The 144,179-nt window shown below is 47.1% G+C and overlaps 1 protein-coding gene across 1 annotated transcript; it reads left to right on the top strand.

Moving 5' to 3' along the window:
- The first annotated feature begins 27,481 nt into the window (after window positions 1–27,481).
- DHX8 (DEAH-box helicase 8) lies at window positions 27,482–81,431 on the top strand. Its single transcript, XM_077252081.1, has 24 exons — window positions 27,482–27,615; window positions 29,601–29,760; window positions 31,127–31,212; window positions 35,431–35,503; window positions 42,473–42,558; window positions 43,743–43,852; window positions 49,088–49,408; window positions 49,527–49,671; window positions 50,097–50,300; window positions 61,234–61,321; window positions 61,444–61,541; window positions 61,646–61,793; window positions 69,771–69,952; window positions 72,739–72,933; window positions 73,142–73,327; window positions 74,042–74,252; window positions 74,573–74,754; window positions 76,206–76,346; window positions 76,666–76,821; window positions 79,022–79,159; window positions 79,243–79,371; window positions 79,543–79,739; window positions 79,864–80,043; window positions 81,063–81,431. Exons 2-24 carry the CDS (start codon window positions 29,658–29,660, stop codon window positions 81,280–81,282), a joined length of 3,579 nt encoding a protein of 1,192 aa, XP_077108196.1. The 5' UTR covers window positions 27,482–27,615; window positions 29,601–29,657; the 3' UTR covers window positions 81,283–81,431.
- The last annotated feature ends 62,748 nt before the right edge of the window (window positions 81,432–144,179 follow it).

Genomic DNA, 144,179 nt, shown 5'->3' with positions numbered 1-144,179 from the left:
ACCCCTTTCTGCCAGCTGATGGAATAGTGCGTCAGCTGGCAGACCCTCCGCTTTGAGGTGGGCTGCGGCGGCGAACCCACCTCAAAGCCACAACATGTCAGCTGTTTTGTACAGCTGACATGTGCGCGCAATGAGCGCGAGCGGAATCGCGATCCGCCCGCGCCCATTAACTAGTTAAATGCCGCCGCTGACAGCGGCATTTAACTAGCGCTCCCGGCCGCGCGGCCGGAGGTGCTCGCACCGCTGACCCCCGTCACATGATCGGGGGTCAGCGGTGCATTGCCATAACAACCAGTGGTCTCCTTGAGACCTCTATGGTTGTTGATGGCCGATTGCTTTGAGCGCCACCCTGTGGTCGGCGCTCAAAGTACACCACCATTTCTACTACATAGAGGTGATCTGTACTTCACCTCTATGTAGCAGAGGCGATCGTTTAGTGCATGCTTCTAGCCTCCTATGGAGGCTATTGAAGCATGCCAAAAAAATTTTAAAAAAGTGTTTAAAAATATAAAAAAAATAAAAAAAAATATAAAAGTTCAAATCACCCCCTTTCGCCCCAATCAAAATAAAACAATAAAAAAAATCAAACCTACACATATTTGGTATTGCCGCGTTCAGAATCGCCCGATCTATCAATAAAAACAAAGGATTAACCTGATCGCTAAATGGCGTAGCGAGAAAAAAAATCAAAACGCCAAAATTACGTTTTTTTGGTCGCCGCGACATTGCATTAAAATGTAATAACGGGCGATAAAAAAACGTATCTGCACCAAAATGGTATCAATAAAAACGCCAGCTTGGCATGCAAAAAATAAGCCCTCACCCGACCCCAGATCACGAAAAATGGAGACGCTACGGGTATCGGAAAATCGCACAATTTTTTTTTTTTTTTTTTTAGCAAAGTTTGGAATTTTTTTTCACCACTTAGATAAAAAATAACCTAGACATGTTAGGTGTCTATGAACTCGTAATGACCTGGAGAATCATAATGGCAGGTTAGTTTTAGCATTTGGTGAATCTAGCAAAAAAGCCAAACAAAAAACAAGTGTGAGATTGCACTTTTTTTGCAATTTCATCACACTTGGAATTTTTTTCCTGTTTTCTGTTACACGGCATGGTAAAACCAATAGTATCGTTCAAAAGTACAACTTGTTTCGCAAAAAATAAGCCCTCACATGGCCATATTGACGGAAAAATAAAAAAGTTATGGCTCTGGGAAGGAGGGGAGCAAAAACCGAAAACGAAAAAACGGAAAAAGCTCCGGGGGGTGAAGGGGTTAATACAAAAAGTGAATCTCATATATTATAAAGAGTCATTACAGTCAGCTTCTCTCTAACTTCCTATCCGACTCCCAGTTTTACCAGAGTGTGAGGAGTGGCCTAATACATAGAACCTTTTGCTCCCCCTGGTGGCCGGAGTGTGAAGTGTAGTGTGTGACTGTGATACCTGGTCAGGTGAACTCCTTTAGTGCCATCAGACGTACCATCACTCCCCCTTGTGGAAGAGCGACAATACTGCAACGACCAGGACTCTGGGGCGCTGCAAAAGCAATACAGGTAGCGCTGTTCCCAGCTCTGGTTGTTGGCTACAACTCACATAAGCCTCGTTTGGTCTCCCTGCAACCAGCGAGACCAGGTGGTGCTGATGATAGTTGTAGTCAGCATATTAAATAAAAAAAATAACATGGCGTCCCCCTTATTTTTATTATCCAGCTGAGGGAAAGCAGACAGCTGGGGGTTGGTGTTAATATTCTGTGAAGGGGCCAATATCTACAAAGGTTCCCAACCTATTAATAACAGTTCACAGCTGTCTTTATAGCCTATACTAGGTATTAAAATGGGGGAGTCTCATGACTCTGTTGTCATCAACATTGACAGACATAAACACTTGAAATAGATCAATCTGACTGGGTTTTGCCCAGGTAACATCTAGTGAGAGAGTGTGTTGCTTGGGAAGACTCAGGGAGGTCCCTGTCAGGGGTGGGATCCTGACAGTGGCCTAGCACGAGACAGATCGTTACGGAGCCGCGCCTGCACTTCATTGCGGCGGCATCCTAAGAAAGGACACGAAGCGAAGTATATTGTGGAGAAGTGAGAAACGAGATCACAGCACAAAGGAGATAGAACCAGGAGGAGTCGCGCCCCAAGATCAGCAACATCCTTCTGAGGCGCGTAGCCGGTGGCCAGAACGCCGAGGAAGTAATAGGCTCTACGCATAATAATAATCTTTATTTTTATATAGCACTAACATATTACGCAGCGCTTTACAGTTTGTACACATTATCATCGCTGTCCCCGATGGGGCTCACAATCTAAATTCCCTATCAGTATGTCTTTGGAATGTGGGAGGAAACCTACACAAACACGGAGAGAACATACAAACTCTTTGCAGATGCTGTCCAAGGTGGGATTAGAACCCAGGACTCCAGCGCTGCAAGGCTGCTGTGCTAACCACTGCACCACCGTGCTGCCCGTACGCATTACTTTGAACTACGGCAGGGCAGTTAACTCTAGGTTGGCTGTCTCACCTTTACACCTAATGAAGACAACGGAGGCAATTGTGGGAGAGGGGCGTCTCTAGGGTCCCTATAAAATAACTCCAGGCCTACCCCGTCATACTGGTGCGTCCTATCCATACCATCTGGGGGACGAAGAGAGAGAACAGAAACATACACGACAGTTGTGAGGACTATCCCGTGGTGCTCAGCAGGGAAGTACTACAACACCCAGGCGCTAGTAGGAAGGCTACTGATTTCCACCTGCAAAGGGAACTCTGGATGTGCCTTCGGACCTGCCAGTCTCAGCCAGCCCTGTTAGCAGTGCTCTGGATTGTGGATGCCGAAGCCTTCAGTAAAAAGGTAAAGAGACTGCAACCCTGTGTCCTCGTCATTTACTGCGACCTACACCATTACCATCTACTCTTCAAGGGAAGCCCTGGGGACATACTTCACCTGTGGGAAGTTACACCATCTAGCTGCTATTCCATCACCCCAGCGGACCCCTAGCAGCATCGGTCACCCTGACCGAATACCACAGGTGGCGTCACGAACACTTGACAAACTCTCACCTACACCTTTATTTGGGCGCCCCTTAGCAGGGCCACGGACCGGGTCGGGCCACCGTGACACCCCTAGAACCGAGACCGAGGGACCCGGTACCGAGTACCCCGCTGTCCTGCGTTTGGGGGCCGCTCCACTTTTCCCAGCTACTGGTATGTGTTACACAGATGACACATAGATGTCATTCGGTTGTCATCAGTGTGCACAAGGGGGACGAATTGTGGACCATGCTGCCAGACATGTCTACATGTTTTGCACATGGACACATGGTCCATATGAACACAATGACATGTGCGCAGACCCATAGATTTGAATGGGGCTATTTGTGCAAGTGTCTCCAGTACGTTTGAAAGATGTCACAACACGTACTGGAGACATTGACATGTGAAGAAGGCCTAAACTGATCTGCGGTGCGTGTTTTAAATCCATGACATGTCAATTTCTTTGGCAAGTACGCTGAGTTTTATATGCAGATTTTTCTCATAGACTTGCATTAGATGCAGAAAATCCACAGGTAAAAAATGCACAAAAACGCATAGCGCATGACTATATCAATAAAGTGTTGTCAAAGCAAAATACCAGAAAACATAAAAAACAAAGCATATTTGTTTAAATAAAACATGACATCGACAAGAGAAAAAACTTAGCGCCAAAAATGTGATAATAATGCATGCAAAAAAAAGTCATAGTTACTCACCGATAACGGTGTTTCTCGGAGCCCATGACAGCACTACGGAGAGAGGGGATCCGCCCTTCAGGGACAGGAAACCTACAGATAAAAGGGCGGTACCTCTCCCTCGCATCAGTTGGTTTACAGAGCATCGGAGGACCTCCCGGTTAGTTACAACAGAAAAAACATATTATAACATTGCTTGTTAGAGGAACACCGTGCCTATATTATATTAGATAAGGTATATGTAAGAAAAAGTGCTCACCGCACTCGTGATGGGAGGGAATAAGCGAGTGCTGTCATGGGCTCCGAGAAACACCGTTATCGGTGAGTAACTATGACTTTCTCGGTCTCCCATGACAGCACTACGGAGAGAATTACAGAGACTAAGCTTAGGGAGGGACCACAGCCTCGAGAACCCTTCGCCCGAAGGTCAAGTCAGACACAGAGGCTAGGTTTAATCTATAGTGTCTAAAAAAGGTTGATGGTGATGACCAGGTGGCCGCTTTGCAGATTTGCTCAATTGATACCTCTGACCTCTCAGCCCATGAGGTAGCTACTGCCCTTGTGGAATGCGCTTTTATACCATCCGGGATCGTATTCCCCGTGGATGAATATGCCAAGGCTATTGACTCCTTTATCCACCTTGCCAAGATACCTTTGGATGCCCGGAATTCTTTTCTGGGACCCTGAAAACAGACAAACAGAGAGCCTTCCTTCCTATACTCCCTGGCGGAATCTAAATATTGGACTAGACATCTTCTGACACTAAATTATGGAAGTTTCGCTCTTTCTCATTTTTAGGGTTTGGGCAAAAGGACGGCAGGGATACTTCTTGTGACCTATGGAATTTTGATGCCACTTTTGGCAAATATGCCGGGTCAGGTTTAAGAGTGACTCTGTCATCTAATATTTTTGGAAAAGGTGGGTTAGATGACAGGGCTTGAATGTCACTTATTCTGCGCGCAGATGTTAAAGCTATCAGAAGAATAGTCTTAAGTGATAGTGTTTTAATGGAAATTGTGTTTATCGGTTCGAATGGAGGACCCGTTAGTGCAGAGAGAACTAAGTTTAGGTCCCGTGAGGGCATTTTTTGAGTAACTAGAGGTTTTGACCTTGTTACCGCTTTAATAAATCTTACTACCCATGGATTGGCCGCAATATTTTGATTATAGAGTGCTCCCAGAGCTGCTATTTGTACCTTTAGAGTACTAACCGCCAATCCCTGTTCCAGACCTTTTTGTAGGAATTCAAGTATTTTATTAATAGAAGGGCCATCCTGGACTTTTACTTTGGAGACGGTAAGAATTTTCTCCATGTTTTCCCATATGCTTTAGTAGTAATAGGTTTTCTACTTTTTAACAACGTAGCTACTAAGTTGTCCGAAAAACCCTTTTCTTTCAATAGTCTCCGTTCAAAATCCAGGCTGTTAAATGTATGTTCGACTCCTGTGGGTGGAAGATCGGCCCCTGCTGTAGTAGGTCTGGTATATTCGGTAGGATCCATGGATCTGAGACCGATAGCATCCTTAGCGAAGAAAACCATGCCAGAATGGGGCTATAAGGTTCATTTTTGTTTTGTCCTCTCTGACCTTCCGAATGACTGCCAGCATCAGAACAATTGGAGGAAAAGCATATGTTAGTTTGTGGGTCGATGGAATCAGAAAGGCATCCAGAGCCTGGGGGTTCCCTTCCGGGTTTAGTGAGCAAAACATGTTTACTTTTTTGTTTTTGGAATTGGCTAATAAATCTATTGTTGGGGTTCCCCACATTTTCGTAATCTGGTTGTAGATGGATTGGTTTAGGGACCACTCACCTTGTTTTCACTGAGTCCGACTCAAATAATCTGCCTTTTCGTTGTTTGACCCCTGAATATGTAGTGCAGAAAGGGATAGTAGATTTTCCTCTGCAAGACTGATAATTTTGGCGGAGGAACTCATCAGTGATCGAGATCTTGTTCCCCCCTGGTGGTTTATATACGCTACTGTCACCTTGTTGTCCGAAAAAATTCGGACATGATGCCCTCGAATGTAGGTTAGAAAAAATAGAAGAGCTCGATACACCGCCCAAAGTTCTTTTTGGTTCGAGGATGCTGATAGTTCCTGAACTGTCCAGTTTCCCTGAGCCACTCTGTTTTCCATGTGAGCCCCCAACCCCCTGGGACTCGCATCGGTTGTTATTACCCGAGATATTTTTGGTACCCAAGGGATTCCCTTCGAAAGGTTTTGGTTTTTTCCCCACCAGAGAAGGGAATGAATAACTGAGGAATTTAGAATGATGCGACCTTCTAAATTGTCTTTTAGTATTGACTGCCATTTCAGTATAAGCCATCGAAGCTTTCTCGTGTGGAATTGTGCGAAAGGTACTGCTGGCAGACATGAAGAGAGAGAGCCCAGTAGCGACATCGCCCTCCTTAGAGTCATGGAGGGGTTGTGTAGAGTTTGTGCTATCATAGTCATTATATTGTCTTTTTTGGACACTGGGAGTCGGCATTCTTGGACCTGGGAGTCTAATGTTAGTCCCAGAAACGCATGAATTTGACAGGGTTCCAACTTTGATTTTTTTATATTTATGAGCCAACCCAAGTCCGTCAGAATATTTATCACTCGGTCCCGCTGTTCCCTGCAACTTTGAGCCGAGTTGCTTGCAATAAGAAAATCGTCCAAGTAAGGGACAATTAATATATTTTGTTCCCTTATGTGGGCAATCATTTCCGCTACTATTTTTGTGAACACTCGCGGAGCAATTGAGATCTCAAACGGGAGGGCTCTGTATTGGAAATTTCTCACTTGACCCTCTATGGAGACCGACATCCTGAGAATTTTTTGAGATTGTTTGTGGATGGGCACATGGTAATATGCGTCGGTTAGGTCTATCACGACCATGTAGCAGTTCGGAAAAAGGATTTTTATGGTAGATTTTATTGTTTCCATTTAGAATTTTTGATTTTTTACGTATTTGTTCAGGTTTTTTAGATTTGTTATTGTTCGAAAAGAGCCGTCAGGTTTTGGCACTAGAAATAGCGGGGAGTAAAAGATTTTTGTAATAAGGAAATAATTTCCTTTTCTAGTGCGCCTTGCTCTGTTGCCGAAGACCTTGTTTTTGTTACTACATAATTTTGGGGGGGTAAAGAGAGAAAATCTATTTTTAGACCGTGGTGAATTAGATTTAGGATCCAGGTATTGTTGGATATTTTCTTCCAGGCGGGAAGGAATGAAGTGAGTCTTCCCCCCACCATAGGGAAAATGTCATTTGGAGGGTTTTTGTCACGGGAGGTGTTGCCAAAAAGGTAACCCCCTATGTCTTCTTGTTCCTTCTTCCCATTTATTCTGCTCTCTGGGGGGTCTTCAGCGAAAAAATCTCCGGCTCCGAAAGGACTGTCTGAAAGGAGCTGGTCCCAAGTTTGGAAAACCTTTCTTTTTATCCCCAGCTTTCTGAAGGATGTCATCCAAGGTCTCCCCAAACAAGAAATTTCCCTCACATGGAATAGAACATAATTTTAATTTCGTCTGGAGATCCCCCGGCCAACTTTTAAGCCATAAAGTTCTTCTGGCTGCGTTGGAAAGGGCAGCGGCTTTGGACGTTAAGCGCACAGAGTCCGCTGAGGAATCCGCTAGGAACACTGCTGCCCCTCTAATTACAGGGATTGAATCCAGCATCTTATTCCTGGGTGACCCGTCTTTAATCTGTTTTTCTAATTGGTCAATCCACACCATTAAAGATCTGGAGGTGCATGTCGCAGCAACCACAGGTCTCAAGCTACCCCCAGCCTATTCCCACGCCCCCTTAAGAAAAGTATCCGCTTTTTTGTCTAAAGGGTCCTTAAGGGTACCCATATCCTCAAAAAACAGGAGCGCAAATTTTTTCGAAGCCTTGGCTACCGCGACATCCAATTTAGGTGCCTTGTCCCTGGAAGTGGACGCTTCGTCTTCGAAAGGATACTTCCTTTTAAGCGAGGGTACTGAGGAATTTCTCCTATCAGGTTTCTCCCACTCTTTTTTAATCAGTGTTCGGACATTGGAATTTAGGGGAAATGTTCTCCGCTTTTTTTGCCCTAGACCACCGAACATTATGTCTTGAGCCGTTCTATCGGGACGGGGATCCTCTACCCCCATAGTAGCTCTAACTGCATTTACTAGAGTATCCACCTCCTCTAGTGGGAAACAGTGACAGCCCGAATCTTTGTCGGAGGAAGATAAGGAGGAATCAGATTTGTTAGAATCTGTGTCCTCAGATGAAGACTGTTCAGAGTGGGAATATTCTGTCTCTTTTTTCTTATCTTTCACTTTTTTGAAAGATATAAGTGCATTCTGAACCTCAGATCTGATTATCATTTTTAGGTCAGATGCGAAATCGGGGGTCTCTTCATATAATAACCGTTGAATACATGATTTACAAAGCTTTTTGTTCCAGGCTACCGGCAAAGCTGTCACAGGTGGGGCAGGATTTATTTTTCTTTTTACCCAACCTCTTCTTTCCCTATTAAGGGAGAAGGAGCCCCATTACAAAATATGAACTTTCTCGGAGATCACTCACCATTCGGACGTGAACGTAGGTACCGGTTGCGGAGGAGGGCCCGGGTCTGGTAGAGGAAACTCTTGAGGAGGAGAGCTGATCACTGCAGCAGATCTGCTGCGCTGCGTGGAATGACTGCTGGACCCACTTCTCCTGGTAACCTTAGGGTCTGCCTGCTTCCTTTGGTGCTGGTGCTGCTGCCTCGGCTGCTGCTCCGGTTCCTGATGAAAGTCGCTGTCCTCCATGTTTCCAGGGAGTTAGTGCAACAACCATGTGTGCACTATCTCCCTATTTGAATCTGACGCCACCTCCCAGCGTTCGGCGTTCTTCCGGCTCCTACATCACATCCCCCGCGGCGATGACCCGGAAGTCCTGCCGCATTTCCGGAGCGGCAGCCATCTTTGTACACCCGGAGCGTGCGCTTGTCAGCACAGGAGCTCCGGGTATCTCAGCGCCGCTTCCTCTTTCAGAGTGGCGGCGATTCTCCCCCCGCGCACCCTGAAGAACCCCTCGGCTCCAGCGATGGCGGCTTCGGGCACCGGACGAGCCACGGCAGGAGCCTCCTGGCTGCCGGAACCCGACTGTCCGGTCCCGGTCTATTGGATACGGCGTCTTCAGGTACCACTGAAAAGAGGTTCCCCGTCAGGGACAGGAAACCAACTGATGCGAGGGAGAGGTACCGCCCTTTTATCTGTAGGTTTCCTGTCCGTGAAGGGCGGATCCCCTCTCTCCGTAGATCGCAGGATTTAAGCTGTCTAATGGGCATTAGGTTGTGGTTCCGTATTGTGTTTTTTGGCAGTGGAATCAGCCGTGTGTCCAGGTGATCTCATCAATGCGCAGTGGCATTTTTTTTAAACATTGTCTTTAGTGAGCAGTCTGGACTGTCACTTTGAATCTCTTGAATGCTTTCTGCTAATATGAGGCATATGAGAGGTGGATCGCTGTGTACAGCCCGGCGGTTTTTTAATCAGCAATAGATTGTGGCCCCATGTGTTGCGGTTTGATGGTACAATGAATCTTTGATCGGGTGAACCTATTTATATATTTATATTTATAATTATTATGTGGTTCTATATACAGGGCCGTATTTGCCACTAGGCACTCGAGGGCACGTGCCTAGGGCGGGGACGATGTGGGGGGCGGCACCTGAGCAAGGTTTTTTTTTTTTTTTTTCACCTCCGAGTCCCGACCGCCCCAACCCCTGGGCCCAGCCTCCCACCCACCCTCTGTGCGCCGGGAGTCAGGACAGAGCCGGAGGGATGTCGGCGCGCCCGCTCGGTGTGAGACAGCTGACAGGTGAGTATGAGGGACAGAGGACAGGGGGATGAAGGAGGACGGTAAGCCACCCGCGCCATGCAAGATGGGAGAAGGAGCAGGAGCGGGAGCGGAGGGGGGGTGGAGAGATGAGCCATGCATGCATGCGGGGGGGGGGGGGGGGGTGGAGAGATGAACCATACATACAGGAGGGTGGAGAGATGAGCCATGCATACGGGGGGGTGGAGAGATGAGCCATGCATACGGGGGGTTGGAGAGATGAGCCAAGCATAGGGGGGAATATGAGTCATGCATACAAGAGGTGGAGGGGATATGAGCCATGTATACAGGAGGAGGGGGAATATGAGCCATGCATACAGGGGGGGATATGAGCCATGCATACAGGGGGGGAATTATGAGCCATGCATACAGGAGGTGGGGGGAATTATGAGCCATGCATAGGGGGATATGAGCCATGCATACAGGGGGGGAAATTATGAGCCATGCATACGCGGGGGGATATGAGCCATGCATACAGGAGGGGGGGAATATGAGCCATGCAAACAGGAGGGAGGGGGGAATATGAGCCATGCATACAGGAGGAGGGGAGAATATGAGCCATGCATATGGGATGGGAGGAAGATGAGCCATGCATACAAGATGGGAGGGGGTCATTATACACTATTGAGCATCATGTGGGGTCATTATACAGTATTGAACATCATGTGGGGTCATTATACAGTATGGAGCACTATGTGTGGCCATTATACAGTATGGAGCATCATGTGCGGTCATTATACAGTATGGAGCATCATGTGCGGTCATTATACAGTATGGAGCAGCATGTGTGGCCATTATACAGTATGGAGCATCATGTGTGGCCATTATACAGTATGGAGCATCATGTGTGGCCCTTATAAAGTATGGAGCATCATGTGTGGCCAATATACAGTATTGAGCATCATGTGTGGCCATTGTACAGTATTGAGCATCATGTGGGGCCATTATACAGTATTGAACATCATGTGGGGTCATTATACAGTATGGAGCATCATGTGTGGCCATTATACAGTATGGAGCATCATGTGTGGCCATTATACAGTATGGAGCATCATGTGTGGCCATTATACAGTATGGAGCATCATGTGCGGTCATTATACAGTATGGAGCATCATGTGTGGCCATTATACAGTATGGAGCATCATGTGTGGCCATTATACAGTATTGAGCGTCATATGTGGCCATTATACAGTATTGAGCATCATGTGGGGCCATTATACAGTATTGAACATCATGTGGGGTCATTATACAGTATGGAGCATCATGTGTGGCCATTATACATTATGGAGCATTGTGTGGCCATATTTTTTTTTGGTTATAATTTGGTTATAATTATTGTATATGAAACAGTGTGATCAGCAGTGCTAAATGGGTGTGGTTGGGACTTGGATATGGGTTGTGACTAGTTGTGAAATGGGTGTGGTCAGAGGCGTGGCCTAAAATTTGCCGCGGCGCACATACCTTTATACCTCTTTCCCTTCAAGAGTTGGGAGGTATGGTACCGCATTTGCCAGATCACAGCAAGTGCCGCAAATCCCATAGGGAATGAATGAAGCCAAACGCAGTGTTGCCGTAAGTGATCCGTTATGCGGCAGATGTGAAAAAACTGCCCGATCTGCTGCAAAAGGCGACTTTCATATCAGCGATTCTTGCCAAAGTCACTGCCGATAGTGTCATACTCACCAATGGGGGAGGCAGCGCTAAAAGTGCCTAGGGCAGCAGAAACTCTAAATACGGCCCTGTCTATATAGCTTACCAACGAGTAATGTGCACTGTCACTTTAAAATATTAGGATGCTCTTATTGCAGAAGTTGTTCTTATGATCATGGATTTTTTGCTGCATAATAGGGAACAGAGCTAATGTCAATTACGACACCTATCCATTATTAATCCAATAGTACAAAATGGTTAATAAAGCACACGCACTGTTAGGTGTCCACTGTTAGTTCCCACCTCTGCACAGGGGGAATCTCGAGCCATCTCCACTGCGGTCTCCCATCCTTCTCCAACCGCAGTGGAGCCTGCTCAGCGGAGACGTCGGTCCCAGCGTCTGACTCAGGCAGATACTCTGCACCTGGTTACTGCTGTACTTCCAGGTTCTGCCATTAAGACCAGTGCTGGGCAGCGGCGAGCAGACGCTTTTGGGACGAAGTCCTGCTTTTCACCTTCTGAGCATGCCCAGGGTGAGATCTCTTATTGGAGGTCGAGGGTCACATGCTTTGATACTGCAGCAAAACCCATTGGTCCTCCAGGAAGGTCCTGAAGGTGCTCAGGCTCTGTGGTAGCCTCTCATTGGTCCTTCTTGGAAGGTCATGTACCTGCTGCAGCTATAAAGGGTTCCCCTGGCTGAAATAAGCCCCTAGAATACCGGCTCCTCCGGTGAGGAGATTGTATGGTTGCGTGACCACAGACTGCCTTCAGCTCGGCAGTTAGCTGTGAACTCCTGTGGGGTTAACAGGGCACAGAGTCTTGTTTCCGTGCGACTATGTGAAGTAACAGAGTTCACTTAAACCGCCATATAGTGCCGTCATTTGCTAGCAGCAGCTTCCTCCTGCACGGTGGACCCCGGGCTGCGAACGCACCAATAATAACATCTATATTTACTCGGTGCGTTCCGCTAGCCCTAACACACACATTATTACAAAGTACTTTAATGAAATAAAGACACAGGGTGTTTTAATATTTTATTAGACTCTTAATCCACCTGAAGACCCTCGTTCTGTAAAAAAGGAAAAATAAAAAAAAAACAATATCCCATACCTTCCGTCTTTCAGGTCACGTCCCACGATGTAAATCCATCTGAAGGGTTAAATCATTTTACACCCAGGAGCTCTGCTGTGCTCGTGGCTGTAAAACCCCGGGGAATGAATGGAAAGCAGGGGAATGTTCTGTAGTTACCTTGAGTCATGGTGATGCGCCCTCTGCTGGATGTCCTCATATGAACTCGAGCCTGGGAATTTTTCCCACGCTCGAGTTCATATGAGGACATCCAGCAGAGGGCGCATTACCCCATTATCCCACTGCTACACGGGAGTGGGAAGAGAGAGGCCAAGTGCCAGAATAGGCGCATCTTCCAGATGTGCCTTTTCTGGGGTGGCTGGGGGCAGATGTTTTTAGCCAGGGGGGGCCAATAACCATGGACCCTCTCTAGGCTATTAATATCTGCCCTCAGTCACTGGCTTTCCCACTCTGGCGGAGAAAATTGCGCGGGAGCCCACGCCAATTTTTTCCACGATTTAACCCTTTAATTTAATAGCTAGAGGGCCCAAATTTTGCACATACACACTACTAACATTAGTAGTGTGGAATATGCAAAAAAAAAAAGGGATATGAGATGGTTTACTGTATGTAAACCATGTCTCATATCATGTCGGGTTTGGGAAGGAGATAGCAAAAGCTGACAATTGAATTACCGGCTTTTATGCTATCTAGCGCTGAATTAAATATAAATATATATGTGTCTCAATATATATACTGTATATATGTTTTAACGAACATTTGAGCACATAAATCCATTAGATGTCGGTTTTGCAAGCCTGCGAGAAAATATCGCAGTACGGATGCCATATGGATTACATACGGAGGATGACATGCGCAAAATACGCTGCCACACCCTGCCTACGGATGACATATGGATCACTATTTTGGGAACATTTCTGCGTATCACGGGCGTAAAAAACGGACCGTAATTTCATACACTGAGTCTGACGCCGGCCTGAGGGTGAGTGCACACTTGTAGGAGCTGCGGCCGGCAGATGTCCAGACTCAGTGATGGACCCCGACTCCCAAACATGAATCGGACAGAAGCAAAAAATAAATACACAAAGCATTGTAATTAGGTGTCAAACGTTCTCAACTTTATTTACATTCACATGACACCAAAAATGGCACAACCCCCAACTCACAAATGGTCACCCCCCCCAGCACTCAGGAGAGGAAATCCCCCTGTGGTGGAAATGAGTCGCCCGCCAGGGCCGTGGGGTACCCGGTACCGGGGTTCACAGGGGGATGTCACGGCGGCGACCCGGTCCGTGGCCCTGGGCGCCCATGTAAAAGGGAAATTGAATAAAGTTTATGTTCGTGACACCACCTGTGGTATTCGGTCAGTGGGGACCAACGCTGCTTTAAAGGGAACCTGTCACCCCCCTCAGGCGTTTGTAACTAAAAGAGCCACCTTGTGCAGCACAAATGCTGCATTCTGACAAGGTGACTCTTTTAGTTATGATGCCTGCAAACGCTGAAATAATCACTTATAAAATGGGCCCCCTCTTACCCTGAATCCGCCAGGGAGGTGGGTCTTGCCTTCCTAATCAGACGCAGCACAGCCGTCACTCCGGGCCTGTGCGCGTCGGGCGCCGCCTCCTCTTGCTTCATTATCGTCCCCGGCGCCTGCGCATTAAGTTTTATTTTCGGGCGTGCACAGTTGTGCTGCCCTTTGTACTTACAGTGCAGGCGCCGGGGACGATAATGAAGCAAGAGTAGGCGGCACCCGGCACGCACAGGCCCGGAGTGACGGCTGTGCTGCATCTGATTAGGAAGGCAAGACCCGCCTCCCTGGCGGATTCAGGGTATGAGGGGGCCCATTTTATAAATGATTATTTCAGTGTGTGCAGGCATCATAACTAAAAGAGTCACCTTGTCAGAATGCAGCATTTGTGCTGCACAAGTTGGCTCTTTTAGTTACAAACGCCTGAGGGGGGTGACAGGTTCCCTTTAAGGGGTCCTCTGGGGTGATGTTATGGCAGCTAGATGGTATAACTTCCCACAGGTGAAGTGTATCCCCAGGGCTCCCGGTGTGTAGATGGAAGATGGTGGTGAATGGTGCAGTAAGGAACGAGGACACAGGGTTGCAGTCTCTTTACCTTGTTTACTGAAGACACAGTCCAGGGCACCAGATCACAGGGCAGGCAAAGTCTGGCCGGCTTGGAGGCAAGTTGGGAGTCCCCTTTTTCCAGGTGGAGATTAAAGCCTTCCCTCTAGCGCGGTCGTATTGTAGTCCCTTACTGCCTGTGGCTTCAGATAAGGTCCTCACAGTTCTTCTCTCTGTCCCCCATATAGGATAGGACAATACCTGTATGACAGGTAACTCGAGCCTTTTTACAGGGACTCACGCCCCGGGCTCTATATGTTACTGTGTCTTCAGGTGTGTGTGGCGGACAGGTAACTTGCAATTCAGCTGTTCTGCCGATCTCTGATCATACGCATTAGCTGTTATGCTTTAGGGAGCTGGGCTGACCTTGTAACATATGTTTAGTATATAGACCTTCACAGATATTACATGAAGAGTTATTACCTGTGTATGATACCCTTAGAATGAAGAAATTGGATGCCACACGAGATCAGCGGCATAGACTCTGGCACGAGAGACAATGACTGAATGTAGCATGTGGTGGAGATGACAGGAGGCTCTTATACTAGTAGTAGAACTATCAGTCTATAGCCTTATAGGTGAAATGCTTTATATCACACATAACCATAGATTTACAGGACATAATTGTCAGATTGTGGGCTTCCTTATCCATCAGCATCTGCATTACCATTTTTCCTCACCTCCTGAAATTAATCATGTCCACTTCCACTTATGATAATTTTCGTGGGACAAATGAGAACATCCATGCGCTGCTTCATTATCTCCTATAGAGTTGTATGGAGACACAGCATGCATGTTTGATAACCGTTCAATACATCTCCTCCTCACCGTGGACATGATAATGAGGAACTGCTCAATGGATGGACCAGATTTGGACATAGGAATAATTGACAGTCTTATAGATAGGTGATAAATGATATTAGTGGAAGAGTCCTTCCGAGCTAACGAACACCATGTATAATTTACAATAATGATAATGGTTATTTCCAATGAAAATATAAGTACATTATTGTGTATCAGAACCTGCCCAATGTGAGATCTTTTGGAACACATGGAGTGGACCCGCAGATCCACGACAACGAACCACTCAAGGGTAAGCTGACCAGGTAGACCACCCCCTATACAGGGAGCGTTAGGGGCAGACCCAAGGGAGACTATTGCCGCAGAAACTGGAAATTCGGAGACAGGAAGTAGAAGGTACAAAATAGAGAAGCTGGGCGTAGGACGGACAGAGCGGGGTAAGATGAAGTACAGTTTGGTAAGAGCTGAATACAGGCGACACCAAAGGAGCACTGGGAAGGGGAAGACACAAAGGAAGCAGGACAGGACAGAGACACCAGACTAAGAGTACGGAGCGGACACTGGGAAGGCTGGACTGGACGAGGAGACAAGGAAGCCTGGGAAAGGCAGAGAAGCTGAACTGGCTGGACAGAGCGGAGACTCAGAACAGGCAGAGCAAAGACAAAGGTGGACCCGAGTCACAGAAGCACAAATGACAGACAGGCAAGGAGCAGAGGAAGGAATCGCCTTAAATGCATGGAGTGCTGAAGGACTTCCGGGTCACGGTCCTCCAGGATCACAGAGAGGAGATACGGAGCGTCTGTAAATCAAAAAGAGGAAGTGCTGGAGTGGGCAGTGCGCACACGCACCCGTCGAGAACCAGGGAGCGGAGAAGAATGAAGGAGAGGATGCGCGCCTGCAGGAGGAGTGTGCCGCAGTGGGTAAGTATGAGCGGGGGGAGTAGCGGTGGTCCCGGCAGCAGACACGGCCGCAGGAGTGGCCGTGACACCCAATGTAATTTACTAAGAATGCAGCTCAGGTTGAGAGATAACATTTTACCTTGCACTGGGGATGTCAAACCGCCTCTTTATGCCTAAGTGTCACAATTGGACTGGCAGTAAACTGGGACCAGGGGCACCTTTCCTGGCCCTAGCTCTAGGGGGCGCCCTAACTCACCCTGTTCCCCAGGATACCTCAGATGGCGAGGATGCCGGGGCCTCCACCCTTGCCCTGTCTCCTAACTGCAGCCCTGCGTCTGTCCCCCTCCCCACCCGGGGAAGAGAGGCGCTACCGTGTACCGCAGTATACCAACCCGACAAACAGGGGAACAAAGACAAGGGTAAAAGAAAACTCCACTCACACAAAATATGCTCTCACAAGTAACAGAGGTATTCACCAGGGTGTGAAGGACGGGGGAAGTAAATAAGGCAGGTAAGGATGAGGAATTTTCCAAGAGTACAAACCATACAACTGTCGCACAATAAATTCCTCCAGCTCTCCAAACACCAGCTCCTCACTACTCCAGGTCTATGAAGCAAGTGCTATCTCAGACAAAGATCTGACCAGAAGGCCTAGCTTTTATAGGAGAGGAGTGGCTAACCGAGCACAGCTGAAAGCAGAGATTTCCACATCGCCTATTAACCCCCGTCCTGCTGAAAGAAAACCATCCCCTTTAATACACTGGAGAAGTGCTTCTTCTCAGCGACGAAGCAGGAGCCATAAGACGCCGTGGTCTTCTGGTACTGCTCTGTCGCGGTAACTCCGTGACACTAAGAAGTCAAAAAAGTCCCTGCAGGTCATGTATTCTAGCCCAAGTAGAACTTCATCCAAAGTATATAGACCAATAATTACATATGGCGTACTACCAAAAAAATCACAGATACCCAAAGAGAAGAGGAGTACCAACCAAATATAAAATATAAAATATTTTATTGATAATATTTAAAAACAAAATAGTAAAGGGTTTACATAGTACAAGAAAAAATGGGGACAAGGCAGAGTAGCCCCAAAGCAATCCATATAAAAATTAATCAAATGCAGACATAAAAAGAGTCATACCCAGTAGGTGAAAAAGATATATAATATATAAATACGCCAGCAGGGGTCAGTATTGCTCCAAAAGAAACGTATAGGTCAATAATCCCAAAATGGTTTTAAGGAGCAGTAATGGTGTGCTGAAAAAAGGCTACACCAAAGGGAAGGTTGAAAAGGGTATCAATGTTGATACAATTATATTAGCAGTGGTAACCATAGATATACATAAAGTGCCCGTGCATGTGCGAATATGGAGCCTATATAGACTAATATAGTGCAAAAAAGGGGCTATGGGTTAACTATAGAATACCACATAAATACCTGCTGTTAGAAGGATTGCAGTGGGAAAGGAAACCCCGACGCGCGTTTCGCAGCGTAGCTTCTTCCTGGGGGTTGTAGTGATATAGGGGACATAGTGCGGTCCTTATATGTGCGGCGGTTGTCTTGGCGCTGGCGTCCATCAGACACAGGACAGGAAGCGGTGGGTTCGGCGTCCCACGTCACCTAGTCCCGCCCAACTCCGAGAGGTCAGAGAGGTAAGAAACATGGCGACGCTGCTGGACACGTTGCCACGGCAACCTGAAACGGCCGATGGGCGCAAGCGCACCACGCTACAGCAAGGAAGCACCGTATGAGGGGGCTGAATAAAGGTAAAAAGAAGAATGATACTGAATACACGCTGAACATGGTAATGACCTGACATGTTGCTAGGGAGTGCCGAACTAATTAGGGTGTGAAAGGGACGTGTGCAAAGGAATAAAGAAGAAGGCTTACATCTAGCCACTTCAGACATAAACTAAATGTGAGGGGAAAAGGCAGTGGATATGCATAAATAAATGGCAACGTAACATCTTACTGGGGACACAAAAGTGGATTGATGTCTGACCTAATCAAGGTAGGACAAAGTGATATACAAACCACTAAGGTCTATATACAGTAATGAAAATCAAAGTGCATAGTGCAATCACATGATGATTATACATAATTAAAATAAACATGATATATTGAACTGGATGTGTAAAGAAAAAATACAGCCAGAAGAAGAAAACATAATAATAGCACATCAAACATAATTACACAAGTGAGAATAATAAATATATTTAATCAATCAATTGTAGATGATGAAGTCCTTTCGAAGCATACAGTGAAGCCTGAATAGAAAACATGGCGTGAGGAAGGTGAATAAGGTAAGTAGCAACAACCGGTCACATTCACGTATATGGACTGTAAAATACTGTAAAAAAGAAAAAGACAACACACAGTATTAATAGCACATACATATAATGTACATATGAGGGAAAATGTTAAAAAGGTAATATATGTGTGTGTGTAGAAAATTATACACACACACATACGTACACAGATAAAAATAATTTAAAAAATATATATTCTTAAAATACAAGCACTATGAATTTTCCTTACAAAGATATATTTAAAGAAAGGGAGCAAAACTCATAACTTCATTTAGGCCTCCAGGTTGGAGTGAGCCTATCCTGGAGATCCACTTGGTCTCAAGCTGAGCCAGTCTGTGCACTTTAGGAAGCAGGTATAAGCAGGGTGTGCGTGGTGTCTCCGGAACCAATCCAACTGGCCTTCCCCAATGTATCAAAAAGAAGCGTATAGGCAGTTGAATGATTCAAACTGCTATAAACGCTTGACTTTTAATCCCACCACTGTCTATCAAAATCAACTAAGGGATCTGGTGGAGCAAGCATTCTACAATGGCACCATATCCAAAGAAATTATGGATGGATTGGTTCCGGAGACACCACGCACACCCTGCTTATACCTGCTTCCTAAAGTGCACAAGTCCACCATTAACCCCCCTGGACGTCCTATTGTTTCAGGGGGGGGGGTGGGCTGTGTGAACAGGTTAATAAGTTTCTTGATTTTCATTTAAAACCGATGGTGGAAAATCTCCCATCATACATTCAAGATACGGGTGATGTGCTTCGTAAATTGATGGACATTTCACTTGAGGCTGACATGTGGTTGGTGACCTTCGACGTAGAGTCGTTGTATACGTCCATTCGTCACAACGATGGGATTGAAGCGGTGAGAAACTTTCTTCATATGTCCAGCAATGATCATGATTTGATTGAATTTCTTCTTACACTACTGGAATATGCCCTTACTCATAATTTTTTTATGTTTAAGGAAGTCCTCTACCTCCAATTACAGGGGACTGCTATGGGGGCTGCATTTGCGCCCTCATACGCAAATTTATTTATGGGGTCATGGGAGCGTACAATTTTTTTAACCGATGCCATCCCCTTAATTGAGAAAGTGTGTACTTGGGTACGGTTTATTGACGATATTTTCGTCATCTGGCAAGGCTCCGAGGAGGATCTAGTTTCCTTCATTCAGCTTTTAAATGATAATACACTAAATATAAAGCTGACCTGTAAATATAGCCAATCATGTATTGATTTTCTGGATACCAAAATCTTTAAAGGTGAAGATGGCTTTTTACACACAGAAATATTCAGGAAGGAGACCTCCGTAAACTCAGTGTTACACGCCACTTCATCACACCCCAGGCCTCTTAAAGACAGTATACCATATGGGCAATTCTTGAGGTGTAGGAGAATTTGTTCCACTGAAACCTCATTTCAAGCTCAATCCTTGGAATTGGCACAACGTTTTTCACAAAGGGGATACTCAAATCGAACCATCCGCCGGGGTTGGTCTAAAGCGAGCAATAGACCAAGATGTGATCTACTAAAACAGAAGATAAGAAATCCCTCAAATACACCGTCCATGGTGAGATTTATCTCTAATTACAACGAGAAATGGAAACCCATGAGACAAGCCCTCTCCAAGTTCTGGCCTATTATTATGAGCGATCCCGTTTTGGCGAAAAGTATCCCTGCAATACCTACAATCACGTACAGGAGATCACAGAACCTGAAGGATATGCTGGTTCATAGCCAGTATAAAGGCACCCCTGTGCGTAATCTCTTCAACTCTAGAGGACCAAGTTGGGGTTTCTTCCCCTGCAAGAAATGCCTGGCCTGTGAAAACATGGACAGGGCCCATGACTTTAAGGATACGCATGGTAAAGTATTTCATATCACCCATAACATCACATGTGGCACGGACTGTGTGATATACTATGCCACATGTCCGTGCCACCTTATATATGTAGGCATGACTTCCAGACAATTGAGAATAAGGACTCGTGAACATGTCCGTGATATAGCTAAAGCTTGTGGAGTGACTGATTTGACACTTTTAAAGCCAATACCACGACATTTTAAATTATTCCATAAGTGTGATCCAAGTGGATTGAGGGTAATTGGCATTGATAGGATACTGAAGGACTCTAGGGGTGGAAATTTTAAAACCAGACTGGCTCAGCTTGAGACCAAGTGGATCTCCAGGATAGGCTCACTCCAACCTGGAGGCCTAAATGAAGTTATGAGTTTTGCTCCCTTTCTTTAAATATATCTTTGTAAGGAAAATTCATAGTGCTTGTATTTTAAGAATATATATTTTTTTAATTATTTTTATCTGTGTACGTATGTGTGTGTGTATAATTTTCTACACACACACATATATTACCTTTTTAACATTTTCCCTCATATGTACATTATATGTATGTGCTATTAATACTGTGTGTTGTCTTTTTCTTTTTTACAGTATTTTACAGTCCATATACGTGAATGTGACCGGTTGTTGCTACTTACCTTATTCACCTTCCTCACGCCATGTTTTCTATTCAGGCTTCACTGTATGCTTCGAAAGGACTTCATCATCTACAATTGATTGATTAAATATATTTATTATTCTCACTTGTGTAATTATGTTTGATGTGCTATTATTATGTTTTCTTCTTCTGGCTGTATTTTTTCTTTACACATCCAGTTCAATATATCATGTTTATTTTAATTATGTATAATCATCATGTGATTGCACTATGCACTTTGATTTTCATTACTGTATATAGACCTTAGTGGTTTGTATATCACTTTGTCCTACCTTGATTAGGTCAGACATCAATCCACTTTTGTGTCCCCAGTAAGATGTTACGTTGCCATTTATTTATGCATATCCACTGCCTTTTCCCCTCACATTTAGTTTATGTCTGAAGTGGCTAGATGTAAGCCTTCTTCTTTATTCCTTTGCACACGTCCCTTTCACACCCTAATTAGTTCGGCACTCCCTAGCAACATGTCAGGTCATTACCATGTTCAGCGTGTATTCAGTATCATTCTTCTTTTTACCTTTATTCAGCCCCCTCATACGGTGCTTCCTTGCTGTAGCGTGGTGCGCTTGCGCCCATCGGCCGTTTCAGGTTGCCGTGGCAACGTGTCCAGCAGCGTCGCCATGTTTCTTACCTCTCTGACCTCTCGGAGTTGGGCGGGACTAGGTGACGTGGGACGCCGAACCCACCGCTTCCTGTCCTGTGTCTGATGGACGCCAGCGCCAAGACAACCGCCGCACATATAAGGACCGCACTATGTCCCCTATATCACTACAACCCCCAGGAAGAAGCTACGCTGCGAAACGCGCGTCGGGGTTTCCTTTCCCACTGCAATCCTTCTAACAGCAGGTATTTATGTGGTATTCTATAGTTAACCCATAGCCCCTTTTTTGCACTATATTAGTCTATATAGGCTCCATATTCGCACATGCACGGGCACTTTATGTATATCTATGGTTACCACTGCTAATATAATTGTATCAACATTGATACCCTTTTCAACCTTCCCTTTGGTGTAGCCTTTTTTCAGCACACCATTACTGCTCCTTAAAACCATTTTGGGATTATTGACCTATACGTTTCTTTTGGAGCAATACTGACCCCTGCTGGCGTATTTATATATTATATATCTTTTTCACCTACTGGGTATGACTCTTTTTATGTCTGCATTTGATTAATTTTTATATGGATTGCTTTGGGGCTACTCTGCCTTGTCCCCATTTTTTCTTGTACTATGTAAACCCTTTACTATTTTGTTTTTAAATATTATCAATAAAATATTTTATATTTTATATTTGGTTGGTACTCCTCTTCTCTTTGGGTATCAGCCCAAGTAGAACAAGCATCTGTTACATAGAAGAAACAAGGGGAGAGAAAACAGAGTTACCAAATCTTGATAACATCTACATATGGACCTGCCATTAAATGCTATGACAGGGGCCATATATAAATGTAACTATTCTCCCCAAGAAGTGATCCATGGCTGCATAAAAATTATTATGAATATGAAATGACCCATGAACTTATAAGGATTCCTTACTATGGACACATACAAAATGGAGCCGTACTACCACTATACATGAGATCTTACAGTATATAAGGCAGTTACTGAATACTCAGGAGATGAGTTTGCATCATGTAGGGTCATAGCTAGGCTTTCCTACACATGGGGTTTATTTCACTGCCCTAGTTCTGTGTAAAAATAATATAAAAATGTATAAAATGACGGGTGACGTTTACAAGGATAGGGCATATACAGTATGTACCCTCATCCTTATAAATGTCTCCCCATCATTGTATATGCGCCCCCATCCTGGTATATAATCCCCCCTCATTGTGTTTGCGCCCCCATCCTGGTATACAGTACAGACCAAAAGTTTGGACACACCTCATTTAAAGATTTTTCTGTATTTTCATGACTATGAAAATTGTAAATTCACACTGAAGGCATCAAAACTATGAATTAACACATGTGGAATTATATACTTAACAGAAAAGTGTGAAACAACTGAAATTATGTCTTATATTCTAGGTTCTTCAAAGTAGCCACCTTTTGCTTTGATGACTGCTTTGCACACTCTTGGCATTCTCGTGATGAGCTGCAAGAGGCAGTCACCGGAAATGGTTTTCACTTCACAAGTGTGCCCTGTCAGGTTTAATAAGTGGGATTTCTTGCCTTATAAATGGGGTTGGGACCATCAGTTGTGTTCAGTGGCGTATCCAGGGAGGGGGCAGCCGGGGCATGTGCCCCTGGCGCAGCCGACAGGGGGGCGCCAGCGGACCGCCTGATCCTGTGGTCCAAGGAGGAGGCTCCCCATCGGCGAAATTCTGCCGCCCCCACACTGAGATTCTTCCGTTCTCTGAGCCGGCTGTCAAATTGACAGCTGGCTCAGAGAAAGCGCCGCGCGTTGGTTCCCAAGGATGTACTAGCGTCTTTAGACGCTAGTACCCTTGATCTATGCCCTGACCGCCGCAGGCACTTCCGCATTAGTGAATCGCCAGCAGCGTGATCAGGTCACATGATCACGCTGCTGACGTCACTCGCCGACTCTTCACAGGCAGCCTTGCGGTTTGTGGTAAGTGCTCCAGCTCCAGATGGCTGGGTAAAGGAGGCTGGAGCTGAAGACACCGAAGGCTTAATGTTGGAAATTTAAGGGGGCTACTACGTACCTGGCTAGGAAGGGATGCTTGTGGTCGGCAGGGACGCTATTTGGCAGCAGACATCACACAAGGTCGCAAGGATAGGGAGGGAGCAGGGCAGGGGGAGAAAATTGACTGTGTGAGGACTGAAGCAAGGCCAGAGGGCTGGATGGATGCAATGTCCTGATTTCTGCCCCCATAATGTGCTCAGATTTCTTCTGCCCCCCTAATGTCCTGATTTCTGCCCCCATCCCCCCATATGTTCCTCAGATTTCTCCTCCACATGCAACTGCACCCGGGAAGGGGGGGATGGGGGCAGAAATCAGGACATTATGGGGGCAGAAGAAATCTGAGCACATTATGGGGGCAGAAATCTGAGGATATTATGGGGGGGGGGGGGGCGCTACACTGATCCTTTGCCCCGGGTGCAGGAAGAGCTAGATACACCTCTGGTTGTGTTGAGCAGAAGTCTGGTGGATACACAGCTGATAGTCCTACTGAATAGACTGTTAGAATTTGTATTATGGCAAGAAAAAAGCAGCTAAGTAAAAAAAAAAACGAGTGGCCATCATTATTTTAAGAAATGAAGGTCAGTCAGTCCATAAAATTGGGAAAACTTTGAGTGTCCCCAAGTGCAGTTGAAAAAACCATCAAGCGCTACAAAGAAACTGGCTCACATGAGGACCGCCCCAGGAAAGGAAGACCAAGAGTCACCTCTGCTTCTGAGGATAAGTTTATCCGAGTCACCAGCCTCAGATATCGCAGGTTAACAGCAGCTCAGATTAGAGACCAGGTCAATGTCACACAGAGTTCTAGCAGCAGACACATCTCTACAACAACTGTTAAGAGGAGACTTTGTGCAGCATAGCTTCATGGTAAAATAGCTGCTAGGAAACCACTGCTAAGGACAGGCATCGAGCAGAAGAGACTTGTTTGGGCTAAAGAACACAAGGAATGGACATTAGACCAGTGGAAATCTGTGCTTTGGTCTGATGAGTCCAATTTGAGATCTTTGGTTCCAACCACCGTGTCTTTGTGCGACGCAGAAAAGGTGAACGGATGGACTCTACATGCCTGGTTCCCACCGTGAAGCATGGAGGAGGAGGTGTGATGGTGCTTTGCTGGTGACACTGTTGGGGATTTATTAACAAATTGAAGGCATACTGAACCAGCATGACTACCACAGCATCCTGCAGCGGCATGCTATTCCATCCGGTTTGCGTTTAGTTGGACCATCATTTATTGTTCAACAGGACAATGTGTAAGGGCTAGTTGACCAAGAAGGAGAGTGATGGGGAGCTGCGCCAGATGACCAGGCCTCCACAGTCACCAGACCTGAACCCAATCGAGATGGTTTGGGGTGAGCTGGACCGCAGAGTGAAGGCAAAAGGGCCAACAAGTGCTAAGCATGTCTGGGAACTCCTTCAAGATTGTTGGAAGACCATTTCCGGTGACTACCTCTTAAAGCTCATCAAGAGAATGCCAAGAGTATACAAAACAGTCATCAAAGCAAAAGGTGGCTACTTTGAAGAACCTAGAATATAAGATATAATTTCAGTTGTTTCACACTTTTTTGTTAGGTATATAATTCCACGTGTGTTAATTCATAGTTTTGATGCCTTCAGTACGAATGAACAAGTTTCATAGTCATGAAAATACAGAAAAATCTTTAAATGCGGTGTGTCCAAACTTTTGGTCTGCACTTATATTTTCTATCAGTGACACACATATATATGTATTTATATTACATAGATAGAAGAAAAGCGGCAAATCAGCAGCCGATAAGAGTAATATCGCAGCAGGAGCCGACAGGATAGAAGACATGGATTACATACAGTAAATACATATAGAATAGGTAGCTATATAGATGTCAGTGACAAATACAATTAGTGCAGTGTATGCAGCTTACTGTACATGTATTTAATAAAAGATCATATTTCTGAAATGTCATGGGCTCCCACGTAATTTTCTTATCCAGCAGAGGGAAAGCCGACAGCTGGGGGCCGATGTTTATAGCCTGGGAAGGGGGTAATACCCATGGAGCTTCCCAGGCTAGGGGGACCCTAAAAAACAAAACTGACTCTAGGGTCCCCCTATAATTAATAACCCACAAAGGCTATGGAGACAGCTGTGGGCTGATATTAATAGCCAAGGAAGGGGCCATGGATACTGCACCCTCCAGGCTAAAAACATCAGTTCTCATTCCCCCAGAAAAGGCACATCTCTAAGATGCACCAATTCTGGCACTTAGCCTTGCTTTTCCCACTTGACCTGTAGCAGTGACAAGTGGGGTGATAGCTGGGAGGGTTGATGTCACCTTTGTATTGTCAGGTGACATTAAGCCCCAAGGTTAGTAATGGAGAGGTGTCTTTAAGTCGCCCCCATTACTAACCTCATAGTCACATTGTATGAAAACACAGACAGCCAGAATAAAGTTTTTCAATTCAAAGCATGAGACTCCTTTAATAATCTTAATTAAACCATACTTACGACCTCGTCCAGTCCACCGATGCCCTTGTCATCTACAAAAGAGTTAAAAAGTAAAAAAACAACAATATTCCTCACCTTTCCGCAGAGATGATAATCTATTTGTCCTAAGACAGGTCTAGCTCTGCTACATCTAGTTGGCAGGCTGCATAATGCAACCATACAGCCCATCATCCAGCAGAGACACTGAGCAGAATGTGCAGCCCAGTGTCTCCCTTTGAACTGCTATTACCTGTCTGATGGGACCACGAGTGTGAGAAAGTTTTCCTGCTCGCAGAGCCATCTGGTCCTGTGAGTTCACAGCCAATTAACTCACTTCACCTTTCTGACATCAGCACCAGTGCGGTGGGAAAGTCCCTCCTCATCAAACCCCCTTCTCCACACAACCCCACATCATCACCCACCCGTTCTCCGCGCAGCCCCACATCACCCACCCCTTCTCTGCGCAGCCCCTCATCATCACCCACCTTCTCTGCAGTCCCTCATAATCACCCACCTTCTCCACACAACCCCACATCACCCACCCGTTCTCTGCGCAGCCCCACATCATCCACCCCTTCTCTGCGCAGCCCCTCATCATCACCCACCTTCTCTGCGCAGCCCCTCATCATCACCCACCTTCTCCACACAGCCCCACATCATCACCCACCCCTTCTCCGCGCAGCCCCTCATCATCACCCACCCCTTATCTGCACAGCCCCTCATTATCACCCACCCCTTCTCCGCACAGCCCCTCATCACCCACCCCTTTTCAGCGCAGCCCCTCATTATCATCCACCTTCTCCACACAACCCCTCATCATCACCCACCTTCTCTGCGCAGCCCCTCATCATCACCCACCTTCTCCACACAACCCCACATCACCCACCCGTTCTCTGCGCAGCCCCACATCACCCACCCCTTCTCCGCGCAGCCCCTCATCACCCACCTTCTCAGCGCAGCCCCTCATTATCACCCACCCCTTCTCTGCACAGCCCCACATCATCACCCACCCCTTCTCTGCACAGCCCCTCAGCATAATCCCCCCTTCTGCACACAGCTCCTCATTTCCCCTTTGCCAATAAAGTAACATCAACCCTGCCACCACCCCCCCAAATAAGCAGCCCCACACAGTAGCAGCGGTCAATCCCTGTGCAACCCTCCCAACATGCAGCCCCCATATATTAACATCATCCATGTGTTTTGCCCCAAAGTGCATCATCGGAGCACTCAGACGGAGTCTTGTGTCCTCATTCCCATCTGCACACAGCCCCATTGTGCGGCCCCTCCGTCCTCTCCACTCCAGCAGCCTCTGCACACGATGATTCCTGGTATCAGGTCGTCACTCGTCACTGGTCTGAAGGAGGTCCCGCCTCTTCCGGTGACATCATGCTCTCCAAAAATCAACTCCATGTTAGCTATCGGACATATTGGAGGTGGCGGAAGTTAGTGCTTCAGAAACATGATAATGAACCGACACTGTATGTGACGGAACCGGATAAGCTCGCCACAGCAAATATGGATGGACACTGACCTGACGTGACGAACCAAATAGACCACAAGGTAGCTATACAATGCAGTGTTATGGTGTAGGGGGAATGTGTCACCTGAACACACAGCGGCCTGGATTGTGTTATGTGATCAGGACAGGGGAATCAGGAAGCGTGTGTGTGTATGTACGGTGTATATGTGTGTGTATGTACGTACGGTGTGTATGTACGGTGTGTATGTGTGTGTATGTACGTACGGTGTGTATGTACGGTGTGTATGTGTGCGCGTGTGTGCATATGTATGTGTATATGTGTGTTTTGTGCTCAGGACTGGCGGACTAGAGTGTGTGTGTTTATGTGATCAGGACAGGGGAATCAGGGAGTGTGTATGTACAGTGTGTGTGTGTGTGTATATATATATATATATATATATATATATATATATATATATATATATATATATATATATATGTGTTAGTTATGTGATCAGGACTGGTGGATTAGGAGCTGCGATATAAGGTGAGCTATAGGGGGCTCAAGCCAGTACGTGATGTGTGCCTGAGGATGGTAGGGTGATCTGTGATTAGGACTGGGGGCTAGGAGCTGTGATATAAGATGAGTAATGGGGGTATCAGTATGGCATATGACATGCACTCAGGGCCAGAGGATCGGGGGACGTGTGTGATGTGCGCCTGGGGATGGAGGGTTGAGGACGGCACAAGTCTTGTTTCCGGGTATGTCACGTGACATTCACTTGGGGACAGTACATAATATGCACCTGAGGACGATACATGACGGACGGTGGTGTGTGACGTGGACCCAGGGACCATACTTGAGAGTCTGGAGCTAGGGGCTTGGGAGCAGTGCATGATGTGCACTCGGAAACGTACATGACTAGTGATGGGAGAATCCCTGGATGTTCGGGTTCGGCTGAACAGTAAAAAAAAAAAACTAGTTTGGTTCAGGTACCAGAACAGTACCCGAACCTGGAGCCTATTCAGATGAATGGGGGTCCCGAACATCCCTTGTTTGCCACGCTTTCTTCTGCATAATGATCTTACCGCTGGTCAGAGTGCTGCGGCGGTCGGATGACAGCGTGAGTCAGCAGCTGTGACCAAAGGTATAACGTTTACCTCCTGTCACAGGCATCGGCTGCTAGGACTACTACTTCTATCAGACTATGCCTGCTGTCGCTTATAACAGTGAAAGCAGGTTCAGCTGATGGCAGTATTCATCAGCTTGCGCTATAAATAAATGATCATTTAAAAAACGGCGTGGGTTCCCCTGTATTTTTGATAACCAGCCAGGCAAAACTTACAGTTGTGGTCTGCAATCCTCAGCTGTCAGCTTTATCAATGTTGGTTATCAAGAATAGAGGGGTCCCCACAGTATATATATTTTTTTATTTATTGAAATAAATAATAAAAAAAAAAGGCATGGTGTCCCCCCTATTTTTGACAACCAGCCAAGCTAAAGCAGACAGCTGGGGGCTGGTAATCTCAGGCTGTTAAGGGGCCTTGTATATTGGCCTCACCCAGCCTAAAAATTGCAGCCTGCAGGTGCCCCCCGAAAAGGTGCAGTTAGACTATTAGATGCGCCAATTCTGGCACTTTGCTCTTCCCGCTTTTCCCATTTGTGTGACATGCGCCTGACACTGGACGGTGTGTGATGTTAGTTGATGGTATGTTACACGCTCCTGGGGACGGCTCTTGATGAGCGCCTGGAGCTGGAGGGTTAGGAGCAGTGTGTGATGTGCACTTGGGGATGGGGGGGTCTGGGATGGTACATGACGTGTTCCTGGGGGTTGTTACGTGACATGCACCTGAGGCGTCGGGCCGGTGTGATGGTTGCCAGGTGATGGTATGTGAAGTGCACTTTGAGAACAGAGGAACGAGGCTGGTACCTGATATGCACCTGGGGGCGTTCTTTATTGTGCGCCTGAGGCTGGAGGGTCGGGGATGATAATGTTTGCCAGGAGACTGTATGTGATGTGCTCCCGGGGATGGTAAATGTGTATAATGCTCTTGTAATGTAACAATATCTGTTATTTGTCTCTAGATCTCGCTGTACGTGGCACACGTTTTCCTCTACAGTGTTCTCCTGTGAGTATCCACCATGGCAGATTTGGAGGAGCTGAGGAAACTTGAATACCTCTCCTTGGTTTCCAAGGTTTGCACAGAGCTGGATAACCATTTGGGCATCAATGACAAAGATTTAGGTGAGATTATTGGTTCTACCACATCAGAACGGGTCTTCTGCAGCCTTGTATGTGCTTTCCTGGGGGTCAATAAGACCTGATCATGGAGATTGGACTACCTTGGACTCTTTCTATAACAGAGCTGCATACAGATCAATTCCTCAGCACTGTAATATGTACCGAGTGTCCACAAAATGTATATGTATTTTATCCATAGGCAGCTGCATCATTAATGGTTCGCCATCCCTTATGGAAATGCTTGGTGTTGGTATATAGCTTGATCACTATAGAATAGTACAAAGTAAAAAAAAAAAAAAGCTGAGGCAGCACTCCATAATGCAGAAACAAGGTGCTCTTTATTGGCCCATGTGGTGACGTTTCGGTCCAAAGCACTTGAGAAAGGTCTGCACCTAGGACCAAAATGTCGCTGCATGGGCCAATATAGAGCACCTTGTTTCTGCATTATGGAGTGCGGCTTCAGCTTTTTTTGACCTTATTCATAAGGTTTGGTATGTGAAGCTCTGCACCCTTTTTATTTACTGTGCTGTGCTACTTTCTTTTTTTCTATAGAATAGTACAGTGAAATGTTTGCTTCCCCCGTCCAGCCGCCATGACACATGACCTCTACGGTGATCATTGGCACAGACAGGAGCTACAGTCACTGGGCTGAGAGTCATTATTGATTTCTTAAATTACTAAAGGGCTACTCCATTGGGAAACCCTTCTCGTCTGTCTGATCACCAGGCCCTTGAGTTTGAATGGAGTAGTGTTTGATGCTGCTTCTTCATTCCCCCTCTTTAGATGTTACACAAGCAGCATGGAGGTTGGTTCTGATGCCAGCAGAAAGATCCCCTTGATCTAACCTAACATGTCCAGTAGGTAGATATTTATTTTTGTGGCTGGAATAAGTAATATGTGAGTACTGGACCAGAGTTCTACAACCTACTGACGGTATTTTTGGTGAGTTAGATCATTTGGCTCCCCTCACCAAAAAGAGCTGACTCTTTTGGATCCCAAACGGAAATACTGTAAGGTAGGTTCACATGACTCTGGTCCGGTGCTCACAGACTACCAAAGTGGCCGCGGTATCAGGGTCTCACAAATCTTTTTGCTCAACTCTTCTGAGCAGTGTGTTACTCACTTTGTAGGGGAACGCAGGTCCGTGTACAGGCCACAGGTCAGGAGATTTCAGCAACTACTTCCAAGTGACTTTACGGTGGTCTGTTGCTGATTTATCCACCTTTCTGGTCTGCAGAGCCGTGCTCTAGGACATGGAGGACACCATGGGTGGTTTTATTTTTTACATATCTAAGATTGTTCTGTTTGTTGTCTTAATGCATCCACAAGTCATGTTCTGATCTTACCTCATGACTCTTCTGTCTCACAGCGGAATTTGTCATCGATCTCGCAGAGAAAACCACAACTTTTGACTCGTTCAAGTCGTCTCTTGAGAAGAATGGAGCAGAATTCACTGTAAGTTTCCTTATTTCTCTCACCTGAGCCAAGTATATCCATCTGCCTGGTTTAAGTACTGAGGACTCTTGTCTTATTACTTTGCTCTTGGTTCAGGCATGTATTATTTATATCAACCAGATTGACAGCTGGACTGGAAACACACAATTCCCATTTACTGTGTAATGTTCTCCATGGTTGACCTATGCAGCCTCTATAAACTGTGTACATGAGATCCAAATGTGTAACGGAGCACTTAAAGGGAACCTGTCACCCCCCAGGCATTTTAAACTGAAAGAGCCACCTTGTGCAGCAGTAATGCTGCATTCTGACAAGGTGGCTCTTTTAGTTCTGGGTGCTGTAACTGGCGAAGTAATCAGTTTTGTAATTTGTCAGAAATACCTTTTCTTCAGTCAAGGAGGCAGGCTTTAACCCCCTTCTGCAGATGCCACACAGCCATCACTCAAATCTTCTTGGCGCCGGGCGCCGCCTCCTCACTACTGTTTTCTAATGTGCCGGCGCCTGCGCTCTTTTCCCCTGCCTTGGGCAGGCGCAGTGAGATATGCAGTCCAGCTGACTGCGCCTGTGCTGACGCCCTACCTGTGAATCCCAGCCCCGCAATGTGAATAAATCAGAAGACACTGCAGGGCTGGGATTCACAGGCAGGGCGGCCGCGCAGGCGCAGTCAGCTGGACTGCATATGAAGGCAGACGGGCAGCGCTCACTGTGCCTGCCCAAGGCAGGGGAAAAGAGCGCCGGCACATTTGAAAACAGCAGTGAGGAGGCGGCGCCCGGCGCCAAGAAGATTTGAGTGACGGCTGTGTGGCATCTGCAGCAGGGGGGGAAAGCCTGCCTCCTTGACTGAAGACCAGGTATTTCTGGACAAATTACAAAACTGATTATTTCGCCAGTTACAGCACCCAGAACTAAAAGAGCCACCTTGTCAGAATGCAGCATTACTGCTGCACAAGGTGGCTCTTTCAGTTTAAAACACCTGGGGGGGGGCTTGTGACAGGTTCCCTTTAAACAAATCCCAGTGATTCTGAGATTTGTTTTTTTTCGTGACACGTTGGACTTTATGATAGTGGTTAATTTAGGGCCATATACTGGACTCCAATGCAGAATCTGTAGCAGTGCCCTCCACCTACACTGTGACATTTATGATACTGGTATAGTAGAGGGGCCTATCGCCATTTGCGCTCCCCGTCTGCATATGTTTAATACCACTACACCGCTGATGATTATCTGCCCTTTATAAAACTGCCAACTCTGCAATAAAGATAAATGATAGTTTGTCACAGACTGATCTTTAGTAGGATTGCATTCCAAGCAATCTCCTGATGGGTAAAGGTACCGTCACACTAGGCGATATCGCCAGCGATCCGTGACGTTGCAGCGACCTGGATAGCGATATCGCTGTATTTGACACGCAGCAGCGATCTGGATCCCGCTGTGAAATTGCTGGTCGCTGCTAGAAGGTCTGCACTTTATTTGGTCGCTAGGTCGCCGTGTATCGCCGTGTTTGACAGCAAAAGCAAGGATACCAGCGATATTTTACACTGGTAACCAGGGTAAACATCATGTTGCTAAGCGCAGGGCCGCGCTTAGTAACCCGATGTTTACCCTGGTTACCAGCGTAAAAGTTAAAAAAACAAACACTACATACTCACCAGCGCGTCCCCCAGCCTCTGCTTCCTGACACTGACTGAGCGCCGGCCCTAAACTGAAAGTGAAAGCACAGCGGTGACGTCACCGCTGTGCTGTTAGGGCCGGAGCTCAGTCAGTGTCAGGAAGCAGAGGCTGGGGGACGCGCTGGTGAGTATGTAGTGTTTGTTTTTTTAACTTTTACGCTGGTAACCAGGGTAAACATCGGGTTACTAAGCGCGGCCCTGCGCTTAGTAACCCGATGTTTACCCTGGTTACCCGGGGACCTCGGCATCGTTGGTCGCTGGAGAGCGGTCTGTGTGACAGCTCTCCAGCGACCAAACAGCGACGCTGTAGCGATCGGCATCGCTGTCGCTATCGCTGCAGCGTCGCTTAATGTGACGGTACCTTTATACAAGGAATGATTTTGTAGAATTGTCTGAAAAGGGCATAAGTGCTTCTTCTTTGAGATTGCACTGAATGCAAAACCTGGGGATAATTCTAGTCCCTCAGCCGTTGCTCTGCTCTTAGGATCTTGTCAATACATTTTATGTACAGAGGATGTACCGTATTTTTCGGACTATAAGATTCACTTTTTTCTTCCAAAAATGTGGAGGAAAATGGGGGGGTGCGTCTTATAGTCTGGATGTACCGGCTGTGGTGGGGAGGTGAGGGAGCAGCAGCGGTGAGGCACCGGGTCACAGTAGGAAACGGCTGCTTCAGCTAACTCCTGTGCCCGCTGCTAAAGAGAAATGAATATTCACTGCATTCCACGCCCATGGGCGTGGGGAGCAATGAATATTCACTTCTCTTTAATAGCATCCTGGTATGATTGGCCCTCATTCCTGCACTGGTATGCATGCCCCCATCAGAAAACATTAAAAAAAAACCAAGCCATTACACTTACCTTGTTCCGATGCCAGCAGCTGCTTTATGTTTGTAAGCAGCACATGGCAGGGGCATCATGCGCTTCTTGCAAGCTGAAGGGCAGCTGCTGGAAAACTCACTGCTCTGCACAACCAGACTGTGTGCACGAAGAGCAGTGAGTATTCATTGCTCTTTAATAGCAAGCACAGTGTCAGCCGGAGCCTTCCTGCAGTCTGACGGCGGTCATGTGTGCCGCTACTAAAGGGAATGAATATTCACTGCATTTCACGCCCATGGAATATTCGTTTCTCTTAAATAGCGGCACACATGACCGTCGTCAGACTGCAGGAAGGCTCCGGTTGACACTCTACTTGCTATTAAAGAGCAATGAATACTCACTGCTCTCCATGCACACAGTCCCGGTGTGCAGAGCAGTGAGTTTCCGGCAGTTGCCCTTCAGCTTGCAAGCAGCGCATGATGTCCCTGCCATGTGCTGCTTACAAGCATAAAGCAGCTGCTGGCATCGGAACAAGATACTGCGAGGGAGTGCTGGGAAGGTAAGTGTAATGGCTTTTTTTAAAATGTTTTCTGATGGGGCCTTGCATACCAGGATGGGGGCCAATCATACCAGGTTAAGGATGCATCCCTGCATACCAGGATAGTGATGGGGCCCTGCATACCAGGATGGGGATGAGGGGGGGCTCTGCATACCAGGATGGGGATGATGGGGGGGCTCTGCATACCAGGATGGGGATGAGGGGGGGCTCTGCATACCAGGATGGGGATGATGGGGGGGCTCTGCATACCAGGATGGGGATGAGGGGGGCTCTGCATACCAGGATGGGGATGATGGGGGGCCCTGCATACCAGTATGGGGATGAGGGGGGGCTCTGCATACCAGGATGGGGATGAGGGGGGCTCTGCGTACCAGGATGGGGATGATGGGGGGCTCTGCGTACCAGGATGGGGATGATGGGGGGGCTCTGCGTACCAGGATGGGGATGAGGGGGGCCCTGCGTACCAGGATGGGGATGAGGGGGGGCCCTGCGTACCAGGATGGGGATGAGGGGGGGGCCCTGCGTACCAGGATGGGGATGAGGGGGGGCCCTGCGTACCAGGATGGGGATGAGGGGGGGCCCTGCGTACCAGGATGGGGATGAGGGGGGACCCTGCGTACCAGGATGGGGATGAGGGGGGGGCCCTGCGTACCAGGATGGGGATGAGGGGGGGGGCCCTGCGTACCAGGATGGGGATGAGGGGGGGGCCCTGCGTACCAGGATGGGGATGAGGGGGGGGCCCTGCGTACCAGGATGGGGATGAGGGGGGGGCCCTGCGTACCAGGATGGGGATGAGGGGGGACCCTGCGTACCAGGATGGGGATGAGGGGGGACCCTGCGTACCAGGATGGGGATGAGGGGGGCCATGCGTATCAGGATGGGGATGAGGGGGGCCATGCGTACCAAGATAGAGGATATTAAGTACAAAATTTACCACATTTTTTGCTTCGTTTTTTTTTTTCCCCCTAATTTCCTCCTCTGAAACTTAGGTGCATCTTATGGTCTGGTATGTCTTATAGTCCGAAAAATGCTGTAATTCTAGTCCCTCAGCCGTTGCTCTGTCCGCAGGATCCTAACACGATCTTATGTATGCCTAGAACAAGGTGTAGAAACCCCTTTAATAAAATGGAACTTGCATTAATGATTCACATTTCTGATCATTTCACTCTAGGATTCCCTAATAAGTAATCTGTTGCGATTGATTCAGACCATGAGACCGCCAATGAAACAATCAACAAGTCAAGGTACGTCTGGACTTCCCTCTGTATACACCAATTCCTGATTTATCATTAGAGTTTGTACAAATTTCTTCACATTTCTCTTTCAATCGGCCATGATGGTGTTCTGTGGCCGGTGCATGTGAGATAGAGTACCGCCTCTTACCTGACTGCATCCACGGCTCTTCATTTGATTAGCTGACCTGCCACTATACCACACTTGCCTCAGGATGCAGCGATGGCATTGTGTCTGGCCATCTAATCTAAAGAAGATCCACGGATGCCAGAAGGTAAGAGACGGTACGGCTGCTCACGTACTGTGGCCACAGATACTGTTGTGGCTGATGGGATGAGATCGGAAATTCAATTCACACCAACTCTCGTTGTCTTAAAGGGAATCTGTCATCTACTTTTTCGTATATAAGCTGAGGCCACCGCCATTAGGGGCTTATCTACCGCATTCTGTAATGCTGTAGATAAGCCCCCGATGTAACCTGAAAGATAAGAAAAACAAGTTATTATACTCCCCTGGATGGGAGGGGGGGCGGTCCGATGGGCGTCGCAGGTCTGGGTCTGACTCCTCCCATCTTCATACGATGACGTCCTCTTCCTTGCTTCCTGTCGCGGCTTCGGCGCAGGCGTACTTTATCTGCCCTGTTGAGGGCAGCGCAAAGTACTGCAGTGTGCAGGTGCTGGGCTTCTCGGACATTTCCCAGCGCCCCCCCAGGTGAGTATAGTATAACCTGTTTCTCTGTCGCCCATGACGGCACCACGGAGAGAGGGGATCCGCCCACCAAGGACAGGAAACCTACAGATAAAAAGGGCGGTACCACTCTCCCGCATCAGTTGGTTTCCTGTCCTTGATGGGAGACCTACAGACTTACCAGAAGGAAGATCGTCGTGGGATTCCGGGGCCAATCAGTCCGACTCAGGCAGCTGGGGTCCCTCTGCCTCGGCTGGTGTGGTCACCCGAAGCGCCACCGCTGGGGCTAGTGGGCCTCTAGGGTGTGCGGGGGAGGTGACATGGAGTTCGCGGTCACCTCCCTAGGTAAGATGCAGCAGCGGCAACATCCAGGGGGGTCCCTCTGTGGTTGCGGGAGGAGCGGCGCGGCTCTCCCTTTGGAAGCGTCAGCCTGCACACTGCATAGCCGACCGGCGCGCAGGGACCGCACGTTAGGGCAGGCTGCAGGCTGCAAAAAGACCGGGAGCTTCGGTGGGCAGCGGGTCATGTGCGGCACCATCTTGAAACTGCACGTTGGAAAGAGCGATAATGGCACACTCCGCAGGCGCCAGAAGAGGCGCTTCTGCGCAGGCGCATAATTGAATCAAGCGGTGGGAATCGCCGCTGCATTAAAAAAAAAAAAAAAAAAAAAAAGGCTGCTTCAGTAATCCGTCGGTAAAGGAACCGCAGCACGAGCCGCAGCACAGGCCGCAGCGCAAACCGCAGCACTAGCCACAAAAAAAAAAAATGCCACAGCAGCGATAAACATACAGGGGGGTCCCTCTGTGGTTACGGGGAGAGTGGCGCTCTCCCCCCTGAAGCATAAGCCTGCAATCTGCAAAAGCTGGGGCCCCCGGTGTGCAAGGGGAAAAAAAAAAAAAAAGCCGCATGCTGCCTCTCCCAGAATCTTCTCCAGGGAAACACCTGAGCTCGGCCTACTTCAGTTGCCAGGCCTGGACCTCATGGGGGAGAGAAAATCATTGACAGCAATGCAGCATTCCTGATGGGACGCCGCTTCCCCTTATGATGGGCTCTCGGCGTCACCAGCTCCCCCTGTTTTTTAGCAGGTATGGAGCCAGCACAGGTAAGTGCATGGTGGAATGTTCTGTTGATAGCTCATGCCTTTGTGCAAAGCTGTGCTAGAGCTTCATATGTGAGGTATGTTTTCACATATACACAGCCAGACCTTGGACCTCTAGGCTATAATAAGGCCATATGTCCAGGCTACATCTCATGATTTGCCTTAAGTTAGTTGCATGTCTTGTCTGCGCAGAGCCTTATGATTAGACTTCAAAAGTGACCTTTGGAAGCATGGTTTTCACTTTTTTTTTTTTTTGTGAGGGGGGTCTGATAAACAGGTGTCTCACTTTTCTTTGCAACTTAACTACTCTATGCCTTGGGAGGACAATTTGGGAGCACTTTGCCTCCATGAAGACTGCCCTCCAGCTGCGACTCATTAGTTAGCTCCTTCGGGTGGGGTCAGTCTGACAAATGAGATGTACTATTCAGAGTAGAGGCTTATCCGTATCTCTGAGAGATTGCTCTTTTGCTTGTAACTATGTGCCAATTTTGAAGCATGACTGTAGCTCTATGCTTTATATTGCGTGTGGCTGAACATCATATAATAATAATAATAATGGTCTTTGTTTTTGTATAGCGCTAACATATTACGCAGCGCTTTGCGGACCTTGCCATCGCTGTCCCCGGTGGGGCTCACAGTCTGAATTTCCTATCGGTGTGTCTTTGGGGTGTGGGAGGAGGCCGGAGTGCCCGGAGGAGACCCACGCAAACACGGAGAGAGCATGCGGGCTCTTTGCGGATGTTGTCCTGGGTGGGATTTGGGCCCGGGACTCCAGCGCTGCAGGGCTGGCCACTAAGCCACCGTGCTGCCCCATATCATACGGCATCATGATACTTTTATGCATTATATTGAGTGCAACACATTGCATCATGTTTCCTCTATGCATCGTATTGAGTGCCTCTGTGTGTCATATTGCATCTTAGAGCCTCTATGCATCTTACCGAGTGCCCTTGCATGTCATGGTGCCTCTTTGCATTATATTGCGTGTCTGTGTATCATATTGCTTCTATGCATTATGTCGTGTGTCCCTGTATCATGTCGCATCATAGTGCTTCTATGCATTATATTACATGCCTCTACGTATCATATTACATCATGGTACCTCTATGCCTTATATTGCGTGCCTCTGTGCATCATATTGCGGCATGGTGCCTCTATGCATCTTACTGAGTGCCTCTGTGCGTCATATGGCATCATGGTGCCTCTATACATCATACTAAGTGCCCCTGTGCATCATATTGCATCATGGTGCCTCTATGCATTATATGGCATGTCTCTGTGTATCATATTGCATCATAGTGCTTTTATGCATTATATTGCATGCATCTATGTATCATTTTGCATCATAGTACCTCTAGGCATCGTATTGAGTGCCTCTGCGTGTTGTATTGCATCATAGTGCCTCTATGCATCGTACTGAGTGCCTCTGGGTGTCATATTGTATCATAGTGCATCAATGCATCATACTGAGTGCCTCTGTGCTTCATATTGCATTATTGTGCCTCTACGTATCATATTGAGAGCCTCTGTGCATCATGTTGCATCATAGTGCCTTTATGCATCATATTGAGTGCATCTGTGCTTCATATTGCATCAGTGCCTCTATGCATCATATTGAGTGCCGCTGTGCAGCATGTTGCATTGTAGTGCCTTTATGCATCATATTGAGTACCTCTGCTTCATATTGCATCATTGTGCTTTTATGCATCATATTGAGTGCCTCTGCATCATGTTGCATCTTAGTGCCTCCATGCATCATATCGAGTGCCTCTGTGTATCATATTGCATCATAGTGCCTCTGTGCTTCATGTTGTATTATAGTGTTTCATATTGCCTGTGTGCATCATAGTTCACAGTGCCTCTGTGCATCATGTCGCATCTTAGTGCTTCATATTGCCTTTATACATTGTATTGCATTATATTGCATCGTGGTGCTTCATTGTGCTTTTTTGCTTCACATTGATGCATAGCCCCTCCATGCATCAAGATGTGTGCTTACGGGCATCTTATTGCTTCAGTGCCCCTGTGCCTTAGGGGGTATCATTAGTATCATAGTACCTCTGTGCTTCCTAGTACTTCGGGCTTGGTATTTTCTTTTTTGGCTCTGGGTTAGACCTTCTGATTTAGGTTATGCAGCCACGCACAAGGTATATCGTGGATCTACCATTTCACATTTTTGTCTTGGGCCCCAACTTTGGCTTATAGAGTCCTAGTGGTTTTGTACCCAGTTCCAACTTCTGTTGATTCATTCTTTACAACAGGGCTTAGCTGAGCTTTGCTTGAATTGGCTGAGTAAATTAGCAGTTCTTCCGTATGGAACAGTTTTTCTCAACCTATAAAGGGACATACTACTGTCCTGGGAGCAGAGAATACCAAGAGGTGGAAGGAAAAAATCCTTAACAATTCCACATGTGACAATCAGGCTGGTTTCCTTGATTAACATCCAGTAGACAGATTCCCGTCCCATAAGTCTATTGTACTATGGTTACCAGGGATGGCATGTCTGCCTTTGGCACCTTGTGGCGAATCAGCACCTCTCTGGTGGGAAGAATCCTGTTTTTCTCTAGCCATGGAGTATGGTTACTCCCTCCATGGCTGATAACACTGACAAGCTTGCCTTTTAGGATATGTATATGTGTGTAATGTCAGTAAAATAGGAGCGATGATCCACGTTTCCCTTTCAGCGTTTCTAATGAGAGGCCAACTCTGGTAATGTTGGGAAATATTACCTGCCGGATTGTGTATTCCTTAGTTGCAATAATATCCAACCCTTGTTTGGGGTTTAGACACCTAAGGATTCGGAATAGACGTGATCTCCTGGATGAGTAATGTGTGTACATCCTAATGCTCTGCCATTATCCATGTACTAACTGTTATTGGTTTGATCTTCCCACAGTCCAGGACCGGAGGCTAGTGGCACGCGCGGGGTGAGAGCGCGCCCTTATGACGCAAGCAGACGCCGCGGTGCATGACTGGGTAATCCAGTCTGAACAGGCACATGTTGCTTCTCCAAGTCCCCTCCTCGTGGAAATATAGAGCAGGTGGTCGGGGGCCGGTACTCTGAGGCCTAATATGTGGAAATGGTCAAAAGGCTGGTCACCCAGACTTCTCTGGTGCATCTCCTCAGAATATTAGCCATAATATTGATTGTGAATGTTTCCAGGAGTGGAGTAGACCATATAGGAACCACCTTTCAGGTTCCAAGTTAGAAGAGGGAGTTTCCAATAACAGCTGTCTAAGAGTTTCTGCAAGGAATTGGAATAGGGGCTAGCCACAAATACTTTAAAAGTTCAAGTCTTGGCTTTAAGGGCCCTGTACAATTCCGACCCGGCTGGGTATCGGGGATATCCAGGTTCATCAAAGCGTTGGCCAGGTCTAGACCCATCCCCTCTCGGTTTACTCCTCCTTGGAATTTAAACTTGGATCTTATATCCCTATCCAAACCTCCTTTTGAACCCCGGTCAGAGGTTTCTCTGGGAATCTGTCCCTTAAAACATCACTTTATGAATCGGTGGGTTCCCAGGTTTATCAGGGCAGCAGGTAGTTCGAGGCCACTTCCAGTAAAAGTTCCCTTCAATGGGATTTATTTTTGGTCCTTAAAACCCTGTCTAAACCGCCCTTCAAACCCTTAGAGGATATCCCATTAAAACTCCTATCCCTCAAAACATCCCTGTTCGTCGCCCTTTCATCTGCTCGTAGAATAAGCGACATACAGGCACTACCTTCTAACCCTCCTCATACACTGTTTTTAGAGAATAGGGTTACTCTCAAAATAGATCCTGCATACCTCCCGAAGGTGGCATCCCGGTTCCACAGAACTCAAGAGATATCTCTTCCCTCCTTTTGTCTTAACCCTAAAAATAGGGAGGAGGAATCATTGCATACACTAGATGTCAGGAGATGCTTCACGTAGTACTTAGAAGCCACCAGAGAGAATAGGGAGGATGCCTCTCTTTTTGTGTGCTTTCAGGATCCCTGGAAGGGGAAAAAAGCCTCCAAAGCTACTCTGGCGAGATGGATCACAGATGCTATCAGCCTATCATACTCATCAAGTGGAATGTCTATTTCCGGGGAGGTCAAGGCTCACTCAACGAGAGCAGTGGCAGCTTCTTGGGCGAGAAGGCCGGAGCTTCGATTGACCAGATATGTAGAGCTGCTACTTGGTCATCACCTTCCACATTCTATAGGCACTATAGATTGGACCTTATCTCCTCTTCGGACCTTACTTTCGGTAAAGGGTTCTGGAAGCGGTGGTCCCTCCCTGAATGTACAAATCTATGAAATCTCTCCGTGGTGCCGTCATGGGCGACAGAGAAAAATATAGTTCTTACCGATAACGGTATTTCTCTGAGCCCATGACGGCACCTGTACACTCCCTCCCTTCACTCATGGTTGTGCACATTAATATAGTGCCATAGTTTATTTTATGATAGGTCACGCGGTATCTCAATTAAGTTAAGTAATATTGAAACTAATAAGCTGTTCCATAGTCTCCCATTGTTCTCTAGTAAACAACTGATGCGGGAGAGTGGTACCGCCCTTTTTATCTGTAGGTTTCCTGTCCTTGGTGGGCGGATCCCCTCTCTCCGTGGTGCCGTCATGGGCTCAGAGAAATACCGTTATCGGTAAGAGCTATATTTTTTTCTTATCTTTCCAGTTACATCGGGGGCTTATCTACAGCTTTACAGAATGCTGTAGATAAGCCCCTGATGGCGGTGGCCGCAACTTATATGCAAGAAAGTAGGTGACAGATTCCCTTTAAATGTTGCAGCTTTCTGCTTGTCCTATTCCTGACATGTTTGTGTTCTCTCCATTTATACCTTTTGGCTAAAGTGGCTTTCAGGACCTTTAGAATAGGTCATCCACATGAGATTGGCCCAACACCCTGTACCCCCGGAATCAGCTGTTAACTGCTCCTTCTGTGGGTAATGTACAGGGTGGAGCACCACCGCTTTCTTGCTGTCTAGTTGGTGCTGCCGAGTACTACCTCCCATTCAGGGTAATGCTCCCAAATTGGCTGTTAAAAGCAGTACTTGGAATAGATGTCAGCTGATGAGTGGGAGTGTAGGGTGACGGACCCCCCACAATCTTGTATTCATCAGTGTATGGGTCAAGAACAAACACTTTTATTATATAAAATAATGTGGATATTTATAATATCTAATAGTCATATTTTTGTTTCTCTTTGTTAAAGAAGCTAATTTAAAGCCCAAATCTGAAAAAGAGAAGATGAAAGATTTGTTTCCAGCACTTTGCAGACCAGACAATCCCAGTGTTCGGGTAATTACATATGTATTATTGTGTTCACTCATATAATGAGCTCCTGTTAAAGGGATTGTTTGTGTGGAGTGAATATCAAGGTGGGCGCAGGGCATGGAGTGATTTATGGCATGCACCCCAGTGCTCTCTATTCTCCGTGCAGTCCTTTGTTTCACCTGGATCTGTGCCAATGGAAGGTGGCTTAAAGGGGTTTGCTTCTATTTAAAAAAAAAAAAAATGGTTTCCTCTTATATTAGCCACATTTTTTGCCCTGGCCAAATCTGGTTTTACAACAGAAAAGCTGAATTACCAGATATCATTTCAGAAATAGTATGCGGTATTGTATCTTTTTTTTTCTGATGTACCAGACAAGGCCCAAACAAAAGGGTGGCACCATTCTTGGGAACATGAGCAGATCGTTTTTGAATATCCTAAATATCTAATTTCACCTCCAAGCTATTGATATGCGCATGTAGCCCAAGTGCAGCAATATCTTTACATGGCCAGTCTGTTACTGAGAAATCAGCGTTTGAATTGATCTGCAAATGAGACAAAAGAACCATATGTAGATCTGAAGCCTCTGTCACTCCAGCTCTTCTTCCCCCACCCTACACCCAGCTTCAACTCCTCCCCCCTCCATCCGTGATTGCCTTCAGGCTGTTTGACTTCCTAAAAAGGAGTCACCAGTCATCTAGGAGGCTCTACAGATAGTTTTTCAGCCTCATTAGCATATCAATTAAAACACTGATTTCTCAGTAACTGAGGGATGGACTGGCCATATCAAGGTATTACTGGACCTGTCATTGAAAGAGCTACATGTGCATGTAAGTTTGAAGGGTGAAATCCTGATGACTGGATCCCTTTTCGGTGGACAACCCCTTCTTAACAGCTAAAGTGTCCACCATAAAATAAAAAACCCTTTATTCTTACCTAGAGACTGGCACCGATCATCCTATGTCAACCTTGTCTCTCAGCAGTCATGTTACTTTGTCACCTTTACAGCCATATTCAGCTCCAAACAGCTGGACCGAACACCTGATTACCCAGGATTGCCATCATCCTGGGAGGATCAGCAGAGCCCCTACTATCCTACAGAAGCCCCCTGCATCTGTCACATATCTCTCATATAAAACACCAGGGATTGGCTGTTTGGAAAAGTTTCTTTACAACATATTTTCAAGAGAACATTTGTTTCATCTGTACAGACCATGCTGGACCCAGAGGATGTGAAGGTGGCTGCAGATGTCTTGGAACAACTTGATGCATTAAAGCCAAGTATGGAGAGCAAGGTGAAAGAGAGGAGCAGTAAGCACAAGTAAGTATCAGCTGAAAAATGACTAGCTAGAGAAGATTAAAAGGGTAGCCCACAAACCTTTATTAAAAAATAAATGAATAAGATGGGTGATAAGTGTATGATCGCGTGGTCCCAAAGTGCTTTCTGTAGATGTACTGGTAGTGCCCATACATGATCACTGCATAATAGGGAGAGATTTTCTTCAAGTTCCATAGACATGAATGGAATAGTGGCCATACATGTGCAATACTGTTCCATTCACACAGGGACACCGAATTCCCATTCTTGTGATTAGTGGAGGTCCCAGTGGTTGGAAACCCCACAATCATGTAGTATCTGTCAAAAATATGTCCTTGTTCTTATAGTAATGTGCACATTGTAGATTCAGACTGAAGCTGGTAAAAATCGCAAGAGCACACATATGGAAACAAAGAGCAAATAAGCCAAAAAATATGTTAATCCTCAGATTTCTCAAAGTCCCCCCTTTTACTGATGATGGCTGTACACCACTTTTGCATTCTCTCAAGCAGCTTTATCCAGTAGATAGAAGCAAAGCTTTTCATACTTCCAGGAAGAAGGCGATTTTATCATGGCCTTCTACACTACACCAAACCATATAGAAGGGGTGGTTTAGAGAGCGTAAACCTGTTTGGTTGTTCAGCTGAGTTCTTTGACATGGTATTGGTGGATTTCAGGGATTTACAGTATCATGTAAAAGTTTGAGCACCCCCTGATCAAAACGACTGTTATTTTGAACAGTTAAGCAAGTTGAAGATGAAATGATCTTTAAAAGGCCTAAAATTAAAGATGATACATTATGGATACATTATGGCTTGTTCACTATCATCGTTGGGAAAGGGCAGGTGATGCAAATTTCCCTGCTTTATAAAAAAAACAACCCAGCCTCTTCTAACCTTGTGCCAAAAAACAGCAGCCATGGGTTCTTCTAAGCAGTTGCCTAGCACACTGAAAATGGTGGAGGCCCACAAAGCAGGAGAGGCCTATAAGAAGATAGCAAAGTGGTTTCAAGTTGCCCTATCGAAATGTAATTGAAGAAATGGCAGTTAACAGGAACTTGAGGTCAAGATAAGGTCTGAAAGACCAAGCAAAATTTCATTGAGAGCTGCTTGTAGGATTGCAAGAGAGGAAAACCAGAACCCCCTGCTTCAGTGCAAAAGACTTTTAGAAAGGCTTAGCAGACACTGGAGTTGTGGTACATCATTCTACTGCCCAGAGACACCTGCACAAATATGGTCTTCATGGAAGAGTCGTCAGAAAAAAACCTCTCCTGCGTCCTCACCATAAAATTCAGCATCAGAAGTATGTAATAGAACATCTAAACAATCCTGATGCATTTTGGAAACAAGTCCTGTAGACCAATCAGGTTAAAATAGAACTCTTTGGCCACAATTATCAAAAGTATGTGTGGAGAAAAAAGGGCACAGAATTTCGGGAAAAGGGCATCTCGCCAACCATTAAGCATGGCGGTGGATCAATCATGCTTTGGGGTTGTGTTGCAGCCAATGGCATGGGAAACATTTGACGGATAAAGAGAAGAATGGATTCAAAGAAATTTCAACAAATTCTTGATGCAAACATAACACCATCTGTAAAAAAGCTGATGTTGAAAAGAGGATGGCTTCTACAAATGAGTAATGATCCTAATTGACTACCTCAAATGGCTCAAGCTGACGGTTTTACAATGGCCCTCACAGTCCCCTGATCTGAACATCATTGAAAATTTGTGGCTAGACCACAAAATAGCAGTGCATGCAAGACGAACCATGAATCTCACAGAACTGAAAGAACTCAAATAAGAATTGAAATACTCTTGGCTGGCTACAAAAAGCTTTTGCATCTGCCCATTTTCACTTTTGTAATTTTTAAAATGTAAAAGATAAAATAAAAAAATTGTTTACCTTTTTGTTTTTTAGGCAAAAGAAAGTGTCTTCATTAATGCCTTCACGACCTATGATGTATAAGTATTTCATAGGTCGTGTATCCCCCATTGATGTTGGTTCCTGCGCTGACCCACATCTTTTCAGGTACTGACAGCTGATTTGATCAGATGTCATGTGCCCTTAATAGCCACGGCTGTTAACATGTTAAATGCCGCTGTCAATCTCTGTTACAAACCACTGTCGCAAACCCCGCCCATCGGCACCCCTGTCACATGATCGCGTGGCGCCAATGGCTTGGCTTGACAACCAGGGGTCTGCAGGAGACCCCGTGCTTGTCATTGCAGATCTGCTATGAGTGCTTCAAGTCTCCTTGAAGCAAATAAAAAGTAAAAAATTCTATATATTTTTTTTAAAAAATATGGAAGTTACCAAGTGTGTGAATTTTTTATTTATTTCATTTTGAATCGCTGCGTTCAGAAACGCCCGATCTATCAAAATATAAACAAAATTAATCCGATCGGTAAACTGCGTAACCAGAAAAAAACGTCAAAACGCTAGAATTACTATAAATATTTTTTTATTACTATAAAATGCAATAACAGGCAATCAAAACTTCGTATCCACCCCAAAATGGTATAAATAAAATATCGGCTTGGCACTGAAAAAATAAAATGCCATCTCAGAAAATATTTTGTTTTGTTTGTTTTTATAAACTTTGGATATATATAAAAAAATTTTGACACACTTAAATAAAAGAACCTAGACATGTTTGGCATCTGCAGACACGAAAATACTTGCAGAATCATAATGGCAAGTCAGTTTTAGCATTTCGTGAACATAGTAAAAAAAAAAAACCACAAACCAATAGTGGAATTGCACTTTATTTTCAATTTCACCGCACTTGGAATTTCTTTCCCGTTTTCCGGTACACTATATGGTAAAACCAATGGTGTCGTACAACTCGTCATGTAAAAAAACACAAGCCCTCACACGGCCATATTGATGGAAAAATTAAGTTTTGGCTCTGGGAAGGAGGGGAGTGAAAAACTAAAACGCACAAAAAAAGGGGTGAACTTTAGACCTTTTTAGAGATCGTTTCATCTTCAACTTGCTGAACTGTTCACAAAAACAGTAATTTTGACCAGGATTGCTACTTCCTATAGGTGGCACTAGAGTTCTCGTCCTCTTCCTCTCTGAAGAGACAATTTGCATATTTCCCAGGGGTGCATTGGAGCGTAAAGTCTGCTCATCTCGGCATGCTGAATATACTACTCTCAAGGAGAAACGTTACCCTTTGGACCATGGAAGAACCGAACTTTTACATGCCATTGTATTCCCACAACTGTGTAGCTACAGCCTCAATTTCCAGCCCAACAAGCTAAACTGCCATCTTATCATATTACACTATCCACAAAAAGCTACAGTGACCTTTTATCTTGAAAGTAGGGCATTTAAGTAGACGCATGCAATGGTGACTTCCTCATCTCAAACAATTTATGAAAAGAGGAAGAAAAAGCCAACAACAATGGTGGGCATACACCCCCCCAGAAAATGTCAATGTCTCCATAACTTGTGGCTTTGAGCGTCAATTACAGCTTGATAACGACCTCTCATCCTGTTCACAAGTCGATTTATTGTCTGCTGAGGCATGGCACCCTACTCTTCTTGAAGGACGGCCCTCATGTCATTTGAGGTTCTGGGGTACAGGGCTACGATCCTCCTACACGTTGACGCACTCCATTTGAGTTACCCGTATCTCCAGCAGTCATTCCCTATAGATGCGACCTCAATGAGCTGGAGCATTGTCGTCCATGGAGATTAAATTAGGCCTGTTTATGCAGAGCCACAATGATTCGATTAATGAGGCTATTCATGTAGTAGGGGCTTGTCCCTGTGCCATTCACAAAGTGTAGGGCAGTTGTGTTTTGACTAGGCACACCTGCCCACTACCACCACCAAAGGCTCTTCTGGTGACAACAGTAGCACTTTCCTTGACGTCTCCAACATCAAGAGCCATCAGTTCTGCTCAGTATGGATCAACTTTCATCATTGAACAAACTGAGGTCCATTGGTCCCTTATCCAGCGTAGATACTCACTGGCCCGTGCAAGACAATGATGCCTGTCAGTCCATACAAGAGAAAAGTGAACTGCACTAGAGATGGAATGAGTCCATAATAGAAGTGAAATGGCCTTTTATTTAACTGAATATTATCAGCTATGCAAACGGTTTGTGGTGCTCAGCACAGAATAAACATGTCTAATGCTTGACAAAAGAAAAAATACAGCACTCACCACGTTTGCAGTATTTCTTAAAAATCCTTTATTTCACCAATGGTGCAGGCATTTGAGTGCGGGATTCGGGCTTATGGAGGAATGCGGGGAGTACTGGAAAGGATGACGGCCGTTTCGCGTGTTACCGCTTCATCGGGTCCAATGATGCCTGTGCCTGGTGATGTGGCCAGGTACCTTTTGCAGGTCATCTAACACGTAGACCACACTGATGTAAACGGTTTCAAATGGTCTGACGTGACACTTGGGTGCCTCTCGCCTCCGTTAAATGGTCTGACGTGACACTTGGGTGCCTCTCGCCTCCCTCATTCATCATCCGGTTCCGAAGGGCATTATTAACAATGAAGCGGTCATCAGTGTGGGATATGGCCAAAGGACGTCCATTTCTCTGCCTTTCTGTGACTCTTCCAGTCTCTCTCTTTCTCTGTTGCTACCTGCTGATGGCACTCTGACACTCTATGCTCAGTGGCCACTTCTGGAACATCCTACAGCCTTGCAATGGCGAGGTACGGGTGATCAATTGTTAGATGTCGTCTTGGTCTCATGATATCAAAATGTGAGCAGCATGATGAGGAGGACTGTTTACTACCAATTCTAATGGAACCCCGAAATTTATTGGCCGATTCATGGATCAAACACCTGTTGTGAATTTTGCCAGTAAGCTCCTTGTTAGAGAACAGCAGGTTGTACAAAAAGTACTGAAACATTGAACACTTGGACATGTGCGTTGAAAAGTTTAGTGAACGTTGCGTTCACCTGAAAAGGTTAGAGTGCATTTTAGGATCACCCTGAAGTTTCACCCAAAAGCCAAATATCCCTAACTTTTTATGAGTAGTGTATATGATTATGACATTATTAGTATGAGTCTGGATACTCCCAGAGGTGAAGCTATAACAGTGACCAGTAAGTATACCCACTATACGATCATGTTGAGTGACATTTTAAAGGGATGTGGCAGATGACCATTAGGAGTGATCACTAGTGATGGTTACCCAGCTTTCTCAGAAACTAATTGGACATTAAGTAGCTCATTATTGTCCTTAATCTCAACATTTATTGTACTAGGGATAAGAAGAAAAGAAGCCGCAGTAGAAGCCGAGAGAGGAGTCGAAAGCACAGGCACAGATCCCGCTCAAGATCCAGAGATAGGAAGAAATCGGGGAGACCCAGGTCAAGGAGTCGCAGCCCACTCAAGAATCGATACCGGAGCCCTGTTAAGGAGGAACACACAAGCCGAAACCAGCGGTCTGAAAAGAACGATGAGCGCTGGAGGGAAAAGCACGTTGACAGGCCCCCTCCAGAAGAGCCATCTATTGGGGATATCTATAACGGAAAGGTCACCAGTATCATGCAGTTTGGCTGTTTTGTTCAGTTGGAGGGCCTGAGGTGAGATTCTGGGATTCTCTGTTGAACTCAGATGACTGGACTGCAATTGTCCTTGCATTTTATTTATTGATTGTTCGTTAATTTAGCGCTAGAAATAATAGACCATCTGTTTGTCCAGGAAACGCTGGGAGGGCTTGGTCCATATATCAGAGCTAAGAAGAGAAGGACGTGTAGCAAATGTGGCTGATGTCGTCAGCAAAGGTCAAAGAGTAAAAATCAAGGTGCTTTCCTTCACTGGGTGCAAAACCAGCCTAAGTATGAAGGTGAGTATAAATGAACACCTGTTGTTTTGGGGTATAGTTTTAGGCCTCCAACTTATATGATCATTTTCATATTGGGAATATCCATTTATTTGTAGAAAAGACTCATCTTAATAGAGCAATGGCCACGCAGGTACTCCACCACTCATTCATCTTCTAATGGGCTGCTGGAAAAAGCAGAGTCCTGTTTGTCCATTCACCGCTTGGTACATACATGACCAATTCTCCTTTACTAGGGAACCTTTCAAAACCCCTTTTGATGAGAAAGAACTTTCACTGTTGGCAATAATACTTTAGTGTTACCTTTTAGATATCGGCTAAATCAAAAACTAATTTGAGTAAAAAGGATAAGAATTAATTCCTAATCATGTCTCCTTTCTAATATCTGCTTTATTGCATGGCAGTAATATTTTACTACTTGACTGCAGGACGTAGATCAAGACACTGGAGAAGATCAGAACCCTAACAGAAGGAGGAACCTGGTTGGGGAGAACAATGAGGAGGCTTCCATGAGGAACCCAGACAGACCTAGCCACCTTTCACTAGTAAACGCCCCAGAGGTTGAAGATGACACCCTAGAACGAAAACGTCTCACCAAGATTTCAGACCCGGAAAAGTGGGAGATTAAGCAGGTGCACTACAATACAGTTGTTTTGGTAGTGTTGAGTTGTTCTAGAAGTATATAGCATGTTGAAGAAATTATCCAGATGAGATAAAGAATTGTGTGATAATGATGTCTCCGCCATGATAGTGCTTGGTTTCCTCTGGGCAGTCGGGCCACATCCATATTTTCTTCAGTACTGTACAGCTTTATCTAATACTAGATGGCAGCCTGATTCTAAAGAATCGGGAGTCTAGAATCCATATATACTTTATTTATTCAAATGTAAGAATAATTTGGTGGGTGGGGACCCTCGGCCTCCGATTTGGTTGGCGGGGCCCCACGGCCTCCGATTTGGTGGGCGGGGTCCCTCTGCCTCCGCTTTGGTGGGCGGGGCCGCTCGGCCTTCGATTTGGTGGGCGGGGCTCCTCGGCCTCCGATTTGGTGGGCGGGGCCCCTTATCCTCCGATTTGGTGGGCGGGGACCCTCGGCCTCCGATTTGGTAGGCGGGGCCCCTTATCCTCCGATTTGGTGGGCGGGGACCCTCGGCCTCCGATTTGGTGGGCAGGGCCCTTCGGCCTCCGATTTGGTGGGCGGGGCCCCTCGGCCTCCGATTTGGTGGGCGGGGCCCCTCGGCCTCCGATTTGGTGGGCGGGGCCCCTCGGCCTCCGATTTGGTGGGCGGGGCCCCTTGGCCTCCGATTTGGTGGGCGGGGCCCCTCGGCCTCCGATTTGGTTGGTGGGGCCCCTCGGCCTCCGATTTGGTGGGCGGGGCCCCTCGGCCTCCGATTTGGTGGGCGGGGCCCCTCGGCCTCCGATTTGGTGGGCGGGGCCCCTCGGCCTCCGATTTGGTGGGCGGGGCCCCTCGGCCTCCGATTTGGTGGGCGGGGCCCCTCGGCCTCCGATTTGGTGGGCGGGGCCCCTCGGCCTCCGATTTGGTGGGCGGGGACCCTCGGCCTCCGATTTGGTGGGTGGGGACCCTCGGCCTCCGATGTGGTGGGCGGGGCCCCTCGGCCTCCGCTGTGGTGGGTGGGGCCGGGCCCCTCGGCCTCCGCTTTGGTGGGCGGGGCCGCTCGGCTTTCGATTTGGTGGGCGGGGCTCCTCGGCCTCCGATTTGGTTGGCGGGGCCCCTCGGCCTCCGATTTGGTTGGCGGGGCCCCTCGGCCTCCGATTTGGTGGGCGGGGACTCTCGGCCTCCGATTTGGTGGGCGGGGACCCTCGGCCTCCGATTTGGTGGGCGGGGACCCTCGGCCTCCGATTTGGTGGGCGGGGACCCTCGGCCTCCGATTTGGTGGTCGGGGACCCTCGGCCTCCGCTTTGGTGGGCGGGGACCCTCGGCCTCCGCTTTGGTGGGCGGGGCCCCTCGGCCTTCGATTTGGTGGGCGGGGCCCCTCGGCCTCCGATTTGGTTGGTGTGGACCCTCGGCCTCCGATGTGGTGGGCGGGGCCCCTAGGCCTCCGATGTGGTGGGCGGGGCCCCTCGGCCTCCGATGTGGTGGGCGGGGCCCCTCGGCCTCCGATTTGGAGGGCGGGGACCCCCGGCCTCCGATTTGGTAGGCGGGGACCCTCGGCCTCCGATTTGGTGGGCGGGGACCCTCGGCCTCCGATTTGGTTGGCGGGGCCCCTCGGCCTCCGATTTGGTGTGTGCTCTGCCTGGGGCCACTGTGCTCTGCCTGGGGCCCCATATGCTGCCTGGGGCCCCTGTGCTCTGCCTGGGGCCCCATATGCTGCCTGGGGCCCCTGTGCTCTGCCTGGGGCCCCATATGCTGCCTGGGGCCCCTGTGCTCTGCCTGGGGCCCCATATGCTGCCTGGGGCCCCTGTGCTCTGCCTGGGGCCCCTGTGCTCTGCCTGGGGCCCCTGTGCTCTGCCTGGGGCCCCATAAGCTGCCTGGGACCACTGTGCTCTGCCTGGGGCCCCATATGCTGCCTGGGGCCCCTGTGCTCTGCCTGGGGCCCCATATGCTGCCTGGGGCCACTGTGCTCTGCCTGGGGCCCCATATGCTGCCTGGGGCCCCTGTGCTCTGCCTGGGGCCCCATATGCTGCCTGGGGCCCCATATGCTGCCTGGGGCCCCTGTGCTCTGCCTGGGGCCCCTGTGCTCTGCCTGGGGCCACTGTGCTGCCTGGGGCCCCTGTGCTCTGCCTGGGGCCCCATATGCTGCCTGGGGCCCCTGTGCGCTGCCTGGGGCCCCTGTGCTCTGCCTGGGGCCCCTGTGCTCTGCCTGGGGCCCCATATGCTGCCTGAGGCCCCTGTGCTCTGCCTGGGGCCCCTGTGCTCTGCCTGGGGCCCCTGTGCTCTGCCTGGGGCCCCTGTGCTCTGCCTGGGGCCCCATATGCTGCCTGGGGCCCCTGTGCTCTGCCTGGGGCCACTGTGCTCTGCCTGGGGCCCCATAGGCTGCCTGGGGCCCCTGTGCTCTGCCTGGGACCACTGTGCTCTGCCTGGGGCCCCATATGCTGCCTGGGGCCCCTGTGCTCTGCCTGGGGCCACTGTGCTCTGCCTGGGGCCCCATATGCTGCCTGGGGCCCCTGTGCTCTGCCTGGGTGTAGGACACTGGTGACGTCACTTAGCTCCGGACATTAGCTCCGGACATTAGCTCCGGACAAAGCCACGGAAGTTGGCACAAATTGCAGGAAGTAGTATTCTAGGCAATTATATATTAGACTAGATGGCAGCCCGATTCTAAAGAATCGGGAGTCTAGAATCCATATATACTTTATTTATTCAAATGTAAGAATAATTTGGTGGGCGGGGACCCTCGGCCTCCGATTTGGTTGGCGGGGCCCTTACGGCCTCCGATTTGGTGGGCGGGGTCCCTCTGCCTCCGCTTTGGTGGGCGGGGCCGCTCGGCCTTCGATTTGGTGGGCGGGGCTCCTCGGCCTCCGATTTGGTTGGTGGGGCCCCTCGGCCTCCGATTTGGTAGGCGGGGCCCCTTATCCTCCGATTTGGTGGGCGGGGACCCTCGGCCTCCGATTTGGTGGGCGGGGCCCCTCGGCCTCCGATTTGGTTGGCGGGGCCCCTCGGCCTCCGATTTGGTGGGCAGGGACCCTCGGCCTCCGATTTGGTGGGTGGGGACCCTCGGCCTCCGATTTGGTGGGCGGGGACCCTCGGCCTCCAATTTGGTGGGCGGGGACCCTCGGCCTCCGATTTGGTGGGCGAGGACCCTCGGCCTCCGATTTGGTGGGCGGGGACCCTCGGCCTCCGATTTGGTGGGTGGGGACCCTCGGCCTCTGATTTGGTAGGTGGGGCTCCTCGGCCTCCAATGTGGTGGTCGGGGCCCCTCGGCCTCCGCTTTGGTGGGCGGGGCCGGGCCCCTCGGCCTCCGCTTTGGTGGGCGTGGCCGCTCGGCCTTCGATTTGGTGGGCGGGGCTCCTCGGCCTCCGATTTGGTTGGCGGGGCCCCTCGGCCTCCGATTTGGTTGGCGGGGCCCCTCGGCCTCCGATTTGGTGGGCGGGGACTCTCGGCCTCCGATTTGGTGGGCGGGGACCCTCGGCCTCCGATTTGGTGGGCGGGGACCCTCGGCCTCCGATTTGGTGGGCGGGGACCCTCGGCCTCCGATTTGGTGGTCGGGGACCCTCGGCCTCCGCTTTGGTGGGCGGGGCCCCTCGGCCTCCGATTTGGTGGGCGGGGTCCCTCTGCCTCCGATTTGGTGTGCGGGGACCCTCGGCCTCCGCTTTGGTGGGCGGGGCCCCTCGGCCTTCGATTTGGTGGGCGGGGCCCCTCGGACTCCGATTTGGTTGGTGTGGACCCTCGGCCTCCGATTTGGTGGGCGGGGACCCTCGGCCACCGATTTGGTGGGCGGGGACCCTCGGCTTCCGATTTGGTGGTCGGGGACCCTCGGCCTCCGATTTGGTGGGCGGGGCCCATCGGCCTCCGATGTGGTGGGCGGGGCCCCTCGGCCTCCGATGTGGTGGGTGGGGACCCCCGGCCTCCGATTTGGTGGGCGGGGCCCCTCGGCCTCCAATTTGGTGGGCGGGGACCCTCGGCCTCCGATTTGGTGGGTGGGGACCCTCGGCCTCCGATTTGGTAGGCGGGGTCCCTCTGCCTCCGCTTTGGTGGGCGGGGACCCTCGGCCTCCGCTTTGGTGGGCGGGGCCCCTCGGCCTTCGATTTGGTGGGCGGGGCCCCTCGGCCTCCGATTTGGTTGGTGTGGACCCTCGGCCTCCGATTTGGTGGGCGGGGACCCTCGGCCTCCGATTTGGTGGGTGGGGACCCTCGGCCTCCGATTTGGTGGGCGGGGACCCTCGGCCTCCGATTTGGTGGGCGGGGCCCCTCGGCCTCCGATGTGGTGGGCGGGGCCCCTCGGCCTCCGATTTGGTGGGCGGGGACCCTCGGCCTCCGATTTGGTGGGCGGGGACCCGCGGCCTCCGCTTTGGTGGGCGGGGCCCCTCGGCCTCTGATTTGGTGGGCGGGGACCCTCGGCCTCCGCTTTGGTGGGCGGGGCCCCTCGGCCTCCGATTTGGTGGGCGGGGTCCCTCTGCCTCAGATTTGGTGTGCGGGGACCCTCGGCCTCCGCTTTGGTGGGCGGGGCCCATCGGCCTTCGATTTGGTGGGCGGGGCCCCTCGGCCTCCGATTTGGTGGGCGGGGACCCTCGGCCTCCGATTTGGTGGGCGGGGACCCTCGGCCTCCGATTTGGTGGGTGGGGACCCTCGGCCTCTGATTTGGTAGGCGGGGCTCCTCGGCCTCCGATGTGGTGGTCGGGGCCCCTCGGCCTCCGCTTTGGTGGGCGGGGCCGGGCCCCTCGGCCTCCGCTTTGGTGGGCGTGGCCGCTCGGCCTTCGATTTGGTTGGCGGGGCCCCTCGGCCTCCGATTTGGTTGGCGGGGCCCCTCGGCCTCCGATTTGGTGGGCGGGGACTCTCGGCCTCTGATTTGGTGGGCGGGGACCCTCGGCCTCCGATTTGGTGGGCGGGGACCCTCGGCCTCCGATTTGGTGGTCGGGGACCCTCGGCCTCCGCTTTGGTGGGCGGGGCCCCTCGGCCTCCGATTTGGTGGGCGGGGTCCCTCTGCCTCCGATTTGGTGTGCGGGGACCCTCGGCCTCCGCTTTGGTGGGCGGGGCCCCTCGGCCTTCGATTTGGTGGGCGGGGCCCCTCGGACTCCGATTTGGTTGGTGTGGACCCTCGGCCTCCGATTTGGTGGGCGGGGACCCTCGGCCACCGATTTGGTGGTCGGGGACCCTCGGCTTCCGATTTGGTGGTCGGGGACCCTCGGCCTCCGATTTGGTGGGCGGGGCCCATCGGCCTCCGATGTGGTGGGCGGGGCCCCTCGGCCTCCGATGTGGTGGGTGGGGACCCCCGGCCTCCGATTTGGTGGGCGGGGCCCCTCGGCCTCCGATTTGGTGGGCGGGGCCCCTCGGCCTCCGATTTGGTGGGCGGGGACCCTCGGCCTCCGATTTGGTGGGTGGGGACCCTCGGCCTCCGATTTGGTAGGCGGGGTCCCTCTGCCTCCGATTTGGTGTGCGGGGACCCTCGGCCTCCGCTTTGGTGGGCGGGGCCCCTCGGCCTTCGATTTGGTGGGCGGGGCCCCTCGGCCTCCGATTTGGTTGGTGTGGACCCTCGGCCTCCGATTTGGTGGGCGGGGACCCTCGGCCTCCGATTTGGTGGGTGGGGACCCTCGGCCTCCGATTTGGTGGGCGGGGACCCTCGGCCTCCGATTTGGTGGGCGGGGCCCATCGGCCTCCGATGTGGTGGGCGGGGACCCTCGGCCTCCGATTTGGTGGGCGGGGACCCTCGGCCTCCGATTTGGTGGGCGGGGACCCTCGGCCTCCGATTTGGTGGGCGGGGCCCCTCGGCCTCCGATTTGGTGGGCGGGGCCCCTCGGCCTCCGATTTGGTGGGCGGGGACCCTCGGCCTCCGATTTGGTGGGTGGGGACCCTCGTGGGCGGGGACCCTCGGCCTCCGATTTGGTGGGCGGGGCCCCTCGGCCTCCGATGTGGTGGTCGGGGCCCCTCGGCCTCCGCTTTGGTGGGCGGGGCCGGGCCCCTCGGCCTCCGCTTTGGTGGGCGGGGCCTCTCGGCCTTCGATTTGTTGGGCGGGGCTCCTCGGCCTCCGATTTGGTTGGCGGGGCCCCTCGGCCTCCGATTTGGTTGGCGGGGCCCCTTATCCTCGATTTGGTGGGCGGGGACTCTCGGCCTCCGATTTGGTGGGCGGGGACCCTCGGCCTCCGATTTGGTGGGCGGGGCCCCTCGGCCTCCGATTTGGTTGGCGGGGCCCCTCGGCCTCCGATTTGGTGGGCGGGGACCCTCGGCCTCCGATTTGGTGAGCGGGGCCCCTCGGCCTCCGATTTGGTTGGTGGGGCCCCTCGGCCTCCGATTTGGTGGGCGGGGCCCCTCGGCCTCCGATTTGGTTGGTGGGGCCCCTCGGCCTCCGATTTGGTGGGCGGGGACCCTCGGCCTCCGATTTGGTGGGCGGGGACCCTCGGCCTCCGATTTGGTGGGCGGGGACCCTCGGCCTCCGATGTGGTGGGCGGGGCCCCTCGGCCTCCGCTTTGGTGGGCGGGGCCAGGCCCCTCGGCCTCCGCTTTGGTGGGCGGGGACACTCGGCCTTCGATTTGGTGGGCGGGGCTCCTCGGCCTCCGATTTGGTTGGCGAAGCCCCTCGGCCTCCGATTTGGTGGGCGGGGACCCTCGGCCTCCAATTTGGTGGGCGGGGACCCTCGGCCTCCAATTTGGTGGGCGGGGACCCTCGGCCTCCAATTTGGTGGGCGGGGCCCCTCGGCCTCCGATTTGGTGGGCGGGGCCCCTCAGCCTCCGATGTGGTGGGCGGGGCCCCTCAGCCTCCGCTTTGGTGGGCTGGGCCGGGCCCCTCGGCCTCCGCTTTGGTGGGCGGGGCCGCTCGGCCTTCGATTTGGTGGGCAGGGCTCCTCGGCCTCCGATTTGGTTGGCGGGGCCCCTCGGCCTCCGATTTGGTTGGCGGGGCCCCTCGGCCTCCGATTTGGTGTGTGCTCTGCCTGGGGCCCCATATGCTGCCTGGGGCCCCTGTGCTCTGCCTGGGGCCCCTGTGCTCTGCCTGGGGCCACTGTGCTCTGCCTGGGGCCACTGTGCTCTGCCTGGGGCCCCATGTTCTGCCTGGGGCCACTGTGCTCTGCCTGGGGCCCCATAAGCTGCCTGGGGCCCCTGTGCTCTGCCTGGGACCACTGTGCTCTGCCTGGGGCCCCATATGCTGCCTGGGGCCCCTGTGCTCTGCCTGGGGCCACTGTGCTCTGCCTGGGGCCCCATATGCTGCCCGGGGCCACTGTGCTCTGCCTGGGGCCCCATATGCTGCCTGGGGCCCCTGTGCTCTGCCTGGGCCCCCATATGCTGCCTGGGGCCCCTGTGCTCTGCCTGGGGCCCCTGTGCTCTGCCTGGGGCCCCATGTTCTGCCTGGGGCCCCTGTGCTCTGCCTGGGGCCACTGTGCTCTGCCTGGGGCCCCATATGCTGCCTGGGGCCCCTGTGCTCTGCCTGGGGCCCCATATGCTGCCTGGGGCCCCTGTGCTCTGCCTGGGGCCCCTGTGCTCTGCCTGGGGCCCCTGTGCTCTGCCTGGGGCCCCATGTTCTGCCTGGGGCCCCTGTGGTCTGCCTGGGGCCACTGTGCTCTGCCTGGGGCCCCATATGCTGCCTGGGGCCCCTGTGCTCTGCCTGGGGCCCCATATGCTGCCTGGGGCCCCTGTGCTCTGCCTGGGGCCACTGTGCTCTGCCTAGGGCCCCATAGCCTGCCTGGGGCCCCTGTGCTCTGCCTGGGACCACTGTGCTCTGCCTGGGGCCCCATATGCTGCCTGGGGCCCCTGTGCTCTGCCTGGGGCCACTGTGCTCTGCCTGGGGCCCCATATGCTGCCTGGGGCCCCTGTGCTCTGCCTGGGTGTAGGACACTGGTGACATCACTTAGCTCCGGACATTAGCTCCGGACATTAGCTCCGGACATTAGCTCCGGACATTAGCTCCGGACATTAGCTCCGGACATTAGCTCCGGACAAAGCCACGGAAGTTGGCACAAATTGCAGGAAGTAGTATTCTAGGCAATTATATATTAGATATAAAGCTGAATGTGTGTATGTATGTGTGTATGTATGTCCGGGATTGGCATCTGAACCGTTGCAGCTACAGCCACAAAATTTTGCACAGTCACACGTCTGGACCCCGAGAGCGTCATAGGCTATATTGTGAGGTGAAATTTTAACCCCGCGCTTTCCAATTCACCAAACAATTTTGCCCCTATCTACATAATGGGGAAAAAGTGAAAGGAAAAGTGTTGGAGGCGTCGCAGCTACAGGCACAAAATTTTGCACAGTCACACGTCTGGACCCTGAGAGCGTCAAAGCTATGTTGTGAGGTGAAATTTTAACCCCGCGCTTTCCAATTCACCAAACAATTTTGCCCCTATCTACATAATGGGGAAAAAATGAAAGGAAAAGTGTTGGAGGCAAATTAACAGCTGCCAGATGTGAACAAGGGGGACTTAAAGAATGAGAGCGATGGCGCCAAAGAGTATATACTGTACAGTTGCTAAGGTGGGGCCCCGACATGGGATAATCACCACACCACCACGGGGATATGAACACACACAAAATGCGCCACACACTACCACGTGCTCGAACACATATACCACCCTCAGCGCACATTTCACCACACATACACCAACCTCGCCACATAAAAGTTGAAACACAAAAGTCGCCGCTCAAAACTCGCCACGCGCAAAACTCTCCACATGCAAAACTCTCCACACGTGCAAAACTCACCTCATGGAAAACTCGCCACACGCAAAACTTGCACACGCAGAAAAATTGCCACATGCACAAAAGTTGCAACACATGCAAAAGTTGCCTCACACAAAACTTGCACATACTCAAAAGGCACCACACATAAAACTCGCCACGCGCAAAACTCGCCATGCGCAAAACTTGCTGCACACAACTTGCTACACTAACCTGTCACATGCAACTCGACACACAAAAAGTCGCTACATGCATGTCGCCACACGCAACTCAACACACACAACTTGACACACGAAACTCGCCCTAAAACACACACAAGTCTGGTATTATCCTTCAAAAATAAAAATCTGATTAATAAGCTGACAAACTACAAGAGCAACAAATGTACCATATAGGAATCCGGCAGCTGTCAGTCACATGACCAGTCTATTATGTGTATGTGTGAGCTAATATATACTGCCAGGGGGTGGGCTTACTGTTGGCTGGGGATTTATCAGGCTGCCAATTTAGCTTACTAATACTGAGGTAAAAATACTGACCAAATAACGTGTGAACGAGGTCTAATACAGGAGGAGATGACATACAGATATATACTATATACAGGAGGAGATGACACACAGGTATATACTATTTACAGGGGAGATGACACACAGGTATATACTATATGCAGGAGGAGATGACACACAGATATATACTATATACAGGAGAGATGACACACAGGTATATACTATATAGAGGAGGAGATGACATACAGGTACATACTACATACAGCAGGAGATGACATACAGGTATATACTATATACAGAAGGAGATGACACACAGGTATATACTATATACAGGAGCAGATTACCTACAGGTATATAGTATATACATGAGGAGATGACATACAGGTATATGCTATGTATAGGAGGAGATGACATACAGGTATATGCTATATACAGGAGGAGATGACACACAGATATATACTATATATAGGTGAGATGACACACAGGTATATACTATATACAGGAGGAGATTACATACAGGTATATACTATATATAGGAGGAGATGACACAGGTATATACCATATACAGGGGAGATGACACACAGCAGGTATATACTATATACAGGGGAGATGACATACAGGTATATACTATATACAGGAGATGACATACAGGTGTATACTATATATAAGGGAGATGACAAACATGTATATACTGAGGTGAAAATGAGGTGTGAGGTGAAAATGAAAAGGTGTGAGTGCAAAATGAGAGGAGTGAGGGAAAATAGTGGAGTGATCGGAAAATGACAGATGTGAGGTCGAAATGACAAGTGTTAGGGGGGAATGAGAGGAGTGAGGGGGAAAATAAGAGGAGTGAGGGGGGAAAATGAGAGGTGTGAGGGAGAAAATGAGAGATGTGAGGGGCAAAATGAAAGATGTGATGGGGAAAATGAGAGGCGTGATGGGAAAATAAGAGAAGTGAGGTGCTATAACTAACCACAGACATTTACTATGCCCAGGCAACGCTGGGCTCTTCAGCTAGCTTAGATTTACAATCTCCATGCTTTTCTCATGGTCAACTTTATGTGGCCTGTTCAAGAGTTGGAACAGCCAAAAATCTGTTTGTCTTTGCACCTGAAGGAAAAACTAAGAATGTCGTTTATCAAAAGGCTCTCGAATAAGTAGTAGAAGATTACTTCACATTACTTGGCCAATTTAGTTAAATCTGTGTGGAATATCTCTGGTGTTGAAATATATGTTGTAAAATGCTTCTATTAGCTTAGTTTTTGCCTTTTAATAATTACATTTCTATCTATTTGTTTTGTGGTTTTTTTGTGCAGAATAAATTTTTGTTAACACATTCTATTTTGCTAACAGCAGTTATTACCCCGGGCGAAGCCGAGTAGTACAGCTAGTTCCTTATAAAACAGTGTTCCAGGAAAGCTTTTTGCTATCAAGGGATAAAGCAGAGAAAGATTCCGAAAATACTTAGATATCGGTGATGGTCACTGTTCTTTGAAGGAGTTGTCCCATCAGGAAAACCCACTTCGTATAGCCTGTGGAAAGCTGCTGTAAGGGGGACTCTAGCCCTGCAGTACTCATTGCACATTTTATTGGGTTGTCAGGATCTATCATGGTTGTCACTGGGTGACCACTCCATATTAACATAAATTATATATTTTTATGAGATCATTGTGCACTAAATCACTGCTGGAAAGTATTGCACAGGGGAGCAAATGACTGATACCATTTTTTCTTTATCTAAAGCGAACATTCACCCCATTTCCATTACTTTTTCACAGATGATTGCTGCCAATGTCCTTTCTAAAGAAGAATTTCCTGACTTTGATGAAGAGACTGGCATTCTGCCCAAGGTTGATGATGAGGAAGGTTTGTTACCACTGTACCTTGCTCTTTCTTTACAGATATTGAATTCCTTGCTGTCTTCCTGCAATGTATTGCTTCTTCCGTTATCTTCTGTGTTTAGTAAAACTTATTATCTTTTGGGACAGATGAGGATTTGGAAATTGAGCTTGTAGAAGAGGAACCACCTTTCCTGAGAGGGCACACAAAGCAGAGTATGGACATGAGCCCTATTAAAATAGTAAAGGTATGAAATCTTGTCACTTTAACCACTGGCGAGACAAACATCAATGCCCCCATCATGTGCCAGACATCCTATTCCATTAACTTTTATTTATTTATTCATTCCAGAATCCTGATGGCTCCTTGTCTCAAGCTGCCATGATGCAGAGCGCTTTGGCAAAGGAGAGAAGGGAATTGAAGCAAGCACAGCGGGAGGCCGAAATGGACTCCATCCCCATGGGCTTGAACAAGCACTGGGTGGATCCTTTGCCTGATGGTTTGTAGTCACTTCTGTGTATTTTTGCTTGCTGCGAGCTCAGTTATAGAAAAGAGGACTTTATTATTAAATGAAATCTGTCGCCAGGTTTTTGCTGCCTAGTCTGAGAGCAGCATAATGTAGGAAAAGAGACCCTGATTTCACTAATGTGTCACTTACTGGGCTGCTTAGTGTAGTTTTTTTTTTTTTTTTATAAGCAGGAGATTATCATTAGAAGACTAAAGGCTGAGTCACACATAACGATATCGTTAACGATATTGTTGCAACGTCACGCTTTTGGTGACGTAGCAACGATCCCGCTAACTATCTCGTTATGTGTGACAGCGACCAACGATCAGGCCCCTGCTGGGAGATCGTTGGTCATTGGGGAATGATCAGGACCATTTTTTGGTCGCTGATCACCCGCTGTCATCGCTGGATCGGCGATGTGTTCACTTGTAACCAGGGTAAATATCGGGTTACTAAGCGCAGGGCCGTGCTTAGTAACCCGATATTTACCCTGGTTACCATTGTAAAAGTTAAAAAAAAACTGTACATACTCACATTCTGATGTCTGTCATGTCCCCCGGCGTCCACAGGGTTAAAACTGCTTTCGGCAGGAGCGCTACTAATGCACGCGCTGCTGCCGAGAGCTTCCCTGCACTGACTGTGTCAGCGCCGGCCGTAAAGCAGAGCACAGCGGTGACGTCACCGCTGTTACTGCCGGCGCTGACACATTCAGTGCAGGGAAGCTCTTACTAAGCGCGGCCCTGCACTTAGTAACCCGATGTTTACCCTGGTTACCCGGGTGCTGCAGGGGACTTCGGCATCGTTGAAGACAGTTTCAACGATGCCGAAGTCGTTCCCCTGATCGTTGGTCGCTGGAGAGAGCTGTCTGCCCAGCGACCACACAATGACTTACCAACGATCACGGCCAGGTCGTATCGCTGGTCGTGATCGTTGGTAAGTCGTTTAGTGTAACGGTACCTTAAGGCTATGTGCACACGCTGCGGAAAGGTGTACGGATTTCTTTATCGCTTCATTGGGGGACACAGGACAACCATGGGTGTATGCTGCTGCTGCTAGGAGGCTGACATTATGCAAAAAAGGCGTGGCTCCTCCCTGGCAGTATACACCCACCGACAGGCACCAAGTACCTCAGTTTGTGCTTAGTGTCTGTAGGAGGCAGACCTGGATCTTCAGATCCGCTGCTAGCCTTGATTCCTTTACAGGTTTTTGTTGTTTTTATTAATGTTTTGGTTTTTCTTTTTTCAGATCACAGCATTCAGGGATTCAGGGTGCAATCTTTCACTCTGCCTCCCCAGGAGGGCAGCTGAGCGAGCAGTGTGGTGTCTTCCGCATCGCAGCTCTCAGACCGCCGGCAGGACATTATCCCCTGTCACCCTCCCAGGTGCTCCAGGGTTTTTATGGTGGCGGTCCTTGCCAAACAGTCCCCCTCACCCCTCTCCTCGGAGAGGGTTGAGAGGAAGACGGTGGTCACCAGCGGTGACCCTCCCCCTTGTCTTTGGGGTCGAGGCCGTCTTCTGGACGAAGGATTCCGTTTCCAGCGACCCCTCTCTCATCGGGCCCCTGGACGATCCTCTCTCCCTCTACCTGTGGAACCGGAACATGCAGGTACCAGCGCTTCAGCAGCCGTTCCCCCCCGCAGCAATGTACAGCGCTCTCACACAGAGTCCCGGCCGTTTTTACTTTCACTTTCACCGCTGCAGCGTCCACGTCCCCTCCTCGGGCGCGCTTTTTCGGCGCTCTTTTCCTCCTCCACTCAGGAGAGCTCTTACATCTCAGGCATGCCCTTGCCTTTTGGTGCGGCTCTATCAGGAGCCTTGTCTTATTCCTCACAGCACAGCTCCGACCCTTCTTCACCGCTGGCACTTCCTGCCTCAGCAGCTCCGTGCACAAGAGATATCGTGCGTTGGGGGACACAGATCTCTGCTCTGCGGTGCGGTAGGATTGCAACGCTTTTTTGGCCCCTCCCTCGGTATTATCCATACCACTGTAGGCCCCTTAGTCTTTTCTGTAGTATAGTGCTGCAGAATATCCTTATGTCCAACTCTTCTGGAGCTTTCCTTACCAAACCTACCATAACTCACTACGCCTGTGCTCGTTGTAAGATAAAGTGGTCAGTAGGCCAGTCGTCGCCTCTCTGCCAGTTCAGCAGTCCTCCTGCCATGTCTGCCCCGCAGGAAGCTTCTGACTCTCGGGATGGGGGCGCTCTCCCTCCCCCTGAGTGGGCCGTTGCTATCTCGCAGTCGGTCTCTGATTTGACTAAGGTGTCTCATTCCCTGGTCCAGGCGCTTGAACGTCTTCCACAGCTTCCTTCAGCCACCAGTGCTCCGACCGTCTCCCATGGCGAGTCGGCCGCACCTGACCCTGAACCACAGGGAGACAAATCAGCCAGCCGCTCTAGAAAGAGGACTCTGTCTGGCTCTTCGTCTGGTTCTCCGGGTCCCTCCGCAGTGCTCAAATTGCTCTCCTCCTCCCAATTCTCCTCCTCGGAGGAGGACATTGGGTCTGATGTGGATTCCCAGTCCGGTTCTGACTCCGATTCAGACCAGACTTCTAGCATGCAGGCTGTCGTAGATAGTCTTATTTCGGCTATCTCGCAAACCCTCAAACTAAAACAAGATGAGGTTTCCTCCCAGGATTCCTCTGTCTCCTTTAAGAGGGTGAAACGTCCCTCTCGCTCCTTTCCTACCCATGATGAGTTTGAGTCTACCCTGTCTAAACACTGGGAACATCCTGAAAAACGTTTTTCGGGTAGAAAACATCTGGACGTGCTCTATCCCTTTAGCGCCGATCTTCTCTCCAAGTGGGCTGAGGCTCCCAACGTCGATCCGCCGATCTCCCGTCTTTCCTCCAAGACGGTTCTCTCCTTACCGGACGGCGCGTCGCTTAAGGACGCATCGGACAGACAAATTGAGGCTATGGCCAAGTCAGCTTTCGAAGCAACGGGTGCTTCCCTCTGCCCCAGTTTTGCTTCCACCTGGGTGGCTAAGGCCATCTCTGCCTGGGCCAAGATCCTCCATCGGGGCATTTTGGCTTCAGCCTCCCCTACCGAGCTGGCTGACCTCGCAGACCAGATTAACCACGCAGGGAAATACCTTCTCACTGCCTCTCTAGATGCAGCAGCCTGTTCAGCCAGAGCAAGCAGCAACATTGTCGCTATTCGCCGCTTTCTTTGGCTCAAAGCATGGAATGCAGATGCTATTTCCAAAAAGTCTCTCACTAACTTGGCGTTTCAAGGTTCCAGGCTTTTTGGTGCTCGTCTGGATCAAATTATCTCAGGCGCGACTGGGGGCAAGAGTACCTCTCTCCCCCAGTCCAAGCCAAAGCGCTTCTTTAACCCAAAAAGGTCCTCGAACATTTCGCCCCTTTCGTCCGTTTGCAGCCTTCCCAGGTCTTCCGGACCTCGTTCCAACAGATACCGTTCCAAGTGACGGGTCGCCCCCACCTGGGAGACTTTCCAGGGTGGGAGGCAGGCTTCTTCTCTTCAAAGACACCTGGCTGTCAATGATCAGCGATGCCTGGGTCAGAGAGATTATTACCTCCGGGTACAAGATCGAATTTTCTACCCTCCCAGAAAATCGCTTCTTTCTCTCTCGTCCCCCAAAGCAACCGTCCCATTTACCCGGCTTGCTTCAAGCCGTAACGTCTCTGGTCGCCGCCAGAGTCGTAGTTCCCGTTCCTTCCGAATAACGTTTTTCCGGGTTTTACTCTAACCTTTTTTGTAGTCCCAAAGAAGGACGGGTCTCTTCGCCCTGTCCTAGATTTGAAACTTCTCAACCGCCACGTCCGACCTCGCCACTTCAGAATGGTATCCCTGTGGTCAGTGATCACCGCCATGGAACCCGGGGATTTCCTCTGCTCGGTCGACATCCAAGATGCGTACCTTCATGTCCCCATCTGCGTACGGCATCAGAGATTCCTTCGGTTTGCTATCGGGGACAATCACTACCAATTCACGGCTCTCCCCTTCGGTTTAGCGTCTGCCCCCAGGGTCTTCACCAAAATCATGGCTGCGGTCATGGCCCTCCTTCGTTCCAGGGGGATCCTCGTTATCCCCTACATGGACGATCTGTTGATCAAAGGGTCCTCTTGTCTAGACTGTGCCCACAGTCTCCAGGTCTCCCTGGACACACTGACCCGTCTCGGCTGGATTATCAACAGGACCAAGTCCTCTCTGATTCCGTCCCAACGACTGTCCTTCCTGGGCATGTTGTTCGACACGAACTTAGCTCGGGTCTTCCTCCCAGAGGACAAGTTCTCAGTACTCCTCAAGGCGGTCCGCCTTCTCAAACGCCCAGATCCTCAGTCACTTCGTTTCTGCATGGGCGTCCTGGGAAAGATGGTGGCCTCCATGGAGGCTGTTCCTTTCGCCCAGTTCCACACCCGCCCCCTCCAACTATTCCTCCTATCCACCTGGAACAGGTCCTTGGACTCCCTGGACCGTCCCGTCCACCTTCCTCTCCAGGTCCGTAAGCCCCTAACCTGGTGGACGCTGTCCTCCTCTCTCCTGAGAGGAAGATCATTTCTTCCCCTTCAGTGGCAGGTCATCACCACTGATGCCAGCCTTCTCGGGTGGGGAGCAGTCTTCCGACAACACACGGCTCAGAGCCGTTGGACCACCCAGGAAGCTCTCCTTCCCATCAACCTTCTGGAGATCAGGGCAATCTTCCTTGCGTTAATCCGCTGGCAGTCTCTTCTGTCGAATCTTCCCGTCCGCATCCAGTCAGACAACGCCACGGCCATGGCGTACTTAAATCACCAGGGCGGGACTCGCAGCGGCCAAGTAATGGCAGAAGTGGCAAAGATTCTTCGGTGGGCGGAACGCCACGTTCCGGCCATATCAGCCGTTCATATCCCCGGGGTCGAAAACTGGGCAGCCGACTTTCTCAGTCGCCAGGACCTGGCAGCGGGCGAGTGGTCTCTCCACCCCGCAGTCTTCAATCAAATTTGCCTCCACTGGGGTACGCCAGACGTCGATCTTATGGCGTCCCGGATGAACCACAAGGTCCCTCAGTTTGTCGCCAGGTCCCCGGATCCTCTTGCCGTCGGCCACGAAGCTCTGGTAATTCCATGGTCCCAGTTTGTTTCCCTACCTGTTCCCGCCCCTCCCCTTGATTCCAAGGGTGGTAAAGAAGATCAAGTTGGAAGGGATTCCAGTCATACTGATAGCGCCGGACTGGCCAAGGCGGCCGTGGTATGCCGAGCTCGTAAACATGCTCGCGGACACTCCTTGGAGACTTCCGGATCGGCCAGACCTCTTCTCGCAGGGACCTCTCTTCCACCAGAGTTCTCAGTCGCTGAGTTTAATGGCATGGCCGTTGAGGCCGCAGTCTTAAAAAACTCTGGTCTCTCTCCCCAGGTCATACAGACCATGATCAGAGCCAGAAAACCGGCTTCTTCCCGTATCTACCACAGATACTGGAAAGCGTTCTTCCGGTGGTGTGAAACTAATTAAGTTTTTCCAATGTCCTTTTCTCTTCCGGATCTTCTCGGTTTCCTCCAGTCTGGTCTCGATTCGGGTTTATCCCTCAGCACACTCAAGGGACAAGTGTCTGCTCTGTCGATCCTCTTCCAGAGTGATCTTTCCTCCATTCACCAGGTTCGGACTTTTCTACAAGGAGTTGCGCATATCGCCCCTCCTTTCCGTCCTCCCTTGGAACCTTGGGACCTTAACCTGGTCCTTGGTGCTCTTCAGGCTGCTCCCTTTGAGCCTCTTCATGACGTGCCCTTTTCCCTTCTCTCTTGGAAGGTCGCCTTCCTCATTGCCATTACATGTATCAGGGGGGTCTCCGAGTTGGCAGCCCTGTCATGCCGTTCCCCCTTCCTGATTCTTCATCAGGATAAGGTCGTTCTTCGACCGGTTCCCGAATTCCTTCCCAAGGTGGTCTCGGCTTTCCACATCAACGAAGACATTGTCCTTCCATCACTTTTCCCTTCTCCGGCTCATCCTTTGGAGAAGTCCCTTCACAAGCTTGACGTGGTCAGGGCCATTCGGGTCTATCTTTCTAGAACCGCTCCTTTCCGTCAATCCGATTCTCTCCTTGTCGTTTCCGAGGGTTGTCGGAAGGGCTTTCAAGCGTCTAAATCCACCATTTCGCGCTGGATTCGCTCGGCAATTTCAGAATTGTACCGTGTTCATGAGGCACATCCTCCTCCGGGGGTGCGAGCTCACTCCACCAGAGCTGTCGGAGCTTCTTGGGCTGTTCGCCACCAGGCCTCCGCCTTACAAGTTTGCAAGGCCGCAACCTGGTCGTCTTTGCACACGTTTACGAGGTTCTATCGGGTTCATACCCAAGCCTCGTCCGATGCATGTCTTGGTAGGAAGGTACTGCAGGCGGCGTCGCACACCGGCCGACCTGAGACCTTTTCTCATTTCCTTTCTACCCACCCTTTTTCGGGACTGCTTTTGGACGTCCCATGGTTGTCCTGTGTCCCCCAATGAAGCGATAAAGAAAGAGGGATTTTTGGTACTTACCGTAAAATCTATTTCTTGGAGCCTTCATTGGGGGACACAGCACCCTCCCTACTTGTTTGTTCTGGTACCGTGTTTGGGGCCTGGAGGCCCTAGTTGAGTTGGTACTTTTACTGTTATGAGTTCTGTCGCTTCTCCTACTGCTTTTTGCACTAACTGAGGTACTTGGTGCCTGTCGGTGGGTGTATACTGCCGGGGAGGAGCTACGCCTTTTTTCCTTTTTTGCATAGTGTCAGCCTCCTAGCAGCAGCAGCATACACCCATGGTTGTCCTGTGTCCCCCAATGAAGGCTCCAAGAAAGAGATTTTACGGTAAGTACCAAAAATCCCTCCCTAGTAGATCTGCAGCAGATAAAAAAAAAAAAAAACAACTGTTTTTAATGAACACTGCAGCAAGCAGCCCAATAAGTGATACATTGCTGGAATCGAGATCTCTGCCCCTACATTATGCTGCTCTCAGGTGGGGTAGCAAAAACCTGGTGACAGATCCCCTTAACATCCAGACAATTCTGATTTTGGTGAACTGCACAAATCGCTTTAGTTCAGTATCTACAGGGATTGCTGCAGGACATTGCAGTTTCTTTGCTTAGTGCACAAAGAAAGCTGGTTTTCTACAATATAAATGGGAGTAGTTATGTCATCCTTTACATATCTCGAATGTTGCATTTTTTTTTTAATCATTCACTTGATTTATTCAGGATGGTAACCTTACTGTAGAAGTGAGAAATCCCTTTTAACATGTTTTGGTCACACATTTTGTATACTTGTATAGTTTCATAGTGTTAAAGAGGTTGTCCACTACTTTTATATTGATGGCCTGTCCTGAGGATAGGTCATCAATGTCTGATTGGCCGGGCTACGACACCTGGCATCCCCACTAATCAGCTGTGGCTGCCGGCAGGAATACTCATTTGCCGGGCTGCTCCATCTACTTGTAGTGGCCATTGAAATCAATAGGAGGCAGATGTGCAGTACCCTGTGTCGGACACTACAGGTAGACGGAGCAGCCCGGCAAGCAAGTACTTCCTGCCGGTGGCCATAAATGACACATCTAACAGCTGATCAGCGGGGGTGCCCGGTTGTCGGACCCCAGCCGATAAGACATTGATGACCTATTATGAGGATCGGTCATCAATGTAAAAGTAGTGGACAACCTCACTTAAGGTTGAAAGAAGACACAAGCCTTCAAGTCCCACCTCTTAGCTGCTGCTGCCACTGTGCAGATACACGGAGCATGGACGGTGCATCTCATGCTGTTCACAAACTGCCCAGTTTTGGCAAATGTCTGGGTAAGTGGAGACACTGGATATGTTTCGCATTTCTACGTTATGTGAGGAGCAGTTCCTGGCATTCTGCAGTGTGGACATGGTGGAATGCCTGACAATGCTGTACAATGCATTGTATCCTCAGTCATTGCACTGGTTCTTTGCAGGTTCTTGTCCGTCGGATGCTCTCTTGATATTGTACACTGCTTAGTACCTTGTCTATTGTGTTCTATAGCTGATGGCCGACAAATTGCTGCTAACATGAGGGGGATCGGGATGATGCCTAATGATATTCCTGAGTGGAAGAAGCATGCTTTTGGAGGTAATAAGGCATCTTACGGCAAGAAGACACAGATGTCAATCCTTGAACAGAGGGAGAGTTTACCGATTTACAAGCTAAAGGAGCAGCTGGTGCAGGTAATGGTTAAAATCTGACCTTTAAGTTAAATTAAAATAGTTGTCAACTACCGGACAACCCCAGCTTAATTAATCCAGGACTCTAATTAAAATTAGAAACTGATTATACACCCCTCCTGCATTTCTGCCTCTCCAATAATGTTAGTGTTCTTTGAAAGTGGCTAAAGATTCTTTAAGAGCAGATGATAAAATGGAAAAGGCTTCATCTGACAAGTGGCTAGCACATTCCATACTCTGCGAACATTGACACCGCTGCAGGAGGTGAGTATACACTGTTCTTCATTTTGGTTCCTGAATTGATTAAGCTAGGGTTGTCCAGTAGTGAACAACCCCTTTAAAAAAAAAAGTGACTATTCAGGAGCTCAAAGATGATTTGTAAGCCAGTAATGTGAGGTGATGCTTGCTTTTTATTTTCTTCAGATCTTGGTGTTTGGCAGCATTTTAGCTGAGCCCCATTAAGGCAAACTGATCTGTGACTACAGTTTAGCCGCAGTGTCTCCAGGGGCCTAAGGTAACAGACACGCCCCTGTCTCGTCTCATCATTGGTTCATGATTCTATTATGTCCCTCCCCCTGCAGCTCTGCCTCTTCAGATTGGCTGCTGTGGCTAAACCCCAGCTCAGCAGGAAGTGAGAGCAGGAGAACTGATTATGTAGCACAGCTAAAGAAGGAATCCATATAAAATAATGAGGGAACTGCTCACATACTGTGAAGGAGTTGTCGACTGCTAGGACAACCACTTCTCAAACTAAAGGTACCATCACACTAAACGATATCGCTAGCGATCCGTGACGTTGCAGCGTCCTGGCTAGCGATATCGTTGAGTGTGACACGCAGCAGCAATCTGGATCCTGCTGTGATGTCGCTGGTCGTTGAAGAAAGTTCAGAACTTTATTTGGTCGTCAGACCGGCGTGTATCGTCGTGTTTGACACCAAAAGCAACGATACCAGCGATGTTTTACACTGGTAACCAGGGTAAACATCGGGTTGCTAAGCGCAGGGCCGCGCTTAGTAACCCGATGTTTACCCTGGTTACCAGTGTAAAATGTAAAAAAAACAAACAGTACATACTCACCTTCGCGTCCCCCGGCGTCTGCTTCCCACACTGACTGAGCGCCGTAAAGTGAAAGTGAAAGTACAGCACAGCGGTGACGTGACCGCTCTGCTGTTAGGGCCGGGCTCAGTCAGTGCAGGGAAGCGGACGCTGGGGGACGCGAATGTAAGTATGTACTGTTTGTTTTTTTTACATTTTACGCTGGTAACCAGGGTAAACATCGGGTTACTAAGCGCGGCCCTGCGCAAAGCAACCCGATGTTTACCCTGGTTACCCGGGGACCTCGGCATCGTTGGTCGGTGGAGAGCGGTCTGTGTGACAGCTCCGCAGCGACCAAACAGCGACGCTGCAGCGATCGGCATCGTTGTCTGTATCGCTGCAGCGTCGCTAAGTGTGACGGTACCTTAAAAGTTCGGCCCTGATTAAATTAATAAAGCCTATACCCGCCTCTCGTGCCGGCGCCGTGTCAGCACTCGCTCTCACCGGGGCTGTGATGTGGTGGTGTGATGCCGGCGCCCAATCACAGCTGGCGTCACTGGCCTGTCTTTGTAGGAACTGAACATGAAGAGGGAGCCGGGAATCGGCTGATCTGATTTCCTCTTCATGTTCAGTTTGTCCGAAGGCAGAGAGACACCAGCTCTGATTGGGCGGGGGCATCACGTGTTGTGCCACCACATCACAGCCCTGGCACCACGAGTGGACAACCCCTTTTAATCACTTGGCTGAGCTTTGATGATTTGTGTAGTCATACAAATTTGCATTCACTGACAGAGAAATACTTGTGACAAAGGTATTCCTATCTGGTTAGCGAAGGCTGTATGTCCAAGATAATAAATGGCGCATCAGGAACGGTTCTGATCTCATATGATCAAAGCTGATATTTCAGTTGGGATTTCATGCAGCTGCAGCAGATGTTTTTTATTTATTTATTTTATTACTAAAGGGCTTCATTGTAAGGATGAGCATCAGATGGGGATATAAAATGTTTCCCTGCTCCTTCTAAAGCTGTGTGCTGCTGTCATCTCCGCATCTATGATTCCTTTAGTACTGGTCGTAGCAACATGCCCTTATGGCATTCATTATGACATGATATATTTGATTGGAAACCTGGGGATTACAATGTTGCTGGCTCTTGACAATAGAAGGCTGTCTATAGGAACACTAATCTTAGAATGTCTAAAGGGAAATCCCATCTGACAATGTGGGGCTTATTCTCGTTACAAGGCTCTTTCCAAATATGTGTAACTAACAAAACGGAGGATTTGTCTCTCGATCAGAAAGGCAATACAGGCTGATTCACTAACACTGACTGTTTTTGTGTGCGTTAGTGTATGATACAGTTGTAATGAAATGAAAGGGGTTCCACTTACGCTTCATTGGGGGACACAGAAACTATGGGTGTACACTGCTGCCAACAAGAGGCTAACACTGAGAATTACAACCTAAGAAAAAAATAAGTTAATGGCATATTGGTAACCTATCCCTAGGATTGGTCATCAATATCTGATCATTTGGGATCAGACACCCCTTCTCTCTCACCAGTAAACTGTTATTTTCTTCAGGTGCCGTCAGAAGTGAACGCTTTGAGTGGAACTGAACAGCACAGCTCCATTCACTATCATAGCTGCTGCTCCTATTAAGAAATACATAAAAGTCCTCACTATGTCCTGATCAGGCAGCCCCTTCAGCAGTGTTATACAAACATAAATGTTTTATACTTTTTTTCCCACAAGGCTGTTCACGACAACCAGATTTTGATTGTCATTGGAGAAACCGGTTCAGGAAAGACCACCCAAATTACACAGTATTTGGCTGAAGCTGGTTACACGACGAGGGGTAAAATTGGATGCACTCAACCCAGAAGAGTGGCTGCAATGTCTGTGGCAAAGCGTGTGTCTGAAGAATATGGATGCTGCTTGGGTCAAGAGGTGGGTTGTTACTATATTTCTCCCAAAATGTCAATTTATTTACTTTTTGCTTCTAAAAATCAACCCCTACATTGGATGGTTAACAAAGGGCAAAGGCCAGCTCCTCCTTTGTTTTCTTTCCTTTCACACTGTATTCAGCTTGATGCCACACATCTCTATACTCTATATGACAAGCCTATCCTGTTAATACCGGTATTTGTCCCTGTAGGTTGGCTATACCATTCGGTTTGAAGACTGCACTAGCCCAGAGACGGTCATTAAATACATGACAGACGGTATGTTACTTAGAGAGTGTCTGATAGATCCGGATCTGACTCAGTATGCCATCATCATGCTTGACGAAGCTCATGAAAGGACTATCCACACTGATGTGCTCTTCGGGCTTCTGAAGAAGGTACGATATAACAGTAAATATTCTGGGGTTCTTTTTGGCTCTGTATTTACGCTCCATTGCTGTATTAGTTTTTCATATTTTATAGTATTATTTAGGATAAGTTAAAAAGAAGTTGTTTCTCTAAAATTAAATTTCAGATCTGTCCCAAGTACAATGAGTCCCACATTATTGTAAAGTTCATGCTCCAGGACCAAGACCATGCTCCAGACATTAAAGGGATTGTTTCTAGATGACAGCTTGCTGATTTCTGGTACCCCCACCACTCCATTCATTTATACCACCAAGTACAGTGCACCGGAAACTCTGCCAATCCAATAAACAATACATTTAGTGGTGCGTGCACGTGTGAACCACCTCTCCATTATAAGTGGAACTCTATTTTCTGGATCAGTGGGGAGCCCAGCAGTCAGACCCCAGCAATAAGCATCTTGTCTCCTACCCTCGTATAGGTGATCACTTTCTTGGGACAGCTCCTTTAACAGCACATGGATGTTCCAACAAGTGTTGTGCGTCCTTTTTGCAATCGCATCTCCCAGAAATCCCTGAAAAAGCCAATCCATAAATCCACAAGGCCCCATGGTGGATGATTTATTTTGACAGAGAGATTGAGTAACTTTGTTATTGTGGCGCATTACATACTTTCTGTTACATGACCTGAAGTTGTTGACAGTGTTACTGATTATTCCTAAAATGTTCTTGATATTTTCAATGTAGACAGTACAAAAGCGCGCTGATATGAAACTGATTGTGACGTCTGCCACTCTGGATGCCGTGAAGTTCTCTCAGTATTTTTATGAAGCTCCGATTTTTACCATTCCTGGTCGAACATACCCAGTGGAGATCCTGTACACTAAGGAGCCTGAGACGGATTACCTGGACGCTAGTTTGATCACCGTCATGCAGATCCATCTGACAGAACCTCCCGGTTTGTACTCCATTCAGTTTTATTGATTAGTTTTCTGCGGTTTTACGTTTTCTTAGAAATCCGTTATTCTGTTTTGTGCGGATTTGGCAACTGTGGTTAATGCAATGATTATCTTCTTTACTTACCTGTGGTGTCTGATCACTCGTGCATAGTAATCCTTGTGAACACCTAGCCATAGATGGTGGTGTGGCTATGATGAGTCTTACGTGCCATTAGTTTTCGTATGTTTGCTGTGTTTGTGATGCTGAAAGCCGCCACGTAGCCCGGCGGTTCCTCACTGTAAATGTGCCTTCAATATTAAACCTGTTTGCTTATTCCAGGTGACATTCTGGTTTTCCTTACTGGTCAAGAAGAAATTGACACAGCTTGTGAAATCCTGTATGAGAGAATGAAGTCCCTTGGGCCTGATGTCCCGGAGCTGATCATACTGCCTGTGTATTCTGCCTTACCCAGTGAGATGCAGACTAGGATTTTTGACCCGGCTCCTCCTGGCAGCAGAAAGGTATTATAGATGCACATACAGAGTGCCACTTTCTTTGTTGAACTAATGAAATATTTGTCAGACTAATTTTGGCACAATCGCCCTAATTCACCCGGTAACTGGGCAGCCAAACATAAATTCTCATTTCTGTGGATGGAAAGGGTCACTATAAATCCGACCATACACATTAGATGGCTGCTGGCTGAACAGTGCTTCGGCGATCATTCAGCCAACTCAGCCGACTCTCCCGTACAGAGGTGGTCTCGTTCGGCTGAGCGCTCTTGTGTTCTCTGTGAGAAAGTTACCAGCTAACACTTTGGCCGGCGACTTATCTCCTTGGAGTATGATAAGATGTGTAGTCCAAAATCAGACATGCGTGACCTCGTTCTCGATCTGTCGGCCTGTGCCCACCACACACATTAGACTGTCGGCCAAGCTCGTCAAAATCCATGTGTGCGGCACACATTCGTCTAATATATATGGAAGCATTCAATCTCAGGGATAAGTATGTCATCTTATCATTTTAAAGGAATGTTTAACATGGAAAAAGCATAAAAAGATATCCCGATCATGTGCCTTGGTGTAAGGCAACTTGCTGCAGCAGGAGCCTCTCCCTACCTGTCTGCAGTAGGACAAGATATGCCACACCGCTCGGCTCCAAGTTTGCAGCCAGTCACCCTATGAAAGTGGAACCGAATCAGCAGGAGAATAAATGGGTTGTCCAATCTTAAAAGCTTAATAGGTGGAATGCATAGTGTTACAAGAAGCAAAATCGGGAATAGCCTCCTGCAGGCACCACCATGGGTCTAGCACGCTCTGCTGCAGTGGTCTTTGCCAGGCCCTGGAACTGATGATGTCTCTTTCTCTGAATTGGTATGGTGTTCTGTGGGATCACTTATTCAAGTGCACTTGTAGGTCTCAGTAGTCAGCGTCCAAACAACTGGATATCATGGCTTATGGTCCTGGCACGGATCACAGGAGCGATCTTCGCAGGACCCATCGGGGTGCGAGTAGGTGGTATGCCTGGTATTTTTGGTTTTTTTTGGGGACTACCTCTTCAGCCCCAGTGTTACCTGCAAGATTTCTACATATAGAAAATAATGCAGACTGACAAACAATGGGGACAAGAGTGTCGCCTGCTTCCCGTTATCATTCATTTCTGGGTGCAATGTCCCTTTCAGCCTTTGGCATATAATCTCTATTCTCAGGACAGTTGTTATAAATGTAGGCCATGAGCTTTAGTGGGTATGAACTGCACTGGCTGCTGTGGCCATTGTCATGAATACATTTCATACCTTCGTGTACTGGCTCTATAGCTGCTGAACTATAACCCCCAGCATGCTGTGACAGCCGCACACTCTTATTACATGCATTGTAATGCTGCACTAATTCATATCCTAATGCAAAATTCTAATTTGGGTCCAGGATGACCATTTGTCCCTCACTCGTGTGCCATGTCTTCTTGTCTCCAGGTTGTTATTGCCACCAACATTGCTGAGACCTCGCTCACTATTGATGGCATCTACTATGTGGTTGACCCTGGATTTGTAAAGCAAAAGGTCTACAACTCTAAAACTGGGATTGATCAACTTGTAGTAACTCCCATCTCACAGGTGAGTGATTGGGGGGTGTCTTGAGTAATGGGAGTCATCACGTGACTTGAGCTCACCCATCTACATAAAGCTGATTGCAGCTGATTCATAGGTCATTCCTGATTGTAGTCAACTTCGCTGCATAATTTCTTCTAATTTTCCTACAATGCCACCGCTTTGTGTATTTGTACACTTGGTCGTATGTCTATATGGAGACGTTAACTTGCATGAGTAAGAATAATCCCACCAAAGCTGACCTCAAGTTTTAGATGTCATGTAGTGTAAGGTCTTTGATGATGAGATTTTATCTGCTCCAATTCTTACTTTTCCTCTTCTACAGGCCCAAGCCAAACAGCGAGCAGGCAGAGCTGGGAGGACAGGACCTGGCAAGTGCTACCGCCTTTACACCGAGCGTGCTTATCGTGATGAGATGTTGACTACCAATGTGCCCGAGATCCAGAGAACCAACTTGTCCAGCACGGTCTTATCACTCAAGGTACAGCAGACTTCTATGTGCTTTATTAGTACATGGAGTTAATGCCTTATTAAGGCTCATTACGTGTGTGTATTTTGTTTTTTAAAGTTGTTAGTTTCCCGTCTTATTGGTGATTGTAGAATGAGTTAACTAAGAACGCCTCAGTGAACTCCTTTTGATATGGACTTTGTAACTCTTTTATTTGTCTATTACTGAACTATAATGATTTGTTTTGGCCAAAATTAACTGTGTGCAGAATTATTAGGCAAGTTGTATTTTAGAGGATTATTTTTATTATTGATCAACAACTATGTTCTCAATCTACCCAAAAGACTCATAAATATCAAAGCTTAATATTTTTGGAAGTTGGAGTGGGTTTTTTTTAGATTTGGCTATCTTAGGAGGATATCTGTTTGTGCAGGTAACTATTACTGTGCAGAATTATTAGGCAGCTTAATAAAACCCAAATATATTCCCATCTCACTTGTTTATTTTCACCAGGTAAACCAATATAACTGCACAAAATATAGAAATCAACATTTCTCACATGCAAAAACAAAAAAATATTTTTTGCCCAATATAGCCACCTTTCTTTATGATGACACCCAACAGCCTTCCATCCATAGATTGTCAGTTGCTTGATCTGTTTACGACCAATATTGCGTGCAGCAGCCACCACAGCCTCCCAGACACTGTTCCGAGAGGTGGACTGTTTTCCCTCCCTGTAGATCTCACATTTTATGAGGGACCACAGGTTCTCTATGGGGTTCAGATCAGGTGAACAAGGGGGCCATGTCATTATTTTTTCTTCTTCGAGACCTTTACTGGCCAGCCACGCTGTGGAGTAGTTGGAGGCATGTGATGGAGCATTGTCCTGCATGAAAATCACATTTTTCTTGAACGACACCGACTTTTTACTGTACCACTGCTTGAAGAAGTTGTCTTCCAGAAACTGGCAGTAGGTCTGGGAGTTGAGCTTCACTCCATCCTCAACCCGAAAAGGTCCCACAAGTTCATCTTTGATGATACCAGCCCATACCAGTCCCCAACCTCCACCTTGCTGCTGTCTGAGTCGGAGTGGAGCTCTCTGCCCTTTACTGATCCAGCCTCTGGCCCATCCATCTGGTCCATCAAGAGTCACTCTCATTTCATCAGTCCATAAAACCTTTGAAAAGTCAGTCTTAACGATATTTCTTGGCCCAGTCTTCACGTTTTTATCTTATGTTTCTTGTTCAAAGGTGGTCGTTTTTCAGCCTTCCTTACCTTGGCCATGTCCCTGAGTATCGCACACCTTGTTCTTTTTGTTTCTCCAGTAACGTTGCAGTTCTGAAATATGGCAAAACCAGCGGCAAATGGCATCTTGGCAGCTTCACGCTTGATTTTCCTCAATTCATGGGCAGTTATTTTGCGCCTTTTTTGCCCAACCACTTCTTGCGACCCTGTTGGCTATTTGCCATGAAAAGCTTGATTGTTCGGTGATCACGCTTCAAAAGTTTGGTAATTTCAAGACTGCTGCATCCCTCTGCAAGACATCTCACAATTTTGGACTTTTCAGAGCCCGTCAAATCTCTCTTCTGACCCATTTTGCCAAAGGAAAGGAAGTTGCCTAATAATTACGCACACCTTATATAGGGTTTTGATGTCATTAGACAACACCCCTCCTCATTACAGAGATGCACATCATCTGATTTACTTACTGGTAGATGGCTCTCAAGCCTGAACAGCTTGGAGTAGGACAACATGTATAAAAAGTATCATGTGATCAAAATACAACTTGCCTAATAATTCTGCACGCAGTGTATATTTAAGTGGAAAAACACGCGCTCTGAGAGCAATATTCATATCCTTTTTAAAGGTCTGGGTTTTTTTTGTTCTGTTTTTTGTTTTAAATGAAGTTTTGCTTCTTAGAAGTCAGAGACAGTTGCCTGGGCCCGGGGCCGTGTTGCCTGGGCCCGGGGCCGTGTTGCCTTTGATCTCTTTTTTTTAAAGTTATGTTTTCTCTGAAGGTTCCCACTGTGTCAGAGTAAAACATGTGTAGCAATGATGGTTCAGGATAAAGTATAGAAAAAAAAATCTGTTGTAATACATTTTTATTTTTTTGCAACAAATATGCATCACTATCTGGCTTTAGTTAGTAAAAAATAATCTAAATGATCCAGACCAGGCGTACAATGCTACATTGCAGCTCTTCACTTAATAATGCATTTTGTTTTCCATTAAGGCAATGGGTATCAATGATTTGCTGTCTTTCGATTTTATGGATGCGCCCCCTATGGAGACCCTGATCACAGCCATGGAGCAGCTGTACACCCTTGGAGCTCTGGATGATGAAGGCTTGCTGACACGCCTGGGGAGAAGGGTATATATTAGTGATTAGAATTCTCACCATGTATTCTGTTTTCAGCTGTAAATGTACTTACGTGATGATCTTGCTCTCTTTAGATGGCGGAGTTCCCCCTGGAACCTATGCTGTGTAAGATGCTGATCATGTCTGTACATCTCGGCTGCAGTGAGGAGATGCTGACCATTGTGTCTATGCTGTCTGTGCAGAATGTGTTTTACAGACCAAAGGTAGGTAGTCCAGGCATGGGTGGAGGGGAGGTGACGATGGACTGATTAGTTGTGAAAGCTGTTAATGAGCTATACTTCATCCCTGTACTCAATGACTGTCATCACTAGGAGCATCGTGCTTTGTTCAGACAGTTTATGGGATTTTTATATGTCTAACCTTTTTGCTTGCAGGATAAACAAGCACTTGCTGACCAGAAAAAGGCCAAATTCCATCAGACAGAAGGAGACCATCTTACTCTGCTGGCGGTGTACAACTCCTGGAAAAACAACAAGTTTTCTAATCCCTGGTGCTACGAGAACTTTATCCAGGCTCGCTCATTACGCCGGGCACAAGACATCCGCAAACAGATGTTGGGCATTATGGACAGGTGAGTGGGGGGATTCTGTACCCTGCACGTTCTATAATTTGGTTTCTAGTGAGCAGGCAGGATCTTCGTTATCCAGATAGCTTCTACTACAGTGTGATCAATGGTGTCAAATCTCTTCTTCCAGGCATAAACTGGACGTCGTGTCCTGTGGAAAAGCCACAGTGAGAGTGCAGAAGGCTATATGCAGTGGCTTCTTCCGAAACGCTGCAAAGAAGGACCCCCAGGAAGGTTACCGAACCCTCATAGACCAACAAGTGGTCTATATTCACCCATCTAGTGCCCTGTTCAACAGGCAGCCTGAATGGTAAGTTACCTCTTCACCTTGCACTGAATGTCTACATGAAAGGAAGGCGAACTTCTTGATTTCATGGTCTGTTCATTCCCTGTCTTCCCCAGTCGTGTCCGTCACTACTAAATCTTCTATAATCTACTATGAGAATTATTGATGAAAAAAGGATTCCCTAAGATTGTCTCACTAGTGAAATCCGCGTACAGAGGATTACAATGTCAGCTAATAAAGCTTAGCTGTTCTCTAATTTTCCTAATCTACCTTCTTCAGTAGTTCTTAGCATTTTAAAGGGTGCGATCACGGGGTGCTGATGGTTTGCCATGGCAGCTGGGTTCCTGCCATGTTGGTATGTGTGAAGCCCACATGTTTTTAAAAGTATTTAAAATATAATAAAAGCTAAAATTTGAGTCATACCCTTCTTTTTCCTTCATTAAAAAAAAAATAAACATTTCCGCATCCATAAACTTCCTTTCTATCAAAGTATAAAATATTTCACTCTTAGAGTAAGCGCCATAAAGCGTAGTTTTTTTTTCTGTTGCCACGCTCTCAAAAAATACAATAGTAAGTGATAAGTTGACATTTTTAAGTATATGCGATCACACAAAAGACACAAGCCCAATCTGTAGCAAAGTAAAAAAAAAAAAGCCTCTTAAACAGAAAAATTCAGATTTTTTTTCTTTGTAATATATTTTAATATATAGTATATTGCGTGTGTGTGTGTGTGTGTGTGTGTATATATATATATATATATATATATATATATATATATATATATATATATATATATATACATGCACACATCTATATCTGTCTACATATATACACACACACACAGAGAGAGCGAGAGACACACATATATGTATATATCTATCTATATCTCTCCTAATACAGCTGTGTGGACGGTAAAGTTATGATATAGGGGCTTTACAGAAATAACAAAGCACACAGACAATCTCTGAAATTCATTAAAAATAAAAAATGTTGAAATCTCAAATGCCCATGTACCCAATAAATCTTTATTTTGCTCTCTCCAGGGTTGTGTACCATGAATTAGTCTTAACCACCAAGGAATATATGCGAGAAGTGACTACCATTGACCCTCGGTGGCTTGTAGAATTTGCTCCTGCCTTTTTCAAAGTCTCTGATCCAACCAAGCTGAGCAAGCAGAAGAAGCAGCAGCGCCTGGAGCCCCTCTATAACCGCTATGAGGAGCCCAACGCCTGGAGAATCTCCCGAGCCTTCAGACGACGGTGATTTGGCTGCAAGCTGTAGAAACTGTCCAGGACCTTAAAGCAACTTTGCAGCCTACAAGCATATGACGGACTCTGTAGAACAGTGGTGGCTTCTAATTTTTATAGCAGACTTTGTGTTTGACTCTGTATAAAATATATTTTTTAAATGTTCATTTCACATCGTTCAACTTTAGTGATCTGCTTTAAAGAGAAGCTGTCGCCGGGGTTATACATAGTAATCTAAAGTCATTGCTATAATGGTGCTGGTATTCTGATTTAATACATACTTTCAGTGAAGAAATCCATAGCCTGGTTTTTATGAAATCAGAAGTTTTGGTCTCTGTGCATCGGGGCGTGACTGGAGAAGGTCTTTGGCTCTGCCCTGGCCCCTCTGCTGTCTATCTTCTTCCTTATTTAAATTCAGTGCCGGAATTTTGATTGAAGTCCGTCAAGAGTTTAATATATGCCAGCGCCACCTGTGGCTAGGACGGCGCAGGTGCAGGATTTAAATAAGGAAGAAGATGGCAGCGGGGCCAAGACAGAGCCGAAGACCCTACTGACGGTCCTGCCCCCGATGCACCAGGACCACAACTTGTAATGATGACTTTATAAAAAAAAAAAAAAAAAGGGGGGCTATGGATTTCTTCACTGAAAATATGTAGTAAATCATTATACCAGCCCCGTTAAGGCGCTATTCGTGTAATATGTATAACCCTGATGACAGCTTCTAAGTGTATTACGTAGGAAGATAGTTACGCTGTGATTGGGCTAGTGACAAATAACAATCTCCATTTCCCCCACATCTGTTAGTACACTGTGGTTCAGTCATTGCTTGGTTTTATTCATTTAGTGAAAGCTGCTTCATTCGTCTCCATGTGCTGTCGGTTATTGCAGCACATTGTAATTTCCATGAATGAAAGCTGCAATACCAAACACAACCCATGGCCAAGAGTGGCGCTGTTTCTGCACTAAAGGAGTCATTTTTATCTGGTATACATATTGGCCACAGTGAAGATGATGGAAAACTGTTGCCATGACCCAATTCATCCAAAACTACAATATCTTAACCTGGCCATACACCTCAGATGTCTGTAGTCCGATACCTACAGTCTCCCAGCGGATGAGGTTACGGGAGAGAAGAATCTAACAAGTAGTTGGATTTCCACATTCCCATAGGTATCTGGCAGTAATTTTCTTCAATCTTCCTGCAGAGAACACATGCACGCTCAGCCAAACTGAATGTGCATTTATGTTTCTAGTATAAAATGGTACTATAAATGTCTAATAAGGCCACGGTAGCCATGTCTGGATAATCTGTGATCACATGTGCCGGGGTCCTGTATAAGGACATAGCTGCCTGCCTTATACTTAATGTACCACATTTAGTTTGTACTTTTTTAGTTGTCTGATGCTCAGATACAGCTGAGATCAGCATTCGGTTATCATATGAGCGAGCTGCCAACAATGATTTTTACTGGTCACCTAAAAAAGAAAATGGATTAACAACAAGCAGTTTGGCATTCAATGATGGGACATAATTACACAAGGCAGATGTCTAGTTGTGGAGAGGCCCTTATTAATGGGTCCAGGGAGGTGAAAATAATAAAAAATAATATTGATGGGCCCGCAACGGTGTCCTCCTTTTTACTCAGGGCTCCATTCCTTGCCTGTCTGCTGGCTCCAACATCCGGCTTAGGCGTAGCGTTAACGCTGCAGCATTAGCATTTTCTCTAAATGGAATATATAATCTATATCTAAATTTTTTTTTTTTTAATTCTTCACCTTACTGGGGCCATTAGTAGCAGACATTCCCTTTTAAGTATAAATTACCATGATTTCTACCTGATGCTACTGCACTAAGATCAGGTATTTGCAGTACTTCTCCCTATGGGAAATTTATTTTTTTTTGTTCTATGCTTTTACATCTTATAACATAATGTATCTGCGCAAGCTGTGTTTATTTTATATTTGTCAGTTTCAGTAAAACATTTGGTGACTTTGTACTTGCTGCATTAGATAATTTTCGGCTCAGCTGTTTACGTACTGACTAGAGATGGGCAAACCCGAACGGTACAGTTCGGGGTCCATACCTGACACCTAGTGTCTGTGCATGGACCTGGAACACTGACTTCTCCCAGAAGTCCGTGTAAGTTTTCTGGAGTAAACCCAAATAAAGCTTGCTGAAAGCAAATCAGCACGCTTTTCCTGTGTGGGCACTTCTGGCCTCATCACAACCATGTCAAATAATGGCATCCATTAGATTCGCCAGTTTTGGTGCTTTGCCCAGCTTTTCCTGCTTGCCCTTGTGTGTTTGCAACCTGGGAAATATTTTGAGGTTGATGTCAGCTTTGTAATGTCAGCTGACCTCAAACCCACGGGTTAGTAATGGAGAGGCGTTTATATGACACCCCAATTACTAACCCAGTAAGTAAACAGTAAGAGACACAAATTCATTTTAAATGGAATAAAACACAATTACCTTCTCTTTCCCATTTATTAACATAAAAATCAAAGTAATCCTCGCCTATCTTCCGTTAATTCATAATGTTGATGTCCCACGGCGAGCCCTAACTCTGCTACATGTGATTGCATTGCTGAGTGGTGACATCAGCAATGTGACCACTCAGCCCGGCAACCAGATCACATTGAGCTTAGTGTGAGAACGCGGCTACATGTGACCGGCAGTAACCTTAATAAGGTCACCACCGGTCACACTCAGCCACGTTCTCACTCAACTCAGTGTAATCTAGCTGCTGGGCTGAGCGGTCATATTACTAAGGTCACCACTCATGAATGCAACCAGATGTAGCAGAGTTGGGACTCGTCGTGGGACATCATCATTATAGATTATTGGCGGACAGGTAAGGATTACTTTGATTTTTATGTTAATAAAAGAAAAAGGGGATTTGTTTGGTTCAAATAAAGGTCTTTTTTCTGTGTGTGTCTTTCTTACTCTTGATTACTATGTTAGTAATGGGGGTGTCTGATAGATGCCTCTCCATTAAGAACATCTGGGCTTGATGTCAGCGACCATAAAACAACTGACATCAACCCCAAAACCATGACTCCACTTTCCAATGTACCAGGACAAGTTGGAAGAACAGAGGCTAAGCACCAGAATTTCTGGGTCGGCTGAGGGTTGATTATATTAGTCTGGGAGGGGTAAAATATCCATGGCCCCTTCCCAGGCTTAACCAATGAAAGTAAATACTCAACGTCCTTTCACATTGAAAAGAACAAATCAATTGATGGTGTGCTGCCAGCTATACCTAGTGAGTAAAGGTACCTTCACACGAAACAACATCGCTAGCGATCCGTGACGTTGCAGCGTCCTGGCTAGCGATATCGTTTCGTTTGACACGCAGCAGCGATCAGGATCCTGCTGTGATGTCGCTGGTCGCTGAATAAAGTCCAGAACTTTATTTGGTCGTCCGATCGCTGTGTATCGTTGTGTTTGAAAGCAAAAGCAACGATACCAGCGATGTTTTACACTGGTAACCAGGGTAAACATCGGGTTACCAAGCGCAGGGCCGCGCTTAGTAACCCGATGTTTACCCTGGTTACCAGCGTAAAAGTAAAAAAAAAACAAACAGTACATGCTCACCTGCTCGTCCTCCAGCGTCTGCTTCCTGACACTTACTGAGCGCCGGCCCTAAAGTGAAAGTGAAAGCACAGCGGTGACGTCACCGCTGTGCTGTTAGGGCCGGAGCTCAGTCAGTGTCAGGAAGCAGACGCTGGGGGACGTGCAGGTGAGCATGTACTGTTTGTTTTTTTTACTTTTACGCTGGTAACCAGGGTAAACATCGGGTTACTAAGCGCGGCCCTGCGCTTAGCAACCCGATGTTTACCCTGGTTACCCGGGGACCTCGGCATCGTTGGTCGCTGGAGAGCGGTCTGTGTGACAGCTCTCCAGCGATCAAACAGCGACGCTGCAGCGATCGGCATCGTTGTCGCTATCGCTGCAGCGTCGCTTCGTGTGAAGGTACCTTAAGAAGCGATCGGAGATAAATGATAGTTAGTGCACAATGCAGATAACATGGGCGATAGCCAAAAGAAATGCTATGTTTAAAATATCAGCAATTACCCAATGTGGCTCCAGCTCATGTGAGCTCCGAAGGCGCTCGGCAGCCATGTTAGCCTCCATAAATAAAGTGCTATGTGCAGCCAGGGGAGCAGGTACCCCACGCGTATCGATACTAAACGGTGTCTTCCTCAGCAACTATGTTCTCAATCAACCCAAAAGACTCATAAATATCAAAGCTTAATATTTTTGGAAGTTGGAGTGGGGTTTTTTAGATTTGGCTATCTTAGGAGGATATCTGTTTGTGCAGGTAACTATTACTGTGCAGAATTATTAGGCAGCTTAATAAAAACCAAATATATTCCCTTCTCACTTGTTTATCTTCACCAGGTAACACGCTTCTTGCTACCCTGCTGGGTATTTGCCATGAAACGGTTGATTGTTCGGTGATCACGTTTCAAAAGTTTAGCAAATGCAAGACTGCTGCATCCCTCTGCAAGACATCTCACAATTTTGGACTTTTCAGAGCCCGTCAAATCTCTCTTCTGACCCATTTTGCCAAAGGAAAGGAAGGTGCCTAATAATTAAGCACACCTTATATTGGGTTTTGATGTCATTAGACAACACCCCTCCTCTTTACAGAGATGCACATCACCTGATTTACTTAATTGGTAGTTGGCTCTCAAGCCTGAACAGCTTGGAGTAGGACATGTGTAGAAAGTATCATGTGATCAAAATACAACTTGCCTAATAATTCTGCACACCGTGTATGTATATATATTTTGAGCAGTAATAATAATGGGAATGGTTTGTGATATCAACTTCCTGTTTGTGGCACATTAGTATATGGGAGGGGGAAAACTTTTCAAGATGGGTGATGACCATGAAAATACGAGATGTGCAGCATCTGTAACATCGGATACTGGAAGCCTGTGCTAGAATTTCTTCTGCGGTGTTGCTATCAGTGTGTCAAGAGTGAACACATTTTGTAAGTGGATAAACTTGTAAATAACTCATAAAATAATAAAGTTACGTTAAAACCAAACACATCATTGTTGTTGCAAAATTCTCAATAAGTTTGATGTGTCATATGACCCTTTTCCCATTGTAAAAAATAAAGTTGGATCCAAAATGGCTGACTTCAAAATGGCCGCCATGGTCACCACCCATCTTGAAACATTTTCCCGCTCCCATATACTAATGTTCCACAAACAGGAAGTTGATATCACCAACCATTCCCATTATATTTAGGTAAATCCATATAAATGGCCCACCCTGTTCATCCAACATGGTAAGATCTTTGAGCTGTTGAATAGGATGTGCCGAATCCCTGACAAATGAACCCGGGTGGTTCTCTAGGGATTTGTGCACTTTCGGCAACATGTAAAACGTTGGCATCCTCGGACAGTCTGTAGAGAGGAAATCCTGTTCTTTCTGTTGGCACTTTGCGTTAAATAAGTGGATTTTGTATTGCAGTTTGGGCACTCTGTCTCTGAAAGGTTCGCCATCACTGTTCTAGAGTAATGCGTTTGTTCAGTTTCTGGAGCGTCTTTTTAACAGTTATACGTTTCTAAAAATGGCAATAATTGAAAGAAATGACATGTCCAGTCTTAAGTTGTTTTCCGCTCAGAAGAGGCTTTGTACTTTATAATGCAAATCAATGGGAGAGCTCAAAAGATGCCCAGAAAACAACTGGACTTCTTTTGGAGCCTTTTGCATTTCTTGCGGTTTTAATGAATTTTCATGCATTTGAGTTTTGTTTTTTGCAGCCTCTTGATTGGACAATAAAAAGAAAAAGCAAAGAATAAAATGCAGAGATTTGGTCACAAAAATAATTGAATAAAGGGGAGACTGTCTCCCGTACTTTCATAATTTTGACTTTAAATTAAAGATGGACTGATCTCCAATATTTTACCAGAAGCTGGAACATTTCCCCTTTTTTTTCTGAATGCCATAACCTTCCCCAGTGCATTTAGACAGGTCTGGATGCTTAGTTAATAATTTTGGAGATTGTAACTAATTAAAGAGGTTGTCCAACCTTGGGCAAAATGAAAGTATAAAACCTAATTACAAAAATTATTTTTAACCATAAATATACATTTTAGTTAAAAAGATACCCCATCTAAATCCAATGTATTTTACTTTTTGTAGTACTTGGGCTTTTAATAAATCCTGTTTATAGACCTAGACTGTGAAGCACCTGAACCATATGTAATTGGTAAATGACTGGGCAGTAGGCATCGCGTTAATTTAACCTTCGGTAGCTGAAAATTACTTTTTATATATAGGATTATATTCACGTCATGGTTTTCCCACAACTCTAGGTTTTAGAGGTCCTATAATAATTACTGATAAGGAACAGAGATGACCTTCCCTCTATGGCTAGATGATGGATGACTTGACCTTGATAGCCTTTCTCTGGGAAACCTCAGAGGTCAGCAATGGTAGGAGTCCAGGGTGAGATATGGTATTGAGTGACTGTTTATAATCGGGTTCCCAAGTGATCTTCATCCCTAGAGAGGAGTAGTGTGCAGCCAGTGATCAGCACAAAACTCTGTTTTCCTGAACTGCAGGTCACACTTGTCTTTCCATATTTCCACCATATAATTTTAGTTAATGAATATTGATTTTCTATAACCAGCCTCGAGATTTTGAATGAGATTGTTTAAATATTTCAGAGAAAAGTTTTGCATTAATCATTATATCCAAGGGTAACTGTTAGGCTAGGTCCACGTTGCATTAGGGCAGTCTGTTTAACAGATCCGTTAAACGGATGCACTAAAAATGAGCCCAAAATTGTATTTTTGTGGTGTATTTTTGCCATCGTGTTAACATATCGTTAACGCATGTGGCTGCGTTAGATCATTTGCGTCTGCAGTAGAATTCTATGGCAGAACGAACGCTTCCTTTCACTGCATTCGCCCTACTGGACCCGAAAACATGGTAGTTCGCGTTGGAAGGTGCGTCACGAACTAACGGACCATTGCAAACGCATGCTGATTTTGACATGCGTTAGGATTACATTAATGGAAGTCTATGGGTGCGTTAACATGTCCGTTACATTGCGTTAGTGCTGCTTACAAAGGGATCCGTTAAATGGATTGCCCTAACGCAATGTGGACATAGCCTTAGTGATAAGCGAATCTTTAGAAATTTGGATACCCCTGCTTTGCTGAATTTTTCCCAAAAATTTGATTTACAGAGAATTGACAGGTCTGCAAAGCCTAACATTGTCCTAAAATAGCATGTATTACACTCTTGAGATCTCCAAGGACTTTATCCAGCCCCTTTCATGCTCTTTAAGGAAGGAGTCTGTTAGAACTGAATGACTGTTAAAACCAAGTACAGGTGATTGGGGCTCCTTGGTGTGGCCAAACAGTTCAGTGCACGTTCCTTCATATTTCCTCTTTGTTTCTTATTATCTTTGACAGCTTTGGCTTTATAGAGTCATAGATGGGCAGAGATAGATGGAAAACAAGTAGGTGGGAAGGTGAACTTAAATGTTTGGCCACACCAAGGGTACACCGAGCACCAGTACTTGGTTTGAATAGTCATTATGTGCTGACAAATTCTCTTTAACACAGACACATACTTGATAGTGTCAAAGTGACATCAACCTATATGACTGGATAAATGGATGGTAGCTAGTGATGAGCGAGTGTACTCGTTACTCGAGATTTCCTGAGCACGCTCGGGTGACCACCGAATATTTGTAAGTGCTCGGAGATTTCGTTTTCATCGCCGCAGCTGAATGATTTACAGCTACTAGCCAGCATAAGTATATGTGGGGGTTGCCTGGTTGCTAGGGAATCCCCACATGTACTAATGCTGGCTAACAGATGTAAATCATTCAGCTGCTGCAAGGAAAACTAAATCTCCGAGCACTAAAAAATACTCGGAGGACACCCGAGCGTGCTCGGGAAATCTCGAGTAACAAGTATACTCGCTCATCACTAATGGTAACCACTCTTCAGGGTTGTGCTGTCACACATTATTGATACAGTTTATTCAAGGTTTTGTGACTTTTTCTCCCCCCATGTTTATGGCTGAGCTGTGACCTCTGACATCCTCTCACTATCCAGATTTACCACAAAATGGTTGCTACATTCCCTGCTCCTGCTGTGATGCAGGCTATGAATGTCCCTCATGATTTCCAGTACTCCACTATGTGATTGCTAGCTCATTATGGGAAAGCCCATCCAGCTTTGCTTGAGGTCATATCACTCTCTCTGATTGATACAATCTTCTGTAATGTGAACAAGTATATCAGAGCAAAACATACCACACAAAGGTGACTAGAGGCCACATAATGGGTTGTCAAGGACAACAGAAATACTCCTAGACATATATGCAAAACCAGGAGGACAAGGAGAAAAAGAATCTATTTAAAAGATGTATAGAAATATTTTATTATAATTACATCATAATACATCACAAATAAATCGGCAAAGGTAGAAGTCACAAAGACAAAAGAACCTTGAATGAAGGGCTTAGATAGAGTAGGTCTGGGGTCAGCACGATAAAGTGTAAGGATTAGGGAATCACATTCCTAAGTTAAAGCAAAGGGATTTAAAATCCCAGTGGGTAAAGATACAGCAATCCCTAGTGATAATAAATATAACTGCATGTAAGGTTATATTTAGAGATAAGTATCAACCAACTACCCAAGAAGAGACCAGTGTAAACCTCTAATGAATATGTGAGCAGGTTGCAAGATGCAGTAACGGGTCGGAGGCAGAGCAAGGGTTAACGTGGGGTTTACTTTAACAGATATACTCCTCGCAAAGAGAAAATATAAGAAACAGCATAAACGAATAAAGGGTTTGGAACTCAGGGTAATCAGGTGTAGGGGATATGATAGTTCAAGTATGAAAAAACGTATCAGTCCGGCGACATTAGAACGCAGTTTCCAAGCGATGTACATTGGCGCCAAGGCCCTGGCACATGAGGGGGGGCCCGGTGTAGTGCTGGAGAAGATGGGGCCCTGGATCCTGGCAGCAGTGGTGAATCCTTGTGGTCTGGTCTGCGTTCGGCGGGTCCAGAAGCGGTGAGCAGGAAGAAACACAGTACTTTGTCTTGTCAGAGTGCAGAGGCATTAACTGGTTGAAAGAAGGTGTAACGGGAAAGATCTCACGGTGGGTGTCCTGACTTCCCTGGAGATAAGTGCGCGCATCTACGCCCTGACTACGGGGCTGGTCATTCATGGTTTATGCTGTAAGAGGGGATCGGATACGTCCTTGTTGGCTGTGTCTGGTCACGGCTCGCAGACCCGTCTGACTGTGGTCTGTTTTGTCTGGAGGTTCAATAGTAAGAGCCCTGACACTGCCCTCCTGCGCGCTGTGCGTCCCCGCTCTGACTGACTGCTTTCCCGCATGCTGCAGCTCTTTTAACTTTTATGGTCAGTCCGGGGCCATATGTTTTCCCCCATGCAACCTGGGTGTCAGCCTGGACAGTTCCGGATCTGTCACGGAGTAGGTACGCCTGATCTGGGTCTTCTCCCTACAAATGTGTGACACAGCAAAGTGCTGCAGGAATGCTCCTTACCCAGGTAAATCCCTGCGTGACTCCAGACCACACAGCCCCAATGCGCGTTTCACTTGGGCTTCCTCAGCGGGCCTGATTTATTTATAGTGCTATGATGTAATTAGAATAAAATCTTTTAAACAGATACTTTTTATTATTTATTTATATAGCACCATTAATTCCATGGTGCTGTACATGAGAAGGAGTTACATCAAAATACAAATATCACTTACAGTAAACAAAACTAACAATGACAGACTGATACAGAGGGAAGAGGACCCTGCCCTTGCGGGCTTACATTCTACAGAATTATGGGGAAGGAGACAGTAGGTTGAGGGTTGCAGTAGCTCCGATGGTGTTGAGGTGGCCGTGTGGTCATTACAGGCTGTAAGCTTCTTTGAAGAGATGGGTTTTCAGGTTTCTTTTGAAGGATCCAAATGTGGTGGATAACCGGATGTGTTGGGGTACAGAATTCCAGAGGATGGGGGATATTCGGGCGATTGGGTGAGGAGTGAATAAGCGTGGAGGAGAGAAGGAGGTCTTAGGAGGACCGGAGATTATGTGAGGGAAGATATTGAGAGATTAGTTTGGAAATATACGGAGGAGAAAGGTTATGGATGGCTTTGTAGGTCAGTGTTAGTAGTTTAAACTGGATACGCTGGGAAATTGGGAGCCAGTGAAGGGATTTGCAAAGAGGGGAAGCAGGAGTGTAGCGAGGAGAGAGATTAATTAGTCAGGCAGCAGAGTTAAGGATGAACTGGAGGGGTGCGAGAGTGTTAGAAGGTAGGCCACAGGGGAGGATGTTTCAGTAGTCGAGGCGGGAGATGATTAGGGCATGCACAAGCATTTTGGTAGAGTGAGGGTTGAGGAAAGGACGGATTTTGAAAATATTTTTGAGCTGGAGGCGACAGGAGGTGGCGAGAGCTTGGTTGTGGTTTGAAGGACGGGGCAGAGTCCAGGGTTACTCCGAGGCAGCGGATTTTGGGCACAGGGGAAAGTGTGATTTCATTTATTTTGATAGATAGATCAGGTAGGGAAGATATGCGAGATGGAGGAAAGATAATTAGTTCAGATATGTCCACATTGAGCTTGAGGAAGCGAGAGGAGAAGAAGGAGGATATGGCTGATAGACACCCTGGGATTCTGGAGATCAGAGAGGTGACATCTGGGCCAGAGAGGTAGATCTGAGTGTCATCGGCATATAGATGGTACTGGAAGCCATAGGACCTTATGAGTTGTCCCAGGCCGAGTGTATAGATTGAGAAGAGTAAGGGTCCTAGGACAGAGCCTTGAGGGACACCAACAGAGAGGGGGTGAGATGAAGAGGTAGTATGGGAGTAAGGTATGGCACCATATATAACTAGAGAGGATGGTATGTAATAAGGGAGGGTGTTAAACATGATAAAAGAGTAAACTATGTAAGGATGGTGTTATACATAATAAGTGAGTACACTATACGCTAAGGAACTGTGCTATACATAAGTGAGTACACTATATACTAAGGGACTGTGCTATACACAATAAGTGAGTACACTTTATACTAAGGGGACTGTGTTAGACATAATAATTGATAATAACATCTTCCTCCACCTCCCCCTGTTCCTAAATCCATTATAAATCCCCCTTCTTCCCATTCCAATCCCACAGACCTCTCATTGTCCTCCTCCCCCACTCCCATGATTGCCCTCTTCACCACCTCCATCATTGCTTTCTCCCCACCACCCCATTATTGCCCATTCCACCACCTCCATCATTGCCTCCTCCCCATCACCCATCATTGTCCTTTCCACTGCCACCATCATTGTCTTTTCCCCACCACCCCCATCATTGCCCATTACACCGCCTCCATCATTTCCTCCTCCCCACCACCCCCATTATTGCCCATTCACCACCTCCATCATTTCCTCCTCCCCCACCACCCCCATTATTGCCCTTTCCACCACCCCATCATTGCTTTCTCCCCCACCTACACACACACAGCACCATTCACCTCTCTGCATATACACACACCTCACCTCTGTGCACGGTATCCTGAAGCCGAACCATCGCTGGCATCTTCCTGTCTCGCACAGTCGCTGCACTGAATGATGATGTAATTCAGCTGCTGCTGTGTGAGACAGGGAGCGCGAGCACGACGGATCCATTCCCTGTAGCTTCGCTCCGCTGCCATGTTCTCTTGCAGGCAGCCGAGCTGCAGGGATTGCTCCCTGGCCACCACACATGAGGACAATCTGGCCAGAGGCCCGCTGGAGCCTCGTGGCTGGATAAACTGGCCAGATTGCCCTCATTGTTGCCTCCATTGCAGCAGCAGCATCGGTTGAACTGGCGGCATGTCCACCCATGTCTGGACTGTAACTACAGATGACCCCAAGACCACAATAGAAGACATGTGAATTATTGAGGGTCTGGGGGACCTATTATACATTTTGCTCTGGGGTTCAGGATCTTCATATCATGTCATTGTAGTTAGTGGCATATGTAGATGAGTGTAAATGTACACCCTATTTCCCTCTTGTGTTCATTTCAGAGTCAGTGGGTTTCTCCCTTCCTTAATAAATGGTTAATGAGCATAGGTAACATAGTAAGCAAGGCTGAAAAAATACATTTGTCTGTCCAGTTCAGCCTATATTCCATCAGAATAAATTCCCAGATCTACTTCCTTCTAAAGACCCTAATCACTGTAAGATACAGTATTGTTATGCTCCAGGAAGACATCCAGGCCTCTCTTGAACTCCTCGACTGAGTTCGCCATCACCACCTCCTCAGGCAAGGAATTCCAGATTCTCACTGCCCTAACAGTAAAGAATCCTCTTCTATGTTGGTGGGAAAACCTTCTGTCCTCCAGACTCAGAGAATGCCCCCTTGTGACCATCTCCTTCCTTGGTATAAACAGATCCTCAGAGAGATATTTGTATTGTCCCCTTATATACTTATACATGGTTATTAGATCGCCCCTCAGTCGTCTTTTTTCTAGACTAAATAATCCTAGTTTAGCTAATCTCTCTGGGTATTGTAGTTTCCCCATCCCCTTTATTAATTTTGTTGCCCTCCTTTGTACTCGCTCTAGTTCCATTATATCCTTCAAGAGCACTGGTGCTCAAAACTGTATACAGTACTCTATGTGCGGTCTAACCAGGGATTTGTACAGAGGCAGTATAATGCTCTCATCATGTGTATCCAGACCTCTTTTAATGCACCCCGTGATCCTGTTTGCCTTGGCAGCCGCTGCCTGGCACTGGCTGCCCCAGGTAAGTTTATCATTAACTAGGATCCCCAAGTCTTTCTCCATGTCAGATTTACCTAGTGGTTTCCCATTCAGTGTGTAATGGTGATATTGATTCCTTCTTCCCATGTGTATAACCTTAAATTTATCATTATTAAACCACATCTGCCACCTTTCAGCCTAAGTTTCCAGGTTATCCAGATCCATCTGTAGCAGAATACTATCTTCTTTTGTATTGACTGCTTTACATAGTTTTGCTTTACAGAGCGACTTAGACTATACATAATTAATACAGCCAAGTCGCATTTTAGCTCCTGTATCCTACTCCTCTTCTCTAAAGTTGTCTGCAGAGATGGATTTTGCAATCTGCACCAATCCTATAGTTTTCTAAAATAAGGGCACCATAAGTACCTAGCATCTGCTTATCCCTTACCATTAAATTACTTGTTCATTTGGCATGACCCTTGATTGGCTGTAATACACCATTTTTATAAGGTCCATTTATAACTTAAAAGAAGAACTACCAGTAAGTGAAAACAGGAAAACTTTGATCTCTCGTCACCACTGTGTGATGTACAGGCAGCTGTTGTTTTATAGAAAGACAAAACCTCGGAAACATGTTGTTCTTGCCCTTATTTTACTGGAAATGTGTGAACAGGAACAGGGGGAAGGGAGAGTGGGCTTCATACTGTAGTGGAACAGAAATGTTCATAGTCACCTATACAGACCTGAATATTATTCTGTCATCACAGAAGAAATTCAGATGATAGGTCAAGAAAATAAGAAGAAAAATAAAACTTGGCACTCCTTTTCAATGCTGAAATAATATATTTTTGCACAAATAGAAAAAACAGAAAGATCCACATAAAGAAAAGGTTGACGTTTTGGCCTAAATCGGCCTTCAACAGAACCAAAATATAACAGATAAACAGATATAATTACTACACACGTATAAATTATACACAAGTCCATAATACACGAGAACAAGGGTAAAGGCATCTCATATGAAATATGCATATAAAGAACAGAATTTAGAAATCATATATGACATAAAAAACATAAAAAATAAAGAATTGATACTCAAAAAATCAAGATGAAGTAGCAAAAGATTAGGATAAGAACGTGACTTATCCTATGTGGAGGCATCCACATACATTCGCATGGCCTGCATACCCAATGTTAAAGCTAGGTACACAGGACGCATGCCGATGGTGGAGCTGAATGGAAGAGGTGTGGCAGTGGGCGGGGCTTCACGGAAGAACTACGCAGCCCTCCGCAGCTCTGCCCTACGCAAGTGTGAAACCAGCCTTACACATACAGTTGCCCTGGGGTTTAGCTCTACCTGTGGAGAGCTGTACCAACTCTGCTGCATCACCATCAGCCCCAGTGGACAGTGGAGTACCACAGGTGGTGTCACGAACATTATCCCATTCTCCTTTAAAAATAATTGACTCTTTTATTGGACGCCCAAGGCCATGGACTGGGTCACCGCTGCCGTGACCACATCCCCTTTAAGAACTGTCCAACCCGGACCGGGTACCCCACGGCCCTTGGGTGCGCTCCATATACATATTTCATATGAGATCCATTTATCCTTTTTTTTCTTGTGCATTATGGACTTGTGTATAATTTATATGTGTGTAGTAATTAATTATATCTATTTATCTGTTATAGTTTAGTTCTGAGGAAGGCCGATTTAGGCCGAAACATCAACATTTTCTTTATGTGGATCTTTCAGTTTTTTCTATTTGTGCAATAAATATATTATTTCAGCACTGAAAAGGAGTGCCAAGTTCTATTTTTCTTCTTGTATATGGACTGGAACCCTACTTGAACACCCTAAAAGAGTGCCACATAAGCCTAATACAAATGTCAATAAAATAGTGTTTATTCAAGTGTATATCTGCGTTGTGGCCACACTGATTATGTGCCATGTTCAGGGCCCAATGGCGCGTGACAGATTGGGTATGTGTCCACGTTCAGGTTTGCTTCAGGCTTTGGTCAGGATTTTATGCAGGTAAAATCCTGACCAAAAATGCACCTGAGGTCACCTGCGGTGCTCCTGCATGTTTTGCTCATTGTAGCAACATGCTGCGTTCTGAAAAAACGCAAAGCATGTGGGTTTTTGCGGGAAAAACGCATGCGTGTTTTAATGCACAGTGGAGACGGGATTTCATTAAATCCCCTCCACTATGCTGTAACATCTGGACGCTGCGTTTTTGACGCTGCGGCTCAGCGCTGCGTCAAAAACGCAGCGTTTCCTGAACGTGGACACATACCCTTAAAGGCCCGGCAATGCACCATGGGAAAAGGTTATGCAGATTAGCTCAGCTCCAGGAGGAAGAAAAACGGGTCAGACATAGGTTTATATGGTAACTACCTCCAATACATGGCAGAATTCTTCCTGCTGGAGGAGAGGATCCAGGAAACACCATAAATATACTCCATGTACCATCCCTCAACCCCTTGAGGTATATACACACACATTTTTGGAGTGGGTCCACTCAAAACAAAACAAAAATTAAAAAGAGCTCAAAAATTCTTATTCATTTGACATTGCTGTTCATATGTACAGGGTTTTTTTCTCCGCTGCTAGTTTAGTAAGGCCGTACTGGGCCGCAGGCCTTCAAAGGGAGGACGCCATGACAGGGTTAAGTGATAATACATGAGAAAGCATTGGGTTGAGGGAATTTTGGGTGGGGAAGGGTTAATAAATTTGAATCAGGGGAATGATGTATGGCTAGGGGGAGGGGGAATGGGGAGAAGAGGCGGAGTAAGGGCGGGCAGTATAAGGGGCAACGGCCATCTCAGTGGGGCAACCATTTTAGGTCCCCCACCGTACTAGAAACAAGCTCAGAGCTGATTTTAGTTATGGAGATTGAGGCGATTTTGCAGCAATTGAGAGCGGCTGCGGGAACCAGATGTGCGGGATGGCTGCAGGCATCCATTCAGGGCCTGCTGCCTGATGAGGGAGCCGACCAACCCCAAGGTTTAAGTGCAGGGCGTCGGACTCGGAGGTCTAGGCCTCCGGAGCGCCTCAGCCCTGAGGCTACCCCCAGGGCCCGGCGCCGTATAAGGAGCCCCTCTAGGGACCCTCCGGCCGCGGTCACGAAGCGTCGGCAGCCGGCGCGTAAACCTGCGGCTGGGAGGAATCCGCAACACCGGCGGGGCCTGCAACAGGGGGAGGTGTCGGCCTCCCCTGCAGCGATGGCGTCTGGAGGAAGCGTGGATCCAGGAGCAGGAGCGGCCGCTGCCCAACCAGGAACGGGCTCGGCTCGGCGGGGCAGAGAGGTACTGAAGAGCACACGAGGGCCTGCTAGTCAGGTGCCTTCAGCGCAGGGGGGAAGCCGGCAACGCGAGCACTCACCAGCAGCAGAAGGAGCCAGGGATCCGGGGTCAGGAACGGCTGGGGCCCCTTCGGTTCGGCCCCAGGCTCGGCATTCATCCAGCAGCAGTGAGGAGTCGGCGGGGCGAGCATCAGCACGCAGGGCGGCTGGTGAGTGGCAGTGGGGAGTCTCCTCCTGCTCATCGGCTGCTGCTGCTGCTACAGAGAGCAGAGCTGGACGTCCCTGTGCTGCAGCTGGGAGGGGGAGGGGGGCGAAGCTGACCTCAGGCATGGAGGAGATCGCTGTGTAGTAGGAGGGAGGGAATCTCTGGCCACTGGGGAGGGGGAGAGGAGGGGGGAGCATGGATTAGGCCATTCATTTAGAAGAAGAGGATCATCAGATGGATTTGAACCAGGACATGTGGGACGTATGGACACTGGGGACGCAGCGGTCGAGTCAGGCCGGCTGCACACTGCATCAACTTCCATGGGACAGCACGAGGATGGAGGAAGCACGCGCCCAGAGAGATCGCGTCAGGACGCCGGATTGGCGGCTGCTGGGAACACAGCACCCAGGCAGCCAGGTGAGCGAGACTGCACTTCTTTTTACTTACCTGCACTAGCCTCAAATGTGAATGCAAGGGGGGAGGAATTATCTGTTGGGGGGGCTAGTGGCGGCTCTGGTGTTTTATTACAAAGTCTTAAAGATTTAGTGCGGTTATGGGAGGCGGGGAGTGCACAGGGTACGTTATCTCCCTCGGCGGCTTGGTTAGGTAATAGAAGGGGTATAGGGGATGGAGAAAGAAGTCTGGAGTCACGTCCTGTGGTACAGAGCGAGGTAACGGGGGTTACTGCGGCGGCTGGGGACGAGGCGGCTTCGGGCAACGCAATAACGGGTCAGGTATCCACGGCGGTTGATAACGGGGGCAAAGATAAAGATGAAGCAGTGCGTTTAGGGGATGCTGCAAAATGTGAAGTGTATGTCTGTTTTGAGGGGCCTCTGGGAACACATTTAAAGCAGGAAGTAAGGGATAGGATTTGGAAGGGGGAATACGTGGAGATATTCTCACTAGGGTTGAGCGACTTTCATTTTTTTAAGATCGAGTAGGGTTTTGGGAAACCCGATTTTGTCCAGAGTCGAGTCATTATCGCTAAAAGTCGGGGATCGACCGAAACACGAAACCCAATGCAAGTCAATGGGGAAGCATAGTCGGCAGTGAGTGGAGGCCAGGAAAACACATACAGTGCCCATTTTAATGCCAAAAACATCCATTCTTGTTTCTGAAGCTTGCCAATCTTAATTAACTGTATAATAATAGTTGGGCATAGGGAATTGGGGGAAAGTTGTGGGGGGAGTAGGGCTGGCTCAAGTTTTTCGTGGGCCCAGGAAATGCGGACTACGTCACGGCGGTGTTGCAGGGAAAGGTAAGTATTTAAAAGTTGCAAGTGCTGTGATCCTGAGCAAGCAGGGGGGGGCCCACTCGTTCGCATTGCCACTGGCACAGGGCCCCTCAAAGTACGGCGGTGTGTTTGCATGGCGGGGGCGCCTCCCACCAGCAGCGACACTTTTGCGTACTCTGAGGGGCCCTGTGCCAGTGACGTCGCCAACGAGTATGCCCCCCCACCTGATGAAGGAACCTGCACTTTCATCTGCACCTTCCTCTTTGTCCCTGTGTAAGGTGGTATAACATGCGGGAAGGGGAACCTTACTTTCATCAGGGACAGATTCTGGCTGTGTAGAGTACAAGGGGAATGTAGTGGTCTAGGTCAATGTACCAGCAGACTCATTTAGCAGTGGCTGGGCAATGGGCAGGATGAGGAGGAAACAGATATAGGGCCAAAGAATAAAGTAGGCTACATGCAGTTCAAAATTGGTAACAGGACTAAACAGGCGGCATTGCTTTGTTCAGTGGAGTAGCAAACACAAGAGCAGCAGACACTGTTTCAAGGGCCTAACCATACTAGTAGGCCAAATGCAGTTTAATATCTGATAGTATAGGGCGAAAGCCAGAATGTGGAAGCTCAGCTTTGTTCAGTTGAGGACAACACCAGGGAGGGGCAGACACCTTTAGTAGGCCGGAAAAGCCTATTGCATTTTTTAAAATGGTAATTTGGAGCAGAAGGTTGAAGCTCAGCTTTATTTAGTTGAGGGCAACACCAGGGAGGGGCAGAAGCCGTTAGTAGGCCCTAACCACCATTTTTTTTTTTAAAACCACTTAATGAGAGCCGGAAGGTTGAAGCTCAGCTTTATTTAGTTGAGGACAACACCAGGCAGGGGCACACAGACAGACACCTTTAGTAGGCCAGAAAAGCCTATTGCATTTTTCAAAATGGTAATTTGGAGCAGAAGGTTGAAGCTCAGCTTTATTTAGTTGAGGGCAACACCAGGCAGGGGCACACAGACAGACACCTTTAGTAGGCCAGAAAAGCCTATTGCATTTTTCAAAATGGTAATTTGGAGCAGAAGGTTGAAGCTCAGCTTTATTTAGTTGAGGGCAACACCAGGGAGGGGCAGAAGCCGTTAGTAGGCCCTAACCACCATTTTTTTTTTTTAAAACCACTTAATGAGAGCCGGAAGGTTGAAGCTCAGCTTTATTTAGTTGAGGACAACACCAGGCAGGGGCACACAGACAGACACCTTTAGTAGGCCGGAAAAGCCTATTGCATTTTTCAAAATGGTAATTTGGAGCAGAAGGTTGAAGCTCAGCTTTATTTAGTTGAGGGCAACACCAGGCAGGGGCACACAGACAGACACCTTTAGTAGGCCGGAAAAGCCTATTGCATTTTTCAAAATGGTAATTTGGAGCAGAAGGTTGAAGCTCAGCTTTATTTAGTTGAGGGCAACACCAGGCAGGGGCACACAGACAGACACCTTTAGTAGGCCGGAAAAGCCTATTGCATTTTTCAAAATGGTAATTTGGAGCAGAAGGTTGAAGCTCAGCTTTATTTAGTTGAGGACAACACCAGGCAGGGGCACACAGACAGACACCTTTAGTAGGCCGGAAAAGCCTATTGCATTTTTCAAAATGGTAATTTGGAGCAGAAGGTTGAAGCTCAGCTTTATTTAGTTGAGGGCAACACCAGGGAGGGGCAGAAGCCGTTAGTAGGCCCTAACCACCATTTTTTTTTTTTAAAACCACTTAATGAGAGCCGGAAGGTTGAAGCTCAGCTTTATTTAGTTGAGGACAACACCAGGCAGGGGCACACAGACAGACACCTTTAGTAGGCCGGAAAAGCCTATTGCATTTTTCAAAATGGTAATTTGGAGCAGAAGGTTGAAGCTCAGCTTTATTTAGTTGAGGGCAACACCAGGCAGGGGCACACAGACAGACACCTTTAGTAGGCCAGAAAAGCCTATTGCATTTTTCAAAATGGTAATTTGGAGCAGAAGGTTGAAGCTCAGCTTTATTTAGTTGAGGGCAACACCAGGGAGGGGCAGAAGCCGTTAGTAGGCCCTAACCACCATTTTTTTTTTTTAAAACCACTTAATGAGAGCCGGAAGGTTGAAGCTCAGTTTTATTTAGTTGAGGACAACACCAGGGAGGGGCAGAAGCCGTTAGTAGGCCCTAACCACCATTTTTTTTAAAAAAACCACTTAATGAGAGCCGGAAGGTTGAAGCTCAGCTTTATTTAGTTGAGGACAACACCAGGGAGGGGCAGAAGCCGTTAGTAGGCCCTAACCACCATTTTTTTTTTTAAAACCACTTAATGAGAGCCGGAAGGTTGAAGCTCAGCTTTATTTAGTTGAGGACAACACCAGGGAGGGGCAGAAGCCGTTAGTAGGCCCTAACCACCATTTTTTTTTTAAAACCACTTAATGAGAGCCGGAAGGTTGAAGCTCAGCTTTATTTAGTTGAGGACAACACCAGGCAGGGGCACACAGACAGACACCTTTAGTAGGCCGGAAAAGCCTATTGCATTTTTCAAAATGGTAATTTGGAGCAGAAGGTTGAAGCTCAGCTTTATTTAGTTGAGGGCAACACCAGGCAGGGGCACACAGACAGACACCTTTAGTAGGCCGGAAAAGCCTATTGCATTTTTCAAAATGGTAATTTGGAGCAGAAGGTTGAAGCTCAGCTTTATTTAGTTGAGGGCAACACCAGGGAGGGGCAGAAGCCGTTAGTAGGCCCTAACCACCATTTTTTTTTTCTTAAAACCACTTAATGAGAGCCGGAAGGTTGAAGCTCAGCTTTATTTAGTTGAGGACAACACCAGGGAGGGGCAGAAGCCGTTAGTAGGCCCTAACCACCATTTTTTTTTTTAAAACCACTTAATGAGAGCCGGAAGGTTGAAGCTCAGCTTTATTTAGTTGAGGACAACACCAGGCAGGGGCACACAGACAGACACCTTTAGTAGGCCGGAAAAGCCTATTGCATTTTTCAAAATGGTAATTTGGAGCAGAAGGTTGAAGCTCAGCTTTATTTAGTTGAGGGCAACACCAGGGAGGGGCAGAAGCCGTTAGTAGGCCCTAACCAAAGTTGAAGGCCAAATGCAGTTTAATTTCTGATACTATAGGCCGAAAGCCAGAAGGTGGAAGCTCCGATTTAGACAGTGGAGGACAATTTGAATTAGGGACTGCAGACAGACTTAGTAGGCTGTCCCCTGTGGACCATGCATCCACCACATTAACCCATTGCGCCGTAATGGACACGTAATCTTCCGTGGCCATGCCTACATGTCCATGCGTCTGTTGTCAGGTGCACCTTTGTACTCACAGATTGCCAGAGTGCATGGACAATGCGGTCTTCTACATGCTGGTGGAGGGTTGGGATGGCTTTTCTCGCAAAAGAAGTGTCGACTGGTTAGCTTGTAGCGTGGTACAGCGTAGTCCATCATGGCCTTATTAATAGTAAATAAAATATATAACTAGGCTCTATGAACTTTTAAATAGGTTCCAGGGGTACACGGGCAGCATTGGTGTGGTCAGTGGAGGAGTATTGCAAGTAGGGGCTGCAGACAGGCTATCAAAGGCCTAAAATAACAAACAGTAGGCAGTCATGGCAGTTTTACATCGGTTACATGGATACACAGGCAGGCACTCCAGGCAGCATTGTGGTCAGTGGAGGAGTATTGCAAGTAGGGGCCGCAGACAGGCTATCAAAGGCCTAAAATAACAAACAATAGGCTCATGGCAGTTTTACAGCGGTTACATGGATACACGGGCAGGCAGCTTGGTGGTGGTGAGTGGAGGAGTATTTAAAGTAGGGACCGCAGACAGGCTTCAAAGGCCTAACATAAGAAAATGGGCTGGCTGTAGGCACTTTATAATTGGTTCCAGGGGTACACGGGCAGCAGTGGTCTGGTCAGTGGAGGACTAGTGGAAGGAGGGACCGCAGACAGGCTTCAAAGGCCTAACATAAAAAAATGGGCTGGCTGTAGGCACTTTATAATTGGTTCCAGGGGTACACGGGCAGCAGTGGTCTGGCCAGTGGAGGACTAGTGGAAGGAGGGACCGCAGACAGGCTTCAAAGGCCTAAAATAACAAACAATAGGCTCATGGCAGTTTTACAGCGGTTACATGGATACACGGGCAGGCAGCTTGGTGGTCAGTGGAGGAGTATTTAAAGTAGGGACCGCAGACAGGCTTCAAAGGCCTAACATAAGAAAATGGGCTGGCTGTAGGCACTTTATAATTGGTTCCAGGGGTACACGGGCAGCAGTGGTCTGGTCAGTGGAGGACTAGTGGAAGGAGGGACCGCAGACAGGCTTCAAAGGCCTAAAATAACAAACAATAGGCTCATGGCAGTTTTACAGCGGTTACATGGATACACGGGCAGGCAGCTTGGTGGTCAGTGGAGGAGTATTTAAAGTAGGGACCGCAGACAGGCTTCAAAGGCCTAACATAAGAAAATGGGCTGGCTGTAGGCACTTTATAATTGGTTCCAGGGGTACACGGGCAGCAGTGGTCTGGTCAGTGGAGGAGTACTTAAAGTAGGGACCGCAGACAGGCTATCAAAGGCCTAAAATAACAAACAGTAGGCAGTCATGGCAGTTTTACATCGGTTACATGGATACACAGGCAGGCACTCCAGGCAGCATTGTGGTCAGTGGAGGAGTATTGCAAGTAGAGGCCGCAGACAGGCTATCAAAGGCCTAAAATAACAAACAATAGGCTCATGGCAGTTTTACAGCGGTTACATGGATACACGGGCAGGCAGCTTGGTGGTGAGTGGAGGAGTATTTAAAGTAGGGACCGCAGACAGGCTTCAAAGGCCTAACATAAGAAAATGGGCTGGCTGTAGGCACTTTATAATTGGTTCCAGGGGTACACGGGCAGCAGTGGTCTGGTCAGTGGAGGACTAGTGGAAGGAGGGACCGCAGACAGGCTTCAAAGGCCTAAAATAACAAACAATAGGCTCATGGCAGTTTTACAGCGGTTACATGGATACACGGGCAGGCAGCTTGGTGGTCAGTGGAGGAGTATTTAAAGTAGGGACCGCAGACAGGCTTCAAAGGCCTAACATAAGAAAATGGGCTGGCTGTAGGCACTTTATAATTGGTTCCAGGGGTACACGGGCAGCAGTGGTCTGGTCAGTGGAGGAGTACTTAAAGTAGGGACCGCAGACAGGCTATCAAAGGCCTAAAATAACAAACAGTAGGCAGTCATGGCAGTTTTACATCGGTTACATGGATACACAGGCAGGCACTCCAGGCAGCATTGTGGTCAGTGGAGGAGTATTGCAAGTAGGGGCCGCAGACAGGCTATCAAAGGCCTAAAATAACAAACAATAGGCTCATGGCAGTTTTACAGCGGTTACATGGATACACGGGCAGGCAGCTTGGTGGTGAGTGGAGGAGTATTTAAAGTAGGGACCGCAGACAGGCTATCAAAGGCCTAAAATAACAAACAATAGGCTTATGGCAGTTTTACAGCGGTTACATGGATACACGGGCAGGCAGCTTGGTGGTCAGTGGAGGAGTATTTAAAGTAGGGACCGCAGACAGGCTATCAAAGGCCTAAAATAACAAACAATAGGCTCATGGCAGCTTTACAGCGGTTACATGGATACACAGGCAGCTTGGTGGTGAGTGGAGGAGTAGTGCAAGGAGTGTCTGTCCCAGTACTCCCAAAATATAAATAGATGTTAATGTCTCGCAAAACAACCAAAACAAAAAAAAAGGTGGCATACTTAGGTACAGGGGTGGGCTCATCTACTGAGTTTCTGACATAGTAATTTGGCAGTAACTATTTAATGGTGCCAATATAGGACACAGACACAGACTACTTTAAGTTGCATCATAGATGTCTACAAATTTGTATTGTCAGTGCCAGACATTGAATGATGTCAGCGAATAGACTAAAGATTGGTGGAGCTGTGCGACATAATTTTGGACGTGGTAGAGCACATTTTGAGCTGGGGTAGGGGGGAACTCTCTTGAGGCCGGCGGGACCGCCCCAGGGCCCCTCATGTTACAACGGTGTGTCTGACGTTGGGTGCGCACCACCACCGCCAGAGACACTACATTGTACTATGAGGGACCCAGTAGCAATGCCGTCAACCAAAAGCGAGCACACCCACCTCTTCAGACAAACAGCAGTCTCACGGGTGCTTGCGCCAAGTCGCGATACCACGGCCCCGTGTGGGGAGTTTTGCCATTTAGGGAGGTGTAAACATGTCGTATGCTGTACAATCAGCTGCAGCAAATTAGACATTAGAAAAGTAATTCACAGGCAAGAGCTTTTCATAGGAAAGCTAGGTGTCGTCCGGGCAAGGTGGGGCAAAAGATTTCGAAATCCAGTTGTGGTTCATTTTAATGAATGTTAGATCGTCAACATTTTGGGTAGCCAGACGAGTCCTTTTTTCGGTTAATATTGAACCTGCAGCACTGAATACTCTTTCTGATAGGACACTTGCTGCCGGGCAAGCAAGCTCCTGCAATGCATATTCTGCCAATTCTGGCCAGGTGTCTAATTTGGAGGCCCAGTAATCAAATGGGAATGACGGTTGAGGGAGAACATCGATAAGGGAAGAAAAATAGTTAGTAACCATACTGGACAAATGTTGTCTCCTGTCACTTTCAATTGATGCAGCAGTACCTGTCCTGTCTGCGGTCATAGCAAAATCACTCCACAACCTGGTCAGAAAACCCCTCTGTCCAACGCCACTTCTGATGTGTGCACCCCTAACACTCCTAGTCTGCTGCCCCCTGGAGCTCGTGTGAGAACGATCACGTGCGCTGTGTGCTGGGAATGCCTGAAGCAAACGGTCAACAAGAGTTGATTGTTTGGTTGCTAATATTAGTTCCAAGTTCTCATGTGGCATAATATTTTGCAATTTGCCTTTATAGCGTGGATCAAGGAGGCAGGCCAACCAGTAATCGTCATCGTTCATCATTTTCGTAATGCGTGTGTCCCTTTTTAGGATACGTAAGGCATAATCCGCCATGTGGGCCAAAGTTCCAGTTGTCAAATCTCCGGTTGTGATTGGTTGAGGGGCAGTTGCAGGCAAATCTACGTCACTTGTGTCCCTCAAAAAACCAGAACCCGGCCGTGACACGCAACCAATTTCCTGTGCCCCCGGGAAAGGTTCGGCATTAAAAATATACTCATCCCCATCATCCTCCTCGTCCTCCACCTCCTCTTCGCCCGCTACCTCGTCCTGTACACTGCCCTGACCAGACAATGGCTGACTGTCATCAAGGCTTTCCTCTTCCTCTGGTGCAGACGCCTGCTCCTTTATGTGCGTCAAACTTTGCATCAGCAGACGCATTAGGGGGATGCTCATGCTTATTACGGCGTTGTCTGCACTAACCAGCCGTGTGCATTCCTCAAAACACTGAAGGACTTGACACATGTCTTGTATCTTAGACCACTGCACACCTGACAACTCCATGTCTGCCATCCTACTGCCTGCCCGTGTATCCTCCCACAAATAAATAACAGCACGCCTCTGTTCGCACAGTCTCTGAAGCATGTGCAGTGTTGAGTTCCACCTTGTTGCAACGTCTATGATTAGGCGATGCTGGGGAAGGTTCAAAGACCGCTGATAGGTCTGCATACGGCTGGCGTGTACAGGCGAACGTCGGATATGTGAGCAAAGTGCACGCACTTTGAGGAGCAGGTCGGAGAACCCAGGATAAGTTTTCAATAAGCACTGCACCACCAGGTTTAAGGTGTGAGCCAGGCAAGGAATGTGTTTCAGTTGGGAAAGGGAGATGGCAGCCATGAAATTCCTTCCGTTATCACTCACTACCTTGCCTGCCTCAAGATCTACTGTGCCCAGCCACGACTGTGTTTCTTGTTGCAAGAACTCGGACAGAACTTCCGCGGTGTGTCTGTTGTCGCCCAAGCACTTCATAGCCAATACAGCCTGCTGACGCTTGGCAGTAGCTGGCCCATAATGGGACAACTGGTGTGCAACAGTGTCATCTGCCGATGGAGTGGTTGGCAGACTGCGTTCTGTGGAAGAGCTGTAGCTTCTGCAGGAGGACGAGGAGGAGGAGGAGGAGGGGGTGCGAACGCCTACAGCCAACTGTTTCCTAGACCGTGGGCTAGGCACAACTGTCCCTAAATTGATGTCGCCTGTGGACCCTGCATCCACCACATTCACCCAGTGTGCCGTGATGGACACATAACGTCCCTGGCCATGCCTACTGGTCCATGCATCTGTAGTCAGGTGCACCTTTGTACTCACAGATTGCCTGAGTGCATGGACGATGCGCTGTTTAACATGCTGGTGCAGGGCTGGGATGGCTTTTCTGGAAAAAAAGTGTCGACTGGGTAGCTCGTATCGTGGTTCAGCGTACTCCATCAGGGCTTTGAAAGCTTCGCTTTCAACTAACCGGTAGGGCATCATCTCTAACGAGATTAGTCTAGCTATGTGGGCGTTAAAACCCTGTGTACGCGGATGCGAGGATAAGTACTTCCTTTTTCTAACCAGAGTCTCATGTAGGGTGAGCTGGACTGGAGAGCTGGAGATCGTGGAACTTTCGGGTGTGCCGGTGTACATGGCAGACTGAGAGACGGTTGGAGACGGTATTGTTTCCGCCGGTGCCCTAGATGCAATATTTCCTCCTACAAAACTGGTGATTCCCTGACCCTGACTGCTTTTGGCTGGCAAAGAAACCTGCACAGATACTGCCGGTGGTGCGGAAAATGGTGGCCTTACAGTGACGGAAGGGATGTTGCGTTGCTGACTAGCTTCATTGGCCGAGGGTGCTACAACCTTGAGGGACGTTTGGTAGTTAGTCCAGGCTTGAAAATGCATGGTGGTTAAGTGTCTATGCATGCAACTAGTATTTAGACTTTTCAGATTCTGACCTCTGCTTAAGCTAGTTGAACATTTTTGACAGATGACTTTGCGCTGATCAGTTGGATGTTGTTTAAAAAAATGCCAGACTGCACTCTTCCTAGACTCGGATCCCTTTTCAGGGATTGCAGACTGAGCTTTAACCGGATGGCAACGCTGTGCTCCAACAGGTTTTGGCTTTGACACGCGTTTTGGGCCAGATACGGGCCCGGCAGATGGAACCTGTTGCGATGTTGATGCCTGCTGCGGCCCCTCCTCCACCTCCGCTTCTGAACTACTGCCGCCTGCACCCTGTTCCCCCAATGGCTGCCAATCGGGGTCAATAACTGGGTCATCTATTACCTCCTCTTCGAGCTCGTGTGCAACTTCGTCTGTGTCACTGTGTCGGTCGGTGGTATAGCGTTCGTGGCGGGGCAACATAGTCTCATCAGGGTCTGATTGTGGATCTGTACCCTGAGAGGGCAATGTGGTGGTCTGAGTCAAAGGAGCAGCATAGTACTCTGGCTGTGGCTGTGCATCAGTGCACTCCATGTCAGAATATACTTGTAATGGGCATGGCCTGTTAAATGTTTCACTTTCTAAGCCAGGGACGGTATGTGTAAAGAGCTCCATGGAGTGACCCGTTGTGTCGCCTGCTGCATCCTTCTCTCTTGTTGTAGTTTTTGCTGAGGAGGACAAGGAAGCGACTTGTCCCTGACCGTGAACATCCACAAGCGACGCGCTGCTTTTACATTTACCAGTTTCGGAAGAGGAGGCAAAAGAGCTAGAGGCTGAGTCTGCAATGTAAGCCAAAACTTGCTGTTGCTGCTCCGCCTTTAAAAGCGGTTTTCCTACTCCCAGAAAAGAGAGCGTTCGAGGCCTTGTGTAGCCTGACGACGAAACTGGCTCCACAGCTCCAGACTTAGGTGGAATATTTTTATCCCCACAACCACCTGATGCTCCACTACCACTACCATCATTACCAGCTGACAATGAACGCCCACGACGACCTCTTGCACCAGACTTCCTCATTGTTTTAAAATCTTAACCAAAGTAACTTTATTTGTTGCTGTCAAACAACTTACACGGTGAGCTATAACTTCAGTATGATTTCAATATCCCTTAACAGGTTGGTGAGACCACAAGGAAAATCAGGCACAATGTTACACACTCTGTTTTCTGTGGCACAAAATCACAGAGATGACACACACGCAGGACTGTCACTCAAGCACTAATGTCAATATTAATCTCCCACCTAATTTATGTTTTTTTTTTTTTCAGGGAGACTTTAGAAACCAAATAATATTAAAAAAAAAAAAAAAAAAAAAGGCTTTCTATGGCCCACAATTAGAGAGAGAGAGGTGGCACACCCAGGAGTCAAGACTGGCACACAAGCTGAAAGGGCAATATTACTCTCCCACTGTTTTTTTATGTTTTTTTTTTTTCAGGGAGACTTTAGAAACCCAATAATATTTAAAAAAATAAATAAATAGGCTTTCTATGGCCCACTGAATGAAAGGGAGAGAGGTGGCACACCCAGGAGTCAAGACTGGCACACAAGCTGAAAGGGCAATATTACTCTCCCACTGTTTTTTGTATGTTTTTTTTTTTTTTTTCAGGGAGACTTTAGAAACCAAATAATATTAAAAAAAAAAAAAAAAAAATAGCCTTTCTATTGCCCACTGAATGAGAGAGAGAGGTGGCACACCCAGGAGTCAAGACTGGCACACAAGCTGAAAGGGCAATATTACTCTCCCACTGTTTTTTTATGTATTTTTTGTTTTTTAAGGGAGACTTTAGAAACCCAATAATATTTAAAAAAAAAAATAAATAGGCTTTCTATGGCCCACTGAATGAGAGGGAGAGAGGTGGCACACCCAGGAGTCAAGACTGGCACACAAGCTGAAAGGGCAATATTACTCTCCCACTGTTTTTTATGTATTTTTTGTTTTTTAAGGGAGACTTTAGAAACCCAATAATATTTAAAAAATAAATAAATAGGCTTTCTATGGCCCACTGAATGAGAGGGAGAGAGGTGGCACACCCAGGAGTCAAGACTGGCACACAAGCTGAAAGGGCAATATTACTCTCCCACTGTTTTTTTATGTATTTTTTGTTTTTTAAGGGAGACTTTAGAAACCCAATAATATTTAAAAAAAAAAAATAAATAGGCTTTCTATGGCCCACTGAATGAAAGGGAGAGAGGTGGCACACCCAGGAGTCAAGACTGGCACACAAGCTGAAAGGGCAATATTACTCTCCCACTGTTTTTTTAGGTTTTTTTTTTTTTTTCAGGGAGACTTTAGAAACCAAATAATATTAAAAAAAAAAAAAAAAAATAGCCTTTCTATTGCCCACTGAATGAGAGAGAGAGGTGGCACACCCAGGAGTCAAGACTGGCACACAAGCTGAAAGGGCAATATTACTCTCCCACTGTTTTTTTATGTATTTTTTGTTTTTTAAGGGAGACTTTAGAAACCCAATAATATTTTAAAAAAAAAATAAATAGGCTTTCTATGGCCCACTGAATGAGAGGGAGAGAGGTGGCACACCCAGGAGTCAAGACTGGCACACAAGCTGAAAGGGCAATATTACTCTCCCACTGTTTTTTATGTATTTTTTGTTTTTTAAGGGAGACTTTAGAAACCCAATAATATTTAAAAAATAAATAAATAGGCTTTCTATGGCCCACTGAATGAGAGGGAGAGAGGTGGCACACCCAGGAGTCAAGACTGGCACACAAGCTGAAAGGGCAATATTACTCTCCCACTGTTTTTTTATGTATTTTTTGTTTTTTAAGGGAGACTTTAGAAACCCAATAATATTTAAAAAAAAAAATAAATAGGCTTTCTATGGCCCACTGAATGAGAGGGAGAGAGGTGGCACACCCAGGAGTCAAGACTGGCACACAAGCTGAAAGGGCAATATTACTCTCCCACTGTTTTTTTATGTATTTTTTGTTTTTTAAGGGAGACTTTAGAAACCCAATAATATTTTTTAAAAAAATAAATAGGCTTTCTATGGCCCACTGAATGAGAGGGAGAGAGGTGGCACACCCAGGAGTCAAGACTGGCACACAAGCTGAAAGGGCAATATTACTCTCCCACTGTTTTTTTATGTATTTTTTGTTTTTTAAGGGAGACTTTAGAAACCCAATAATATTTAAAAAAAATAAATAAATAGGCTTTCTATGGCCCACTGAATGAAAGGGAGAGAGGTGGCACACCCAGGAGTCAAGACTGGCACACAAGCTGAAAGGGCAATATTACTCTCCCACTGTTTTTTTAGGTTTTTTTTTTTTTTTCAGGGAGACTTTAGAAACCAAATAATATTAAAAAAAAAAAAAAAAAAAATAGGCTTGCTATAGCCCACTGAATGAGAGATAGCACACACAGCAGTGGCACACAAGCCCTGACTGAGGCCAATATTTTTCTCCCACTGATTGATGTAGTGTTTTTGTGTTGAGGTAGAATTTAGAACACAAATCACGGAAAAAATAAATAGGCTTTCTATGGCCCACTGAATGAAAGGGAGAGAGGTGGCACACCCAGGAGTCAAGACTGGCACACAAGCTGAAAGGGCAATATTACTCTCCCACTGTTTTTTTATGTATTTTTTGTTTTTTAAGGGAGACTTTAGAAACCCAATAATATTTTTAAAAAAAAATAAATAGGCTTTCTATGGCCCACTGAATGAGAGGGAGAGAGGTGGCACACCCAGGAGTCAAGACTGGCACACAAGCTGAAAGGGCAATATTACTCTCCCACTGTTTTTTTAGGTTTTTTTTTTTTTTTTCAGGGAGACTTTAGAAACCAAATAATATTAAAAAAAAAAAAAAAAAAAAATAGGCTTGCTATAGCCCACTGAATGAGAGATAGCACACACAGCAGTGGCACACAAGCCCTGACTGAGGCCAATATTTTTCTCCCACTGATTGATGTAGTGTTTTTGTGTTGAGGTAGATTTTAGAACACAAATCACGGAAAAAATAAATAGGCTTTCTATGGCCCACTCAGTGAGAGATGGCACACACAGGGATGGCACTGTAGCAGAAATGCCAATCTTAATCTCCCACAAAAAAAAACAAAAAACAAAAAAAAACTGTCCTACAATTACTATCTCCCTGCAGTAATGTAAGCCAGGTATGGCAGGCAGCAATAGGAGTGGACTGATGCACAAATTAAATAAAAAGTGTGGACAAACAAAAAAGATAGCTGTGCAGAAAGGAAGGAACAAGAGGATATGTGCTTTGAAAAAAGCAGTTGGTTTCCACAGTGGCGTACACACAGCAATACAGCTATCACGGAGCCTTCTAGGGCAGCCCAATGAGCTACAGCGCTGAGGGGAAAAAAAAAAAAAAATAGCTTCCACAGTCCCTGCACACCGAAGGTGGTGTTGGACAGTGGAAATCGCTGCAGCACAAGCGGTTTGGTGGTTAGTGGACCCTGCCTAACGCTCTCCCTGCTTCTGACGAAGCGGCAGCAACCTGTCCCTAAGCTCAGATCAGCAGCAGTAAGATGGCGGTCGGCGGGAACGCCCCTTTATAGCCCCTGTGACGCCGCAGACAGCAAGCCAATCACTGCAATGCCCTTCTCTAAGATGGTGGGGACCAGGATCTATGTCATCACGCTGCCCACACTCTGCGTTCACCTTCATTGGCTGAGAAATGGCGCTTTTCGCGTCATTGAAACGCGACTTTGGCGCGAAAGTCGCGTACCGCATGGCCGACAAGCACAGGGGTCGGATCGGGTTTCATGAGACGCCGACTTAGCCAAAAGTCGGCGACTTTTGAAAATGATCGACCCGTTTCGCTCAACCCTAATTCTCACTTCTCCCACTCGAACGTTTTAATTTAGACAGGGTCAGACGGGATGAGTATAAAAAGGAAGACGAGGAGAGGAGACGTTTTCGTTTGATACCCCGCACATTCAATAATTGGTTACAGGCTTTCGCTATATTGGCTAGTGTGATTGGGGAAAAAGCGCCAGAAAATTGTTCGCCCCTATTCTTCTATATGGATACCATAGGGGAGGCATATAGAGTATACGGGGGACAAGGATGGTTGAGATATGATGAACAATTCCGCCAGAGGAAAGCAGTTCGTCCAAACATTAGATGGGAACATAAAGACATAGCTCTATGGATGAGAGTGACGGCCCCTGGAAAAGGGGGTTCGGGTTCACAATCGTTTCTTGGGGGCACCGGGGGTTCAGGGCAGTCAGGGCACTCGGTGGCAGTACAGAAAGGACTGTGCTTCTCATACAATGACGGCGCATGCAGGTTCGGCGCCAAATGCAAATTCAAACACGAGTGTTCCGCCTGCGGAGGTAATCATGGGGTGTCGAAGTGCTTCAAGGGAGGAAAACAGAAGGGATCTGAGGGTTTTGAAAAAAGGGGTGACACCGGTTCGGCTGGAAGAGATGGAGCACTTCCTAAATAAATACCCTGACAAAGAGGCTGCAAAATTGTTGCGTGATGGTTTTCGGGAGGGATTCAAGATCCCTTTTGTTGACATGGAGGTGAGGTTATCAACCAGGAATTTGAAATCAGCCAGGGAATTCCCAGAAGTGGTCACTGAAAAATTGCAAAAAGAAGTGGCTTTAGGTAGAATGGCTGGGCTGTTTGACACAGCCCCCATGGTTAACCTGAGAGTGTCGCCATTGGGGGTTGTACCAAAAAAGGAGCCTAACAAGTTCAGGTTGATTCATCACCTCTCATTTCCGAATGGCTCTTCGGTAAACGATGGAATTGACCCCCAATTGTGTTCTGTGTTATATACTTCTTTTGATTCGGCAATGTCATGGGTTAGAAAATGTGGACAAGGGGCCATGTTGGCAAAGACGGACATTGAGGCAGCGTTTAGACTGCTACCAGTTCATCCGGACAGTATGCATTTGCTTGGTTGTTTTTGGGACGGGGGATTTTTTGTGGATCGTTGTTTACCGATGGGGTGTTCATTGTCATGCGCCTATTTCGAAGCATTTAGTACGTTTTTAGAATGGGTAGTTAAGGACGTGACAGGACTCGGTTCTTGTGTTCATTATCTGGATGATTTCTTGTTTGTTGGGTCGGCCTTTTCTTCGGATTGTTCGGTTTTACTTCACTCGATGGAAGGGGTGGCTAAAAAATTTGGCGTTCCGTTGGCAGCGGAAAAAACGGTTGGGCCTGTTACATCTTTGAGTTTTCTGGGTATTGAAATCGACACGGTGGCAATGGAGTGTAGATTGCCTGAGGACAAACTGGTGAACATGAGATTGGAGGTGAAGCGTGTGGGTAGCTTGAAGAAGGTAACACTTCGTGAGGTCCAGTCGTTGCTTGGTAAACTGAACTTCGCATGTCGGATCATGCCAATGGGAAGAGCCTTTTGTCGTAGACTTTCATTGGCCACGGTTGGGATTAGGGCGCCAAATCATTTCATACGGCTTAGAAGGGATCTGAAGGATGATTTGAAAGTTTGGGAATTTTTTCTGGATTCATACAATGGAAAGTCACTCTGGATTGCGCCGGTGGTGTCGGCGGAGTTTCTCGGCATTTTGGTCGGTTCAGCGGACGAATCGGGTTTTTCTTTGTTTTTTCGAAACGAATGGTTAGTGGCCGAGTGGCCAAAAACGTGGAAAGAGAACGGTTTAGTGGCTGATATTACACTACGCGAAGTTTTTCCTATCGTGGTAGCTTTGACACTATGTGGAGGCAATGTTCGAGACAAGAAAATATGTTTTTGTTGCGGCTCAGTTGGGGCCATGGAGGCTATTAATTCGTTGTCATCATCAAAACACTCTCTTCTGCGAGTTTTACAACAATTGGTTTGGGCTGGTTTGAATTTTAATTTGTGGGTCACGGCGGAGCTTGGGGTTTTGAAATATAACAAAATTCTTGAAGCTCTTTCTTCTTCGCAGTGGGATCGTGTTCGGGAGTTGGCACCTCAAGTGGAACCCACGGGGAAGGTTTGTTCAGAGGAGCTTTGGAATCTTCCGCTGGGGCAGTGAGAGACTTGTTGGCCAGATCGCTGTCGGCTGGAACTTGGTCGCACTATACGAGGGCCTGGGATTCTTGGGTCCGGTGGAAAAATCAGATGGGTGCGGATTTAGAGGACGAAAGCAAATTGATTTTATTTATCGGTCATATCTGGGAGTCAGGTTGGTCAGTGTCAAAAATCAATAATTCGTTATCAGGCTTGGCTTTTGGCTTTAAACTTAGAGGGTTGCAGGATTTGACAAAATCGTTTCTGGTCCGGCAGGTGGTAAAAGGCTGTCGTAAAGGCTGGAAGGTGTCAGACGGTAGGCGGCCGGTGTCATATGAAGTTTTATTAAATCTGGAAAATCAGTTAGAGGCTGTGTGTTCGGATATGGGGGAAGTAATTTTGTTTAGATTAGCATTTTCTCTAGCATTTTTTGGTGCGTTTCGGTTAGGTGAATTGGTTAGTCCTTCCAAGTGTAAGAAAGGTGGTATACTGAGGCAGGATGTGGACATGTTTGGGGACAGGCTAGTGATAATTTTGCGTTCTTCCAAAACGGATACTGCAGGTAAAGGTTGTCGAGTGGTTCTTTTTGAGGTAAACGGCTCTCCAGTTTGCCCGGTAAAATGTTTGAGGGAGTTCCTGTCTGGTCCAGGTTCGGGGGATTGCCCATTGTTAGTGCATAAGGATGGGTCATTTCTCTCCCGTTTTCAATTTTTGACTGTATTTAGACGTTGTTTGGAAAAAGGGGGCATTTCAGCGAAGAATTTTAGTGGGCATTCATTCCGGATTGGGGCGGCAACGGAGGCTGCCAGGAGGGGTCTAGGAGATGAAATGGTTCAGAGGATCGGTCGGTGGGAATCAGTAAGATTTCGTTCTTACATTCGCCCGTCTTTGTTGTAACGGATTGATCTAATTGACCGCAGTTTTCCTTTTCAGTTATACGGTGTTGATGTTTCCTTTTCTATTTTCAGAGCCGAGGCAATTGCTTATTTGGATCATGGGTCATTCATTTGTATTCTGGGCGGCATTGAGGGCCGACGTTCGGCCGGACGGGAGACAACTGGGAGTGCCCCGATCGCGTGGAACCCTGAGGTGGATCGGAAACAGGGGTATGATGTGGAAGCAATTGCTGTCGGAATACCACAGATTTGTTCGATTGGATCGGGTGCCAGACTTGTTGGTGGTTCATTTGGGGGGCAATGACTTGGGCAAACGTCCCTGTAGGGAACTAATTAAGGATATCAAGTTTGACATGTTACGGCTTTGGTCTATGTTTCCACGTTTGTTGGTTGTTTGGTCGGACATTGTGCCCAGGAAGGTTTGGCGCGAGGCAAGATCTGTTCATGGTGTGAACAAGGCGAGGATTAAGTTAAACAGAGCGATTTCACGTTTTATGGTGAGAAATGGGGCACTTGTGGTTCGGCATAAGGATCTGGAGTCTGGGCAAGGGGAATACTGGAGGAAAGATGGGGTCCATTTAAATGCGATAGGTCTAGATTTGTGGTGTCTGGCGATTCAAGAGGACATTGAGAAAGGTATTTTGGTATGGCGTGACATAAATGTTTGAGGGGTCAGAACATTTATGCTGGTGGCGTGGGGGGGGAGGTCCTCGAGGTTGGTGGTGATGGAAATGGTGGATCGGAGGGGGGGGGGATCTCTAAGGTCCTGGACTCCCCCGTGGGTGAACAAATTTGGAATGGAACAAAAAGATCACATGGAGGTGATAATTAGGATATATGGGTAATTTTGGAGGAAATTGGCCGGGTGAGTCTATGGGCGTCTCTGAGCTGGAGCGTAGCGGCTAGAGGCAAGACGTGACCTGGAGGCCAAGTTTTACGGTTATGGAAGACAAGTTTTTATGGTCTGGAGGCCAAGTTTATTACATTTTGGGGCTTCGAGGACCACCCTCCCCGTGGTTAATGTTTAATAAATAAACTGTTTGTTATTATGTGTTAATAAACGGCTGCTGTGGCCAACTTATCCAAATACCATTGTGGTCAGTTTTTTATTTCAGATAAAGCGGTCGGGCCGTTTGGTTGAGGCTATGTTCACACGTTCAGGATTTCCATCCTTTTTTTTTCCTGACTGAATCTGCAGGTCTCTGCAGAAAACGCAGGTGCGTTTTTTGTGCGTTTTTGGTGCGTTTTTGGTGCGTTTTTTGGTGCGTTTTTTAGTGCGGTTTTTTGTGCGTTTTTTTATGCAGTTTTCTCTGCAAATTGTCTGTGTTTGACACAAATAAAGCTTTAACTGCAGTGGGGGAAAAAAAAAAAAGAAATGATGTCATTTCCTTGTCCAACCCTTTTCTTCTTCCATCCTCCATTTTGGGACTAAACACCAAAATGAGTGGACGTGTTTTGAATGACAGCGCTCCGCGTTTTGCGCCGCATGCGTCACTGCAGCGCACGCATCCGGGCGCAGAGGACGCAGCAAGTTGCATTTTTGCTGCGTCCAAAATCAATCAAAAAAAGGACGCATGCGGCGCAAAACGCAGCGTTGTGCATGCGTTTTGCTGCGTTTTACTTTGCGTTGTGTGTTGCGGCGCCGACGCTGCGGCGCACAACGCAAATGTGAACATAGCCTAAGTGCCACGTATTTCAGTGCCACGTATTTAAGTGCCACGTGCCACATATTTCAGTGCCACGTGCCACGTATTTTAGTGCCACGTGCCACGTATTTAAGTGCCACGTGCCACGTATCTCAGTGCCACGTGCCACGTATTTAAGTGCCACGTGCCACGTATTGTAGTGCCACGTGCCACGTATTTAAGTGCCACGTGCCACATATTTAAGTGCCACGTGCCACGTATTTCAGTGCCACGTGCCACGTATTTAAGTGCCACGTGCCACATATTTCAGTGCCACGTGCCACGTATTTCAGTGCCACGTGCCACGTATCTCAGTGCCACGTGCCACGTATTTCAGTGCCACGTGCCACGTATCTCAGTGCCACGTGCCACGTATTTAAGTGCCACGTGCCACGTATCTCAGTGCCACGTGCCACGTATTTAAGTGCCACGTGCCACGTATTGTAGTGCCACGTGCCACGTATTTAAGTGCCACGTGCCACATATTTAAGTGCCACGTGCCACGTATTTCAGTGCCACGTGCCACGTATTTAAGTGCCACGTGCCACATATTTCAGTGCCACGTGCCACGTATTTCAGTGCCACGTGCCACGTATCTCAGTGCCACGTGCCACGTATTTCAGTGCCACGTGCCACGTATCTCAGTGCCACGTGCCACGTATTTAAGTGCCACGTGCCACGTATTTTAGTGCCACGTGCCACATATTTAAGTGCCACGTGCCACGTATTTCAGTGCCACGTGCCACGTATTTCAGTGCCACGTGCCACGTATTTTAGTGCCACGTGCCACGTATTTCAGTGCCACGTGCCACGTATCTCAGTGCCACGTGCCACGTATTTCAGTGCCACGTGCCACGTATTTTAGTGCCACATATTTAAGTGCCACGTATTTCAGTGCCACGTATTTCAGTGCCACGTGCCACGTATTTAAGTGCCACGTGCCACGTATCACGTATTTCAGTGCCACGTATTTAAGTGCCACGTGCCACGTATTTAAGTGACACGTATCATGTATTTAAGTGACACGTATCACGTATAAGTGACACGTGTCACGTATTTAAGTGACACGTATCACGTATAAGTGACACGTGTCACGTATTTAAGTGCCACGTATTTAAGTGCCACGTATCCCACGAAGATTTTCCATGGAGAACAGACACATCCAGAGATATGTCTGCTCTCCACGGATGCAGCAACACACTGACAGGAGCCATAGTTCCTGTCGGTGTGTCACTGCGCATGCGCGAGCGAGTTTACCGGCGGTCATTGACCCCGGCACTCTCGCTTAACGGCAGTGCTGCGTGGGAAAGTTCAACGCAGCTGTACTGCTGTTAACCGAGACGCCGGAGTCATTGAACTCCGGAACAGTACGCGATACACTGCTAGGAGCTTCGCTCCTGGCAGTATATCGCCGGAGAGCAGCCGATCGGCGTGGGACACTCGTTTTATGGATTCTGCGGACAGGGAGTATGGATTTGGTTTATTATTTTGGGATTTTTTCCTGGAGGATCGAGGGCTTCGCCTACAAGTGTGCTGTTGGTGAGTATATACTCTGTGTTATATGTTGTATGTACTGTGTGTCATGTATGTGTATTGTGTGTAGGTGTTTGGTGTAACTTTACCATTGTGCTAAGTCGCCGGACACAGGGACAACTCTCCCATCCTAATACCGGATGGGAGTAGTAGTCCATACGGCGACTTAGCACAATGGAGGCACTAGCGTCGCATGGGGACACACACACATACACATACACACAGACACACACACACACACATACACACACACACAGACACACATACCAAATCAATCAAACGGCCGACACGATCCCCATGCGACGCTATGCCTCCATGTCTCTCCGCCCACGCACTTCCGGCCCCGCACTTCCGCCGGCTTCCCCGCACTTCCGGCTGCAGCGGTTCTGCACAACAAACCGCAGTAAAACCCGCAGATATATTTTTGATCTGCGGGTTTTACTGCGATTTTGACCTCACAATGGAGGTCTATGGGTGCAGAACCGCTGCGGTTCAGGAAGAAGAATTGACATGCTCCTTCTTTTTTCCGGGAGCTATTCAGCACGGCTTTTTTTTTTAAATTTCCGGACCATGTGCACAGTGTGTCCTGTTTTCCATAGGGTACAGTGTACTGTACCCTGCATGGAAAACAGCTGCGGAACCGCAGCGGCAAAACCGCCGCGATTCCGCGGTAAAAAACGCACTGTGTGAACATGGCCTGAAGGGTAAAAATGAGGAGTAAAAAAGGTGGGTAGAGAAACTCATGGGGATTCACGTATACCAACTGTCAAGTAAGGCCGTACTGGGCCGCAGGCCTTCAAAGGGAGGACGCCATGACAGGGTTAAGTGATAATACATGAGAAAGCATTGGGTTGAGGGAATTTTGGGTGGGGAAGGGTTAATAAATTTGAATCAGGGGAATGATGTATGGCTAGGGGGAGGGGGAATGGGGAGAAGAGGCGGAGTAAGGGCGGGCAGTATAAGGGGCAACGGCCATCTCAGTGGGGCAACCATTTTAGGTCCCCCACCGTACTAGAAACAAGCTCCCACCCACCCTCCCTTTTTTTGTTGGTTGCTTTGGAAACGTTCATAGGTGATGTCAAGGTCGTTAAGAAAAAGGGGTTATTATCGTTGTATTGCTCGAATTATTGCGTTATGTTTTCTGTTGTTTTGTCGCGGCAGCAAGGCGTGGGGGGGGAGGTCCTCGAGGTTGGTGGTGATGGAAATGGTGGATCGGAGGGGGGGGGGGATCTCTAAGGTCCTGGACTCCCCTGTGGGTGAACAAATTTGGAATGGAACAAAAAGATCACATGGAGGTGATAATTAGGATATATGGGTAATTTTGGAGGAAATTGGCCGGGTGAGTCTATGGGCGTCTCTGAGCTGGAGCGTAGCGGCTAGAGGCAAGACGTGACCTGGAGGCCAAGTTTTACGGTTATGGAAGACAAGTTTTTATGGTCTGGAGGCCAAGTTTATTACATTTTGGGGCTTTGAGGACCACCCTCCCCGTGGTTAATGTTTAATAAATAAACTGTTTGTTATTATGTGTTAATAAACGGCTGCTGTGGCCAACTTATCCAAATACCATTGTGGTCAGTTTTTTATTTCAGATAAAGCGGTCGGGCCGTTTGGTTGAAGGGTAAAAATGAGGAGTAAAAAAGGTGGGTAGAGAAACTCATGGGGATTCACGTATACCAACTGTCATGAAAAATTCCTGGTGAAAGAGAAGAAAATGCATGTCACTTCTTTAAAGAAGCATCTCCTGATGGAAAATGCTCCAAAATAGGGAATATCCAGTGAAAAGGTGGCAAAAACACTTCCAAAATGCTTCAAAACTTCTACAAATTCTTTGTTTTAAACCTCCTTAAAAGAGACTGTCGCCTCATACCCCGGCACTACTTTATCACAGTTCTGTTTGTAAAGATTCTACGTTTTCCATAATTTGCTTCTTTTCATTTTAGGATGGAGGAAACATGTAGAAGTTCCTCCCAGATAAAGATGCGCTGCTGTAACCTGAGCGTCCATTACTCATTCATTTCCCTTCGGCAGTAGGAAAATGTTGGCAGAAATCATGTTATTTCTACACTGTGTTTGTGAAGTTTCCAGAATTAGATCTAACTCTGATTAATGGAATTTCATGTGTCACCGCAGTAAAATGTTCATAGAGGCGAGTCCGAGCAATGGAAAGCCGCTACCATAGGTCTGTATTAAGCCACGTGCACACGTTCAGTATTTGGTCAGTATTTTACCTCAGTATTTGTAAGCCAAAACCAGGAGAGGAACAATCAGAGGAAAAGTATGAGTCTGTGTGCACACGATGCGGAATTAGTGCGGATCCGCAGCGGATTTTTCTGCTCAGAAACGCTGCAGTTCCACACAGTGATTTACAGTACAATCAATAGAGAGAAAAAAAAGCTGTGCTAATGGTGCGGAAAAATCCCCATGAAAACCGCTGCGGATCAAAAGAAAGCATGCTACTTCTTTTGTGCGGAACTGCAGCGTTTCTGACCCCCTCTATAATAAAAATCCGCAGGGGTAAAAAACGCAGAAAATCTGCACAAAATCCTCATCAATTCCGCATCAAGAACGCACAAAATCCACATAAAATCCACGGCAAATCCGCACCTGCGTTTTCTGCCAGGAGATGCGGATTTTGGCGGAAAATTCTGCACCCCAATCCGCAATGTGTGCACATAGCCTAATAGAAACACGTCACCACTTCTGTATGTATCACCCACTCCTGGTTTTGGCTTACAGATACTGAGGTAAAATACTGACCAAATACTGAATGTGTGAACGTGGCCTTACGGCTTTCTGATCCTAACTTGGGTGACTACAGAATCCTAGAGTACATCCATATGGGAAACAACTGTGTCAGAAAATCCACTACAAATCTATTTTTACTGTGCAAAACTCTCATTTGGGGAATTGTTGCAGATTTTCCTATGATTTCATGCTGTATATAGCAAAGAATGAAATCTGTGGTAAAAATATGGAACATAACACAAAAATTACCATTAGGTTACCTTAGCCTCTGTTCACACGTCCAGTAGTTGTATCTAGTGATGAGCGAATATACTCGTTACTCGAGATTTCTCGATCATGCTCGGGGGTCCTCCGAGTATTTTTTAGTGCTCGGAGATTTAGTTTTTCTTGCAGCAGCTGAATGATTTACATCTGTTAGCCAGCATAAGTACATGTGGGGATTCCCTAGAAACCAGGCAACCCCCACATGTACTTACAGTCATGGCCAAAAGTATTCACACCCCTGCAATTCTGTCAGATAATACCTGAAAATGATTGCAAACACAAATTCTCTGGTATTATTATCTTCATTTAATTTGTCTTAAATGAAAAAAACACAAAAAGAATTGTTCTAAAGCCAAATTGGATATAATTCCACACCAAACATAAAAAAGGGGGTGGACAAAAGTATTGGCACTGTTTGAAAAATCATGTGATGCTTCTCTAATTTGTGTAATTAACAGCACCTGTAACTTACCTGTGGCACCTAACAGGTGTTGGCAATAACTAAATCACACTTGCAGCCAGTTGACATGGATTAAAGTTGACTCAACCTCTGTCCTGTGTCCTTGTGTGTACCACATTGAGCATGGAGAAAAGAAAGAAGACCAAAGAACTGTCTGAGGACTTGAGAAACCAAATTGTGAGGAAGCATGAGCAATCTCAAGGCTACAAGTCCATCTCCAAAGACCTGAATGTTCCTGTGTCTACCGTGCGCAGTGTCATCAAGAAGTTTAAAGCCCATGGCACTGTGGCTAACCTCCCTAGGTGTGGACAGAAAAGAAAAATTGACAAGAGATTTCAATGCAAGATTGTGTGGATGTTGAATAAAGAACCTCGACTAACATCCAAACAAGTTCAAGCTGCCCTGCAGTCCGAGGGTACAACAGCGTCAACCCTTACTATCCGTCAGCGTCTGAATGAAAAGGGACTGTATGGTAGAAAGACCCCACTGCTTACCCCGACACATAAAAAAGCCAGGCTGGAGTTTGCCAAAACTTACCTGAAAAAGCCTAAAAGGTTTTGGAAGAATGTTCTCTGGTCAGATGAGACAAAAGTAGAGCTTTTTGGGCAAAGGCATCATCATAGAGTTTACAGGAGAAAAAAGAGGCATTCAAAGAAAAGAACATGGTCCCTACAGTCAAACATGGCGGAGGTTCCCTGATGTTTTGGGGTTGCTTTGCTGCCTCTGGCACTGGACTGCTTGACCGTGTGCATGGCATAATGAAGTCTGAAGACTACCAACAAATTTTGCAGCATAATGTAGGGCCCAGTGTGAGAAAGCTGGGTCTCCCTCAGAGGTCATGGGTCTTCCAGCAGGACAATGACCCAAAACACACTTCAAAAAGCACTAGAAAATGGTTTGAGAGAAAGCACTGGAGACTTCTAAGGTGGACAGCAATGAGTCCAGACCTGAATCCCATAGAACACCTGTGGACAGATCTAAAAATGGCAGTTTGGAGAAGGCACCCTTCAAATATCAGGGACCTGGAGCAGTTTGCCAAAGAAGAATGGTCTAAAATTCCAGCAGAACACTGTAAGAAACTCATTGATGGTTACCGGAAGCGGTTGGTCGCAGTAATTTTGGCTAAAGGTTGTGCAACCAAGTATTAGGCTGAGGGTGCCAATACTTTTGTCGGGCCCATTTTTGGAGTTTTGTGTGAAATGATCAATGTTTTGCTTTTTGCTTCATTCTCTTTTGTGTTTTTTCATTTAAGACAAATTAAATGAAGATAATAATACCAAAGAATTTGTGTTTGCAATAATTTTCAGGAAGAAACTGAGTATTATCTGACAGAATTGCAGGGGTGTGAATACTTTTGGCCATGACTGTATGCTGGCTAACAGATGTAAATCCTTCAGCTGCGGCAAGAAAAACTAAATCTCCAAGCACTAAAAACTACTTGGAGGACCCCCGAGCATGCTCGAGAAATCTCGAGTAACGAGTATATTCGCTCATCACTAGTTGTATCCCCTTTTTTGGATCTATTTTGGGATGATAAAAACAAAAAAAAATCTATTTAAATGGGAACAGAAATGGAAAATGTCCTAAAATTCTGTTGGTACTCCAGCTGCCATCCATTTTTCAGGTGGATCAAAAATCGTCTGCACAGCTTTTTGTACTGCAAAAAATACAGGATAGCAACTGGATCTGCTTTTTTAACATTGAAGTCTATGGGTATGTGTCCACGTTCAGGAAACGCTGCGTGTTTGACGCTGCTTAGAGCCGCAGCATCAAACACGCAGCGTCCAGATGTTACAGCATAGTGGAGGGGATTTTATGAAATCCCGTCTCCACTATGCGTGGTAAGTAACATGCACCCGGTGGCCCTGCGATTCTGGACATGCGGCGCGTCTTTTTAGATCACAGCATGTCCATTTATCTTGCAGCGACGCTGCGCCGCCGCAAGGTAAAACACAGGGCCCTATGTGTGGGGTGCGATGATGTCGGATGTGTGCAATGAACACATCCGGCATCATCACATCTACAGAATGGGGCGGAGCTATGGGCGGAGCGGGTTTGCCACTCCGTCCAAACCGCCGGCTATCCTGAACGAGGACACGTACCCTAAGGGAAACGGATCAGATGGATGTCCATCTGTTATGCCATCCATTAACAGACCCGTTTTTTAAGCACTGCATATGTCCAGAACAATAGTGATGTTCGGAGACACTTTAATGGATTAAATACAAAAGAAACAAACACGAAAACCAAAGTGTTCATCCAATTTTTTTTATACCGGATCTATTACAACCGGTCCACAACTGGACATGTGAACAGAGCCAAAGTTTGGTTTTATAGGACTACTAGGATTGTGTTGCAGAGATGCTAAAATCTTTTCTTTGAAGTTGCACCAGCATAAATATCACGCAGTTTATCAACGGAGTTTCTAAAAATGTAAAACATACATCTAAATAGGTTAAATTCATATTCTAGTGGAAAAGCAGATCTTACAAAGTGTATATCTAGCCACCAGGTGGCGCATGATGACTATTTTACTTTACATGCTTTCTAAAAACCCGCGATTTCTAGCTCCCAACTCCTTATGAATTTTCTGCATAATTTAAAAGTGCGAGGTAATGTAAGAAACTTTGTAATATATTTTATCAGAAAAGTCTGCTTCTTTCTCCACGTAGGAGACACTGTTTTCCCCTTCCTCTAAACTCTTCATTCACTACTCAAATCCATCTTGGTATAAACAATACTGAACTGACAGCCAGCACAGTGAGGTGTCAGGTTACAGCTCCTATTATTTTCTGTGGAGATGGGAGGAGGAATGAGGAGCACTGAGCACACTGGGAGACCAGGAAAACACACATATTTCACTTCAGCCACACGGGTAACTATGTACTACTGACAAATGTCTTCCATGTTGTTGCTGTATCTACCTGTGCGCTACAGAGAAAGAGGTCTTCTCCAGGAGTACACTGTGTTCCAAATTATTATGCAAATTGGATTTAAGTGTCATAAAGATTTAATTGTTTTGTTTTTCAAATAAACTTGTGGATGGTATTGTGTCTCAGGGCTCAATGGATCACTGAAATCAATCTTAAACAAGTGTGATAATGGGTTTTCCAGGTGATTCTAATTAAAGGAAAACTACTTAAAAATTAAGTTCAACATTAGGGTTGAGCGACTTTCATTTTTTTAAGATCGAGTAGGGTTTTGGGAAACCCGATTTTGTCCAGAGTCGAGTCGAGTGCAGTCGGCCGATTATCGCTAAAAGTCGGGGATCGACCGAAACACGAAACCCAATGCAAGTCAATGGGGAAGCATAGTCGGCAGTGAGTGGAGGCCAGGAAAACACCTACAGTGCCCATTTTAATGCCAAAAACATCCATTCTTGTTTCTGAAGCTTGCCAATCTTAATTAACTGTATAATAATAGTTGGGCATAGGGAATTGGGTGAAAGTTGTGGGGGGAGTAGGGCTGGCTCAAGTTTTTCGTGGGCCCAGGAAATGCGGACTACGTCACGGCGGTGTTGCAGGGAAAGGTAAGTATTTAAAAGTTGCAAGTGCTGTGATCCTGAGCAAGCAGGGGGGGGGCCCACTCGTTCGCATTGCCACTGGCACAGGGCCCCTCAAAGTACGGCGGTGTGTTTGCATGGCGGGGGCGCCTCCCACCAGCAGCGACACTTTTGCGTACTCTGAGGGGCCCTGTGCCAGTGACGTCGCCAACGAGTATGCCCCCCCACCTGATGAAGGAACCTGCACTTTCATCTGCACCTTCCTCTTTGTCCCTGTGTAAGGTGGTATAACATGCGGGAAGGGGAACCTTACTTTCAGCAGGGACAGATTCTGGCTGTGTAGAGTACAAGGGGAATGTAGTGGTCTAGGTCAATGTACCAGCAGACTCATTTAGCAGTGGCTGGGCAATGGGCAGGATGAGGAGGAAACAGATATAGGGCCAAAGAATAAAGTAGGCTACATGCAGTTCAAAATTGGTAACAGGACTAAACAGGCGGCATTGCTTTGTTCAGTGGAGTAGCAAACCCAAGAGCAGCAGACACTGTTTCAAGGGCCTAACCACACTAGTAGGCCAAATGCAGTTTAATATCTGATAGTATAGGGCGAAAGCCAGAATGTGGAAGCTCAGCTTTGTTCAGTTGAGGACAACACCAGGGAGGGGCAGACACCTTTAGTAGGCCGGAAAAGCCTATTGCATTTTTTAAAATGGTAATTTGGAGCAGAAGGTTGAAGCTCAGCTTTATTTACTTGAGGGCAACACCAGGGAGGGGCAGAAGCCGTTAGTAGGCCCTAACCACCATTTTTTTTTTTTAAACCACATAATGAGAGCCGGAAGGTTGAAGCTCAGCTTTATTTAGTTGAGGACAACACCAGGGAGGGGCACACAGACAGACACCTTTAGTAGGCCTGAAAAGCCTATTGCATTTTTCAAAATGGTAATTTGGAGCAGAAGGTTGAAGCTCAGCTTTATTTAGTTGAGGGCAACACCAGGGAGGGGCAGAAGCCGTTAGTAGGCCCTAACCACCATTTTTTTTTTAAAACCACATAATGAGAGCCGGAAGGTTGAAGCTCAGCTTTATTTAGTTGAGGACAACACCAGGGAGGGGCAGAAGCCGTTAGTAGGCCCTAACCACCATTTTTTTTTTTTAAACCACATAATGAGAGCCGGAAGGTTGAAGCTCTGCTTTATTTAGTTGAGGACAACACCAGGGAGGGGCACACAGACAGACACCTTTAGTAGGCCTGAAAAGCCTATTGCATTTTTCAAAATGGTAATTTGGAGCAGAAGGTTGAAGCTCAGCTTTATTTACTTGAGGGCAACACCAGGGAGGGGCAGAAGCCGTTAGTAGGCCCTAACCACCATTTTTTTTTTAAAACCACATAATGAGAGCCGGAAGGTTGAAGCTCAGCTTTATTTAGTTGAGGACAACACCAGGGAGGGGCAGAAGCCGTTAGTAGGCCCTAACCACCATTTTTTTTTTTTAAACCACATAATGAGAGCCGGAAGGTTGAAGCTCTGCTTTATTTAGTTGAGGACAACACCAGGGAGGGGCACACAGACAGACACCTTTAGTAGGCCTGAAAAGCCTATTGCATTTTTCAAAATGGTAATTTGGAGCAGAAGGTTGAAGCTCAGCTTTATTTACTTGAGGGCAACACCAGGGAGGGGCAGAAGCCGTTAGTAGGCCCTAACCACCATTTTTTTTTTTTAAACCACATAATGAGAGCCGGAAGGTTGAAGCTCAGCTTTATTTAGTTGAGGACAACACCAGGGAGGGGCACACAGACAGACACCTTTAGTAGGCCTGAAAAGCCTATTGCATTTTTCAAAATGGTAATTTGGAGCAGAAGGTTGAAGCTCAGCTTTATTTAGTTGAGGGCAACACCAGGGAGGGGCAGAAGCCGTTAGTAGGCCCTAACCACCATTTTTTTTTTAAAACCACATAATGAGAGCCGGAAGGTTGAAGCTCAGCTTTATTTAGTTGAGGACAACACCAGGGAGGGGCAGAAGCCGTTAGTAGGCCCTAACCACCATTTTTTTTTTTTAAACCACATAATGAGAGCCGGAAGGTTGAAGCTCTGCTTTATTTAGTTGAGGACAACACCAGGGAGGGGCACACAGACAGACACCTTTAGTAGGCCTGAAAAGCCTATTGCATTTTTCAAAATGGTAATTTGGAGCAGAAGGTTGAAGCTCAGCTTTATTTACTTGAGGGCAACACCAGGGAGGGGCAGAAGCCGTTAGTAGGCCCTAACCACCATTTTTTTTTTAAAACCACATAATGAGAGCCGGAAGGTTGAAGCTCAGCTTTATTTAGTTGAGGACAACACCAGGGAGGGGCAGAAGCCGTTAGTAGGCCCTAACCACCATTTTTTTTTTTTAAACCACATAATGAGAGCCGGAAGGTTGAAGCTCTGCTTTATTTAGTTGAGGACAACACCAGGGAGGGGCACACAGACAGACACCTTTAGTAGGCCTGAAAAGCCTATTGCATTTTTCAAAATGGTAATTTGGAGCAGAAGGTTGAAGCTCAGCTTTATTTAGTTGAGGGCAACACCAGGGAGGGGCAGAAGCCGTTAGTAGGCCCTAACCACCATTTTTTTTTTAAAACCACATAATGAGAGCCGGAAGGTTGAAGCTCAGCTTTATTTAGTTGAGGACAACACCAGGGAGGGGCAGAAGCCGTTAGTAGGCCCTAACCACCATTTTTTTTTTTTAAACCACATAATGAGAGCCGGAAGGTTGAAGCTCTGCTTTATTTAGTTGAGGACAACACCAGGGAGGGGCACACAGACAGACACCTTTAGTAGGCCTGAAAAGCCTATTGCATTTTTCAAAATGGTAATTTGGAGCAGAAGGTTGAAGCTCAGCTTTATTTAGTTGAGGGCAACACCAGGGAGGGGCAGAAGCCGTTAGTAGGCCCTAACCACCATTTTTTTTTTAAAACCACATAATGAGAGCCGGAAGGTTGAAGCTCAGCTTTATTTAGTTGAGGACAACACCAGGGAGGGGCAGAAGCCGTTAGTAGGCCCTAACCACCATTTTTTTTTTTTAAACCACATAATGAGAGCCGGAAGGTTGAAGCTCAGCTTTATTTAGTTGAGGACAACACCAGGGAGGGGCACACAGACAGACACCTTTAGTAGGCCTGAAAAGCCTATTGCATTTTTCAAAATGGTAATTTGGAGCAGAAGGTTGAAGCTCAGCTTTATTTAGTTGAGGGCAACACCAGGGAGGGGCAGAAGCCGTTAGTAGGCCCTAACCACCATTTTTTTTTTAAAACCACATAATGAGAGCCGGAAGGTTGAAGCTCAGCTTTATTTAGTTGAGGACAACACCAGGGAGGGGCAGAAGCCGTTAGTAGGCCCTAACCACCATTTTTTTTTTTTAAACCACATAATGAGAGCCGGAAGGTTGAAGCTCTGCTTTATTTAGTTGAGGACAACACCAGGGAGGGGCACACAGACAGACACCTTTAGTAGGCCTGAAAAGCCTATTGCATTTTTCAAAATGGTAATTTGGAGCAGAAGGTTGAAGCTCAGCTTTATTTAGTTGAGGGCAACACCAGGGAGGGGCAGAAGCCGTTAGTAGGCCCTAACCACCATTTTTTTTTTAAAACCACATAATGAGAGCCGGAAGGTTGAAGCTCAGCTTTATTTAGTTGAGGACAACACCAGGGAGGGGCAGAAGCCGTTAGTAGGCCCTAACCACCATTTTTTTTTTTTAAACCACATAATGAGAGCCGGAAGGTTGAAGCTCTGCTTTATTTAGTTGAGGACAACACCAGGGAGGGGCACACAGACAGACACCTTTAGTAGGCCTGAAAAGCCTATTGCATTTTTCAAAATGGTAATTTGGAGCAGAAGGTTGAAGCTCAGCTTTATTTAGTTGAGGGCAACACCAGGGAGGGGCAGAAGCCGTTAGTAGGCCCTAACCACCATTTTTTTTTTAAAACCACATAATGAGAGCCGGAAGGTTGAAGCTCAGCTTTATTTAGTTGAGGACAACACCAGGGAGGGGCAGAAGCCGTTAGTAGGCCCTAACCACCATTTTTTTTTTTTAAACCACATAATGAGAGCCGGAAGGTTGAAGCTCAGCTTTATTTAGTTGAGGACAACACCAGGGAGGGGCACACAGACAGACACCTTTAGTAGGCCTGAAAAGCCTATTGCATTTTTCAAAATGGTAATTTGGAGCAGAAGGTTGAAGCTCAGCTTTATTTAGTTGAGGGCAACACCAGGGAGGGGCAGAAGCCGTTAGTAGGCCCTAACCACCATTTTTTTTTTAAAACCACATAATGAGAGCCGGAAGGTTGAAGCTCAGCTTTATTTAGTTGAGGACAACACCAGGGAGGGGCAGAAGCCGTTAGTAGGCCCTAACCACCATTTTTTTTTTTAAAACCACATAATGAGAGCCGGAAGGTTGAAGCTCAGCTTTATTTAGTTGAGGACAACACCAGGGAGGGGCAGAAGCCGTTAGTAGGCCCTAACCAAAGTTGAAGGCCAAATGCAGTTTAATTTCTGATACTATAGGCCGAAAGCCAGAAGGTGGAAGTTCCGATTTAGACAGTGGAGGACAATTTGAATTAGGGACTGCAGACAGACTTAGTAGGCTGTCCCCTGTGGACCATGCATCCACCACATTAACCCATTGCGCCGTAATGGACACGTAATCTTCCGTGGCCATGCCTACAGGTCCATGCGTCTGTTGTCAGGTGCACCTTTGTACTCACAGATTGCCAGAGTGCATGGACAATGCGGTCTTCTACATGCTGGTGGAGGGTTGGGATGGCTTTTCTCGCAAAAGAAGTGTCGACTGGTTAGCTTGTAGCGTGGTACAGCGTAGTCCATCATGGCCTTATTAATAGTAAATAAAATATATAACTAGGCTCTATGAACTTTTAAATAGGTTCCAGGGGTACACGGGCAGCATTGGTGTGGTCAGTGGAGGAGTATTGCAAGTAGGGGCTGCAGACAGGCTATCAAAGGCCTAAAATAACAAACAGTAGGCAGTCATGGCAGTTTTACATCGGTTACATGGATACACAGGCAGGCACTCCAGGCAGCATTGTGGTCAGTGGAGGAGTATTGCAAGTAGGGGCCGCAGACAGGCTATCAAAGGCCTAAAATAACAAACAATAGGCTCATGGCAGTTTTACAGCGGTTACATGGATACACGGGCAGGCAGCTTGGTGGTCAGTGGAGGAGTATTTAAAGTAGGGACCGCAGACAGGCTTCAAAGGCCTAACATAAGAAAATGGGCTGGCTGTAGGCACTTTATAATTGGTTCCAGGGGTACACGGGCAGCAGTGGTCTGGTCAGTGGAGGAGTATTTAAAGTAGGGACCGCAGACAGGCTATCAAAGGCCTAACATAACAAACAATAGGCTCATGGCAGTTTCACAGCGGTTACATGGATACACGGGCAGGCAGCTTGGTGGTCAGTGGAGGAGTATTGCAAGTAGGGGCTGCAGACAGGCTATCAAAGGCCTAAAATAACAAACAGTAGGCAGTCATGGCAGTTTTACATCGGTTACATGGATACACAGGCAGGCACTCCAGGCAGCATTGTGGTCAGTGGAGGAGTATTGCAAGTAGGGGCCGCAGACAGGCTATCAAAGGCCTAAAATAACAAACAATAGGCTCATGGCAGTTTTACAGCGGTTACATGGATACACGGGCAGGCAGCTTGGTGGTCAGTGGAGGAGTATTGCAAGTAGGGGCCGCAGACAGGCTATCAAAGGCCTAAAATAACAAACAATAGGCTCATGGCAGTTTTACAGCGGTTACATGGATACACAGGCAGCTTGGTGGTGAGTGGAGGAGTAGTGCAAGGAGTGTCTGTCCCAGTACTCCCAAAATATAAATAGATGTTAATGTCTCGCAAAACAACCAAAACAAAAAAAAAAGGTGGCATACTTAGGTACAGGGGTGGGCTCATCTACTGAGTTTCTGACATAGTAATTTGGCAGTAACTATTTAATGGTGCCAATATAGGACACAGACACAGACTACTTTAAGTTGCATCATAGATGTCTACAAATTTGTATTGTCAGTGCCAGACATTGAATGATGTCAGCGAATAGACTAAAGATTGGTGGAGCTGTGCGACATAATTTTGCACGTGGTAGAGCACATTTTGAGCTGGGGTAGGGGGGAACTCTCTTGAGGCCGGCGGGACCGCCCCAGGGCCCCTCATGTTACAACGGTGTGTCTGACGTTGGGTGCGCACCACCACCGCCAGAGACACTACATTGTACTATGAGGGACCCAGTAGCAATGCCGTCAACCAAAAGCGAGCACACCCACCTCTTCAGACAAACAGCAGTCTCACGGGTGCTTGCGCCAAGTCGCGATACCACGGCCCCGTGTGGGGAGTTTTGCCATTTAGGGAGGTGTAAACATGTCGTATGCTGTACAATCAGCTGCAGCAAATTAGACATTAGAAAAGTAATTCACAGGCAAGAGCTTTTCATAGGAAAGCTAGGTGTCGGCCGGGCAAGGTGGGGCAAAAGATTTCGAAATCCAGTTGTGGTTCATTTTAATGAATGTTAGATCGTCAACATTTTGGGTAGCCAGACGAGTCCTTTTTTCGGTTAATATTGAACCTGCAGCACTGAATACTCTTTCTGATAGGACACTTGCTGCCGGGCAAGCAAGCTCCTGCAATGCATATTCTGCCAATTCTGGCCAGGTGTCTAATTTGGAGGCCCAGTAATCAAATGGGAATGACGGTTGAGGGAGAACATCGATAAGGGATGAAAAATAGTTAGTAACCATACTGGACAAATGTTGTCTCCTGTCACTTTCAATTGATGCAGCAGTACCTGTCCTGTCTGCGGTCATAGCAAAATCACTCCACAACCTGGTCAGAAAACCCCTCTGTCCAATGCCACTTCTGATGTGTGCACCCCTAACACTCCTAGTCTGCTGCCCCCTGGAGCTCGTGTGAGAACGATCACGTGCGCTGTGTGCTGGGAATGCCTGAAGCAAACGGTCAACAAGAGTTGATTGTTTGGTTGCTAATATTAGTTCCAAGTTCTCATGTGGCATAATATTTTGCAATTTGCCTTTATAGCGTGGATCAAGGAGGCAGGCCAACCAGTAATCGTCATCGTTCATCATTTTCGTAATGCGTGTGTCCCTTTTTAGGATACGTAAGGCATAATCCGCCATGTGGGCCAAAGTTCCAGTTGTCAAATCTCCGGTTGTGATTGGTTGAGGGGCAGTTGCAGGCAAATCTACGTCACTTGTGTCCCTCAAAAAACCAGAACCCGGCCGTGACACGCAACCAAATTCCTGTGCCCCCGGGAAAGGTTCGGCATTAAAAATATACTCATCCCCATCATCCTCCTCGTCCTCCACCTCCTCTTCGCCCGCTACCTCGTCCTGTACACTGCCCTGACCAGACAATGGCTGACTGTCATCAAGGCTTTCCTCTTCCTCTGGTGCAGACGCCTGCTCCTTTATGTGCGTCAAACTTTGCATCAGCAGACGCATTAGGGGGATGCTCATGCTTATTACGGCGTTGTCTGCACTAACCAGCCGTGTGCATTCCTCAAAGCACTGAAGGACTTGACACATGTCTTGTATCTTAGACCACTGCACACCTGACAACTCCATGTCTGCCATCCTACTGCCTGCCCGTGTATCCTCCCACAAATAAATAACAGCACGCCTCTGTTCGCACAGTCTCTGAAGCATGTGCAGTGTTGAGTTCCACCTTGTTGCAACGTCTATGATTAGGCGATGCTGGGGAAGGTTCAAAGACCGCTGATAGGTCTGCATACGGCTGGCGTGTACAGGCGAACGTCGGATATGTGAGCAAAGTGCACGCACTTTGAGGAGCAGGTCGGAGAACCCAGGATAAGTTTTCAATAAGCACTGCACCACCAGGTTTAAGGTGTGAGCCAGGCAAGGAATGTGTTTCAGTTGGGAAAGGGAGATGGCAGCCATGAAATTCCTTCCGTTATCACTCACTACCTTGCCTGCCTCAAGATCTACTGTGCCCAGCCACGACTGCGTTTCTTGTTGCAAGAACTCGGACAGAACTTCCGCGGTGTGTCTATTGTCGCCCAAGCACTTCATAGCCAATACAGCCTGCTGACGCTTGGCAGTAGCTGGCCCATAATGGGACAACTGGTGTGCAACAGTGTCATCTGCCGATGGAGTGGTTGGCAGACTGCGTTCTGTGGAAGAGCTGTAGCTTCTGCAGGAGGACGAGGAGGAGGAGGAGGAGGGGGTGCGAACGCCTACAGCCAACTGTTTCCTAGACCGTGGGCTAGGCACAACTGTCCCTAAATTGATGTCGCCTGTGGACCCTGCATCCACCACATTCACCCAGTGTGCCGTGATGGACACATAACGTCCCTGGCCATGCCTACTGGTCCATGCATCTGTAGTCAGGTGCACCTTTGTACTCACAGATTGCCTGAGTGCATGGACGATGCGCTGTTTAACATGCTGGTGCAGGGCTGGGATGGCTTTTCTGGAAAAAAAGTGTCGACTGGGTAGCTCGTATCGTGGTTCAGCGTACTCCATCAGGGCTTTGAAAGCTTCGCTTTCAACTAACCGGTAGGGCATCATCTCTAACGAGATTAGTCTAGCTATGTGGGCGTTAAAACCCTGTGTACGCGGATGCGAGGATAAGTACTTCCTTTTTCTAACCAGAGTCTCATGTAGGGTGAGCTGGACTGGAGAGCTGGAGATCGTGGAACTTTCGGGTGTGCCGGTGTACATGGCAGACTGAGAGACGGTTGGAGACGGTATTGTTTCCGCCGGTGCCCTAGATGCAATATTTCCTCCTACAAAACTGGTGATTCCCTGACCCTGACTGCTTTTGGCTGGCAAAGAAACCTGCACAGATACTGCCTGTGGTGCGGAAAATGGTGGCCTTACAGTGACGGAAGGGATGTTGCGTTGCTGACTAGCTTCATTGGCCGAGGGTGCTACAACCTTGAGGGACGTTTGGTAGTTAGTCCAGGCTTGAAAATGCATGGTGGTTAAGTGTCTATGCATGCAACTAGTATTTAGACTTTTCAGATTCTGACCTCTGCTTAAGCTAGTTGAACATTTTTGACAGATGACTTTGCGCTGATCAGTTGGATGTTGTTTAAAAAAATGCCAGACTGCACTCTTCCTAGACTCGGATCCCTTTTCAGGGATTGCAGACTGAGCTTTAACCGGATGGCAACGCTGTGCTCCAACAGGTTTTGGCTTTGACACGCGTTTTGGGCCAGATACGGGCCCGGCAGATGTAACCTGTTGCGATGTTGATGCCTGCTGCGGCCCCTCCTCCACCTCCGCTTCTGAACTACTGCCGCCTGCACCCTGTTCCCCCAATGGCTGCCAATCGGGGTCAATAACTGGGTCATCTATTACCTCCTCTTCGAGCTCGTGTGCAACTTCGTCTGTGTCACTGTGTCGGTCGGTGGTATAGCGTTCGTGGCGGGGCAACATAGTCTCATCAGGGTCTGATTGTGGATCTGTACCCTGAGAGGGCAATGTGGTGGTCTGAGTCAAAGGAGCAGCATAGTACTCTGGCTGTGGCTGTGCATCAGTGCACTCCATGTCAGAATATACTTGTAATGGGCATGGCCTGTTAAATGTTTCACTTTCTAAGCCAGGGACGGTATGTGTAAAGAGCTCCATGGAGTGACCCGTTGTGTCGCCTGCTGCATCCTTCTCTCTTGTTGTAGTTTTTGCTGAGGAGGACAAGGAAGCGACTTGTCCCTGACCGTGAACATCCACAAGCGACGCGCTGCTTTTACATTTACCAGTTTCGGAAGAGGAGGCAAAAGAGCTAGAGGCTGAGTCTGCAATGTAAGCCAAAACTTGCTGTTGCTGCTCCGCCTTTAAAAGCGGTTTTCCTACTCCCAGAAAAGAGAGCGTTCGAGGCCTTGTGTAGCCTGACGACGAAACTGGCTCCACAGCTCCAGACTTAGGTGGAATATTTTTATCCCCACGACCACCTGATGCTCCTCTACCACTACCATCATTACCAGCTGACAATGAACGCCCACGACGACCTCTTGCACCAGACTTCCTCATTGTTTTAAAATCTTAACCAAAGTAACTTTATTTGTTGCTGTCAAACAACTTACACGGTGAGCTATAACTTCAGTATGATTTCAATATCCCTTAACAGGTTGGTGAGACCACAAGGAAAATCAGGCACAATGTTACACACTCTGTTTTCTGTGGCACAAAATCACAGAGATGACACACACGCAGGACTGTCACTCAAGCACTAATGTCAATATTAATCTCCCACCTAATTTATTTTTTTTTTTTTCTCAGGGAGACTTTAGAAACCAAATAATATTAAAAAAAAAAAAAAAAAAGGCTTTCTATGGCCCACAATTAGAGAGAGAGAGGTGGCACACCCAGGAGTCAAGACTGGCACACAAGCTGAGAGGGCAATATTACTCTCCCACTGTTTTTTTATGTATTTTTTGTTTTTTCAGGGAGACTTTAGAAACCCAATAATATTTTAAAAAAAAAATAAATAGGCTTTCTATGGCCCACTGAATGAGAGGGAGAGAGGTGGCACACCCAGGAGTCAAGACTGGCACACAAGCTGAAAGGGCAATATTACTCTCCCACTGTTTTTTTAGGTTTTTTTTTTTTTTTCAGGGAGACTTTAGAAACCCAATAATATTTTAAAAAAAAAATAAATAGGCTTTCTATGGCCCACTGAATGAAAGGGAGAGAGGTGGCACACCCAGGAGTCAAGACTGGCACACAAGCTGAAAGGGCAATATTACTCTCCCACTGTTTTTTTATGTATTTTTTGTTTTTTCAGGGAGACTTTAGAAACCCAATAATATTTAAAAAAAAAAATAAATAGGCTTTCTATGGCCCACTGAATGAGAGGGAGAGAGGTGGCACACCCAGGAGTCAAGACTGGCACACAAGCTGAAAGGGCAATATTACTCTCCCACTGTTTTTTTAGGTTTTTTTTTTTTTTTCAGGGAGACTTTAGAAACCAAATAATATAAAAAAAAAAAAAAAAAAAAAATAGGCTTGCTATAGCCCACTGAATGAGAGATAGCACACACAGCAGTGGCACACAAGCCCTGACTGAGGCCAATATTTTTCTCCCACTGATTGATGTAGTGTTTTTGTGTTGAGGTAGAATTTAGAACACAAATCACGGAAAAAATAAATAGGCTTTCTATGGCCCACTGAATGAAAGGGAGAGAGGTGGCACACCCAGGAGTCAAGACTGGCACACAAGCTGAAAGGGCAATATTACTCTCCCACTGTTTTTTTATGTATTTTTTGTTTTTTCAGGGAGACTTTAGAAACCCAATAATATTTAAAAAAAAAAATAAATAGGCTTTCTATGGCCCACTGAATGAGAGGGAGAGAGGTGGCACACCCAGGAGTCAAGACTGGCACACAAGCTGAAAGGGCAATATTACTCTCCCACTGTTTTTTTAGGTTTTTTTTTTTTTTTTCAGGGAGACTTTAGAAACCCAATAATATTTTAAAAAAAAAATAAATAGGCTTTCTATGGCCCACTGAATGAGAGGGAGAGAGGTGGCACACCCAGGAGTCAAGACTGGCACACAAGCTGAAAGGGCAATATTACTCTCCCACTGTTTTTTTAGGTTTTTTTTTTTTTTTCAGGGAGACTTTAGAAACCCAATAATATTTAAAAAAAAAAATAAATAGGCTTTCTATGGCCCACTGAATGAAAGGGAGAGAGGTGGCACACCCAGGAGTCAAGACTGGCACACAAGCTGAAAGGGCAATATTACTCTCCCACTGTTTTTTTATGTATTTTTTGTTTTTTCAGGGAGACTTTAGAAACCCAATAATATTTTTAAAAAAAAATAAATAGGCTTTCTATGGCCCGCTGAATGAGAGGGAGAGAGGTGGCACACCCAGGAGTCAAGACTGGCACACAAGCTGAAAGGGCAATATTATTCTCCCACTGTTTTTTTAGGTTTTTTTTTTTTTTTTCAGGGAGAATTAGAAACCAAATAATATTAAAAAAAAAAAATAAATAGGCTTTCTATGGCCCACTGAATGAGAGGGAGAGAGGTGGCACACCCAGGAGTCAAGACTGGCACACAAGCTGAAAGGGCAATATTACTCTCCCACTGTTTTTTTAGGTTTTTTTTTTTTTTTCAGGGAGACTTTAGAAACCAAATAATATTAAAAAAAAAAAAAAAAAAAAAAAAAATAGGCTTGCTATAGCCCACTGAATGAGAGATAGCACACACAGCAGTGGCACACAAGCCCTGACTGAGGCCAATATTTTTCTCCCACTGATTGATGTAGTGTTTTTGTGTTGAGGTAGAATTTAGAACACAAATCACGGAAAAAATAAATAGGCTTTCTATGGCCCACTGAATGAAAGGGAGAGAGGTGGCACACCCAGGAGTCAAGACTGGCACACAAGCTGAAAGGGCAATATTACTCTCCCACTGTTTTTTTATGTATTTTTTGTTTTTTCAGGGAGACTTTAGAAACCCAATAATATTTTTTAAAAAAAATAAATAGGCTTTCTATGGCCCACTGAATGAGAGGGAGAGAGGTGGCACACCCAGGAGTCAAGACTGGCACACAAGCTGAAAGGGCAATATTACTCTCCCACTGTTTTTTTAGGTTTTTTTTTTTTTTCAGGGAGACTTTAGAAACCAAATAATATTAAAAAAAAAAAAAAAAAATAGGCTTGCTATAGCCCACTGAATGAGAGATAGCACACACAGCAGTGGCACACAAGCCCTGACTGAGGCCAATATTTTTCTCCCACTGATTGATGTAGTGTTTTTGTGTTGAGGTAGATTTTAGAACACAAATCACGGAAAAAATAAATAGGCTTTCTATGGCCCACTCAGTGAGAGATGGCACACACAGGGATGGCACTGTAGCAGAAATGCCAATCTTAATCTCCCACAAAAAAAAACAAAAAACAAAAAAAAACTGTCCTACAATTACTATCTCCCTGCAGTAATGTAAGCCAGGTATGGCAGGCAGCAATAGGAGTGGACTGATGCACAAATTAAATAAAAAGTGTGGACAAACAAAAAAGATAGCTGTGCAGAAAGGAAGGAACAAGAGGATATGTGCTTTGAAAAAAGCAGTTGGTTTCCACAGTGGCGTACACACAGCAATACAGCTATCACGGAGCCTTCTAGGGCAGCCCAATGAGCTACAGCGCTGAGGGGAAAAAAAAAAAAAAATAGCTTCCACAGTCCCTGCACACCGAAGGTGGTGTTGGACAGTGGAAATCGCTGCAGCACAAGCGGTTTGGTGGTTAGTGGACCCTGCCTAACGCTCTCCCTGCTTCTGACGAAGCGGCAGCAACCTCTCCCTAAGCTCAGATCAGCAGCAGTAAGATGGCGGTCGGCGGGAACGCCCCTTTATAGCCCCTGTGACGCCGCAGACAGCAAGCCAATCACTGCAATGCCCTTCTCTAAGATGGTGGGGACCAGGATCTATGTCATCACGCTGCCCACACTCTGCGTTCACCTTCATTGGCTGAGAAATGGCGCTTTTCGCGTCATTGAAACGCGACTTTGGCGCGAAAGTCGCGTACCGCATGGCCGACAAGCACAGGGGTCGGATCGGGTTTCATGAGACGCCGACTTAGCCAAAAGTCGGCGACTTTTGAAAATGATCGACCCGTTTCGCTCAACCCTATTCAACATTATTAAGCAGGTCACAGTTTTCAAGTAACATGGGAAAGAAAAAGGATCTCTCTGCTGCTGAAAAGCATCAAATAGTGCAATGCCTTGGTGAAGGGATGAAAACATTAGAAATTTTCCAAAAACATAAGCGTGATCATCGTACTGTTAAGAGATTTGTGGCTGTATCTAAGCACAAATGTGTTTGTGCTGATAAAGGCATAATGAGGAAGATTTCTGCCAGACAAGTTCATCGGATTAAGAGAGCAGCTGCTAAAAAGCCATTACAAAGCAGCAAACAGATATTTGAAGCTGCTGGTGCCCCTGGAGTCCCTCGAACCTCAAGGTGTAGGCTCCTTCAAAGGCTTGCTGTGGTGCATAAACCTACTATTCGGCCACCCTTAAACAGTGTTCACAAGCAGAAATGGTTGCATTGGGCCCACACATACATGAAGACTAATTTCCAAACAGTCTTGTTTACTGATAAGTGTTGAGCAACCCTGGATGGTCCAGATGGATGGAGTAGTGGATGGTTGGTGGATGGCCACCATGTCCCAACAAGGCTGCAACGTCAGCGAGGAGGTGGAGGAGTCATGTTTTGGGCCAGAATCATGGGGAACAGCTGGTAAGGCCCTTTAAGGTTCCTGAAGGTGTGAAAATGACCTCTGCAAAGTATATAGAGTTTCTGACTGACAACTTTCTTCTATGGTCTAAAAAGCAGAAACGTGCCTTCAGGAGCAAAATCATCTTCATGCTGACAATGCCCCATCTCATGCTGCAAAGAATACTTCTGAGTCATTGGCTGCTATGGGCATAAAAGGAGATAAACTCATGGTGTGGCCACCATCTTCCCCTGACCTCAACCCTCTAGAGAACCTTTGGAGGATCATCAAGCAAAAGATCTATGAGGGTGGGAGGCAGTTCACATCCAAACAGCAGCTCTGGGAGGCTATTCCATCTTCATGCAAAGAAATACAAGCAGAAACTCTCCAAAAACTCACAAGTTCAATGGATGCAAGAATTGTGAAGGTGACATCAAAGAAGGTTCCTATGTTAATGCAGCGCCCCAGAGTCCTGGTCGTTGCAGTACTGTTGCTCCGCCGCTAAGGGGGGCTATGGTACGTCTGATGGCACTGAAGGAGTTCATCTGACCAGGTATCACAGTCACCAATACATTTCACAGTCTGGCCTCCAGGGGGAGCTAAGGGTTCTATTTATTAGGCCACTCCTCACAATCTGGTAAAACTGGGGGTTAGGCAGGAAGTTAGAGAGAAAGCTGACTGGGTTGGAACCAGGCAACACCTTGTGGCAGAGGGTGTTGTAGGGGAAGATTCAGAGGGGTCCCTGTCAGGGGTGGGATCCTGACAGAGGCCTAGCAACCAGAGAGAACGTTACGGGACCGCGCCTGCACGATATAGCGGCGGTACCCCAAGAAAGGACAAGAAGCGAGGTTTATTGTGCTGAGTGAGAAACGAGATCAACGCAACAAGGAGAATACCAGTAGGAGTCGTGCTGTAAGACGAGGCAACATCCTATTGAGGCGCATAACCGGTGGCCGGAACGCCGAGGAAGTATAGAGCTCCAAGCCAAACTTCAAACCTACGGCAGGACAGTCAGTTACAGGTGGGCTGTCTCACCCAGACCCAGGAAGACACAGGGGGGGTAACAACAGGAGTGGGGCGACGCTGGAGTCCCGGAAGAGCTCCGAGCCTCCCCGTCATACGGGTGCGTCCTAACCGTAAGATCAGGGGGACGTAGAGGGAGAACATCAGAATCGAGTTGTGAGGGAACACGAGAAACAGACACAACAGTTGTGGGTACTATCCCGTAAGCACAGCAGGGGAGGACCACAACACACAAGCGCAGGAAGGTAGGCACAGATTTCCACCTGCAAAGGGAACTCTGGAGGTGCCATCGGACCGGCCGGACTTGCGCAGCCTGGTTAACCGTATTCTGGACTGAGGACCCTGAAGCCTTCAGTAAAGAGGTAAAGAGACTGCAACCTGGTGTCCTCGTTATTTACCGCGACTGGCACTTCACCGCACTATAACATCATCATCTTACCACCAACTTTCATTGCGCGCCCCTCAGCAGGGTCACGGGACGGGCCTAGCCACCGTGACCACCCCAGAACAGAGACTCTGAGGCCCGGTACCGGGTACCCCTCGGCCCTGCGGCAGTGGGGGCGCTGCATTAACATGTAACTTGGCCTGTTGGGATGTTTTGGCGTTAAATAGCTTTTTTGTTCAGTGAATGTGACCTCCTAATGCTGCAAATTCCACAAATGAGCATTTACAGTTCTTTAAAACATATCAAATGTTTAGAAATTCTACTGTGCATAATAATTTGGAACAGTGCATTGTGAGGTTTTATTCATTTTGGAGATTATACTGTTATCATTAGGAGGTTTCTTCAATAAAATTCGATGTATAATCTAACGGGTGATGACTTTTATTAGACTGTCATTTGCACCGACCATTTAGGAAAATCTGATAAAAATGTAATTTGCATAATAATTTGGAACATAGTGTAAAGAGACCACAGAAAACCTTCAAAGGGGAAAAGTGGTGAAAACACCATGTGACACAATACAGCTTATTCAGAAAAGTTACCTGGAATGACAAATATATAACACAAATCCGAAAGTCTATCCCAGACTTCCATGTTTTATGCCCTTGCCATAAGGCTATAGCCACAAACATTATCTCCTCATAATTTTCAGATTAGACCTAATTAAAATTAATATTTTGTGACACATTTTGGGCGACATTTTTGCACGCTGGATGTTCCGTAGACTGATATGCAGAAGGGCATAACTTTAGGGGATGCACAGGTTGCAGTCACATTAAAGTCCTGGTGCCAAAGAAGACAACGGGATTATGACTGGCGCATGGTAGATGATGGGAGCTGAATTCTTGCACTGGGACCCAGAAGCATAAAATGATGCCTGTGTCTCAGGCTGGTTTTCCATGATGTAGCGATTTGTGCAGCGCAATGCTCCGTCACAAATGGTCCTCACTGAGCCGGCAGCCTTTCCTCTGATGCCAAGGGCGCTTTAACATACGTCACTTTAATTGGAAGGGAATTTACAGAAGCCCAATGAAAACTCCGCTCCATAACAAGACTATGAGTAGTGTCCCATTTTACCCATCATCATTTTCATGATTAAGATCCTAGAATAGTTCTCAAGGCTTAAATTGCAGCCAATTACCCAGATTGTGCCGTTATGTGGATCCTCGCATGTACCAGCAGCTTCACATATTTCATATTGATTGACATAACAGGAAAGCCCATGTGAAGGAGAAGTTCTTGCAGATGATGTTTGCTGCATGCTGGATCCGTGCCAAGCAGTGTACAGCCTTTCACTAGATGGCGGTGTTATACTGATGGATGCGGTGTACTCTGATGGGGAAATATTGCAGTGCTCATCTATTTCATATCCGCAGCACTGGGTGGACTCCGCTTCTCCTCACTGCTGGAAACTGGGAATAACAACCTCATAGCCCCTATGTAATTAAAGGTGTTTATTATGCCATCGTTTGCATAGGAAAGTACCGCAGAGCGCTTACAAATCTGTGGCGAAAGCAACCACTGATATTAGGCACCTCGATTTACAGTAAAATGGGTCATACAATGCTTCGGACATTGTCCCACTGCTCTGATCCCCTGCGATTAACTGTAATCTCTGGGAGACAGCATTGCACAGCTTCTATTAAAATCCATAGCCTGCTCATGTATTGTACACATGTCCTGACTGAGGCCTCAAGAGTGAGAGGCGCTCTTTGTAGCTTATCTAACCACAAAAAGGGACCCCCGGCCCCATAGTAACCTAAAAGTCCCAATACATTTGAAAATAAGTTTTCCAAGCTAGACAATCCCTTTAAACTATGGATACCTGAAAGGGTTAAAACAATGTGTAGCCCCAAAACTGTGAATGAGAGGGCTCTTTGTTGTCAGAATAGCAGGTATCTACCTATATCACCTATGCTCCTACTCCTGGCCAATTTGCAACACCAAGGTCGCCGAGTTGTCCAAAGTACGGAGGCTGTACAATACCCAGTGCATTACACTAGCGATATCACATCCCCTGCTTGCTGACTGTCTCCTTCATTACTAGAATCACTGAGCCAACACTGATCTCTGTTCTGCCAATATCGACATAAACATTCGCCTCTCGCTGTAATGAAATGTTTCCTGCATGTAACCATTATGGGGCACATTTTTTGAACTTTTATGTGATTGTCAGATCTCCGATCTTTGAATGACAGGTCACTGCTTTTTCAGTGATCTGCATTCTCTGTATTAAATTTCACACCCGCGCACTCATTGACATTGGTGGGGTGTGCGAAGATTGAGTTCCCGGCTGGTCTACAATAAACTGGAGCCGACATTGCCATAGGTGGTGCATGAGCAGTTGCCGCTAAAGACCCCATAGAGCCAAGAACTCAATCTGCGCATGCGCCGCTCACAGCAATGGCTGCACTGGCGCTAGAGTCAAATAGAGTAGGTAGGTCACTGAAAAAGCAGTGACCTGTCAATCAAAGACCAGAGGCAGGCAAATGGGCCAGGAATCACAGACTGGGAGGAGAAGACCATCTACAGTTCCGCCCTGTACACCAAACTCTAACAACCAGAAAACATCAAATGCTGTTTAAAGAAGAACAACAAGCAGATTTCTACACAAAATGTATCCATTTAATCTGTATTACATTACAGCACCATTGAATCCATGTCTTTACTTTATTTTACAAAATTGTGCTGACAGGTTCTCTTTAAAGGCAGGTTTTTGCCACTGAATATGAGAGGAGCAAAACGTAGAGACAGAGACCCTGATTTCAGCAACATATCACGTACTAAATTGTTTGCTGTGAGTTTGATAAAATCTCTATTTTATCAGCAGAAAATTACCACT

Source organism: Ranitomeya variabilis, chromosome 4 (genome assembly GCF_051348905.1).
Source record: "Ranitomeya variabilis isolate aRanVar5 chromosome 4, aRanVar5.hap1, whole genome shotgun sequence".
NCBI lineage: Eukaryota > Metazoa > Chordata > Amphibia > Anura > Dendrobatidae > Ranitomeya > Ranitomeya variabilis.
Note: the sequence above shows the minus strand (reverse complement) of the source record. Positions and strands in the feature narration are given on the sequence as shown.

Coding starts and splice junctions, on each gene's coding strand:
- DHX8 (XM_077252081.1), top strand. CDS start 29,658: ATGGCAGATTTGGAGGAGCTGAGGAAACTTGAATACCTCTCCTTGGTT. Junction 76,347..76,665: donor TAGTAACTCCCATCTCACAG/GTGAGTGATTGG, acceptor CCTCTTCTACAG/GCCCAAGCCAAACAGCGAGC. Junction 79,740..79,863: donor ATGTTGGGCATTATGGACAG/GTGAGTGGGGGG, acceptor CTCTTCTTCCAG/GCATAAACTGGACGTCGTGT.